Below are 144,179 nucleotides of genomic sequence, written 5' to 3' on the forward strand. Positions count from 1 at the left end.
TCAGTCTTCACCTGTGAGGCACCGGGACACGGTCCGCAGTTGAAGGCACAGAAGACCCGTTTCAGAATTTTGAGTTCTCACCTGGTGAAGTTTACAGTGAACTGGCAAGACTCAAGGTGAATAAAGCCATGGGATCAGACAATTTGCACCCAAGAGTGCTCAGAGAATTGAGCGATGTCCTGGGGAAACCGTTGGCTGAGCTATTCAATCTCTCCCTAAGTAAGGGGAAAGTTCCCCTGGACTGGAAATTAGCTAATGTCGTTCCTCTGCATATAAAGGGTTGCAGGGCAGAGGCTGCGAATTATAGAAGGGTGAGTCTCACATCAATAGTGTGCAAACTCATGGAACCACTAATTAAAAGCAAATTGGACACGATCTTGAATGAAGGGAATCTTCGGGATCCCAGTCAGCATGGATTCACCAAGGGTAGGTCCTGCCAATCCAATATCATCAGCTTCTTTGACTGGGTAACAAGAAAGTTGGACTTGGGAGAGTCTTTGGACGTCGTGTACCTGGACTTCAGTAAAGCTTTTGACAGTGTCCCACACCGCAGGCTGCTAAGCAAGATGGAATCGATGGGGTTAGGAGAGACACTAACTGCATGGGTCAATGATTGGCTGAGTGGCAGACTTCAGAGGGTGGTGGTTAATGGTACCCTCTCTAAAACATCGGAGGTGACCAGTGGAGTGCCGCAGGGCTCGGTCCTGGGTCCACTCCTTTTCAACATATTCATAGGGGATCTGACCCAAGGGCTTCAAGGTAAAATAACACTATTCGCCGATGACGCCAAACTATGTAATATAGTAAGTGAATGCAGTTTACAGAATTATATGGCGCAGGACCTGCTTACATTGGAAAGTTGGTCCTCAACCTGGAAGCTAGGCTTCAATGCTAAGAAATGTAAGGTCATGCACCTCGGAAGCGGAAATCCATGCAGGACGTACTTCTTGAACGGAGAAACTTTAACTAGGACTTCAGCAGAACGAGATTTAGGAGTAATCATCAGTGCAGACATGAAAACTGCCAATCAAGTGGAGAAGGCTTCATTTAAGGCAAGGCAGATATTGGGTTGTATCAATAGAAGTTTCGTCAGCCGAAAGCCTGAAGTCATAATGCCTTTGTACAGGGCCATGGTGAGACCTCATCTGGAGTACTGTGTGCAATTCTGGAGGCCATATTACAGTAAAGATGTGCGCAGAATTGAATCGGTTCAGCGGACGGCCACCAGGATGATCTCGGGGCTCAAGGGTCTCTCGTATGAAGAGAGACTGAACAAATTACAGCTCTACACTCTCGAGGAACGTAGGGAGAGGGGAGACATGATCGAAACATTTAAGTACCTCACAGGACATGTCGAAGTGGAAGATGATATTTTCTTTCTCAAGGGACCCTCGGCCACAAGAGGGCACCCGCTCAAACTAAGGGGCGGAAAATTTCATGGCGACACCAGAAAGTATTTCTTCACAGAGAGAGTGGTTGATCATTGGAACAAGCTTCCAGTGCAGGTGATTGAGGCAGACAGCGTGCCAGACTTTAAGAATAAATGGGATACCCATGTGGGATCCCTACGAGGGTCAAGATAAGAAAATTGGGTCATTAGGGCATAGACAGGGGGTGGGTAAGCAGAGTGGGCAGACTTGATGGGCTGTAGCCCTTTTCTGCCGTCATCTTCTATGTTTCTATGTTTCTATGTAAAACTCCACTCCTGCACCATCCAAACTATGCTCCTGAAAATGTCTACAATACAAACTCCCTAATTGCGTGTTTGCATCGTTGTGTGTTATGGGCTGTTTGTATTGCTGTATGTTAGTGGGGAGTTTGAATCATTGTATGTTATTTCTATCATTGTCTGCTATTGGGAGCCTATATCCTGGCTGCCCTGAGTAGGCCTGGCTAGTACCTGCATGGGAGACCTTCTAGGAATACCAGGTGCTATAGGCTAAGGGGCCCCATGTGAGGCAGTAGTAACACAGTGGAGCCACACAATGCACAATGCACTCCTATGCTTTACCATGAGTCAGTGGCATGATCCAACCATCCCTATCATTGGGAGGTTTGTATTATGTCATTTGTATTCTCCCCCCCAAGAATACCTACACATATATCACAAAAAATGATATTGTGTGCCTATTTTTTTATATCTATCAATTTATAATGTGCAATTATATTAAACTCTCTCTATATATTTTTATTTCTTTTTTCTTGGATCATCAGAGTTTAGCGCAGCTGTTCCTTCACATTTTTGTATAGAAGAACTACTAAATTGTCATCAATCTCTTCTATTTTTATTTTTTACCTTTTATTTTATAGACATATTACATTACATTACATTAGTGACTTTTATTTCGCCATTATCTTGCGGTTCAAGTTTCAAGTTTATTATCACATTTGATTAATCGCTTAATCCGAATTCTAAGCGATGTACAAATTAATAAAAATTACAGAGTAAAGGAAGACAGACTTAAATGACAGGTACCTAAACGATTAAAACATAATATAAAATTAAATTACACATACAAGTAGAAACATAAGGAAACTTGGGATTGAATTACAATTTGATTATAAAGTAGTACAATTAGGGTTAAGAACAATGGGGAAGGGAATAACAAAAGTCAAATTGGTCTAGGTTAAAATCAGAGCCACAAGCAATTCAATTAATCGTTGAATGGGCATCTTTAAAAAGAAGACTTTAATTTGCTCTTAAATTTTTCAAGATTCGTTTCCTCTCTTAAATAAATTGAAAGGGCATTTCCAGAAGAGTTATATAATTGAGAGGGTTACTTTGGGGGATTGAAATGCTTCCTGCGGAGTTAGTTTGTCTTGATGGATTTCTTGAATATCAGGGTTTTTATTTCTTTTCTGAAAATTTTGTAGTCTGGTGTCGTGATCAGTAGATTGGATAGTTGGTGGTTAAGTTTTGCTGCCATTGTACATTTTTTTGTATTTGACGCCTCTGATTGGGGGGGTGCATGAATGGTATCTGGGTTCTCCTGTGCCTGGTTGTGGTAGTTCGGATAAGGCGATTGTTCAGGTAGGCTGAGCTGTCTCCATTCATGGCTTTAAATAATAGACAGTAAAATTTGAATTGTATTCTTGCTTGTATTGGGAGCCAGTGTGAGTCGAGGTATGTGGCGGTGATGTGGTCGTATTTCTTCAGCGAATAGATCAGTCTCAGGGCTGTGTTTTGTTCTGTTTGTAGTTGTTTTATCATGACTGCGGGGCAGAGGAGATAGAGGATGTTGCAGTAGTCTAGAAGTCCTAGGACTAAGGATTGGACCATGAGCTGGAATTGTTTTCTGTCGAAGAATTTTTGGATTTGCCTTAAGTTTCGCATGATCGCGAATGATTTCTGTATTGCTTTGTTGATTTGTGGTTGCATGGTACAGCTTCTGTCTGTCATCACTCCCAGAAGTCTTAGGAGTGGGTTGAAAGGGGTATGTGATAGAGTTTATTAATAGGTTTGTTATGGTTGGGGTTTTAGGTTGTATACTTTCATCCATGTAGCCACTGTTTCTATTGTTCTATGTAGTTTGTCTGTCATGGAGTGTGTTGGGTTGATGAAAAGGAAGGAGGATGATGATGTCATCTGCATAGCTATAAGAAGTTAAGCCTAATTTGTCTAGGCAGGTGCTGAGGATGCAAAAACCTGCATAACTTTCTAAGAGCCACATTCAGTATGTAAAATATGATTTACATGTGGAAAATACTTTATAGAAAATCTCCAATAAAGCAAACAAACGATTTGCAGGTGACACCTTTTTATGGACGCAGTTTATATATTTCTATCTTTATGCTGTGTCAACCTAGTTTAGCAAAGCAATCACACTACTCATTTCTAAGAATTGTTTCTGCAAAATGAAGAACTGATTTTGTGCATGTCCTTTCTTGTAGGAGTATAGATGCCTGTTTTATCTCTTATATTTCACATTTTATTAAACAAAAGGGAATAAAGACATGGTGCTTGTTTTGATTGCAACAGACTCAGGCATATCTAGCTTGTAGGGAAGGGGTAGGAGGTCTTGCATCTAGCTTCTGAAACATTGCTTCCAGAATCAGTTAAGCAATAAACTGTTCTGATACAACAAGTTCAACTGAGCACTGCTGCTGATTTGTAGAGACTGAGGGGCCTTTTTATGCATATTATGAATAGTGCTAGGGCAAAGGCATCATTATAGGGTGGAACAGGGTGTCAAGCAAGCACTATTCTGAAAATTGCCTTGTGACCTCCTTTGCTACCCCAATCTGAATCAGTGCTACTTCCCTAGCAAGTCTGGCATTGCCTTCCTACCTTCCTCCATCCTCTGGGTCCGGTTTCTCTCCCTTAGCAACTTGTAGTTCCTTTCTCTGACCAGCCCTGCAGTCCTTCCTTGGACACAACTTCTCTTTGCAACATGGACAGGGTGCAGTACAGGAAAAACATTGGGGTGGCCAGAGGAAAGCCTGATGTAATTACTGCCGGCAACAGCTTCAAGTTAGTAAACTCACGATTGAGGGGAAAGAAACCAGACCTGAGGAGTGAGGAGTAAGCAGGTAGGGAGATTGGCCCCATGAGGGAAACAGGGGTGGGAACGAGGGGAGACATGCTGCACTGGAAGGTAAAGCGAAAACGCGTTGCGAAGGAAGGGAGAGAGAAGGAGAGACATGAAGGGAAAGAGAGACATACTGCACATGAAGGGAAGGGAAAGGGAGAGACAAGTTGCACATGAGGGGAAGGGGAGACATGCTGCACAGGAAAGGAAGGGAAAGGCAGAGGGGGAGACGTTGCATATGAAGGAAAGGGAGAGGGAGACACATGCACACGAAGGGAAGGGAAAGAGAGATACATGCTGCATACAAATGGAGAGGGGGAGACGTACTGCATATGAAGGGAAAGGAAGAGGCATGGTGCACACGAAGGGAAGAGAAATGTAGAGGAGGAGACATGGTGCACACAAAGGGAATGCTGCAGGACATGCTGCAGACATGCTGCAGGAAGAGAATAGAAGATGGGGGAGATGCTGCACATGAAGGGAAGGGAAGAGAAAAGTGGAAATGTAGTACATGAAAGCAGGGGAAGGGAGATGAAAAACTAAATAGATTTGAAAAGGAGGCAAAACATGAACTTGAAACATTAGTGCAAAACATGAACTTGAAACATCAGTGCCAAACCCAGATATAGAGCAGGAAGTGAAGAAGAAAAGAGGTGAGAAAAAATAACAATAGAGAGAAGACTCTGGAAGCAGAGTTTAGAGCAGGGATCTCAAAGTCCCTCCAGTCAGGTTTTCAGGATTTCCCCAATGAATATGTATTGAAAGCAGTGCATGCACATTCATTGGGGAAATCCTGAAAACCCAAATGGATTGCGGACCTCAAGGAGGGACTTTGAGACCCCTGGTTTAGAGGGAAGTGAAGTCAGAGAGCAAGAGACTGGGATCAAGATAATTAGAATAATAAATTCACCAGACAACAAAGATAAGAAAATTGATTTTATGTTCATTGTAGTAATTGAATTATGTAAGTGTTGAGAATTGTCATCTGTTGGCTTTATTTTGCACTGTGCAGGACATGCATTTCTTTCTGTTTCTGGGGTGCTGTATGACATGACTTGGAAAGTCTGGTATCTCTGGTTTCAGTTTTTATCTTCATTTCAGGATGCGTGTATTTTGTGGTCTCCCATTTTGTAGCAGGTGAGAGTCAGGTCCTGCATCTGCATCTGAGGCAGTGGTGTAGTAAAGGGGGGGGGGGGAGAGAAAGACTGCCCCAGGTGCCGTCTTGATAAGGAAGGGGTAGGAGGCGCTAGCAACTCTCTGCCCCCCGTGCCATGCTCGCCCCTCCCTTTTCCCCCCCTCTCCATACTTCTTTAAATCTTTACCATTGTGAGCAAATTCTCCAGCCTGCTGCTCATGCCGGCCTGATTCCCCTCTGAAATCACTTCCAGGTCATGGGGCCAGAAGGTGGGACATTCACGTGGGATCCCTACGAGGGTCGAGTTAAGGAACTGGGTCATTAGCACTTAGACTTAATGAGGTGGGTCAGTGGAGTGGGCAGACTTGATGGGCTGTAGCCCTTTTCTGCCGTCATCTTTCTATGTTTCTAAGGTGACATCAGAGAGAACGTCAACGCTGATGTGAGCAGCAGGCCAGAGAAGCTGCTCACGCTGGCAGAGATTTGAAGAGGAACGTGGGGAAGGGAGGGTGTGAGTGTAGCATAGGGGGCACGGAAGGAGTGGGGGAGTGGAGAGGAAGGCACGGGGGGGGGGGGGGGGGTTACCACCGTCCTGGGCGCCTCCTACCCTTGCTACACCACTGAACTGAGGTGAAGGATTCTGCTAGCATTGTTAGTGTCTGTAGGACTCTGTAACAGTCCAGCTTGTTCAAGTTTCCAAGTAACAGGTATATTGGTGCTCTAGGACCCCAGTGTAATATTTATAGCATTGTTTTTGGTTGAGTTGAAGAATGGAGAACAAGAAGTGAGCATTTGTCAGAATTGCTGCAGAGTTGCTGAGTGCTCTGTCACCTTTCTATCTGTGACCCAGTCTGAATCTTTGTACCCTCACCTATCCTGCTCTGCCCTTCTGCCTGTCACCTCTCTGACCCCACTCCCACACCTACCAGAACCCCAGCTATCCCCTTTTGTCACCCTTCCTTACCTGCTTGCTGTCTGTTTCCCACTGTTCCACTATTTTTCCACTCCCAGTCAGTCACTGTTCTGTCTGTGTGTGTCTAGGTTGTGTGCTGTGAGTTGGAGAACGAGTGTGACCAGGAAGTGATGTCAGAGGGGAGCAGCGGCAGGCGTGAGCAGCGGATGGAGGATGCTGCTCATGCCGGAGTATAATTCAAAAGGTATGCAGGGGGTCGGAAAGGAAGAGAGGCACCAACGCCCCTGCGAAGATGACGCCTGGGGCAGTCCGCCTTACGTGCCACTACTATAATTGAAATGGATCCATGATTCAGTCGCTATGAAATGAAATAACTGTTTAGATTAAATGTCAAATAAAACTTATTTTCAACCAAACTACTGTAAGTCCTAATATAGAACATCTAAGTTCCTAATAATTCTTATTTGCTATTTTAAATATTTGTAAGTGCAAATTATTCTAGTGTTATTTTGTGTGACACTTTATATTTTCAATAAAGTTTTCTGCATTCATGTAAAAGTGTCTTATTTTATTACATATGTAACATATGTACTAGTATATCATCAATTATCTGTATTTTTTATTATACAGACAATTAATCTGGATAATCGAGTTTCTCATGTACCTTTAAAAAATATGTAATAATGTGTTATTGTCCTCTGCCTGTAAAACATGAGAATACTTTGGATAAGGTAATTGAAGTTGAGTGGTCATCCTCTAATGATTCCTATATAGTACAGACCAATAACAACTCCATAGAAATGCAGAGTAATGCATTTGGGGATTAATAATAGGAAGGAACCGTATATGCTGGGAGGAGAGAAGCTGATATGCACGGATGGGGAGAGGGATCTTAAGGTGATAGTGTCCGAAGATCTAAAGGTGAAAAAACAGTGTGATAAGGCAGTGGCTGCTGCCAGAAGGATGCTGGGCTGTATAAAGACAGGCATAGTCAGTAGAAGGAAGAAAGTGTTGATGCCCCTGTACAGGTCATTGGTAAGGCCCCACTTGGAGTATTGTGTTCAATTTTGGAGACCGTATCATAGAAACATAGAAAGATGACGGCAGAAAAGGGCTATAGCCCATCAAGTCTGCCCACTCCAAGTCTGCCCACTCCACTGTCCCTCCCCATTAAGTCAGAGTGCTGCGAAGGACGTAAGAAGACTTGAGGCGGTCCAGAGGAGGGCGACGAAAATGATAGGAGGCTTGTGCCAGAAGACGTATGAGGAGAGACTGGAAGCCCTGAATATGTATACCCTAGAGGAAAGGAGGGGAGATATGATTCAGATGTTCAAATACTTGAAGGGTATTAACGTAGAACAAAATCTTTTTCAGAGAAAGGAAAATGGTAAAACCAGAGGATATAATTTGAGGTTGAGGGGTGGTAGATTCAAAGGCAATGTTAGGAAATTCTACTTTATGGAGAGGGTGGTGGATGCCTGGAATGCGCTCCCGAGAGAGGTAGTGGAGAGTAAAACTGTGACTGAGTTCAAAGAAGCGTGGGATGAACCCAAAGGATCTAGAATCAGAAAATAAGACTTGCACGGTCTGTGTCTGTATATGGCCGTTTGGTGGAGGATGGGCTGGGGAGGGCTTCAATGGCTGGGAGGGTGTAGATGGGCTAGAGTAAATCTTAACAGAGATTTCGGCAGTTGGAACCCAAGCACAGTACAGGGTAAAGCTTTGGATTCTTGCCCAGAAATAGCTAAGACGAAAAAATTAAAAAATTTAAATTGAATCAGGTTGGGCAGACTGGATGGACCATTCAGGTCTTTATCTGCCGTCATCTACTATGTTACTATGTTACTATACTTTGGGGGGACATGGGCCAAGATGGGAATAACTAGTCTGGAACATCTGATGCATTCGCATAGGCTCATGACCTTTTCAGAATTATGGAATAAGTACTCTTACCTTTTCACAATGTTTTAAATGGATGAAATTAGCTCATTGAATTAGAGCCTCTGTTGCAAAGATGGATACTCTAATGTTGGAGGCAGGCATAAAGATCTGCATGTTGACCTCCAGCATGGGCCACTTGGCTCATATATATAAAGTACTGGTTTCTTCTGCCATTGTGGAAAACTTTGGCCTATGCAAGGTATGGGAGAAAGGGCTAAATCAGACATGTTCTGTGACAGGATGGAAAGTTTTCTAGAATTCTGTACGTAGTTAGATGTTTATTGTCTGTATCCATATTTCAATCAGTTTTTCTTAGCCAGTAGGGCCATAAAGACTCCTTATAGGTTGAACAAAATTAAGACCTTTAGCTCACATTTGTGCTGGTTTGGTCATTCTGAGCTAGGAATGCTGGAACAATATGTCATAGTTCAAATTTTATTTGACATACCATCTATCTGACAGAGGATCTAAGCAGTTTACAATTTATAAATGGGCATGATAACTGTCATTTTGTCTGTGAAACTATTAAGTGAGTTTTAAAGTTTCACATCCCTCTCTCCAATGCCATTGTGATATGGAAGGCCTAGTCTTTGAAAAGGTACAGTCTGAATTGGGAAAAAATATCTTATTAACTGTAGCAATTCAAAATATTCCAACAAAGCCTTTCCCTCTCTTTCATCAATGAGTCCACTTGCATGTAGTAGGGATGTACTTTTGTTTAAAACGGCATAAGAAATTTTTGCAACATTAATAAAATAGCAGAAAGAAATGGAATTGCATTCTTTTTTTGTTTTCTTTTTCCCTGCACAAATCCTGCAAATTTTAATCTCCCCTGGTTTGCCCTCTATACTTCTCACCCCTTGCCTCATTCAGCCCTTTCCCCTTCCATTGCACCTGATCTTCTGGTCCAAATGAGACAGGAAGCAACTTCAGTTGCTGCTGACTTGCAGGTGTCATATTCCAAATTGGCCATTTTACAGTAAGCATCAGTGGGATAAGAATGACTGTGGATCATTCCTGCTGCTCTCTTTGAACCCGTGGGATCAAGTTGGATAAAGGGGAATTGGGAGGTCTAGAGAGCAAGTTTTAGGAGACTTTTGTAGAAGCTGCAGAATGAGTTTAATCAGCAGGGGTAGAACTATCAAATAGCACATTTTAATGTAATCTACTGGAAAACAGTATGCCAAAAGAAAATCTCTCTCTCACACACAGTCTCTCTCTTTAAATTTTATATATTATTTCAACTTTCTGACCTTTTATTTTAATTTCTTTGTTGACCCAATAGATTTGTCTATTTACCACCTTATAAGGGACTAGTCTTTAAGCCCGTTACATTAATGGGTGCTAGAATACTGTTCACCCTCTATGTTGCCCCTTCCATTCACTGCCCTCTCTTCTCTTTCCATCCAGTGTCCGCCCCCTCTCTCTCTGTCCCATATGACCTCTCTCCATCTCCTCCTTCCTTTTGCCTTGGTCTGGCATACCTTCCTCCTTCCCTCCAAGCCATTCTCTCCCCCTCTGCTCCCTTTCCTCATTTAACTACTTCATTGGACAGCAGCAGCATTCACAATTCATTGCTGTTGCTGGCTTCAGGTCTTTCTCTCTGGCCGGTCCTGTCTTCATGAAAACAGGAAGTAGGCAGGACCGGCCAGAGAGGAAGGCCTGAAGCTGGCAACAGCAGCGAATTGCAAACGCTGCTGCTGCCTGAAGCACCCGAGGCAGACGCTTCTCTCCCCTCCCAGCCCAACCCCCGCTGACTCTGCGACCCTCCCAGCAAGATGACTTTAATATCAAACCTCCCTCCAGCGTTGGCATCCGCTGCACGTTAAACAGGCTGCTTCGGCTTTCTTCTGCAGTTGAGTCCCTCTGTTGCGTCATTGATGACGTCATCGGTGACGCGGCAGAGGGACTCAATTGCAGGAGAAAGCCCGAAGCAGCCTGTTTAACGTGCAGCGGCTACCAACGCTGGAGGGATGTTTGTACCGGTGCAGAAGCGAAATGTATCTCCCCCTCCAGTACCTGTGCAGCACTTTGCTGCGGCACATCCTCCCATGGGGGGGGGAGGGGTTTGCACAGTGGGAGCGGGTGAGAGCGCCGATCTCCAGTTGGTTTTTTTTTGTTTGTTTGTTTTAAGTTGAAAGCCGGCGCTGCAGCTCCTCTCTCGATCCTGGTGCAGTTCGAGAGAGGAGCCGGTATCATTCACGGTGAGGAAGGCCGCCGCAGCTGTATAATTTTTTTTTTATTATTTGAAAGTCGCCGCGAGCAAGTGGTGACGTAAAACCCGCGCATGCGCAATCGTGTTTTCGCGACGGATCAGGGAACACGATTTTTTTAGTGTGCATGTGCGGCCTAGCATTTTATTATATTAGATACGTTTGGCTATTAGAATAAACTTTTTTACAATTTTGTTGATACTGGAATATAGCTTCTATAAGTCTTCCAGATCATGCATCAAAACTGGATTGAGATTGTCCAATCAGCACACATTATTTCTGACCAATCAGGAGGCTGCTTTAATCAGCCAGTCGCGGTCCAGATGTCTAGGTAATAGGGCAGCTATAAAAAGTGCAGGCTTTTTGGGTTTCATACACTTTCTGCATCAACCATGAACAAGACTCAGAAACTGATGTTGGAGGAGTGTATTTGTGTGTCACTGATGAGCGTGGAAGGATTTTTGAGCTGCGAGATCACCAGCAAAGTTTGTTGCAATCATAAAAATCCTTCCACGCTCATCAGTGACACACAAACACACTCCTCCAACATCAGATTCTGAGTCTTGTAGTGGTAGTAAAGATTGTACAAAAGAAGAAAGCAACGGGTTAATTGGTAGACAAGCATCAGTCCGGTCATCCACATGCATAAACATCTTGCCAAGACCATGCACTAGACACATTTCACTGACCAATTGCAAGTTACTGCTTGAGAGGTCAGATAAGTGTCATGTCAGTGTCAGCGGTTTGGTCTGCAGGGCTGGAAAGCACACAACAAGCCATTGATGACTGCCGTCCAAATGCACAACTGATTCGAGTGGGCATGGAAGCAAGCTGGACATGTGAAATGTGGGAAAAGGTACTTTTCAGAGATGAAAGCACCTTCTGTCTGTTTGGTAACCAGACCTACACCTACCTGAGGAGGTTTCCTGGAGAGGAGTTCAAACCTGAGTGCCTCAACCTCACTATGAAGCATCCTTTGAAGATCATGGTCTGGGGCTGCATGACTGCAAGTGGAGTCAGATGTTTGCACATTGTCAATGGAATGGTCAGTGGTACCAAGTACATCACTATAATGCAAAAATGCATAGTGCCATCTGCTCAGCAGCTGTTTCCAAGCCAGTTCCTGTTTCACGATGGCAATGCACCTTGCCATCGCTTCAAACAGGTGATCACCTGGAAGTGTCAGAACAACACTGAGTCAATCAACTGTCCTGCCCAATCCCCAGATCTGAATCTGATCAGAAACTTGTGGCACAAGGTAGCCTGAGATATCTAAGAGACATCCAACACCAAAATGTGAATTGCTTGAGTCACTCATTGCAGCCTGGTATCATGTTATCACCTATGATCACCTCATCAAACTGGTTCACTCAATGCCAACACGGTGCAGACAGGTGATCAAGAATAGAGGGTGGCCCACCAAATACTTTCGCTGTTGATTTTGCACTGTGAAGGAGCTGACTCAGCTCACTTAGCTGTTTACACAACCACTATTTCCAGTTGTTATTCATATGGTACCCTAGTATGTGATACTCTTTAGGACCCCTGAGGAAGAAGTGTTTCTTTGAAACATGGACCGTGTCGGGTCCCGGTTCATCAACTCCTTGGACCATATTTGGAAACAATCTGTTTTATGATTATAACTATGTTTGTTGATTAAAGACTTGGCATCGTGTGCACCAATGTTCTTCAACTGCCGGTCTGTGGACCGGTGACGATCCGCAGAAAATTGCTGCCGGTCTGTGCAGGGCCGGCGAGATCGAGTTGGCAGTTAAATTTTCTGCCAACTGCGGTAGTGTTAGAAGGCTGTTGTTTCTCCCAGCCTTGGACGATCAAGACATGCTGCCAACATCGGAGCCTTCCTTCTGTGAGTCTCGCCTGTTCGGAAACAGGAAGCTGAAATAAAATAGGTGGGACTCAGAGAGGGAAGGTCCCGACGTCAGCAGCCTGTCTTGATTGCCGCTCCTGCCGAGTCGCCGAACAGGGCCACGGGGAAGGTGCAGATGGAAGGGAGAGAGCTGCAGGTACAGGTGCAGGTGGAAGGGAGATGGTCAGCGTGCGCGGGAGCAAGATCATGGAGAGCCTTCGACAGTGGCTGTCTCCCCTCCCAGCAGCTTTCGTACTTGCCAGATTCATCGGCAACTTCCTCTTTCCTCAGAGGCGACAACGGACCCAAGGCTGCCTAAGTAAATCGCTGCTGCAGGCAAGTACTGAGAGCTGTTGGAACAGGAGGAAGCCATTGTTGGAGGCTGGGAAGCTGCTGGATAAAGGGAGAGCTGCTACTCGACCTGGAGGGAGGTAGAAGGAGAGATGCTGCTGGGAGGGGATGAGGGAAAGGGATGGGAAGAGAGTTACTGTTGGATAGGGGGAGGAGGGAAGGAAGAAGGAAAAAAGGAAGGAAACAGCTGGCAGGGAAATTACAGGAGGGGAAGGGGGTCAGGGTGGACTGGAGAGATCAGATGAGGGAAAGGGGAGAGAGAGGAATGAGAAAATAGAGAGAGATTAATGCTGGAAAGGGGGTCAGCAGAGAAATGAGAGACGGATAAAGATGCTAGATCTGGTGTAGGAGAGATAAAAATGAAGAAAGCAGTGAAACTGGAATGAATGATGTAAAAAGGAGAGAGGAGGCACAGGCTGGATGGAAAGGGGAGAGGGGCATAGAAAGAAGTCAGATACATATGGAAGGGGGAGAGGGCAGACAGTGGTTGGAATGGGCAGATGCTGAAAGGAAAAGAGTGAAAAGAAGATGAAAGCAGAAACCAGAGATAACAAAAGGTAGAAAAAAATTTTTTATTTCTATTTTGTCATTAGAATACATCAGATTTGAAATATATATCCTGCTAGAGACATAACTGGGGTCTGCAAAGCCCAGGCAGTTATTCTATAGCTTCCAGCTGGCTTAGGGCTCTCTCGGACCAGGGGTCACTCCCCTAACACTATTCCTCTCATGTGTGACTGTGGTATTCTGTTAGCATGATATTTCTGTGTAGCATCTAATATAATAAAGCCCTAAGTGCGCATGCACACTCCCACCTGCATGCTCCCATTTTCCGTGCGCTGTAGGGCACCGCAGGTAGGAGTGCGCATGCGTGAGAATCCCCAAGGTGGATGTCAGCCGCGGTGACTGTCTGCGTCTGCAGGCTGCAGCGGTGGCTGTTGGTGGCTGCAGCCTGCGGTGGCAGATGGCTGAAGCCTGGCTGGAGGACGAGGGGGAGCTGCGAGAGCTCCGCAGAGGCAGGAGGTGAGGAGAGAGAGACAGAGACAGATGGATGAGAAGGACAGAGGGGCTACTAGGAGGACCAGGAGAGATGGTAGGGGATAGGGAGAGATAGACTTCAGGGAGTGTGGAGGGGGCAGGGGAGAGAGATGGTCTTGGGGAAGGACAGAGGGGGGACAGGAAAGGGAAAGATGGCAAAAGAGGTGAAACAGAGTCAGAGAGAGATGGTATTACCTTGCAATGAAGCAGCAACTCAACATTTCATACTTTCATACAGTAGGAAGAAGGAGGTATTGATGTCCTCTATATAAGACTCTGGTGAGACCTCATCTAATATAATAAAGCCCTAAGCACACCATGCGCACTCCCACCTGCGTGTTCCCATTTTCCGTGCGCTGTAGGGCACCGCAGGTAGGAGTGCGCATGCGTGAGAATCCCCTGAGGTAGATGGCCGCCACGGCTGTTGGCGGTGCAGGCCGCAGCGGCGGCTGTCGGCGGCAGAAGGCCACGGTGGCTGCAGGCCGTGGCGGTAGATGGCTGAAGCCTGTCTGGAGGAGGACGAGGAGGAGCTGCAAGAGCTCCGCAGAGGCAGGAGGTGAGGAGAGAGAGACAGAAACCGATGGATGAGAAGGACAGAGGGGCTACTAGGGGGACCAGGAGAGATGGTAGGGGATAGGGAGAGATAGACTTCAGGGAGTGTGGAGGGGGCAGGAGAGAGAGATGGTCTTGGGGAAGGACAGCGGGGACAGGAAAGGAAAAGATGGCAAAAGAGATGAAACAGGGTCAGATAGAGATGGTAGAGGGTATAAAAGGAGGAAAGGGAGAGATGGAAATGGTAGGACCACTGATACTTTGGGGCACTGAGGGAGGAAAGGTTGGTATGTCAGGACTGCTGCTGCCACTCGGGTAAGTAAAGACTCTGTCAGGAGGGCCAAAAGGGTACAAAGGAAATGGTGAAAGGTGAGGTGGTGGGACTGGGATCAGTGGGAGGCAGGGTCTGGGCATGATAGAGGCGGGGCATGGGTGGGGTCAGAGTCAGGGTCAGGGTATAGGTGGGGCTATTCTAGCACCCGTTACTGTAACGAATGTAACGGGCTAAAACACTAGCTTCTATAATAATTTGGCTTATTCAGTTTTCTTGATAGTAGAGGGGATATATGTGAAGGTTAGGGGAGACAGGGGTTTTGTTGATCCTTGCTCAGTATTATTTGTATTTATAAAATGACAATTGTACAGAATATTGTTTCTTTTTATACTTTAATAAAATACATTCAATATAAAATCATAACTACGGCTTGTGCAGATGGGATCAAATGGTTTGCGGGGACCGAGCACGAAGAGACGGGGCGGAAATGTTTTTTTTTTAAATTTCAGTCTTAGTAGTTTGCCAGTCCACAAAATAATTCTTTTAATTCTGATGGTTCATGGGTGTAAAAAGGTTGAAAAACACTGGTGTACACCATTCCTGCAGTTCTTCCTTTTTAAAAAAAAAATAAAATTTTTACATTTATTTATAATTTTTCACAATAATTTCCAAGCATAACACACTTGTACAGAAAGGTAGATTGAGTAAAAATATTCAAATTAATATTTCAAACTAAAAGGAAATTCAAACTATATGCTAAATCTACCTCAAGTCCTCAACTAAAGATCCAAGATTATACATCAGAGTAATTTCAAGGAAAGCAAAAGCTATCAGAAATTAACAATTCTCTAGATTTACAGCTTAATTGTTGAGTGAGGGAAACTTTCCAAATATAATATCAGTCAGTATTAAACTTCTCTCTCGAGGCGTTTAAGGGATATGAAACTTGATAACTGTGAAGGTTCAAGGAAAACATACTTAAAGGACTGATATCTAATCACACACTTGCAGGGAAATCTCAAATAGAAAACACCTCCCAACTCAGTCACTGCTGGTCTTAAAATCAGGAACTGGCGTCTCCTTTTTTGTGTCTCTCTTGAGACATCTGGAAACATCTGGATTTTATATCCCCCAAATTCTTTAGATCTATTTTTGAAGAACATTCTTAAAATCCATTCCTTATCTGGTTGCAAAGCTACCGTGAGCAAAAGTGTTGCTGGAGAAGCCATAGATGCATCAGATGTCTCCAATAAATTAAACACATCTAGTGGGATCTCTCGTAGATTTTCATTCCCGGGTTTTTGCTGTTGATCAAATCTCTGTGGTAAATAGTAAGCTCTTACAAGGGGAGGCATGGATTGTTCTGGTATATCCAAAATTTCTCTAAAGTACCTTTTAATCATCTCTAGTAGAGTGACTACAAGTATCATAGGAAAATTTAAAATACGTAAATTGTTAGCTCTGCCCAAATTTTCCAAAGCTTCCACTTTTTTCCTCAAGAGAGTGTTATCCATTATCAGGGCTACTTGAATTTTTTTCCCCAAAGTCACTTCTGTGGAAAATTTTTGTAAGTCATTTTTAAGTGTCATAGTGTCTTGTTTTAAATTTAAAAGTTCTTTTTCTTGTTCATTTAGTCTCTCTCCTTGTTTGTTAATTTGTGGGGCAATTGAATTCTCAAGTTTTACTACCAGGTCCCATAGTGCATCCAGAGTAACTTCTGGAGGTTTATTAACCATTGGAAAAAGTATAAGTGGTGAAGGGGAATTCTCAGCTCCCAGACATACCTCTTGACTGCCTCGGTTCGCCTCCGCTGGAAGTCCTTCCTCAGGCATTGTCTCCGAAGGAAACACAACCTCTCCAGGAGTGTCCAGAAAGCTCTCAGAAGCTTCCCCTGGCTCAAACACTGCCTCTTCGGACGTGTTAAGCACACACGAAGAGCTCGCTCTCTGAGGCTGTGGAGGCAGGAGTCTGACATCGGGCCTCAAGGTGGTGTTTAGCCCAAGGAGATCCACCGTTGCGTCACTCCTCACTGGCGTCTCCTGCGGGCGAGTTCCCGGCTGTTCCGTTTCCCTCTGCAGTCGCTGTAACAATTCATCAATAGTGCCGATCGAGGGAATAGCAGAGTGTCGGGAGGCATTCCCGGCGCTTCTTCCCCTCCATTTTGGCATGGTTGCAGGAGATATCACAGGTAAAGTTCACAGCATCTGTCTCAGCAGTAAGCTGTGGCGTCCATCTTGGATCTTTCCCCAGCTCTTCCTTTTGTTTGTTGTTCGACATATCACTGCAGTTTTGTTGGATTTTTTTGTTCTTGCCACCAAATACTGAGCCATCACTGACACACATGACTTACATGAATATGAAGGATAGATGATGCTTATACTGTATGTACTTTTTTGGCCAGCAAACTACATTATTTGATTTAAGCTGAAAAACAATTAATATAGCAACTTTAACAAACTCATAAATTTAAGGCCAAGCTAGAATAAAGAGTTAATTCTATTAGCCAATGTGGTACACAGATAAATCTATTAGGTCAACAAAAAAAATTAAAATAAAAGGTCAGAAAGTTGAAAGAATGCAAAATTCACAAGTGGTTCTAGACTTCTGCACATGACTCTCTCTCTATCTATATATCTATCTATCTTGTGTGTGTAATCCCCCCTCCCCCTCTCCAAATACCAAAACAAAATGAGAAATATTTGCTTGCACATCCCCAATGAGCAAATATTAACAGTGGAATATCTCCTTTCCTTACTTAAGAGTTGTTTTCTTTTTAACCAATGGGTGGGGAAGGTTTGTATTTGCATATTTCATTTGAGCATAAGAAGGCGGACAAAACAGTGGCAGATTCTCTCTGCTGTGAGTGGAAATCCCTGTGCCTCGAACTGTAGCTTTGTGGCCTCAGGAAACTTTGACTAAAGCAGCATAAAACCCTCTCTGTCCTTCCATACAGTCAAAGAAATCTGTGTGTATCCGATCGATTAAAAAATAAAGCATCTTGTCAAGACAGAGTAGGAGAGCAATGCTTGCACTGTGCGTGTGGTGGATACACTGTTTAATTGCCTTTAGCCGAGGTCTCGCAACCACTGAACCAACTACTCCAAGTAAGTCGTTATGTTATTTTATAAAGGGTCTGATTTGCTGTGGGAAAAAAGTTTATTGTATTAGGGGTCTGTTTCAGGGGGGGCTTTGAATCTGGCCCTTTAGGGCGCCTTTTACAAAGGCGCGCTAGTGGTTTTAGCACGCGCACCCTAGCCGCTACCGCCTCCTCTTGAGCAGGCGGTAGTTTTTTGGGTAGCGCGTGCTCTAGCGTAAAAGGAGCCCTTAGTATTGATTTTGGAAGAAATAGGATGACAGGAGAATAAGAAAATTGGTACTTTGAAACATTGTCATTTTTCATCCCCTAAAGTTTAATCTAGGAGCAATTCATTTAGATATAAAAACACTAACAAATGTTACTATAAATGCTCTTAGGGAGCAATTGTATTGGTGGGTTTTAAAACTTTTTGTATCGGGTATGTGATTTTTTTGTGAATTGCTTCGTTGTAGGTAGTCTATAAATGTATAAAATAAATAAATAATAAATATGTCAGAGCATGTAGAACTAGTGTCCAGAGAGACTTTATAAGGAGCTTATTCTATGAATGAATTTTATATTGCACACCGCTTAGAAACCTGATTAAGCGGTTTAAAAAATCTTTTAATAAACTTGAAACTTGATGAATGGAGGACTTATGCTCCCAAAGAAACAAAATAGTGATGATGAAAAACCAAAACAAAAAAGGGGGATCGGAGAACCATGTGCTGTAAAAATATATTCATTCCAATGTATTCACTCCCCCACAAGTCAAGTGCCATAAAGGACGGCACTCCTGACAAAAAGTTCTGTCGACAAGCTACACCCTGAGCGTGCTGACTATTGTCATTTTTTTGTGCTTTGGATCACTACAAAAGAGAAGCCCACTGCATTAACTGTGTAACATCAGTAAAGGATTGCGTGACTCCTGCTGAAACGCAGCCGTGTCGAGTCCAATCCTATGTCTAAACTTTTTTGTCGCTATGCTTATAGTTGAGTGAGATCCCTTTTGGAATTAATACATTTTGACAGCTAATATATGGCTCTTGACAGGCCCTCCATCCCACCCCCCCTCCTTTTGGTATTGGCATTTTATCCTCACTACATTATTCTGTTTCTCAGAAAATTCCATTTGGATTCTTTTCTTCTTTTGGCACTTATGTTCTCTACAGAAAACCAATATGACAAAGTTAGACAAGTTCCTGCTGAACCGGAACGTACGCAGGTAGGGCTGGTCTCAATTAGGGCACTGGTCTTTGACCTAGGGGCCGCCACTGGAGCCGACTTCTGGGCACGATGGACCACTGGTCTGACCCAGCAACGGCAATTCTTATGTTCTTATGACTAACATTTAATTGCAATCATTTATGCTAATCACAGAGCTAGTGTATGTGTGAGGTACCTTTGTAACTTACAGCATTCTTTATGTTTTATATGTATAATGTTAACATTGGGCTCCAGAAAATGGAGGACTAATTGAGGCAACCGGATTTTACTTCCATTGAAAGCATTGGAAGTAAGAAGGACAGGTTGAGACATCTGGGTTTTACTTTCATTGCTTTCAATGAAAGTAAAACCCAGATGTCTCAATCTGTCTGCCTTTTTCTGGTAACCCTATACAGTTACTTTATTTGATATACCGTAATTATTGACACAAAAAGTTAAGTCAAAGCAGTTTACAACAATAACCCCCCCATTCCTTTTACAAAACTGTACCATGGTTTATAGCGCCGGCAGTGGCGGTAATAGCTCCAACGCTCATAGAGCATCGGAACTATTACCGCAGTGGCTGGCGCTATAAACTGGACTACGGTTTTGAAAAAAGGGTGGGGGTAAAAGTGAGGGTGACATTTGAAAAATCAATAAACATAAACACAAAAATAGACTAACACAAACTGGAAAAAGGGAAAAGGGAAGATCTCGTAGGTTAAAAAAAGGAAGGAAGACAACAAAAGGTAAGGGGTAAAAGTAAAAACCTTATATTAACCAAAGTAAAGTAAAATTATAAAGGAATTATCTCAAATGTCATTTTAAAGTAATAGGCCTTTAGTTGAGACTTCAAAATTTTATGTGATTTTTTTCAGCCCTTAAGTATAATGGAAGAGAATCCCACAAAGTAGGGGCCATCCCCGAGAAGCTAGAGTCCCTGTTAATGTCCCCAAACATCTGCCCTTCCTATGTCTTGAGTCAACTTTTTTCATTGGCACCCCTCCCCACCTCCGTAATCTGGTATCTCTCTCACCCCCCCACCCCAATATATGATCTTTTATCTCCCCCTCTCTCAAGTCTCCCTGTTCTGCTGGACCAGGTGAGGCACTGGCCCAGAGTCCTTTTGAGAAAGGATACCAAATCCTAGTTTGACATCTATCCCTCTAGAGGTCTCAGATTTTGGTGCCCTTTATCACTGGCACCCTGGGTTAGGGCCTCACCTGATTCATAGGTTGAGCTGGCCCTTCCTGCCTTTGCTCTGCCCCTGCAAATGCTGCCCTTGCAAATAGCCACTATGTCAATTGAGTGGGTATTTGCAGTATAGCCTTTAGGCAGCATATTGGCATTTATATGCCCAAGTATACACATATTTTATGTGTAAATACTACTATCCTACACCTTTACACATGTTATAAAGGTATAAATAATACCTAGGTTCCACAATTGTCCTGTAAGTGTACAAGTAAATATTTTAGAAAAGCCGCTTCTTATATATGTGTATCCACAGTATCCACAGTTGTCATAAGATAATGTTTTGGGGTGTGGTTTAGGCTGATCTCCATCGTACGCATTTATTTATGATTTTGCATACCTTAAAAGTCTAGATGTCACCATTTACACCAACTCTTGGGCATATATCAGCTAGCTGCTGATTTGGACTTGGACTATGAAGGAACGATTGAGTAGGCAATTGAGATTCACTTGCTAGTGTTTAAAAAAAACAAAAAAAATTCCAAAAATTATAGTTTGGCTCGTTATACAAAGTCGTGGTAGTGATACTGCCATGGTAAATGCACATTCAGTTCCTATGGGCTTTGGTGCATTTACCACAACTTTGTAAAAAGGGCCCTAAATAGCTCGCACTGGATGTCTGGTATTGCAAAATCCAATATTTCTTTATTTGTTTGTTTATTAGGATTTATTTATTGCCTTGTGGAAAAAATTCACTCAAGTTGGTATACAGCAAGAATAAACTAGACATAGATAGTAAACAATTACAGCAGAAAAATATTCAAATAGTGCATATTATGGTATAGTATACACAGTAAAATCATAATATGCAGCAAAGGGTGTAAATGTAGATGGAACATGTGGATAGTCATTTTCAATAGTGTGTCCATCTCTGACTTTGTCCTGCAAGACATCCAAAGTCGGGAGTGGAGAAATGACCATTTTCAAAACTGCTGGACATCCAAATATCTTTTTTTGAAAATCATCTTTTTGAAAGTCTTGGCTGTCAGGACATCCAGCCTTGTTCACCACTTTTGACCACAAAAACGTCCAAGTAGAAAACATCCAAATCCAGACCATTTGGACGTGGGAGGGGCTAGCATTGTAATGGACTGGCCACATAGACATGCCATTGCCAATAGAGCAGTGGGGCACCTTAGAGGGCACTGCTGTGAACTTCACATAAAGGGTGCCAGCTGTACATCTCACTATAACTGCCTTCTAATGTATGTTGATCCCTCCAAAATTCCCCCCAAATCTACCATACCCACCTGTCTACCACCCTCATTTTGGAATGCAATGCCATTGAACATTCGCTCTGAAAATTCCCTAAACAAGTTTAAAACACAACTTAAGACATTTCTTTTTAAAGACGCTTATCAAAATTCTAATTGAGCCCCCCCCCAAAAAAAACACAGCAAAATAAAAACGCTTTCAGGAAGCGACACCTCCTTTTTCCTCTTGTTTTATCTTTCCCTTCCTTTTATTTTCATTTATACCATGTAATGAAATATTTTCCCTTCCCCCTTCTTTCTCTTTGTCCCATACCCATTGTCACAAAGTCTTTGTTTTGATTTCAGTCCCCCTACTTTTATTTCATCTTTTTTTTTTCATATATATAATTTTAATATTTTAAATAATCTTTTACTTTTTATTATTGCAAACCGACCAGATACTTGTGACGGTCGGTATATCAAATTATAAATAAACTTGAAACTATTAACTCTTATGGCTGCAGGTGCAAACTCTATGGCAGTATAGTAGGATTGTGCTGGGTTTTGTAGTGGTTAGAGTGGCTTATGGGCCTGGGTCCTTCTATGGCTCACTAGCCAACTCACCAGGCTACTTAAGACACCTGTGTGATGATCTACTAGGATTTCTCATACCTGATGCTGCTATTCTAGAAACAGGTATGCACTGTTTCATTCAGATTTTTTTGGGGGGTGGGAGGGGATTAGTGACCACTGGGGGAGTCTGGGGGGGGGGGTTATTATTTAATCCCTCCAGTGGTAATTTGTTCAGTTTGGGTAACTTTCTGACACTTAGAAACTTCTAAAACAGGTCTAGCTCCAGACGTCCAAGTTCTGTCCTGGATGTCCTAAGAAAGGTTCGATTATCGCTGAAAAATGTCCAAGTCTAAGCCCTCCCAAAGCACACCCGTAGCATGCCTCCAATATGTCCCCATGGAATTTTGGATGCACAGCGACTGGGATGGCTCACAAGACATCCAGCAAGACAGTTTCATAAATCAGCACTTGGACATCCCGGCGATTAGGACGTTCAAGTGCCGGTTTATGCCAGTTTTGGGATGTTTTAATTTTTTCAAAATAAGACCCATTTACAGATAAGATAGAACAATAGGAATTAGATAGAAAATAGGACCACTAGTGGAAGAAAATATTGGAATCAGAAAGACACGTGATTTCATCTAGGTAAAAGTGGATAAATAAGTTCTGCTCCAGCTGATTTATGCATATTGCTGTTTATGACTTTATTACAATTGATTCCAATCATACAATCCTGAAACTTTTTTCTCATATAAACATTTAGTTGAAATCCAAATGTATTCATAAGAATATATATAACGTGACATTGAAGTGATTATGATAGTGCTCACTGCTCAGAAAATGGCTACCTGCTAGTAGAGAATGACATGGGGCCAAATTTTTCCCATCCCGACGAGTTCTTTTCCTGTCCCTGCCCCATTCCTGCAAGCTCTGTCCTCATCTGCACAAGCCTCAAACGCTTTAAAATCATAAGTGTTCGAGGTTTGTGCGGTTAAGGCTGAGCTTGCAGGAATGGGGCAGGGACAGGGACAGTGATACAATTTGTGGGGACGGGGAAAATTTGTCCCCATGTCATTCTCTACTTGGTAGTTCTTGTGCTCAATTTTCAATTTAGTGAAATGGCACCATTTTCAATCATCGCACTTATCCTCACAGTTCTTTCAGTGAGCAAAGCGAAATATATATGTAGATTCTTTGAGTCCCAATAGTTTCAAAATTGTAATCTTTCCCAATTCTCACTTCTGTTCATAAATGCAAAAGATAGGAAAACTTATCTGTGGTAACTCAGAAATGCTGTGCAATGTTTTTCTCTGAAGCTGTCTTCAGTTAAATCTTCTTTTTTTTTTAAACTATTGTACCCAACTAAGATCCTGGTTTCTCCAAATACGGCTTCTTCAGGGGTAAACTGCATTAAATAAGAATCTAAAATCAGAATACTCTTCAGCTATAATAAAAACTAATAACACTTTCAATAATATTATCATAAACGAACAATGTACATTTCATGGTGCACTAGCAGGAATTCCTTCCTCTCCTCGATAACCATCAGAAGACACCGACTTGAAACAACCAACTCTTATTGGTTCTCTCAAACCAATCAACCAACCAATCATTCTATTTCTTTATTGAGTCCTCACGGTATAATCATGTTTCACTGGTATATCAATCTCTGTTCACAACACAACTTAATACTCATGTCACCTCCTCTAGGGCTCTTTAACTGAGTGATCACTACAAATTGAAGATCCTTCAACTGATGTTTTGTAGTAATCCAGTGCTCCACCAATGGTGCTTCACTTTTTTGCAACTGGATAGTACTCAAATGCTCCCCTATCCAAACTCCTTTGTGTGCACTCTATATAATACAAATTACAAGGGCATCTAATACAATACACTACTTGCTTTGAAGTACAGTTAGAATTACATTGTAATAGAAAAATGGAAACATGATGGCAGATAAAGGCCAAATGGCCCATTTAGTCTGCCCATCCGCAGTAACCTTTATCTCTTTCTCTCTCAGAGAGATCACACGTGCCTATCCCAGGCCCTTTTGAATTCAGACACAGTCTCTGTCTCCACCACCTCTTCTGGGAGACTGTTCCATGCATCTACCACCCTTTCTGTAAAAAGTATGTCCTTAGATTACTCCAGTGCTTATCACCTCTTAACTTCAGCCTCTCATTGCAGAGTTTCCTTTCAAATTAAAGAGACTCGACTCATGCGCATATACATTACGTAAGTATTTAAACGTCTCTATCATATCTCCCCTCTCCTGCCTTTCCTTCAAAGTATACAGATTGAGATCTTTAAGTCTGTCCCCATATGCCTTAAGATGAAGGCCACATACCATTTTAGTAGCCTTCCTCTGGACCAACTCCATCTTTTTTATATCTTTTTGAAGGTGCAGCCTCCAGAATTGTACATAATATTCTAAATGAGGTCTCACCAAAGTCTTATACAGGGGCATCAATACCTCCTTTTTCCTACTAGCCATACCTCTCCCTATGCAACCTACATCCTTCTAGCATTTGCTGTCACCTTTTCAACCTGTCTGGCCACCTTAAGATCATCACATACAATCACACCCAAGTCCCGCTTTTCTGTCGTGCACATATGCTCTTCACTCCCTAATCTGTACCGTTCCCTCTGGTTTTTGCAGCCCAAATGCATGACCTTGCATTTCTTAGCATTAAATTTTAGCTGCCAAATTTCAGACCATTCTTCAAGCTTTGCCAGGTCTTTCTTCATGTTATTCACACCATCCGGCATGTCTACTCTATTGCAGATTTTCGTATCATCCGAAAAGAATCAAATCTTACCCAACAACCCTTAAGCAATATCATTTATAAAAATGTTAAAAAGAACAGGCCCAAGAACCTTGAGGCACACAACTGGTAACATACCTTTCCTCAGAGCGATCTCCATTGATCACTACCCTCTGTCGCCTTCCGCTCAACCAGTTTTTGACCCAGCCCATCACTTTGGGACCCATCCCGAGGGCACTCAATTAATTTATTAGACATCTGTGTGGAACGCTGTCAAAGGCTTTGCTAAAATATAAATACACCACATCCTCTATCCAATTCTCTGGTCACATAGTCATTGATCAAATTGATCAGATTTGTCTGACAAGACCTACCTCTAGTGAATCTATGTTGCCTCTGGTCCTGTAATCCACAGGATTCCAGAAACTTGAACATTCTCTGTTTTAAAGGTGTTTCCATTAATTTGCTTACCACAGAAGTCAGACTTACTGGCCTGTAATTCCCTACTTCTTCCTTACTTCTACTTTTGGGGAGAGGGACCACATCCATCCTTTGCCAGTCTTCTGGTACCACTCCTGACTCTAGAGACTTATTGAATAGGTCAGTCAGCGCAGCTATCAGAACTTCCCTAAGTTGTATACCCTAAGATGTACACCATCTGGCCCCATTGCTTTGCCTACCTTTATTTTAGCTAGCTCCTCACGAACACAACCCTCTGAGAATTGATCAGGGTCTATTACTTCTCCATCCCTATTCACATTTGTCTTCTGCGGTCCCACTCCCGGCGCTTCAGCTATGAACACAGAACAGAAATATTTGTTAAGCAATTTGGCCTTTATAAGCTTCTACATATTCCTCCCCTTCACCTATGAGTCTCACAATGCCACTTTTGCACCTCTTTCTATCATTAATACATCTAAAAAATGTCTCCCCATTTTACTGTGTCAGCTATTTTTTCTTCCTTTTGCATCTTTGCTTTCCTGACTACAAGACCAGCCTCTCTTAACTTTTCCTGATATTATTGATTGTCTTCCTCTTTCTGCAATCTTTTGTAGTTTGTGAAAGCTAACCTCTTATTCCTTACCTTCTCAGCTACTACTTTTGAGAACCAAAGTGGCCTTCTCTTCCTCTTTTTTTATTTACTTGCCTCATAAAAAGGTTTGTCGCCCTCACAATTGCTCCTTTCAGTTTTGCCCACCGCATTTCCACTCCTTCCAGACGTTCCCATCCCATCCGAACAAAATTCATTTTTTTAAAGTCTAGAACCTTTGCTTTTGAATGAGCCCTCTCTATACCCATCTTAATATTAAACCGTACCATGCAGTGATCACTGGATGCCAGATAACATCAGAAACACTTTCCCCGTTTGTAAGCACTAAATCCAGTATGATCCCATCCCTTGTGGGTTCCATTATCAACTGCTGGAACAGTTCTTCTTGTAGAGAATCCAGAATCTCCATACTTCTAGAAGACCCTGCAATAGGGATACCCCAATCAACATCCGGCATGTTATAATCACCTATTAGCAAAACTTCTCCTTTTTTAGATATATTCTGAATGTCTACTATTAAATCTCTATCTACTTCTTCCGTCTGTGAAGGAGGCCTGTATATGTATTTATTAAAAAATGTATATACTGCATAAAAACTATTCGGTTTACAAAATTGCATGCATATATATTTTAGAAATGCTAAACATGTTTCAACAAGACAAACACAAAAAGACATTAACCATTCCCTCTTTCCAAATTGATCCACAGTGCCTCTTCCTTGCCCTGCAGATCCTGCAATTGTATGATTAATATGTTCTTTAACATATAACACTACTTCGCCTCCTTTTCTTCCTACCCTGTCTTTCCTGAACAGATTATAGCCTATGTCTCTGTGATCACCACTATATCCATAAGATCTGTATCGGGGATCTGAACTTCCTGTGTCTCCCAACAATATACAGTATACAAAAAGAGCAATTATTATGTTTGGTTTGTCCTACTCTGATCTCTTCCTGAACTGACAATTCTCATAACTGGGAATGTACTAAATATTCTGCCAAATTCCTCTCCCTCTTATATGCAAAATGGGGCTGCTATTAAAAAATTTTATGATATCCTAATATAGGTCAATGTTGCAATTTTGCCCAACATATAAATTTAGTTTTTTGTAAAAAAGGCAACACACACATAAGTTCTTGAAGATCTTGCTTATTCTTTGGACATACTAACCACTCCCTCTGAGCATTATATGCCCGCTTATATGCATTCTGCACTATCTTCTTTGGAAATCCCCTCTCATAAAATCTCTGCCCCATCTGTTGGGTCTAAGTTTTAAACTCATCCCTAGAGGAACATAATCTTCTTATATGTAAGAACTGACCCATAGGAATATTTGCTTTCATGGTGTAAGGATGACAATTCTGGAAACAAAATAATGTATTTCTATCTGGTTTTTATCCCCTTAAAAACGTTGTTCCAAACCCACCTTTCGAATGCATAATCTGTATGTCCAAAAACTCTATATTTTTCTTGGAATTATAGAGTTTGTAGACATACAGATTATGTATTCGAAAAGTGAGTTTGAAATAACGGTTTTCAGAAAAAACAGAGATGTGTTTGGAGAGTGATAGGTTTCAGTCTAGAGTAATTCCTATACGTCTTTTGCCAGATTCCCAGGTTAGGGAAAGGCGGGTGTAGGAGCATTTTTCTTTCCTAATTCATAGTAGTTCAGTCATGGAGGTGTTCAGTTGAAGTTTGTTTGAAGTCATCCAATGTTTAATTTTGGATAAGCAGTTGTGCAGGGTTGTGATCTGAGTATCATGATTTGCTCCTGGTGATAGATATAGTTGAATGCTCTCAGCAAAGGAGTGTATTTTGATTTGGTATTTTTGGCTATGCCAAGTACTGGTTTGATGTAGATATTGAAAACTCCATATTTGATTGTTTTAGTTTGGATAGATTAGTACTGTGAGGACTCAATAAAGAAATAGAATGGGCTAATTTGAAAGGAGAAATTTTGTATGAACGGAAGTGTCAATGCCTAGAGACCTGTTACCATTGCAGTGAATGAAGGAGATTCTGGAAAACTGTCACATGGTTGATTTGAGAGAACCAATAAAAGTTGGTTACAAGTCGGTGTCTTCTGATGGTTATTGAGGAGAGGAAGGAATTCCTGCTAGTGCACCATGAAATTGTTCGTTTATGATAATATTATTGAAAGTGTTATTAGTTTTTATTATAGCTGAAGAGTATTCTGATTTTAGATTCTTATTTATTGCAGTTTATCCCTGAAGAAGCCGTATTTGGCGAAACCAGGATCCCAGTTGGGTACGATAGTTTAAAACATTAAAAAAAAAAGACAGTCAGCATTGGAGAACAAAATCACACAAATTTGTTGAGGCGGAGCAAGAAAAAGGAGTTACAGCATTTCTGAGTCACCACAGATAAGTTTTCCTATCTTTTGCATTTATGAACAGAAGTGAGAATTGGGAAAGATTACAGTTTTGAAAGTATTGTGACTCAAAGAATCTATATATATTTCTCTTTGCTCATTGAAAGAGCTGTGAGGATAAGTGCGATGATTGAAAATGGTGCCATTTCACCAGATTGAAAAATGAACACGAGAGCTACCAGGTAGCCATTTTTGAGCCCCATCATAATCATTTCAATTGTAACGTTATATATATTTTTATGAATATGTTTGGATTTCAATTAAATGTTTGTATGAGAAAAAAATTTCAGGATTGGAGTAGAAAGTAACCTGGAACTACAGTATATGATTAATGTGACTCCCTTATTTTGAATATAAAGTATTTATTACAATTGACATCTGTTGAATTATATTACACTGGAATCCACTGAATATCAATCATAGCTAGCCCCTGAAACATACTTTTGCCGAAATATGGCCCGTTTTGAGTCTTTTAATAAAGATTTTTCTTCATACCCATTTTTGAGGCCTATATGCTTTTAATTTTTTTTATTTTTGCTACATGAAAAGTACAAAAGCACAGATCTATTAATATTTATAAAAGTGCCTCTTTAATGTGTAGAACAGTCCTCATGGAGCAGAGAGGGGTATAAGAGAGACTGGAAGAGAAACAAAGAGTTGGTGCAAATTAAATGCATAGGTTGCAATATCTGCTGCTTACCTTGATTTTACATGTGTAGAACGAAGCAACTTTTTTTTAATGAACTTATTTCTTTAGAAATAGGTGTTCCTGCTCTATATACTGGCTTTTTCACCTGTATTTTCTGTGCACTAATAGTTATATCACAAGAGGCTCAATGTTTCCTCCTGCCCTCTGCCACTCACTTGGAAAAATTATGTGCTCAACTGTTGGTTACACTCTCACATATCCCTGAGGAAAAAAATGAAAGAATACATTTCTATGAGTACGGATCATTATTAGCAGGGATCATGAGAGACTGTGCAAAATTGAGGCTTGTGAACGATGGAGCACCACCTTTCTTTCTCCTCTCCCGAGCTCTCTGCCACACATTACACCCTGTTGAGCAGTTGTGATGCCTTCCCACCTCCCATACTTCCACCAACTCTTTGTTTCTCTTCCAGTCTCTCTTACACCCCTCTCTGCTCCATGAGGACTGTTCTGCACAATAAAGAGGCACTTTTATAAAATGATCATAAACATTTACGTATGTGTTAATACATGTAAATGTTTAGAATACTAGCAGGTGCCTAAACTCTATTCTGTCAATATGCACATACTGTATCTTGCACAGAATATGGTATACACACAGGAGGAGTCTGAACAGAGCATGAGAAAGACTCACATTTATGTGCATTTGTAGAATACTATAAGTTGCATGTGTATCCCCAGCATTCCGGGACAAATATGTACACCTACTTTATGGCTAGTGTAAGAGATTACACTTAATCATACCTGGCTCAATGGTTGCATTGGGGTGCCATTGAAATCTGTGGTCCAGGAGCTCAACAGCTAAGGTCCCTTCTATGTGACATTTCAATATTCTGAAGTAAAGAACCCTGTATGTTTTCTAATATGTTCTAACATGTCCAAAGTTAATAAAAAATGCATAGTAAAGAACGGTAGAACTAGTTATCATTATAAAACTATCTAGGTAATAAAGTCCTGTTTCTCCCTAGATCCATGGTGTATTTAATGAAATCTTAAATGCTCTACTGAAAAAAAAAAAATCCTTTGTAGCATACCACAATACTACCACTAGGGGTCAGACAAAACACATTTTTTTTAAATGTGTGGATTGTTCTATTCTCATCATACCCAGACTCTCCAAGTGAGTCAAGGTTTTGGGTGAGGGCAGGGGGTGGTACCCACCCTTTGATTTTTTATAATTTAAGGAGCAGGGATTCAGCAGAGAGAGGATTTTCTTTAGCTATTTTAGCCCAAGATCTGGACAGTGGCACACTAGACCACTAAGATTTAGAGCCCCTCTCACCCACAGCCAGACCTGGGGGATGCTTTTGTATTAATTTATACCCATAGGTGGGTTAGGATGAAATAGGGGGCTGCTAACCTATCAGGAATTGGAGGCCCTGGGGGAGTTCAGGGGGCTTCTGAAGTGGACCTATAAGGCCCTTTAAATTATGCTGTTCTGTGAAATGCCAGGAATGCATAAAAACAACTTGCAAAATTTAGCTACTATATGCAATATAGACAAATCAGCAGCTGATTTGCATCCAAAGGTAAATTTAGCAAAAATGGGTACCCTAGAAACATTTTTGCTGATTAGTGCTGTCATCATGTGTCCAGGCCAAGCAGTATTACCCATTACATATCCAACCCCCCAGGCACCTTTATTCTTTGTTAAAATAACAACACAATAGGGTTAAATATACAACATTCATTCATTCCCTTAAAATCCATGACCAGGGGCATTCCCAATCCTCTTGGTCATTCCTCAAGTCCTCCCTGGACTCCGTCTCCTCCAGGTCTTCTCAAGTCCATCCTGACGCTCCATTAGCACTCCAAATCTTCGGCAGGGTCCAGTAGCATTTACCGGTTCTTTCACTGGTTGCCACCATCTGAGCCAGGCCCTTCGCCGGTCCGTTCCTCAGTCCTTTGGCCAATGCTTCCAGGGTCCTTGGCCTCTCGCAGCTTCTCTGTCAATCGGTCACCTTCTCCTGCACGCATGCATTGAGGGCTCTCCCAGCTCCTCAGCCATCTTATTGCAGACGCATGCACTGAGATGCTGCTCACTTGCTCAGTCATCTTCTCCTACACACACACTGAGGGCTCTCCTAGCCCCTCAGTCATCTTCTCCACTGGTGTATTGGTCACCACAGACCCTCTCACCACTGGGCTTTCTACTGCTGAACTAGTCTTCCTCTGTCAGGACTGGTCAGCCTGGCCATCCTACTCCACTGCACCAGGCCCCCTGTTAGCACTGGTCAGCAGTGGCTTGCTGGGCTTACCAGGAATTAGACCAGAGCCTACCATTCCTCCTCCCAATAGTTTCCCAGCTTCTTGCCTTCTGATCTCTCTGTGCTGGGAGATGGTCTTTTTAGCACCACAATCCACTCAGGGTGAGTGGACAGCTCCCAGCAGCATTTGCAACTTTATGCAGATTAGCTCTTCTCTCAGGCTCAATGAGCTCCACTGCTCGGGTTCCCTCCACTGGCCAGTGACATGTATTGAGTATATTGTAGTCTGGCAAGATCCTTTGACTGAACAGACTGTTAGAAATTGAGAATTTATAATACATGGAATACATTTGGCCTTAGCTTCCAAATTAATAACCCCTTTTACTAAGCTGTTGTAGAGGTTTCTTCTACAGCTCGGAGTGCTAAATGTTCCGCTCATAGAATTCCTATGAGCGTCAGAACATTTAGCACCCTGGGCCTTAGTGGAAATTAGAGAATGGCAAGGGGAAAAAATTTGACCCCCGTCTCCACCCCATCCCCGCGAGCTCTCCACCCCACCCCCTTGAACTTGGTCCCCACCCTGTCCCCGCAATCCATTTGATCTCATCTGCACAAACCTCAAATAGTTATGATTTTGTACTGAACTTATTTTAATAAAGTATAAAAAGAAACAATATTCTGTACTATTGTCATTTTATAAACACAAATAATACAGAGCAAGGATCAACAAAACCCCTGTCTCCCCTCCCCTTCACAAATATCCCCTCCACTATCGAGAAAACTGAATAAGCCAAATTATTACAGAATGCTACACAGAAAAATCATGCTAAAAGAATACCACAGTCACACATGACAAGAGTATTGTTAGGGATATGCAACTAGGGCAACTGCCCCCTAGTTAGAGATTGCCCTAAGCCAGCTGGAAGCTAAAGAAGCACGGCCTGGGCTTTGCAGTCCCCAGTTATGTCTAATACCAGCTCTAGCAGGATACATATTTCAAAGATGATATAGTCTAATCACAAAATAGAAAATAATTATTTTTTCTACCTTTTGTTGTCTCGTCATTTTATTCTTCAAATCATGTTGGTCTCAGCCACAGCTCTCTGGTTTTTTTTGTCTTCTCTTAACTCACTTGCCAGGGTCTCCTGACCATTTGACATTTTTTCTTTCTTCATGTTCATCATCCATCTTCATTCTCTGTATATGTATTCTTCCCCATGTTCAGCATCTCCCTTCTCTATGTCTCCTATAAGTCCCTTTCTAGTATTTCCCCAGTACACATCTCCTTGCCTTCATCATCTCATCATTCTATGATTCCCTCCCCCTGTGTACAGTATCACTCCTCTATAACTCTATGCCCCCCTGTCCAGCATCTTTCTTCTGCATTCTTATTCTCTTCTATGTCCATATACCAGGGCTGCCCAAGTCCGGTCCTTGAGATCTACTGGCAGGCCAGGTTTTCAGGATATCCACAATGAATATGCATGAGAGAGATTTGCCTGCACGGCATTCTTGGTATGCAAATCTCTTTCATGCATGTTCATTGTGGATATCCTGAAAACTTGGCTTGCCAGTAGATCTCGAGGACCTAACTTGGGCAGCCCTGCCATATACCCTCTCATGTCTATCATCACCCCTCTGTGTCCATATACCACCCCCATACAGCATTCCCCTTTTTGTCCCTGTTCCCATGCTCCCATCCATGCCCACCATCTCTCCTCTTTTTGTATATCTCCCTGTGTCTAGCTTCTTTCTCTCTCTTACTCCCACACACCAATGTGTCTCTCACACTCTCTCTTTCCTCCCTTCCTCCACTATGTTCAATATTGTACTCACTCTTCCTTCATCCCCTTGGTTCAGCTTTTCTCTTTTCCTTTCCTTCTTTCTCTTCCTCCCTATAGGTCTTGCACCTCTCTTCCTTCCTTCTGGCTCCCTTCCCAAAGGTCCAACACCTCTATTCCCTCCCTTCAGTGCACAGGTGTGGGTCTGGCACCTCTCCTTTCCCTCCAGCTCCAGCTACACTCCACCCACCACATGGGCCCAGCACCTGTTTCCCTTCTCCCCCCAATCCCCAGACCAGATCCAACAACTGACTTCCTTCCCTTCAGTTCCAACTGGTTCAACAGCCCAAGCAACCCCCTCCCCCCTTTGCAGGAGCTGCAGCAGGCCCCCTCCCTCCCTCGCTCCCAATTGCACCTACCAGAAACCCCCCCCAAACAAACCTGTGACTCCCCTGGGTTGATCCCTTTGTGCCTCCCGGGGCAGGCCTACCAGCCTCTTTGAAGGTTCCTGGACGAAGAGGCAACATCGTATGCAGAGCTACTTCGGAACCTTCTTCCCGCCGAGTCCCCCCTTCCGATATAACTTCCAGATTCAACATTCAACTCTGATTGTCTGCTTCCGGGTGTTCTACCCAGATATTCAATGTTGGGCCATTTCTGGCGACTGCCATTGAATATCTGGGGTTTTCAACAATGGCTAGCACATGGCTGATTAAGACGACATTCAGACTTAACCAGCCATGGCTTAGCTGGCAAAAAATAGGCCTGTTTTTAATGCAGCCTTATTTGCCTGCTAAGCCTGGCTGCTTAAGTTCTGAATATCAGGGCTTAAGCAGTCATATCCTCAGAATGCCCTCAACATTGCCGACTTTTTATTTTTTTTTTCAGCACTAACTGGGAATTTTCAGCAGCAATAGCTGCCAAGATGCGAGTTAACCAATCAGTGGCTGTTCACAGCCAGTTAACTCATGCTGAATATCGGCTAGACTGGATTTAGAGGTGGTGATATGGAGGGAAGAGAGAATTAGATCCTGATGTGTAACAGAGTTGTTGGGTGACAGAGATTCAGAGGTGGTGAATGGAAGATAATCATAGAGAGAAGGGAAGTGGATGTGTCAGAGTCAGTGGATGTGAGAGGCATAATACATGGGAGCGAACCCCAAAGTACTTGGAGGAAGCAGAGAATATGCAATAGGATAACTAAGGCGTGAGGATAAATCAAAAAGAGAGTTCTAGAAAACCATGAAAAGGTTAATTTGAGAAGCACAGTGTGGATGATTGTGTATAAGCCCGAGAATGGATAACTGAGGGTGAGAGAGTCAGAGCAAGGATGATGAAGTAAAGGAGATAGACTGGAAGAGATGAGAGAAGGTGAGAGCAAGAGGAAATAGTGATAAGAGAACCAGAGATGCATGGGGGGGGGGGGGAGCGGGGAGGAGTCTGGGAGAAGGAGACTGATGTGCGAGGAAGCCAGTGAAGGGGGAATGGAGTGCCATGAAGAGAGAGTTAGGGAGGTAAAGTGTTGGAAGAACTGGAGGCTGAGAGATGATGAATAAAAGAAGAGTGAAGTTGATGGAGGAACAGGTGAGATCCACGTCTGATTGGATACAAAGATCGAAAAAAATGTTGGTGTAAGGGAGAGATTTAGAAGAAAAGAAAAAAATTAATAGAGCTACATGATCATACAATAGGGAAAGATGTCAGAGAGAGAGGAAGAAAAATGATAAAGAAAGGAGAGAGGAAAAAAGTAATATAGATGGATTACCCTGGATAAGGAGATAACAGAAGACAGCAAGCAGGGAAAAAAATAGCCAGAAACTGTGAACCAACACAATTGAAACAAACTTTTTTTAGACATAATTCTATAAATGGATACTATTGGGAGCTTATTCTGTAAAGAAAAGCAAGCACCTACAGCACTTTTATTATAGAATTCTAGCTCAACAGGAAAAGTGTGTGCCTTGATTTTAGATGCAAGCACTTATGCTACTCATAGATCATACCTAAATCACAAATAAAATCCACAGATTCCATTATGTTATAATCTACGCATGTACCTGTGCATTCCACCACATTCTACCCAGAGTCTCATGCACCATCACATTTAGGCTCATGTTATAGAAAGCATAGCTGGAATACTGGTATTTATCGAGACATGTGCATACACACACATACTGGTATATGACAACATTCTGGCAGGTAAAGCTTCATACTTTCTTTATAAAATTACCCCAAATAGGTACAAGGGGGTGATCAAAAGTTCTCGGCCCAACCAAGAAGAGAATGGTGTGGATATGGTTCAAACAATGTCAAAGACCAATAACACTACTATTGTGATGAATATAAGAAGGAATTTCTTTTCAAAATCTTCTTAGTTATAGAAAAATATAATCATATATTTAATGTGTTTAAAGGCTAAAAGACCTCAAGTGTTCACATCCATCTGTCTTTGGAACAAATCCCGTCAGATAGACTCTTTGTATGCCTGGAATAAATTACCCGAGTTTGTCCATCAAGCCCTTTCTTTTGTTTAAAAGCAGACTGAAAACCCACCTTTTTTATATAGCTTTCAATCCTTAACTCTACTCCTCTGCCTTCCATCCCAGCCAGCTGATTAACCGTTCCCCTTAACTGTATCCATGGCATCCTGTTTGTCTGTCTTGCCTGTTTACATTGTAAGTTCTTTTGAGCACGGACTGTCTTCTTTGGGACTCTTTACAGTGCTGCGTGCATCTGGTAGCGCTATAGAAATAATTCATAGTAGTAGTAGTAGTGTGAAGAGTTTCAGTCTTTGGGAAACAGAGCTGAGATTGTGATGTCATAATGCCTTATTCCACCAATAAGAGCCAACTTCATCAGTGATGTCACAATGGCTTGATTGTCCTGTACTTTCCTCTGCCCTCCAACCCAGCCAGCAGAATAACCATTCCCCTTAACTGTATCCATGGCATCCTGTTTGTCTGTCTTGCCTGTTTAGATTGTAAGCTCTTTCGAGCAGGAACTGTTTTCGTACTCTTTGTGACTCTGTACAGTGCCGCGTGCGTCTGGTAGCGCTATAGAAATAATTAATAGCAGCAGTAATAGTATAGGCTCCACTGTAAAATGTAAGTAATATCTACAGTTAAACATCTGAAAATGAGATCTATGCAGTTTCAAACTGATTCAAAAAAAGCTTAAGAATCTGCGTGGAATCGAGTGATCAGAATGTAAGTTACTGTGGCCCCCTTTTATCAAGCTGCAGTAGAGAGTTTTAGCGTGGGCCGGCAAGGTACATGCTCTGACGCTCATGGGAATTAAGTTCTGCTGCAGCTTGATAAAATGGGGCCGGTGTGTTCCATGCATAATTTAGCTTTTGTTCTGTTGTGAGATGCAGAGTGTTAAATTCTTTTGCAGAAGCATGGAGAACTTTACCAAGCGGAGCAGGGGTGATGAGAGCCTACAGACAGCCACCCTGGCAGCACACCACTGATTGTGTAACAGCGAAAGAGTCTGGAGTATCCCCTTTGCTTAATGTGTTTGCCTATGTGGTTGGTGCACATTGTCAGGGTAATCTTATACAGGTTGCCTTCAAGGCCAACTAGGTGCCTTTTGAGGTTATTATTATTATTATTATTTTTTTTTATAAATCTTTATTCATCTTAAAGCTAAAAATAAGTGCAACATATTATACAGACATTTTACACTTTAACAGCACTTAAATTCTATCAACTTATATTTCATGACAAATACATATATCATCTCTCCCCTTTCTACATATCCAACAATTGCACTCAAATTAAAAGTATTTCCCCACCCTGGACGCGTATGTTGAAAGGGCAAAATCAACAATCACTCCTTAAAGAATCTTGTCAATGGCTCCCAAACATCATTAAATTTCCTATAATGTCCCTGCTGGATGACAACCATATGTTCCATTTTGAGGTTATTGTATACATTATTTTCTATTGTATGTCTTATATCCGCCCTTAACTCAAGAATGCAAGGTGGATTACAGAAGAACCTTACAAGTACTATTTATTATTTCTATAGTGTTACCAGATGCATTCAGTGCTGTACATTAAACATGCAAGAGACAGTCCCTGCTCAAAAGAGCTTACATTCTAATTACGAAAGACATACTGGATAAAACTGGTGAATCAATATATACTGCTCATGTAGGGAAATACCAGTACAAAGTGAGAAGAGGTAGAAAGGGTAAAGGGCTACAGAGGGAATGACAAACAAATGAAGGTATTATGCACTTCAAAATCCCCCCCAATAAATAAATAAATAAACCAAACTTAAGTTCACAATAAATTAGCAGTATTGATCCAAAATCAAATAAGTTTTTAGAACTTTCCTAAATTGAATATACAAAGGAATATGACAAATATTAAGAGGAATACTGTTCCAAACTTTTCAGCTTTGAAAAATAACGCCCCTCCCCTTTTTTTAAAAAAAATTCTTTATTGATTTTCCAAACTTCAATAGTGCAATTCACAAATATATCACACAATAAAGGCACATTCAACTCACATATATACATAACCAACCATTTTCTCCCACCCTCCCAATGATTATTCAATAAAACACAGGAACATAGATTTTCCCTCCCCTCCCCTTTTTACAAAGCTGCACAGCAACAGCCCCAAAGCCCTTTAAATCAGTGTTCTTCAACCTTTTGATACCTATGGACCGGTGGAAATAAAATAATTATTTTGTGGACCGGTACTGCTCCGCGGACCGGCAGGTGAAGAACACTGGGCTAAGTCGTGGTCAGGTCAAAAAGGAGGAGGAATAGCCCTATACATAAAGGATAACATACACTCGACCAGAGTGGACACAGCAGCGATGACCAACAAATTGGAATCACTATGGGTTAAAATACCAGGAAGGAAAGGGCCCAAGATAAAGATGGGCCTGTACTATCGTCCACCTGGGCAAACCGAAGCAAACAATGAAGAAATGAAAGCCGAGATGAGGCGAGAATGCAAAAGCGGTAACACGATTGTTATGGGAGACTTCAACTATCCCGGGATAGACTAGAGTCTTGGAAACTCAAAATGTGCTAGGGAGACCGGATTCCTGGAGGTTATACAGAACTGCTTCATGGAGCAGCTTGTCAGAGAACCAACAAGAGGGAATGCCACTCAATGGGCTAAGATGACCTGCAAAGGAAGTGAAAGTAGTAGGGCCATTGGGAAACAGCGATCACAATATGATCAAGTTCAAAGTTGAAGTAGGAATATCGAAGGGGAAAAGAACCACAGCGACAACTTTTAAATTCAAGAAAGGAAACTACGAAGCGATGAGAGTAATGGTAAGAAAGAAATTTAGGAACAGCTCAAAGAAATCGCAGACTGTAGAGCAAGCCTGGTCTTTATTTAAGGGCACGGTGAGCAAAGCGCAAAATCTGTATATCTCCAGATTTAGAAAAGGATGCAAAAAGAACCGAACAAAAGACCTGGCATGGATAACTAAAGAAGTGAAGAAAGCGATAGGAGACAAGAAACATTCATTCCGGAAATGGAAAAAGGACAAAACCGGGGAGAACTGGAAAGAGCACAGGAAGCATCAAAAAGAATGTCACCTCGTGGTTAGAAGAGCAAAAAGAGAATATGAAGAGAAACTAGCCAGGGAAGTATGAAATTTCAAATCGTTCTTCAGATATGTTAAAGGGAAGAAGCCAGCAAGGGAGGAGGTGGGACCGCTGAATGACGGAGATAGGAAAGGAGTGGTGAAGGAGGAAAAAGAAGTGGTGGATAGACTAAACATGTTCTTTTCGTCAGTATTTACAAAAGAGGACACATCCAACATGCTGGAACCTGAAAAAAATCTTCAAAGGAGATCAAGCAAAAAAATTAACATCCATGGAGGTAAGCCTTGAAGACATACACAAGCAGATAGATAGATTAAAAACTGACAAATCTCCGGGCCCGGACGGAATCCACCATAGGGTATTGAAAGAACTAAAGGAGGAAATAGCGGAACTACTACAGCAGGTTTGTAATCTATCCCTGAAAACAGGCGTGATCCCGGAGGACTTGAAGATAGCTAATGTTATGCCCATCTTTATAAAAGGATCGAGAGGTGACCCCGGGAACTACAGACCGGTAAGTTTGACTGCGGTTCCAGGGAAGATGGCGGAAGCATTGATAAAAGACAGCATCGACGAGCATCTAGAAAGGAATAAACTGATGAAAACAAGCCAACATAGCTTCTGCAAGGGCAGATCGTACCTAACAAACTTATTGCACTTCTTCGAATGTATTAACAAACGGATGGACAAAGGGGACCCCATAGACATCATATACTTAGATTTCCAAAAAGCCTTTGACAAGGTACCCCATGAACACCTACTACGGAAACTAAAGAACCATGGGGTGGAAGGAGACGTACATAGATGGATCAAAAATTGGTTGACGGGTAGAAAGCAAAGGGTAGGAGTGAAAAGCCGCTACTCGGACTGGAGGAGGGTCACGAGTGGTGTTCTGCAGGGGTCAGGACTCGGACCGCTGCTGTTCAATGTATTTATAAATGATCTAGAAACAGGGACGAAGTGTGAAGTAATAAAATTCGCAGACGACACCAAACTATTTAGTGGAGTTAAGACTAAAGAGGACTGCGAAGTTTTACATAGGGACCTGAACAAACTAGGAGAGTGGGCGACGAGATGGCAGATGAAGTTTAATGTAGAGAAATGTAAAGTCTTGCATGTAGGAAACAGAAACCCAAAGTACAGCTATACGATGGGAGGGCTGGTAATGCGTGAAAGTACCCTAGAAAAGGACCTGGGGGTAATAGTGAACAACACAATGAAGCCGTCGGCACAGTGCGCATCGGCCTCTAAGAAGGCGAATAGAATGCTGGGTACTATCAAGAAAAGTATTACAACCAGAATGAAAGAAGTTATCCTGCTGTTGTATCGGGCGATGCTGCGCCCGCATCTGGAGTACTGCGTCCAATATTGGTCGCCGTACCTTAAGAAGGATATGGCGATACTCGAGAGGGTTCAGAAAATAGTGACACGATTGATAAAAGGTATGGAAAACCTTTCATATGCTGAAAGATTGGAGAAATTGGGGCTCTTTTCCCTAGAAAAACGGAGACTTAGAGGGGACATTATAGAGACCTACAAGGTCATGAAGGGCACGGAGAATGTGGAGAGGGACAGATTCTTCAAATGTTCGAAAACTACAAGAACGAGAGGGCATTTGGAAAAACTAAGAGGGGACAGATTCAGAACCAATGCTAGGAAGTTCTTCTTCACCCAAAGGGTGGTGGACACCTGGAATGCGCTTCCAGAGGGTGTGATAGGACAGAGTACGGTTTTGGGGTTCAAGAAGGGATTAGATAATTTCCTGAAGGAAAAGGGTACAAAAGATTATAGATAGAGGATTACTATACAGGTCCTGGACCTGATGGGCTGCCGCGTGAGCAGACTGCTGGGCATGATGGACCTCTGGTCTGACCCAGCAGAGGCACTGTTTATGTTCTTATGCTCTTATGTTATCTCTACCCAATCTCCTCCCCCATAATAGTACTAATTGTAACACCATTTTTTCCATTAATTTTTAATATATATACACACAATATAATTGTATTACCAGCACATAATGGTTAAGCACAAAATTAAAATACACAAAGCACACAGTATACTTTTCAACATTCATTCCTACCAGAAAACAGATAACCCCATGCAAATGCATCACCAAAAACTAAAAGTACTAATATTTACAAAGAAACCCTAAGATGCAACCCCAGAGGAAAAGAAACAAATGCATTTCTTCCTGAACAGACAGCAGATGTAAATCAATCACTAAATAAAAAAATAAAAGCATTCCCCCTGCCGTAGTTGTCTCTCTCCCTCCATGCTGTGCCTTACCTTCTGGCCTGCCCCCTGGTGTTATCTTCAGGCTGGTCCACGGTGTGATAAATGTGGTGTCTTCAGGCCGGCTCCCTGAGTGCTGCTTTGCACAAAGCTGTGGGCAGCGGCTCCTCGCACACATCATGCACCTCATTTGGAAGCCTTCCCTCTGACATTGTGATGTCAGAGAGAAGGCTTCTGGTTCAGGCGCAGGACGTGCGTAGGAGCCTTTTCCCACGGCTTTGTGCACTGCAGCACTCAGGGAGCCAGCCCGAAGACACCGCGTTGATCGCACCGTGAACCGGCGGCTGAAGAACACTGCTCAATGGACGTGTCGGCCCTGTGGACTGTCAAAAAATTTCTGCGGACCGGCACTGGTCCACTAACCGGCGGTTGAAGAACACTGCTTTAAATCACTGTGGTCTTCAGTGTGTGCCACACTAAACACCTTCGTAAAAGAGGCCCTAAATGATTTCTCCCAAATTGATTTAAAATGCACATTCTGCATAGCTGGAAAATCAGAATGTAACTGGTGGTGGTCTCGAGAAATGTAATTTGCTGCAGAAAACAAAATAAGTTGTACAACGCATATAGTAGTCTCCTATGTCTGTAAGGGTGGGCACCCAACTTTACACTTAGCATGCAAAGATGTAGGTGCAATTCATATAATAAAGTCAAGTTTCAAGTTTCAAGTTTATTTATTCTTGATGAATCGCCTATTTAAATTACTAGGCGATGTACAACATAGTAAAATATACTAATAAAATATTAGTGTTAACATATAAAATAACTGTTGTTATGGGTTAAAACATTACAATTACAAGTCAATTATGTGCCTAATTTTAATTGTTTTAATTATGTAGATACTAATTGGCTTCAACAACCAATATTGGTGCTAATCCTCTATAATAAAACCCTAAGCGCGGTTTTGTGATCCCTGCCACCATGCTGTCTGCCTCCGTGCCAAATTCTATTTGTGGCACGTGGAGAGATTTGAGTGGCAGTGGCGGTTTGACTCCTGCGCTGCTGGGACGCCTCTTCTCACCCCCAGACCAGCAAACACATCAGCCGGGGGGCATTTGCTAGGCCAGCCCACTTCGATAATGCGAGGTGGGCCGGCCTAGCAAAAGCCCCGAGGCTGCCCGGGCTAGCGGATGCTGGACAGGGGGAGCATGGAAAGGAGAAGGAGTACTACTGGACAGGCGGATCAGGTAAGGGGTGCTGCTGGACGGGGTGGGGGGGAAGGGGAAGGGGGGAGGGGAGGTAAAAGGAAGGGAGAAGACCTACTGCTGGATAGGGGGAGCATGCATGGGGTGGTGGTGGACAGCCGATGAAAGAGAAAGACAGAAAGACAGACAGACAGTGGCCAAGGAGAGAGAGAGAGAGACAGAAAGAAAGAAAGACAGACAGACAGAAAGTGGCCAAGAGAGAGAAAGAAAGACAGACACATACATCTATTCTAGTACCCATTAATGTAATGGGCTTAAAGACTAGTTGCATTATAATTGTCAGGGATAAATGAGCAATGCTGACATTTCATCGTGGCATCCATAATATAAGTGCTGTTTTCTAAAGTATTGGCGCTTTCTTGTTGGCTTTGAATATTTATTGAATTGATAACGTATATAGCACTGAGCACTTAAAAAGATATATAAAACTTTTGGGGTTTTAACCAGTGATTGAGACATGACCTGCTTCAATTATCAAAATCTAAGCAGTATTGTGACTTTTTTAAAGGTCTTTGAGTTTTTTTTTCCTCCTTATGTAGAATATAGGTTTGATTTATACAGGTGGTTTTTGTTTTTTACGTTTTCTAACTAAAATACACAAGACAATATGAGATGTACTACAAAAAAAATTGTCATTTTACTTTTTATCTACAAAGAGCTCCTGTCATTACTGATGAAGAATGGTATTGCTATAGTGCTGGACACTTTATTATTTCTTTGTCAACATTTTTTATATGAAAAATATACTGGGAATAACTTATTAAATTTTGCAAATCCATGGCAATAAAACCTATACAGACAGCTCTGTGCATTCCCCACAGCACTATAGAATATTTAATTGTACATTGGCTTTCGAAACAATCCCATGCTTATTAAGGTTGACCTCTTATCTTCAAGTCACAATGCAACAGTCAGGTCAGCTCTGGATGTTTCACTTATCTTTTAAAGAATTTCCAGAATGCTTTGAAAAGGTTGTTGAAAGCTGAGCCTGGAGATAGCCACACCAGGTCTGATTAAATCCATGCTCCCTCTAAACATGAGTTGAGGAGGGGTAATGTGTACTAGTGGGGGTGAAGTGGCAACTAGTCTTCATAAAATGCTAGCATATCAGTGGCAGAAATTACACCTGCTTGCAGGAGTGAACATTTATTTATTGTGATTTATTAACCACCTTTTCATGAAGAGATTCACCCAAAGTGGTTTACAATACAATATGTTGAATAGTAATCAGGTACTCTTAAATATTTTCCCTATCTGTCTCAGGAAGCTCAAAAACTAACCACAGCACCTGGGGCAATGAAGGGCTGAGGTACTTGCTCAGGGTCACAAGGAATGATGCCGGGATCAAACCCACAATCTCAGGGTGCTGAGGAAGCAGCTCCAACCACTAGGCCATGCCTCTACTCCACTTATTAAATTTATATCTGTCCTAGATCTGGTGTAAATCTCCACGCCTATATGCACATATATTATGAAATACCTTAATTCAGGTGTGTCCTTCAGAATGCCATCCTTGCTCCACCTGAGCTTTGCTCCTACCTGAAAAGTATGTTCCATCATGTCATGCTCTGTACTTTTAGTCTGGTTAGTATTCTATAAGAAGTCATTTTTAAAAATATCTTTATTCATTTTAAAATCAAAAATAAGTGCAACATACCTTTTATATTTAAGAGCACTTAAATTCTATCAAATTTTATTTATGACACATACATATATCATCCCCCCCTTTCTATATATCCAACAAATGTACTCAAATTAAAAGTATCTTCCCACCCACCCTGGACGTGTATTATCAAAGGGCAAAATCACCAATCATTCATTACAGAATTTTGTCAATGGCTCCCCAAACATCCATAAATTTCCTATAATGTCCCTGTTGTATGGCCATCATATGTTCCATTTTAAAAGTATAGTCACAATATATAAGGACTTAAACCTTATATATACGCCTAGTTCAATCAAAGTACATCTTTAACCACACGATCCTCAGCGAGGCCACCTCCCCACTCAATATGTATTCATAGTGGGTGGCTTTACACCTCCACTCTTCATTGGATCCTTTGGTTAATTTCTTATGTTCCCTCTTTTTTTTTTTTTTTTAATTCTTTTGTCTTCTTATATATTTTTGTACTTTTTAATAATTAATGCTTAAATATTTATAAATATTGACTAAAACAAATCATCTTAGCTTTCAATCAGCTCAATTTCTGGTCTCAGTTCTCAGAACGAGGGATAACCGACATGTTTCACCCATGTGTTCTACAGTGGTTTTTTCAAGGCTTTCACTCCCTGCAATCATAAAGCAAAAAGAATCAATCTACATTCTCCCACTATGATCATTAAAGCATTTATGTCCAGTTACCAAAAGCAATAGTATATTTTCTTACCCATAACTCTCACTCCATTCCGAACAGACCAGTTTCCTCTCCAGAAATGGAGGAAGGAGTGTTAACTTCCTGTTTTTAAAGAATCCTCCCACCGCAGACGTCCATAACCACGGACGTCTGGCGTCAGGAGGGTTCCCCCTGCTTCAAAGATAGCTATATTCAAACCTTAAAACTTTATTGACCTAGTCATTTAATTACATGGATGACATAATATCGGACGCGTCCCCGAGACAGCCTACCTATACAAGAGTGGTCCATTCTAATTCATCATTTAGACCAGCAGGAGCCACTGTGTTCAAACGGTAAATCCATCTTTGTTCAGCATAATTTAATCTACTTTCCCAATTCCCTTCACTCTCCATTGGAACTGAGTCAATTATCCTCCATCTCAATTGGTCAACCCTATGATTTTTTTCAATACAGTGGGGCACAATAGGGGTTTGCATGCTCATTGTATTTAATCGAGATTTATGCTCATTGAGCCGCAATTGTATATCCCGTTTTGTCCGACCCACATAAACTAAGTCACATGGGTATACCAATATATATATGACCCCAGAGGATCTACAAGTGGTGTTTGTCCTGGCTTTGATTATATAGCCAGTCTGGGGATCCCTCCATTCAGATGTTTACTATATGATATTGTAAATTTTAAATGTGGATTTTGAACATTTATCCACGTAATGAATTCTAACAATTCATTCTCAGGGCCTTCCCATAGGAAAAAAATGTCATCTAAAAACCTCTTCCATAAAGGGATTTTTCTTTTATATCCAGAGGGATAGATGACCTCTTCCTCAAATATACCCATATAAAGGGTGGCAACATATATTGTGACTACTCTGATCTACTGCCTATTTCTTTAAGATTTGAATAAGTCAGGTGCTTTTTCACCTTAATCCATTTTAAAAGTATGGCATAAGAGAATCCCACCAAAAAGTATAATTTAACCGATCGCAGTTTTTCCAATTCCTCAAAATAAGTTGAATGGCACTCTCCTCTCATCACTTCCGGTTGAACTGCCTTACTTCGAACTCCTGGGGCTTGAGAATGTCCACTGGGTGGTCTTAGAAATTATACTAGCCTGCTCTGAGAAAGCTGGGAGCAGTTGTGCACACAAAGAGCAATGGTGCTCAAAAGCATATAACCATGAAATGGGGGGGAGGGGGGGAAAGACTATAAGAAGTCATTCAATAGGACTAGGGGATATGCGATGAAGCTACTAAGTAGTAGATTTAGAACAAACAAGAAAAAATATTTTTTTCACTCAACATGTCATTAAACTCTGGAATTCATTGCCAGAGAATGAGGTGAAAACAGTTAGCTTAGTAGGGATTTAAAAAGGTTTGGATAACTCCCTGAAAGAAAAGCCCATAAGCCATTCTTAAGATGGAGTGGGATTTGATATATTGTTTTGACAGGTACTCAAACATTTTCCCTCTCAGTCCAAGTGGGCTCACATTCTATCTAATGTATTTGGGGCAGTGGAGGATTAAGTGACTTGCCCAGGTCACAAGGAGCAACACAGGGTTTGAACCCACAACCTCAGATTACTGAGGCTGAAGCTCTTAACTACCATGCCACTGCTTATTCCTAAGATAAGCAGCATAAAATCTGTTTTACTCTTAGGGATCTTGCCAGGTACTTATGCCCTGGGTTGGCCACAGAAACAGGATACTGGGCTTGATGAACCTTTGGTCTGTCCCAGTATGGCAACTCGTATTTTTTTTGTTATTAAGAAATTTTTAAACTGCTTAAGCTTGTTTTCTCCATCTAATACAAATATTGATAACTTTTGGTTTTCAATCTATGTTATAGTGTCACATGTGTGTGTGTGTGTGTATATGGGGGGGTATGGCGCGGGAGTGGGCCTTCAGTGGCAGGAGGGAGTGGACATCTCTCCTACCTTATCACTGCTGTTTAGGGGGGAGTCACATTGACAGGAGGGTTTAGGCATCCCTCCTGCCAATTTTTATTTTGTGCTGGGGGGATTTGGCATGGCAGGAGGAAATGGGCATTCCTCCTGCCGTTTTCATTAGCATGGTGGGGGGAGGGGGGCATCCCCCGTTTTTTGTTAGCGCGGGGATCTTACTGGTGCTGCGTTCATTGGTTTGCCAGGGAGGGCTGTCATCGGCGGGAAAGGGGGGGTGGCGCTTTTTCCTTTTTTTTTGTAGCATCTGTGCCCATCAAAAGAGGGTTTTGACAGGTAAGCAACTGGTCTTGACCAGTCGTTTTTTGGATCGCTAAAAGCGATTACTTTTTGTAGTGCATCAGGAAGTCATGTTAGTGTATCAATCGCTCTACTAGTTTACATGGCATTTTAAAATTAATTAGCTTATTTTCATGGTTGGATTGGGGAATGAGTGATCGTGCAGAAAACCAGTTGGTGAGACGTTTTCTTCATTGGGTTGGCAAATACAATCATCACTAAAGCTGATTTAGTGATGATCACTGGCTTTAATGTATCTGGGCCTCAGAGTGAACAATTGACTGCACAATTAAAGGAGCTTCTAAAACTGCACTGCCTGTAACCAATTTACTACCACTATTACAGAGGAGAAAATAACTCAAGAATAAATGAATAACCCTAGGCTCTGGCAGATTACGAACAGTGACACAGAGGCATCCTCTCTGCCAATCACTGTCCCCATATAATTCTTTTGCTGTATTGCAACATTCTGATGCACAAGAAATGGACTCTGAGGTGAGAATACAAACAAAATATGTTAATCAAAATAAAACATACCCACAAAGACACTAACAAAGCAGCAAAAACGCAAAAATCTCTTGCTATTAGGAAACTCCATTATCAGAGGCATTAATTTAGGGACTCAATCCAGGGATCCAAGCAAAGTTAAATGCGTTCCTGGATCCTCTACCAGCAGAGACACTAACCGCATACTGACTCTAATCAAAGAAAAAAGTAAAGACTCTAAAACAGAGATTGTAATCCACTTGGGGACAAATAATCTGGCCAACAATGGTGTGGTTGTAGCACAGAAAGCTTTCCAGAAGCTAGGGAAAGGTGTGAAGTCCTTAGTACAGACTAGTGCTGCCCGATTTAGGAAATTTTTTTTAATTCTATTAGATTCAGCCTATTGAATCGATTTTTCAATTTGATTCGATTTTCTTGCTCAATTGGGTGTTTTTATAAAACATCCAGTGGGTTTATTTTATAGCCTCTTCACCCCCTTTGCCCTCTACTACCCACACTGACGCTGTGGTGTAAACAAAATAAACAAAGAAAAAAGACTTTTCCTCTCTCTGTTAAATCCTAGCTCAAGTTCGTAGTCTTAACACCAGCCCTGGCAGGATACACATTTCAAATCTGACACATTGTAATCACAAAACAGAAAATAAAATTATTTTTTCTACCTTTTGTTGTCTGGTCAATATTCAAATCTTGTTGGTCCCAGGCTCTAGTTGTCTTCTGATAACTTGCTTGCCAGGGTCTCCTTCTTTCTGCATACTAACCATCCATCTGCCATCTCTGTCCTCCCCTTCCATTTCCCTTCCCTCCCCCGGAGGTCTGGCATCTTTCCTTTTTTTCGTCTCCCTCCACAGATCCACCTTTTCTTAACTACCCTTTCATCCAGCATCTCTCCCTCCTTCCCCACCACCCCAGGGTCCACCATATCTTCCTTTCTTTTCCCAACTACCCTTCTATCCAGTATCTCTATCCCCCCTCCACACCATCTCTTGTGTCCAACTTATCTCCCTTTCTGTTCCTTCCCTCCCTAAATTCCATTGTCCATTATCTCTCTCCCTCTCCTCTATTTTCAGACCCATTATTTCTTCCCTCCGTCACTTTGAACCCCCCTTCCCTCCCTCCCTCCGTGTACTTCTACACCAGGGACCTCCCCGAAGGTCTGTCCCCCCTGAAGGCCTGTGCCATCCCTGAAGGCCTGTTTCCCCCTTGAAGGCTTGTCCTCCCTTAAAAGCCTGTCCCCATTTAAAGGTCTGCATACCACCCCTGAAGGCCTGCTGTCCCCCCTGAAGGCCTGTCCCCCCCTTGAAGCCCTGTCCCACCGCTTGAAAACCTGTCTCCCCCCTTGAAGGCCTGTCTCCCCTGAAGGCCTGCCTGCCTGTCCCCTCTAAAGGCCTGTACCACCTCCCACCCCGAAGGACTGCTCACCCCCCTTCCCCCCGGAAGGCCTGCATGTTCCTCCTGGCTTCCCACTGGTGTCCGGCTTCCCCCCTGGCCTCCCTGCACCATTTACCTTTGAGAAGCAGCCTGCAGATAAGATCGCGATGTTAGCGATCATTGCACTGCTTCTGAGCTGTTTCCTCTGCTGCGGTCCCGCTCCTCCTCTGACGTCAGAGGCAGGATCATGGTGGAGAAAACAGCTCAGAAGCAGTGCAATGATCGCTAGCATCATAATCTTATCTGCAGGCTGATCCTCAATGGTAAACGGTGCAGGGAGGCCAAGGGGGGAAGCAGGAGGCCAGGGGAGGGGAAGCCAAACACCAGGGGGGGGGAAACGGACCCCAGGGAGGGAAGCCAGACAGCAGCACTTCCTGACTAACCCTCCCCTCTAAAGCAGGTGCGGAAGCGGCCAGCCAGCAAGAGCAGCGCTGCCACTCCTGCTTTAGGGGCAAGGAGGGAGGGTCAGCCGAATCGGGAACTGATTTTTTTTTGTTTTGAATTGATTCGAATCGATTCACCCGAAGTGAATCGGTGAACCGATTCGAATCGTGAATCAGGCAGCACTAGTACAGACTGTAGCATTTTCTGACGTACTCCCTACCTGTGGTAAAGTAGAGGAAAGCCTTCATAATATAGAGAAGTTTAATAAGTGGCTCAAAGTCTCGTGTCAACAAGAAAGTTTTAGATACATAGGAGGATGGAACAAGATATGGAAAAACAAAAGGATATATTGTAAGGATGGCCTACATCTCTCTATGGTGGGTAGAAGGTTTCTTGCTGAGAAATTCAAACAGTATGTTAAAAGGTGTAACTAGAGTGTGGGGATGACAAAGGGAACAAGTATAATCAAAAAGTTCCCCCAGAAAATCCAAAAATGCAACATCAGTGGGAAAGCTAATGCTAGCACTATCATCAACATAGGGGATGGGGAGAGTAAGCAAAACACTATACAGGAGATGCTAATAAAACGTTCCTAGTTTAGGTTCAGGATCTGCAAGCCCTGATTTTAGAAGCTGAATTAGTTATTGTTGCTATCACAGAGACATGGTTCAATGATTCCCATGAGTGAGATGTAACCTTACTGGGTTATAACTTTTTTTTAGAACTGATAGAGATGGCATAAAGAGTGGAGGAGTGGCTTTCAGCTGCTTTAATAGTAATGTGAAAATTAATATTAAAGTAGCTGAAATACATGGGTCCTGGGGAACAGAAGAAGCATTATGGATCAGTTTGAAGGGAGAAGATAGAATCTATACTCACAGGAGCCATTTCTAGGCCTCCAACATTAACGGAGAAGCTGGACAAAGAACTGGCTGCAGGTATCCTTAAGTTGAGTCTGAAAGAGGAGCTGTTATTACTAGGAGATTTCAACCTAACTGATGCAGACTGGAACACCCTGACTGCAGAATGGGAAAGACGCAAAGAGATGGTGGATGCCCTTCAAAGCGCTCTGCTCAAGCAAATGGTGATGGAACCAATGAGACACTAGATCTGGTGCTCACAAATAGAGAAAGTGTGTCTAATGTCTGGATGCCCACCTTGGTAGCAGTAATCATCATATGGTGTGGTTTGATTTAAGAGCTAAAGTAGATCATGGTCACACTAAATTCAAAGTCCTGGATTTCAAGTATGCTGATTTCAGTAAAATAAGAGTGTTCCTGAAGAAAGATCTGGTGGGAGGATATAAGGGAAGTGAAAGATTGTGGTCCAAGCTGAAAGGAGCAATAAAAATGGCAAATGAACTCTATATAAAGAAAGTTAATAAAAACAAGAGGAAAAGGAAACTGTTATGGTTCTCTAAATAGGTCACTAAAAAAATAAAGGCAACGTTCAAGAAGAGAAACATAGAAAACAATATCAGATAAATCTCAAAGAAGTGAAGAGAGAAATACAATTCTCAAACGTTCAGGCAGAAGAAAAAAATGGCTAGAGAGGTAAAAAGAGGAGACAAGATTTTTTCAGGCATATTGGGGGAAAGGAGGAAGACTAGAAATGGAATTGTGAGACTAAAAGATGCTGAGATCTATGTGGAAAGTGATGAGGAAAAGCAAATGTGCTAAGCAAAAAGTCTGGAGAAATACCTCGGTTGGCTGACTGAGGTATATATGGGACAAAGCCATGGGACTGACGAGATTCATCCCAGGGTATTGAGGGAACTCAGAGAAGTTCTTGCAGATATGTTTAATAAATCCTTGGAGACAGGAGAAGTTTTGTGAGATTGAAGAAGAGCAAATGTGGTCCCTCTTCACAAAAGTGGGAACAGAGAAGTTGGAAACTACAGGCTGGTAAGCCTCACTTCAGTGGTTGGAAAAGTAATGGAAGCTCTGTTGAAGGAAAGAATAGTGAACTACCGGTACCTGGGTTACAAGATCCAAGACAACATGGTTTTACCAAGGGGAAAAACAACTTCTAGTCCGCTTAAATCCTAAGCGGGTTATAAAATCACACAAAATACAGATAAGAAGCCGTGACCCTAAATGCGCTTTTGTGACCCCATTTGGAGTCCAGTCTCAGGACAGGATGCACAAAGCTCCATTAACCTGGTAAATACCGAGTTGGAAGCGATTTTGATTTTCTGGGGCATGCTCAGTACAAATAGCATGCAAATCATATGTACACTATCTGTGCTGAGGAGCTGTGCCTGGTACCTGTGCTCAACAGCTAAGTGGTAGGCACAGATCTTCTGTGCAGTTTTCGATTGACAGAGCTTGTAGCAATTTCTTTATTTTGTTGTTGTTTTTATTGTGTGTGTGTGTGTGTGTGTGTGTGTGTGTGTGTGTGTTTCACATATGATATGGACACAGCTGTTGTGTGAGTGTGTGTCCCACGCCTAACAGCTGCGTTCTGATCATAAGTGGGGGACATACACTCAAACAACAGAAGCACAACCAGCTAGTGGCAACTCCAGACCTGCCAGATAATTTTGCTCAGTAAGAGTTGGACGTTCCCTTCCGTACATTACAAAAAGTGCTCATTTTAAGGTGTCAGGTCAAAAGCGCGCCGGGACAAAGGCGCGCGCAGACAATTGATCGCAGCGTGGAGGTGCGTGCCACAGAAAATTACAGTTTTTACGGCTCTGACGGGAGGGGCGTGGGGGGGAACCCCCCACTTTACTTAATAGAAATCGCGCCACGTTGTGGGGGCGTTGTGGGGGGTGTGGGGGATTTTAGGGAAAAAGTTAAGTTTACAATAAAATGTGGAGGGTTACAACCCACAAAGCAATTACTAAAGAAGTGTGAAAACCCAAATGGAAATACTGCTTTTCAGATAAGTGCTCTGTTTGAATTTATGCACTATCTTTGATTCATATTTTTCATAGTATTTGGTGGCAAAGATGTTTATACATCTAGTTTAAAAACTTTGACAAAAATAAAAAAAGAAGAAGTATTCAAATTAGAAATTAAGAATTGAAAGGATAAAATACCTCAAATCACCACTTGCCAATGATTGATACCAAGACCAAACTAAGTATTTAGCCAATGTGTGCTTTCATACTTGGTCTCTGAGGCGTGGTATAAAAGTTTATCTTTTACATGTGACACAAGAAGAGGGTTACAACCCCCCAAACCCTCCACAACGCCGGCGCGATCTCTATTAAGTAAACTGGGGGGGCTCCCCAACAAAACCCCCCATCGGAGCCCCTAAAAACTGTAATTTTCTTCGGCGCGCGCCTCCGTCTTGCGCTCAGTTGTCGGCGCGTGCCTTTGTCTTTCGCGGGGTTGTCTATGAACCCATTTTAATACTAATGAACTCCTTGCAATGCATTTGTATAGAGTTCTTGGTGGCTACTACAGCAATTGGTAGAAGCCCTCCCCCACCTCCGAACCCTTGGAGGCTGAGCTGCCTTACAAGACTGGCTACAACCTTACTTCCACAGCAAGTTTTTGAGCATCTTCCCACTCAGTTTGAGAAGCTTCTTTCTAGATTTTTTTTTTTTAAGAACAGATTTTTTAGGTAGCCGCTCCCTAGCCTCTCCGTTTGTACATTTCCACGTGATCCAGTCCTTTGTATCATGCCTATTTGAAAGAACTTTATGTGACCTCTTGCATTTAAGCCACAATAGCCCCTCTTGCGGAGTGGGTAAAGGAGTTGCAGCATTGAAAGAAGAAACTCCCAAAGGCAACAATCCGTTAGCTTGTTGCTGGCGATAACACAACCTCCAGGAAAGTAAAAAGTGCACCAGCAACAACAGCTTTGCAGTACCCCATCGGGGGTGGGGTGGAACAGTGCAACCAATAGGAAAACTGCTGGCACTCACACACCCACCGCGCACCCCTCTCCCACCTTTCCCCACAGCCAACCTCGGTTCAAGGGCATAGATTACACAGAGCCTTACTTTGACAACCTTAAAGAACGGGCTTTTGGCTCAAGCTGAATTCTTTTAGGTTCTTTGTTCTTGTGTTGACACTGTCTCTCCTTCTTCACCAGGAGCACAAGGCTTTCCGTAGTAAATTCTTCCTCTAGCAGCCACAACAAAAGCTGGCACTCATAGAAGGCAGACAAGTGAGAGCATGGTCTGAAAACATAATTATTGGTTCTTACAGAGAAAGTAAAAGAGTGCAGATATTGTTCTTTGGATTTGCATAATAGTGCATTGATGAGAGGAAGTCGAGGTTTATGTTATATTTTCGAAAAGAAAGGTAGGGTTGAATACAAAGGATGCTTTTGTAAACCGAGTAGAACTTTTTGGTAACGCGGTCTATAAGTATAATGTTATGTTTGTAAATAAAAAATTGGTCGTTTTCTTTTGAGATTCCATTTGTTCTGGAAGAGATCGTTCAAACTTGTCATAGCATATCTCCCTCTCCCTTCCATCTGCATGGAGTGAAGTAGTAGCCTAAAGATTAGCTCAGTGGGCTGAGGAAAAGTGTAGTTACTTACCTGTAATGTAGGTTCTTTGTGGACAGCAGGATAGTCAGCCACATATGGTGGTGATGTCCCATCAGCACCCATTTGCGGATAAGCTCTCCAATAGCTCAGAAAGAATTTTTTTTCTCTCTGAGCAAGTGCAGAGCCCAGGGCCCCACCGGGCATGCCTGAGCACTACCCATTTCCTCCTGCTTCCCCCTAATCCCCAGGATGTTCCTAGCTGTGGCTGGGTTGGCCATACAGGGAGGCGGGTGGGTTGTGTGGCTGACTATCCTGCTGTCCATGGAGAACCTACGTTACAGGTAAGTAACTACACGTTCTCCTAGGACAAGCAGGATAAGTCAGCCACATATAGGTGACTCCCTAGCTGAGGGATGTGCTGAATGGACTTGCGCCCTTGTGCCTCGTGCATCCCTCGCCTGGCTGTGGAGGCCAAGCTGGGCAGGATAATAAGGCAAAGCAGGTTAGATTGTGCAAATAGGGATTGTTTTTTGTTGTTTTGTTTTTTTTGCAAAGTGCTGTGTTTGGGCACTGTAAAAAGCAATAACTGGTCAACAACAATCAAGGAACAGTGAAAAACCAACTGGTCAACGGTGACAATATGTAATTGCATATTCAACTTTTAGTCTAGACCAGTGTTTTTCAACCTTTTTACACCTATGGACCGGCAGAAATAAAAGAATTATTCTGTGGACTGGCATCGGTCTGTGGACCGGCGGTTGAAGAACACTGAGCTAAGTCGTGGGCCAGACCCCGCCCATCTCCACCCGATCTCCATCCCAGACCCCACCCCCATAATAGTACTAATTGTAACACTATTTTTTCCATTAATTTTTCACAGATACACAATATAATCTTATTAACAACACATAATGGTTAACCACGAAATTAAACTACACAAAGCACAGTGACAGCAGATGTAAATTCTCAAAATTGACATAATTCAATCACTAAATTCAAAAATAAAATCATTCTCCCTTACTTTCTGGCCTGACTTACCTTCTCCCGCCTAGCCATTTTATGCCGCCCCAGTATTATCTTCAGGCCGGCTCCCTCTTCCTCACTGATGCAGTGCACAAAGCTGCTGGCAGCGGCTCCTTGCACATCCTGTGCCTCATCTGGAAGCCTTCCCTCTGACGTTGCAACATCAGAGAGAAGGCTTCTGGTTCAGGCGCAGGACGCACTTAGGAGCCACTGCCCATGGCTTTGTGCACTGAATCAGTGAGGAAGAGGGAGCTGGCTCGAAGATAACGCCGCATCGTTCGCACCATGGACCGTCAGTTGAAGAAAACTGTTTTGGGCCTGATGCATGTGCTGGTCCTGTGGACCGACAGGAAATTTCTGTGGACCAGCACCGGTCCACGGACCGGTGGATGAAGAACACTGGTCTAGACAAACCGTACTGGGAGAAGGCTGTAGGCACAGTTGCCAGCTGCTTGTCAAGGCTTTGAGGGGGAGGAGGAGGCTCACACGGCCTGTGGCTACTGACCCTTCCAAGAGGTAAGGCCTCTTGCAAGACTGTTCGGCTGAATGCATTTGGGCCTGGAACACTCTGTCGAGGCCGTAGTGCTTGGCAAAGGTATACATGGAGGACCATGTGGCTGCGTTACAGATGTCCTCTATTAGTATGTGGTGTAGGTGAGCCAAGGTGGTGGCTACGGCTCTGAGCTGGTGGGCGTAGGCTCCCACCAGCGGTTCAGGCTGTGCTCTTTTATAGGTGAAGGAAATACGCTGGGATATCCAGCGCGAGAGCGTACATTTGGTGAACGGCAGGTCTGGTCTGTTGTGGTTGTAGGAGATGAACAGTTTTGAGGCTTGTCTGGTCCTTTGTGCCCTGTTGATATAGGTAGCCAGGGCCCTTACACAGACCAGGAGGTGTCGCTGGGCTGAGGCTCTGAGACTCCCTGGACTGGTTGATGTGGAATGATGAAGCCACCTTTGGCAGAAATCGGGGGTGGGTTCTGAAGCCTAACCAGTCGTCATGCAGGAGTGTGCCGTGTGGGTGGTGGACCACGGCCTGGATCTCACTGATGCATCTTGCCGATGGTTTGAAAGGGTTGAGGATGAGTTGATGCAGCATCAGGTTGAGGTCCCATCAAGGCGGCCATGGTCTGATCGGTGGGTGCAAGTTGGATAATCCATTCATGAATTTTGCGATTACTGGGTGTCCCGACACCGGTGCATCGTCTATGCCAGTGTGCACTTAGGTGGACCTTAATGGAGGTAGGTTTCAGACCTCTCTGGGATAAGCCGAGTAGGTACTGCAGGATGTCTGGGACAGGGCAGTTGTAGGGGTCTCGCTGCATGTTTGTGCACCAGTAGCAGAACCGTCTCCATTTCAGCCTATAGTATTTTCTGGTTGAAGGTCTTCTGGCTGCCTTGAGGATCTGCTTGATGTCATGTGGTAGGTTCAACCTCTGAACCTCCATGCGGTCAGGGCTAAAGACCGCAGGTTGTGGTGGGGAGGGAAGCTCCCATGCTGTGTGATAAGATCTGCGTTGATCGGGAGGGGGAGTGGCGGGTGAACCGATAGCTGTTGCAGGAACGGGAACCATGGTTGCTGGGGCCAAAATGGGGCAATCATAGTCACTGTTGCTCTGTCCTGGAGATTCTTCTGCAGGACTTTAGGTATGAGAGGCATTGGTGGGTAGGCATCGATGAGTCCGTGGTTCCAACTCAGAGACAGGCCGTCGGGGCTCAGGTGGTGATGGGCCGGTCTCTTGGAGCATAAGGCTGTGCATTTGGAGTTCTGTTCCATGGCGAACAGGTTGATACTTGGTGTGCTCCAGGTATTGAAGATCTCCTTCGTAAACGCGGGGTTGAGGGACCACTCGTACAGATCTAGCTGGCGACTCAGGCTGTCAGCTAAGTTGTTCTGCTCCCCCAGGAGGTAAGTGGCTTGGATGGGGCAATGTATGGAGTTTACGAATTCCCATATGCAGCAAGCTTCCTTGCAGAACGATGCTGCCCCGTCCCTCTCTGCTTGTTGATATAGTACATCTGTTTGTCCATTTGATGTAGTACACCTGGTTGTCCGTTTGAATGAGTACTGTTCTGCCTGCCACTCATTGTATGAAGGTCTTGAGGGCCTTCCCTATGGCCCTGAGCTCCAGTAGGTTGATATGGAATATAGAAACTTGGGTGAAGGTGGAGAAAATGTGCCCCCATCCATGTTTGGAGGCATCTGTGGTAACCCCCCATCTGGTGAGGAGGTGGTCTGAATGGCTTCCCCTTCGCTAGATTGTCTCAGGACATCCACAAGTTGAGAGACTTGTGCATGGGTCGGTGGATGGGTATCTGAAGTGCCAGTGGTTGGGCATGCTGGTTCCAGTGGCGTATGAGGTGCCCTTGCAGGGATCTCATGTGCAGACTGGTGTGCTGGACGACCAAGACTACAGCCGCCATATGGCCCAGGAAGTGCTGCGCAAGAGATGTTATGGCATTGATCCGGCAGTCCAGTAGAAAAGCCTTGGTTTTTGTGGTGTCATTGTCTGCTCCGATAAATGTAATCCTCTGGGGGTGAGGGGGGGGTATCAAGTGAGACTTTATGTAGTTGATGAGGAACCCCCAGATCTTGGAGAAGGATTATGGTGGTCGTTAGGGCCGCCTGCGCCTCCCTTGGAGAGGGGGCCACTATCAGATAAGGGAGGATGCACACCCCCTGAAGGAGAAGATGTGCTGCTGCCACAGCCATGCACTTTGTGAACACTCTTGGAGCTGTTGAGAATCCAAAGGATAGGATCTTGTACTGAAAGTGTCTGTCTTGGATTTTGAAGCGAAGATACTTCCTATGGGCTGGGTGCAGGGGCACGTGGGTGTATGCATCCTGTAAATCCAGGGAGACTAGCCAGTTGTTGGGCTGTAACAGGGGCAAGACTGTACCCAGAGAGTGCATCCGGAATCGTTCCTTGTGTATGCACCTGTTGAGCTTGCAGAGATGCAGGATCGAGCGTTTGCCCTTGTTGGTCTCCTCTGACTGGCACCGCCTCTATTGCTTCTGCCTGAAGCAGGACCTCTCTTTGCTGCAGGAGAACTGGATCATCAGATGAAGGGTGTCCCACCCACTCAGGGGGCAGGAGTGGAGACGAATTCGGTATTCCTACTTGATGATGCTGAGGACCCACTGGTCGGTGGTGATCCTGGGCCAAGCATTCGCAGACAATCTGATCCTGCCTCCCCCTGGCCCCTGCTGGGCTGGAGGGTGGTCAAAGGTTCTGCTTTTGTTTTGGGGGGAGGGCTGCCCTTGGTTGCCCCTGTCCCTCGGGCGGCGTTTGTTTGCGTATTTTACTGTTGCGAGCACTGGGGCCCAGACTGCTGCCAGCGTGGTATTGTGGGGTATCACTTTGGGGGTGGTGAAAGGCATGCGAGGTTGGTTCCTCTGGTGTCTTCATGGGTGTGCCCAGCGTTCTAAGCCGTTGAAGGCGAGGGTTTGGAGGGTGGTGCAGTCGTCTTTGATGCCATCAACTGTCTCCTTAACCTTGTCCCTGAACAGGTTATCCCCTGTGGAGTGGCGTACCTAGCATATGTGACACCCAGGGCCCATCATTTTTTGACACCTCCCATCTGTATGAAAAACATGATTTTTAGTAACAATCCACACGTCACACAAGAGTGTACCTAGGAAAAGGCAGCATCTTACATACTGCAGTGAGCAGTACATCAATACACCCATTGAAAAACTAAACAAACCAGACTAGTACAGATCAATCCTACACAGTCAATCCTAACAGAAAACCATGTCTTTTCGAACACACAGAACACAGAAAACACCTTCGCCTAGTATGTAATCACAAACTAACCCTCCCCCTTTTACAAAACTGTTTTGTGGTTTTTAGCCATGGTGGTAACAGCTCAGATGCCAACGGTAAAAAAATGCTCTACAGTTTTGTAAATGGGGAGATAAAATAAAAATACGTAGACAAAAGTTAAACTGAAGCACTAAGAAGCTGGACTCTGCATACAATGCAACACCACAGAAATAGTGATGCATCCCCTAAAGCAAAAAAAAAAAAAAATAATAATTTCTTTTCTACCTTGTCTTCTCTGGTTTCTGCTTTCCTCATCCTCTTGTCACTCTCTTCCTTTCATCCACTGTCTACCCTCTCTCTGCCCTCCTATATGGCATCTTCTCTCCTTCTATTCCCCTTCCAGAAACTTTATGCCTCCCCCTTCCATCTCTCCCTTCACCCCCCATTGGTCTGGCATTCATCTTCTTCCCTTTCCTCCGCCAATGGTCTGGCATCTCTCTCCTCTCCTATCCTTCCCTCTCCCACACCCCCATGATCTGGCATTTCACTCTCTTATCTCCCTTCCCCCCCCTTCCATTAGCATCTGCCCCCTTTCTTTCCCTCCAACCCAATTCCATGCAATATCCTTCCCCTTTATGTCTCTTTCCCCTTTCCCTGCACACCAATTCCATCAGCATCTGTCCCCTTTATCTCCCTCCACCATGCTTCCATACCACTCTGACCCGATTTCTCTCCCTTCACCACCCTTCCATACCACTCTGACCCCCTTTTTCTCCTTCCACCACCCTGCTATGCTCCTTTCTCTCTACATCCAAATCAGCAAGGTCCCGCAATGATTACTTCTGCTGCCTCTGCTCCGGAAGAGGTAAGTGACGTCCGAGGGGGGTGGGCCGGCAGACGCAAGGAGTTGCGGCAAGGTCCCGCGATGACTGTGGCTGCCGGTCTACCCCCTCTGACGTCACTTACTTCTTATGGATCAGAGGCGGTAGACACAGTCATCGCAGGATCTTCCTGCACTTCATTGCGGTTGCCATACTTATTCCAGTGCAGCGTCGGCAGCCACGCTGAGGTGCCGTTTAGAGCAGCGCAGGAGGTTTCAGACCTGGCCGAGTGTGCACCCGGGGCGGACCGTCCCCCCTGCCCCTCCTTGGTACACCACTGCCCCTGTGCATGGTGCATTTGCTAGAGACTCGTGGAGGTCAATATGGAGCACTGGGGTATGAAGCTAGGCTAAGCGCTGGGCAAGGTTGGCTGCCCCCCCAGTGTAGATGGATATTTCAAAGATGTCAAAGGCTGCCTTGAAGAGGTGCTTGCTGCATTTCTTTAAATCATGGAGGAGGGGTGAAAGAGACTCCTGGACCGGCTTGATGGCAAGCTGGAGTCCCTGATTTATTTATTTATTTATTTTCTCTCTCTATGGCCTCCTGATAAAGCAGCATCTGGAACTGGAGCACAGTGATTCATGTGCTGAGCATTGCGCCCTTGAAGGTCTTTTTCCCCGTGGAATCCAGGGTTTTTCAGGTCCTTCCCTGGCGGGGTGTTGGAGGGAGGTCGTACCATCTTGTTTCTCTTGAGCACCGAGGCTACCACAATGGACTTGTGTGGCAGCCACAGTTTGTCGAATCCCGGGGCCGGAAGGATCTGGTACTTCAGTTACAGTCTCTTAGATGTTGATCGCCCGGAGGAGGGGGTCCGCCAAATCTTGTCTCTGCAGTCCAGGAGGTTCTTGTGGACTGGAATCGCCACCGCCTGCTTGGAGTTGTCCAGGCATTGTAGGAGTCTTGTCTTGGGTTCTGGTGGTCCACCCAAATTGATCTTGAGAAGGGCTGTGAGTTTCTGGAGGAACTTGGGGTAAGTCCTTGGGGTTTATTTTTTGTGTGTGGGTGGTGACTCAGGCTGGTTTGCTGCTCCACTGATTGGCTGTTCCTCCATTGCTTGGGTGCATGGCATGCCGCTGGAACGCGCCATGCTGTTGTATGTGGCTTTCTCTAAAGGGGGACATTGGGGGAGTGTTGCCCGCTGAGACAGGAGCAGGGTCAGCAGAAGGATAACTGCTGCTGCTGGTCCATCCCTAGTGGTTCGCAGGTTTATGCGCTGCTCCGCTTGACTGGTTGGGTGGCTCCATGTACCCCGCTGACATTTTCTGGGGTCCTGCAGGATGCACCCCTGTGTCTGTGCTGGTGCCCCTAGCTGTGTTTCCCGCTGTGCCTGGAGGCAGAGGAAGAGGAGTGGTGATGGTGCCTCCTGTGTGGGCTTCTCCTGCTATGACTGTAAACTCTTCTGAGCAGGAATTGTCTATTGTATGTTAAAATGTACCTTTAGTAGTAGTGTTACCTTGGTGAGTGTCCCTCCTGTTGGCTGTAAGCTGTGGAAAGCACTTTCTGCCCAGGTTCCTGAAGTGCAGTGAACAGCTCCTGAGGCTGAGGAATTCCCCCCCCCCCACCTGTGGGGAGGCGTGATCTGACATGCCACATTACTAATGATGTCAGCGCCCATACTTTGTGAAGAGCTCCACAGGACTGCCCCTGTTGCCAGGGAAGAAGGGGAAGGTCTGCGCTGCAATTGGTTGCCAGCTGTCTCCATCATGGCCGGTTGTTGAGGCAGGGGGAGGGACACTCCTGGGATTGGTAGTCCCACTGCCCTGCACATGGCAGAACTCTGGTGCTTAATGGAGTTCTCAGAGAGGGGAGAATTAGTGAGAGGCAGACCCCAGGTGCTGCAAAGGGTTTTCCTGACATGAGGGTCATTCCGGGGGGGGGGGGGGGTGTTTCAGGGAGGTGGGAGGGGTCTGCCGATCCCCGGAAAGAAGCATTGGGGTTTGTTTTGGGGTTTTTTCAGATTGGGAAGTGGGAGGGGCAGAGCCCTGGTAGCTGCAGGAGTTCTCAGAAGTTTCCCAGAACAGGCAGATAGGGGCTCGGGAGGGAGGGGGAACCCCTACCAGCTGCATGCAGGGTGCAGATGGGGTGTGTGTGTGTGGGGGGGGGGGGGGGAGAGTTGCTGGGTCAGGGCATCCTGGAGGCTCCTTATTTCTGCTGATTTTACATCCCCCGTTGCTGCCTTCCGATCAGGCTGGCTTGTACAGGCTGATTCTCAGGCTTTATTCCTTTTCATGAAGTCTCTTAGTGCCTTCTTCCTCAGCTTGCGTGTGCACGAAAACATGTGGGCACAATGCAAGCAGGGCTGGTTCAGCTTGTAGGCGTGTGGGGACATGCAGACACAATGCAAAAAGGACCGGTCCTCGTGCGCCGGACCCAACCAGCGGACGCACAATTCATGAGGATCCAGTGCATTCATCCTTCTCCTGCATCCCAGGCATTTCTTTGATGATTTAGGCATCTTCAAGTGATGAGTAGAAAAGTTGTAATGGAGAGCTGTAGAAAATTCGACCGATGGGAACGGGCGGAGACTAAAGACTGGGGATTAGGGGGAAGCAGGAGGAAATGGGTAGTGCTCGGGCATACCCGGTGGGGCCCTGGGCACTGCATTTGCTCAGAGAGAGAGAGAGAGAGAGAGAGAGAGAAAATCTCTTTGAGATATTGGAGAGCTTATCCGCAAATGGGAGCTGACTCATCCTGCTTGTCCTAGGAGAATAGGAAATCCTATTTTAGCCAGGTAGCCTGCGTCCTCTCAGGTCATTCCCTAAAGTTTGGCACATGTTATCTGAGGCAGGGCTCATGAGAGTACAGTGGGTCCTCTGGCAAATAACATGCGCTAATCTTTAGTAAAAGTCCCCAATAAGGTTGTAAACTCTCCGAAGACTGAAAAACCACCACTGTACCTGAAGGCAAACTCCCCCTGAACTCTAACTGAAAAGGGAGTAACCTAAATCTAAAAATCCCTTCCCCCTAATTGTTAGAAATATGCTTTAGGACCCACCCCCTTTCCTTACTAAAGTATGATTTTTATGGTCAATAGGTGGGCAGGCAGGCTGGCTTCGGATTTGCATATTTCACTCGGAACATAAGGAGACGGCAGCCGGGACAGTGGCAGATCCAGCTTTCTCCTGTGGGAGGAAGAGTTTCTGCACTTTAACTTTTCAGCACTTTAATTTCAGAGAACTGCATAAAGTCATCTGCCTGCTACAGTGCAGTAGAAAACAACCTGTGTGTTTGTGTGTGTGTGTGTTTTTAATCGACCTGGAGCATTCTTGGAAAGGATTAGGGGAGCAATGCTTGCACTGTGTGTGTGGTGGATACACTGTTTCATTGCCTTTAACCAAGCTCTGGCAACCACTGACCCAACTACTACAAGTAAGTCCGAATGTTTGTGTACGAGCTGAGGAACAAATATGTGTTGTCATTATGTTTATTTTTGAAGGACTAGTATGACAGGAAAAGATAAGTGCACAAAATGAGCCTAGTTTATAACTGATAGGTATAACTTTTTTTTTCCACTGATTTACAGATTACATTTCTATATGGGGTTTTTTTTTAAGCTCCATTTGTTTCCTTTTTGAATTGAACTAGGCTTTGAAATGAGCTGCTACACTGTTAGTCTTCGACAGGTTTTCATGTTCTTTCTGCTTGAGTGCTTGTTAGTTTGTAAATCCTTTCTGCTGCTTCTCCCGGGAAACGCTGCGGTGTTTGGGAGGAGATGACCGAGAGTAACCTCAGAGCGGGAGATCACATGAGCGTAAGAATGAATGGAACGTGAGCCAAGGTCACTCTGTTTTCTTTCCCGCCCGCAGCCGCCCCCCCTCCTCTCATTGGCTAACGGTTTATTGTGTGATCGCCTCATTGGCTGCGCTGTGCACTCCCAGCTCCCGCCCATCCTCCTCCCTGGGAAAGTTAAAGCTTGTGTCGCCGTTTGCTGTTTGAGTTTGTGATGTGATGGTTATAGAGAATGTGTGGTGTAGGAAACCCGTGGCTTTTTCCTCCACACACCCACTTTGTCCCGTCCCCCCCCCCCTTCTTGCCTTGATCAGGCGGGCCTGTAAATTGAATGTCTGGAAATATAGGTGGTAACATTTCAAAATGATTGGGGAGCGGGTGCTAATCACAATACAAATTATTCCTTGATATGAACAGTGAAGTTTTCTTAATATTGAGGGTGCTTAGGTCCCATTGGCATCTAGAAAGAAGCAAAAGGTGGAAAGCAGCTAATTCCCCACATACTCTTTGCTTTTGAAAATCTTTTAATCACATTGCAGAATGTTTCTGCATCTGGCCAGGTCCCCTTTTTTTCTCGGCCCCCTAGAAAGTAGGAGGGAAACAACTGAGAGTAAGTTTGAAAGCTCTAGTGACTGTAAAAGGATGTGAAGGGTACATTCTGCTGTCTGGTTGACATGCATTGGCCTACAGATGACTTTTATTGAGGGATTGAGCTTGAAAATGTGATCTGTTTTTTCTTTTTTTAAGAGAAGATGAGATTCTCCAGAAAGGATGGCTTTTGAATTCAATTAATGTTGTCAGTAGTTAATTTTATTCTAGTGTTATCTATACCACTCTTTTTTTTTTTTTTAATCAAACCTGAATTGTATTCAGGTACATTAGGTATTTCCAGGGCTGGTCCAATGGTATTGGATAACCTAGACTCAAGGCCGTACAACCCTGCCCCCTGAATTCAGCACCTTTCCTTTTCCTCCCTAAGCTATCCCTATCCAGGTTACCAACATTTCCCCTTTCCATCTATATCCTTCCCAGTTGGCCAGCATCTCCTCCTCCTCCACTTCCTATCCCCATGTTGCATCTAGCATCTCCTAAATTTTCCCTCCCTGCTTCTGAACTGTTAATGCCCCCTTACCTCCTCCCCACCTGTCCTGAACTTAAAGTAGACTGATGACTGTATTAGTCCTCTAGCTACAGATTCACACTGACAGGAAGTCTGCCTTGAAGGGGGACAGGACAGGGCAGTGTTTGAGTGTGGGTCTGTGCTTATAGGGCCCACACAGCACTCTCTCTTCTTTAAGCTAAGGGCTGGCATGAGAGGAGGTGGGGGTGGCAGCAGCAGGTACAGAAGGGGAAAGGTCCTGGACATGTGATAGCCACACTGCTGTTCCCCAAATTCCTTTGCTTTAGGTGGATACCTAGTCTACTAGAGGCAGGGCTGGCTCCGAATATTTCATGTGCCTGGAGGTCTCACAAGCTAAGTTTGTGCCTTAGGAAGTAGAAAGTGACTTGCCTAAGGGAATCCATCCTGACCTAGGAATGAAAAATAGGTAACAGCTCTGTAGCTCGAGAGGGTCATTTACTGTTTTTTTGTTAGTTTGATACATGTGGTCAGTAATTATTATCCATTTGTCAAATATGTGTTGAATTTTCAATGTCTTACCTTTGTAATGTGGCCAGATAGCTTTCTTTTATTCTGTGACATCTATGAATTGACAGCTCTGCTGTTTAACAGATGGACTGGGACTACTGTAATCTGCTTCTAACAGGTCTCCTGCTGAACCACCTCCCCCCCCCTGCAATCTGTACAAAACTCTGCTGCACAACTTATCTTCTGCCAACCTCGCTACACTCACCTCACCCCTCTCCTCAAATCACTTCACTGGCTCCCTATCTGCCTTCACATACAGTTCAAACTCCTATTCCTAACCTCAGTATCTCTCCTGTCTTGCCTCTCTTTATACACCTCCCAGAGAACTCCATTCCTCAGCCAAATTGCTTTCATCTGTACCCTTCTCTTCCACTTCCTTTCAGCTCGCTGCCCTATTTGCCTAGAAGCGGAATAGAAATCTGTAATGTAATGTAATAAACTACCTGAGTCCGTCCACCACGCCCCTTCCCTTGTTCAAAAGTAGACTGAAAACCCACCTTTTTGAGACAGCTTTCAACTTGTAACCCTACTCCCCTCAGCTCACCACCCTAGCTAGTAAGTTAACCATTCCCTCTAATTGTAACCCCTACCCTGGCATCCTGTTTGTCTGTCTTGATTGTTTAGAAAGTCTCTGCTTGAATAAGCTACAGTCTCCTTTGTGACTCTGTACAACACTGCGTAAGCCTTGTAGCGCTCTAGAAATAATTAATAGTAGTTGTAGTAGTATAAAAGCTGAATGGATCATTTAGCCTGACTGCCATAATGTGGAGCCATCTGGTCACATTATTCTGAGGTACCTTAAATGTATATAATACAGAGAATATTGTTCATGAGTTAAACTGATATATGTTAAGACATAATTACAGGCAACAAACAGTGGTAATTTTCTAAAACAAAAACATTTCTAAAAATCCCCCCCCCCCTTTTCTCTGAAGCTGCAATGGGGGAAAGGGAGCAAGTTTCAAAACCATTTCAGTTTAGTGGTATGAGCTAACCTGGCAGAAATTCACCACTGAGCACAAGTGATGAAAGAATAAACTTACTTCGTTGTAACCAAGAGGTGCAATCCCAGAAATGTGTTAGCTGTGGAAAAGAATACACTTTTTCCCTTAGAAACCTGTGTCTTCTCTGCAAAATAGCAGTTCAAGCAATATTTTGGCTCACTGAGAAGAGCGTATGCCCTTGTATCGCTCTATAGTACGGCTGCACCTCGAATCCTGTGTGCAGTTCTGGTCGCCATATCTCAAAAAAGATATAGCAAAATTAGAAAGGGTACAGAGGAGGGCAACAAAAATGATAAAAGGGATAGGACAACTTTCCTGTGAGGAAAGGCTAAAGCGGCTAGGGCTCTTCAGCTTGAAGAAGAAACAGCTGAGGGGTGATATGATAGAGGTCTATAAAATAATGAGTGGAGTGGAAAGGGTAGATGTGAATCACTTGTTCACTCTTTTCAAAAATACTAGGGAACATGTGATGAAGCTACTAGGTAGTAGATTTAAAACAAACCAGAGAAAATATTTCTTCACACAATGTGTAATTAAACTCTGGAATTTGTTGCTAGAGAATGTGGTGAAATCAGTTAGCTTAGCAGGGTTTAAAAAAAGGTTTGGCTAATTTCCTAAAAGAGACGTCCATAGGCCATTATTGAGATGACTTGGGGAAAACCATTGCTTATTCCTAGGATAAGAACAAAAGAATAGCCTTACTGGGTTAGACCAATGGTCCATCAAGCCCAGTAGCCCATTCTCATGGTGGCCAATCCAGGTCACTAGTACCTGGCTAAAACCGAAGAGTAGCAATATTGCATGCTACCAATTCATAGAATCAGTTTTGCTACTTGGGATCTGGGTTGGCCACTGTTGGAAACAGGATACTGGACTTGATGGACCTTCAGTCTGTCCCAGTATGGCAGTTCTTATGTTCTTAGTTATTACGGCAGCTGCCTCTGCATATTTCACTTCTAACTTTATCTGGGGGAGAGATCAGTTAGGTCTGACTGTTCAGAAGTAAAAAGAGTAGCGATATGTTCTCAGGATTCTGTGAAGAATAAAACACAAAAATCGTAGGTTTCTTTCTTTTTTTAGTACATGTTTATGTAAATTTTCTTCTGTAGTATAAATGTGTTGTAAGTAGATCTTGAAAGTGTGCGTTTTCCTCTGTACCATAAGTGAGACTTCCGCTGGCTGTGCCCAAAAAATGCCTGGGTTTACAGGAGCCACTATCAGACATGAGAACTTTGTTGGGGTTTGTTTGCATGGAGTGGGGGGGAGGAAGGGGCAGTCAAGGGGCCTAAAGAGGAAGAATGAATCAAACGCTGCACTGTTAAACTTAGAATTCTGGTAACATTGGGGAGAGTCTGAGAAACTTGCCTTAGGAATAAAAGCTAAAGGACTGGTAATATCCATGCAAAAAGTGCAGCCGCAGCTTAAGTACTTGATTACAATGCTTATCTCATAGTTTGTCCCATATTTCTAACAGACATTTTGTATGGAGGAGACGTATTGGTTTTAGCCCAGCAGTCTTTACAGCCTGCTTTCACTACCAGCTCCTTTGCCTACTGTTCCGCATGTTATGGTGTGTTTTGGAATGATCTTCTCACAGCCATCTGCCTGCCTCTTATTTTGAGAGTAAGTGTGTGTGGTAGGGGAACAGGAAAGACTTGGCTTTGTGTGATAGTCATTTATTGTGCGTGTGTGGGAAAGAACCTGGGCGGGGCTTTGATTGTGACGTCCCGCTTCCACCTGAAACTAAACACGTGCAAGACTTGAGCTGTCCCTCTTTCCTCCTAAATCCTCCGCTCCTTTCCCCGTCTTTGTAAATAATGCTGTTATCATTCCTGTCTCCTCTGCTCGCAACCTTGGAGCCATCTTTGACCCGCACCGCTCATTTTCCAAGCACAACCAATCCACTACTAAAGCCTTGTCCCGCGCTGCTTCCGTTCTCGCGGGAAGCGGTGCGGGACCAGGCAGGCAGCCTTGTGCACCGCTCTGCCGCTAGAGAGGCAGCCGCATCTTTACAGGAGCAGCAGCTTCCCCGCAAGTCATGCGCGAGCAGCAGCCATAGGAACCGGAAGCTGCTGAGAGTCCCAGCATGGTGGTGCGGCCCTGACAAGAGCTAGCGGCTATGGCAGCACCGGCGGTGGGTTCTGGCCTCCTGCTCTCCTCCCTCCCTCCCTGCTAGAGAGGCAGCCGCATCCAGCAGGGAAGGCACCAGAATTAAAATAAGGTAACTGGGGGGGGGGAGGGGGGTATTCGCTCCATAAGACGCACCCTTATTTCCACCAATTTTTGTGGGGCAAAAACGTGCGTCTTATGGAGCGAAAAATACAGTACCTGAGTCTGTGCGTTGTGCCCTTCCCTTCCCTTGTTCTAAAGTAGGCTGAAAACCCATCTTTTGAGAGAGGCTTGCTCACAACTCTAGCCATCAGATTAACCAACCCCGTTAACTGTAACCCCTACCCTTGCAATGCAATCTTGATTTTTTACATTGTAAGTTCATTCGAGCAGGGTCTGTCGCCTTTGCGCCTCTCTATAGCGCTGTGTACATATGGTAGTGCTCTAGAAATAATTAGGGGAGTGTGTGGCGTAGTGGTTAAAGCTACAGCCCCAGCACCCTGAGGTTGTAGGTTCAAACCCACGCTGTTCCTTGTGACCCTGGGCAAGTCACTTAATCCTTGTGACCCTGGGCAAGTCACTTAATCCCCCATTGCCCCAGGTACATTAGATAGATTGTGAGCCCACCAGGATAGACAGGGAAAAATGCCTGAGTACCTGAATAAATTAATGTAAACCGTTCTGGGCTTCCTTGGGAGACCGGTATAGAAAAATAAATAATTAGTAGTATGAGGGGCTGCAGAAAAGTTCTCAGCCCAGCCAAGAAGAGAATGATGTGGAGCCATGAAACTTACAAGTTATTCCACACTATTTTTTTTGACACTTTTTTTGTTTCAATGATATTCCGCGCTTTTCGTTTCATTTTATAACTTGTAAGTTTCACAGCTTCACATCATTCTCTTCTTGGCTGGGCTGAGAACTTTTCTACGGCCCCTCCTAGTAGTAGTGAGTGACTTGAGTGAGTGAGGGGAAACGAGCTAGTTAGGCTATTCTTGCTTTCATTGCAGTATTTAAGCTCCCGGCGGCTGAAAACATCGGTACTGCAGGGTGCTGGCGCTATTAACATTTTCATTGCTGCAAAAACCTGGAAAGTAATTGCTGCATGGGAATTTTATGTCTGTTAAGGTGGCAGTGCCATGTGAGCTTTTTTTTTCTTTTCTTTTGAAAGAAATTAATGAATATGTATAAGGCTGCGTTGTTGAAAAGATCACGGTTCCATAGCACTGACTTTGATGGGCAGAATCAGGGACTGTAAATCCCATACTGCTTTGGGATGTAATGTCAAAATCAGGACTGGTCAAAAGGTCTCCCTCCCTCCTGGAACTGAATAACTTGTTGGCCTTGGTCAACAGACAAGCAAACTGGTGCATCCTACTGGAGTTGTCATGTGTTATCTATTGCAGGGCGTATTTCATGCAATGGGCCCTGTAGTGGTACTACTACTAATCATCTCTATAGTGTTACTAGACATACACAGCACTAGGTAACATGTTAGTCGTACTGTTGAAAATGCAATGCACTAGTATGTTTGCTATTTTTATTCCCTAATCTAAACTCATCCTGCTTTTAACTATATTGAGGGAAGACCGTATATTTTATCCAAGTTAAATCAATGTTGACCATATAAATAGATTTGAAATTGTCCTCCCCAGTGCAAACCTACTTAAGGCCTAAAAAGTCTGGTTCTACACTATGAAATGACAACTAGTAGAACTGCATAGGCACTTCCCCAGTTTTAGAGTTAAATACAAGGCCATGACCAGGACATGAGAATAATATACAAAGTTCTTTTATTTGATGGATTATTATTTTTTTTAATCTATCAATCACAAAATTAAATGTATTTACTGTTGTGAAGGTGAGGGCAGTCTTGATTTTACTTATTGGCCTCTGTTATTCCTTATCAGATAGGGTTGAGCTGTTGTGTCTTTGACACTGCTTCCGTTTGAAACTGCAGCTAAGCAGAAGAAGCTGATCATTGCTTGCTGCAGTAAGCAGGCACGATACCACCTAGCTGGAATGCTAAAGCCCTGGCATTCCCATTTAGGTATTATAATAATTCACAAATATCTGACCTCCACTTCAGAATTGCTTCGCTTATGAAGATCAACTCATCTAATGAACATTAGGAAAAAATACTCTGAGGAAGAAAATTTAGTTCAAGGCTTACAGGTTGACTGCCACAGTGTCTATACACTAGTGCTGCCTGATTCAGGAAAAAAATTTCGTTCAATTCTGCCTATTGAATCGATTTTTCGATTTGATTTTCCTGCCCTTCTGTTTCCCTTTCCTCCCCTGAAGGTCTGGCATCTTTCCTTTTGTTCATCTCCATCTCCTCGCAGCTGCAGCGATGGACCTCACCATCCACAGATCCACCATCTCTCCTTTTCTCAACTACCCTTTCATCCAGCATCTCTCTTCTGTGTCCCTGTCCTTATTCTCCTATCCAGTACTGTCCCCCTTGTGTCCCTGTTCCTATGCTCCCTCCATGCCCAGCATCTTATCTCTCTCCATATCCAGCTTCTTCTTTCTCTCTTCCTTACCTCCTGTATCCCCTTCCCCAGGTACAGGCTTTCTCCTACTATCTCTCCTGCCATCCTACACCCTGCCTACCTACTTTGGAGCAGTATCTGTCCCTCTTGTACCCTTCCCCTTGTGGTCTTGCATTTCTCTCTCCCTCTCTCCATTAGTCCAGCACCTCTCCTCTGCTTTCCTCCCCTCTTTTTTGTTTGGTCTCTCTCTTCACTTCATCCCAGGTCTGACATCTCCCCTTCCCTCTCTTACTCCTTCCTCCTCCTCCCTCTGCACAGGCCTGCCTCCATGCCGCAAAGGCACTCTTCCTTCTCCTCCTCCCCGCTACGAAGGCCTGCTTCCCCCGCAAGCCTGCATGTTCCCCCAGCTTCCCCGCTCTTACTTTAAGCAGCTAATACAGCAGCCTGCAGATCGCTGGAGCTATAGCGATCTCTGCAGCTGCCTGTCATCCTCAGCGGCACGTTCTCTCTGCCGCGATCCTGCCCCTGATGTCAAACCAATTAACACATCAAGTAATCTAGGAATATTTTAAACATTTAAAACATTAATGATTTGCCAACAGTCTATAATCAGTGATCTGAATATTGATATCTTCTATGTGACTCTGGGGTTTATTTTGGGTTGTTTTTTTTTTTACCATTAGTCCTATGTAAACCCAGCTTTGTAAACCTCACCAGTGGCTTTCTTTGTTGCAGGCAGCCCAGCAGAAAAAGTCAATGACTACAGTAAAATTGAGAGCAAGTTTGCTTTGAGGACACCCGAGGTACCAGATGATGACACTTGCTACCTTGTCCCTGGACAAGCAGAAACAATCTCACATTGCAACTTCAACCACACAAGCAAAACATTTGTGGTGATCCATGGATGGACGGTAAGAGCAGCATTGCTAAAAGACTCAAGACATCTTCCCAGATATCAAGAAATATTTGACACACCTAGGAAACTCATATTAATTAGCAGTTAGAAGGTTCATGGTTTATTTTGTTTTCAATTTTGTTTCCTAGAAACTTTGTGAACAAACCTGCAGCAGAAAAAGGCTGTAGAATTTGGCTATAACCCAGCAAATTGTTGGAAATGTGGACTATCATAAGTGATCTGCAACACCCCTTTAGGGGCATTTTCAAAACACAAAGAAATCCACAAAATGGCATAAATTGGCACTTGGACATCCTAATTACTAGGATGTCCCAAATGCCAATTTTTGAAATCTTCTGGTCGTCTTGTGAGGCGTTCCAGCCGCTGTGTGTTCAAGAGAAAAGGAGGTTGTGTTGGAGGGATGTTCTGGGTGAGCTTTGGGCGGACTTTGGATATGCTTGAATTGGACATCTACAGTCATATGAAAAAATTAGGACACCCCATGAAATATTCAGTTTCTTTTTTAAGAAATGTTCACATATCGATGTCAAATCCTTTTTTTTATTTATCTCTGGAAAAGAAAGTGATGTAATTGCAGGTAAACAACAACAGTTTTCCTTGATTTACTCAAGAAACAAAAGACATCCTCAAAAATGTGTATTCTAACTGAGGAATAAATTAGGACACCATTCGCCCTAAAAGCTAGTGTTACCCCCTATGACTTAAATAACTGCAGTGAGATGCTTCATGTAGCCATCTACCAGTCTCTGACATCAGTCTGAGGAAAGTTTGGCCCACTTCTCAAGGCAGAATTCTTTCAGCTGTGAGATTTTTGAGGGGTTTCTTGGATTTACAGCCCATTTCAATTCCCCCCACAGCATCTCAATGGGATTAAGATCAGGGCTTTGACTTGGCCACTCCAGGACTCTCCAATTCTTAGTTTTCAGCCTGTCCTTGCTGGATTTACTGGTATGTTTTGGGTCATTGTCGTGTTGCAAGGTCCAGTTCCGCTTCAGCTTTAATTTTCTTACAGATGGTCTCGCAAATTCCTCAAGCACCCTCTGATATATGGTAGAATTCATGGTGGATTCTATGATGTTGAGCTGACCAGGTGCTGCAGCCCCAAACCATGACATTTCCACCTTCATGCTTCACAGTTGGTATGAGGTTCTTTTCCTGGAATGCTGTATTTGATGTACGCCAAACATGTCCTCTTTTCTGGTGTCAAAATAATTCAATTTTAGACTCGTTTGTCCATAGAACACTATTCTAGAAGTCTTGGTGTTTGTGTCTACGTTCTCTCTGGCAAACTTCAGTTTGGCCTTCAAGTTAAATTTGTGCAGTCTCTTTCTGACTGTAGAGGCTTGCACTTTCACATCAACAGTGTCAAGAGCCTTCTGTAGGTTCTTGGGATGACATTTTAGGGTTTTTGGAGATTTCTTTTAGCATCTTGCGGTCTGCTCGGGGGGGGGGGGGGGGGTCAACTTGCTTGGATGACCAGACTTGGGGATGTTGGAAGTTGTTTGTAAAATCCTCCACTTGTACACTATTTTCCGGACCGTGGAATGGCTAATGTCAAATTTTTTTTTTTTAAGATCTTTTTAATCAGGCCTATAAGCCACTCTTACCACTACATTTATGGTAGAAAGTGTGAGGCCACCAAAACCCTACCATATAAGTGCCGCCTGCAGCCATAAGGGCTATTGGGGTGGTAGACATGTGGGTATAGTAATGTGAGATGTATACCTAGCACCCTTTATGTGAAGTTCATAGCAGTGCCCTCTAAGGTACCTCGCTGCTCTTTGGCATGTTTATATGGCTAGTCCATTTCCATGCTGGCCTCTGGATTGGGATGTTTTGCATTCGAATGTTTCTGTGGTCGAAAATGGCAAATAAAGTTGGACGTCCAGAGGTTGGATGTCCTGTCTGTCAAAGTGTCTAAACAGACAATTTTATTTTATTTTTTAAATTTTGGACGTCTGGCGGTTTCACCGGTTTTGAAAAATGGGCATTCATGTGTTCTCAACTTTAGACATCTTGCGAGTAACGTCCAATATAGGACTTAGACAGCCTATCGAAAATGTCCCTCCTTGCCAAACATCTTAATGTCTTTCTAATTTTGGGCTGACATTTTTAATTCATTTTTGTGGTGCTCTGCTAGATATTCTAAATTGTAACAGTTCCAGAAAGCTGTGCCCATTTTGTTCTCACTAGTAAAAATGATTGCTGGTCGCACTTATATAACCTTGGGGCTCCTTATACTAAGGTACACTAGTGTTTTTAGCCCACGCACGAAATTACCGCGCACTAAACCGCACGGTACGCTTCTAGAATAACACCAGCTCAACGCTGGCGTTAAAGTCTAGCGCGCACCTCAATTTAGCATGCACTATTCCGTGCGTTAAGGCCCTAACGCACCTTAGTAAAAGGAGCCCTTAGTCTCAGCGTGCTGTGTGTATACTCTCTAATATTGCTCAGATTTGTTTTACTTTTCAAGTATTTGACGTCTTCAGTATGAGAAAAGTCTATTGCAATGCGGTGGCAACTGAAGGCTAGGAACACCTTTTTTTTTGTCATAAGGTTAAGTTGATGATGGTGAAGCAGTCAAGAAAAGAAGACACTCTTATCTTCCCATCAGTGGCGTAGCGAGGGAGAGAAGTGCCTGGGGCGGTGGTGCCCCTTCCCCGTCCTCTTCGCGCCCCCCTCACCTCTACATGCTCCTTTCCCACCCTGTGCACGCCGCTTCCCTTCCCCCATAACTCAGTAACTTTTCTGGCACGAGCAGCAGCCCCCAAGCTGCTGTCGCACCAGCGTCTGCTCTTCTTCTGTTACTTCAGCGCTGGTCCAGGAAGTGACATCAGAGGAAGAGCTGGCGTGACAGTGGGTTGGGGGTTGCTGCTCGAGCCGGGAAGGTTACAGAGGTATGGGGGAAGGGAAATGGTGCAGTGGGGAGGCGGAGAGGAGAGCAGGTGCCTGCGCTCTTATCAAGACAGCGCCCAAGGTGGATCGCCACCCCCTTTACTACGCCAATGCTTCCCATTCATCTTACATTTAAGTTTAGTCTTTTAGACCTTGCTTAAGACATATTTTTAAAAGGAGTTTGAACATAATTTAAAGAACTCTGGGGTCCATTACATGATTTTGTAACACACGTTCAAGATAACTGAAGTTGCCATAAATTAATCTATTTTAGCAGATCTGTTATTACAAGTTATACTTCCAGTAAAGGGAGGGAGGGTGGACGGGAGGGATTATAACATAGAAGGTTTATTCTAATCAATATTTGTTATATATAAGTGCTTCTATGAGATTAATTTATTATATTTGATTGCACTTTCTGTATGTATTTTTTCAAAATCAATAAATAGAATTTTTTTTTTTTTTTAAAGAGTTTGACTTGAAAAATGATAGCAGATTTAAATGGAGTTCATAGCTTGGCAGGGTCAAACAGATAACTAAGGCTCCTGGATTTATTTCATAGTTATTTCATAGCTGCTGAATTATGCTTTCTTTTTAAAAAAAGCTAGTTGTAATTAAGCATAAAAATAACAAAACATGGAAACAAACTAGGTTACCAAAGAGTGAGGCCTAGGCCAAATGTCCCTCATTGCAAGGTTCACCAGGAATCAAACCTGGTGCCTTGCAGCCGAGCCACAGAGGCTGTTTAGCTATAGCCTGAGTTTCAGGGAACCTGACTACAAGTGAAAGAAGCCTGCTTACCACCCTCCCTCCTCCCAGAGGTATCCAGTGGACAAGGAAGAGGTGTCTCTTACCAATGGTAGTATATAAGCCAGACACCCTCTTGTTTGTTCAACAGGTTCCTTAGGGCTTGGCCTGCATTCACTGCTATCACAGCCCCTTGCACTGCTTAAGTACACTAATTTGATTACTGCCCCACAGCTGGTTCTAGTTCTACTTGCCTTGATTCTGCCTTTAAGAAAGGTTTGGACAATTTCCTGGAGGACAAGTTCCTGGAGGAAAAGTCCATAGTCTGTTTTTGAGAAAGACATGGGGGAAGCCACTGCTTGCCCTATTTTGGTAGCATGGAATATTGCTACACCTTGGGTTTTGGCCAGATACTAGTGACCTGGATTGGCCACTTTGAGAATGGGCTACTGGGCTTAATGGACTATCGATCTGACCCAGTAAGGCTATTCTTATGCTCTTGCTTAATCCTGCACTGGGACTAGCCTCTCCATGCGTGCTCTTGCCCAGGGTAGGCCCATACATTCTGGTAGGCTTTGAGAGAGCATTTCTTATACCCCTTAAGGCAGTGGCTCTCAACTCAATCCTGGGACCTAACCACCCAGTCAAACTTTTAGGATACCCAAGAAGAATATCCATGAGATAAATATGCATGAATTACTCCTTTGTATGCAAATCGATATTATGCATAATTGTGGATATCTCGAAAACCTGACTGTCTGGTTGTATCCTGAGGGCTTGGGTAGAGAACCCCTGCCCTAGGGGGAGTTTTACTCACCAGGGGGGGTCTTAAGAAAGAGGAGGAATGCTCAGGAGTAAATCAGTCCAGGTATCTGCAGCTGGGAGTTTCTGTCGGCAGGATTTTCTCCATTGGTTTGTTAACTGGAAAAAGGAGAGCTTAGACTAGAAACTGGAGGATCAATCTTCTGGATCGGAGCTTTCAACTCTGTATTAAAGAGAAGGCCTAAGGAGATATCGCAGGAGTGAACAACCACAGTCCTTGAGGGCCAGAGCCCAGTTGGGTTTTCAAGAATTCCATAATGAATATGCATGACATTGATTTGCACATGTTGCTTCCATTGCATGCAAATAGATATCGTGCCTATACGTTGTGGAAATCTTGATAATTTGACTGGGTTGTGGCCCTTGAGAACTGTGTTTACCCACCTTCGAGATCAAACACACAAGAGTAACCTGGAATAGATATTGTAGAGTATAGGGAGACCCTTCTGTGTTTAAGAATCACTTCTGGCAAGATTTAAGTTAGGCATATCATCAGGAGGAAATCTGTTTTGTCAAATTATTGCCATTCAGCATGTTTACCAGCAAACCCTTGTATTTGTGAAACAACATATCAGGGTAGATGTGATTGCTTTTGAAACTCAGGAGACTGTTGCATGTTGCGTCTTGAAGCTGGAGAGTCCCACGAGTTGCATGACAGCGCAGCACCTTCCACATGTGCCCTATTTTCTATTCACGGTGTTGAATAGGGGCTAGAGAACTATCACAGTCTACCTAGTATAGAACAATGAGATTTATTGAAATAAAACTCTTCTTGCCATAGGGAATTCTCATCTTACATGAGTAACCTCGCTAGTCGGTTATCTAAATGGGCAGATGTTTCTGTTTCTTCCTCCTGGTTTTTAAAATAGGATCACAATAGTGTTCTTTCCAAAGCTGTAGTAAACAGTGTAGCAATGCAGAGTCTACTGATCTGATGCATTTGGAATCTTAAATTGTGCATGTCCTTAATTATATGGCTTAGGATATTTGCTGTGGCTTCAGATGGTAAGCTTGAAAATCTCACAACCACAAGGAATTCATTTCTCAGTGGAAAGACCAGCCTTTCTGGAACAGAGAAGGAAAAAACCATATTATTAGGAGCACTGGAGCACTGTCATATTCTTGACTGGACTAGCAGCTGGAACACACTGTGAAATCAAATTGACAAAGTCTCCCTGTGTATTAAGGAATGTTTGGGCCAGCTGTCCTCCCTTCACATACATGAAAGACAGCAGGGGGTACTGCAATTGGGGGTTCACACTGAATAAGAAACTCTTTCCCTCGGGCCCTCAGTCTTCTTTTTGGTCATCATTATTGAAATGTTACTCAAAGCAACTTGTATTCCAAACAAGGCTATAGTCCTAAATTATCTTGAGGGTATATCTAGACTTTCATCTGCTTTCAACACTGTTGATAACAAAACATAGTGCTTATTGACTGCGTAACCAGAAGTTCAACGCGGTTTACAAAAAGTTATAAAAGTAAACATGTTACATGAAATAAGATGATTCGTTAAACAGTCAAATATTTAGAAAAAAAGATAGGTCTTCAGTTGTTTTCTAAAATGGCCATAGGAATGGGTAGTAAGCAACAATGTTCGGAATTCGTTGTCATGAAGAGCTGCCTGAGATGCCAAAGTGTGATTCAGAAATTTCTTATTCCTGCAACCCTGGACAGATGGAAAATTAAACAAAGGATGAGTTCTACTATGTCTGTATGATGCTAAAGAAAATCTATTGACTAAGTAAGAAGATGCTGTACCATAAACAGCCTTGTAACAGAAACAGCCTAGTTTAAACATTACCCGGGCCTCCATTGGCAGCCAATGCAATTCGCGATAAAAAGGTGTAACATGGTCAAATTTCTTCAGGCCGTAAATCATTCTGACCGCTGTATTCTGTATTATTGCAAGTCTTGATAATTCTTTCTTGGTGACTGTCAGATAGATAATATTACAATAATCGAGAAGACTCAGTAGTAATGATTGAACCAGTAATCTAAAAGCAGTAAATTCAAAATAAGATCTAATTGTTTGATCATACCATATTGCTGTATGCATGGCATGACATTGAGCTAGGTCAACCAATCCTTACTTGGATTTAGTCCTTCTTACAATAATTGATTCTAGCAAATCAGGGCTGGTGAAAAGATTTCAGATTGGAAACGCCTGAATACAGGTGTGCCTTAGGGTTCTGCCCCATCTGCCATCTATATACTTCCCTTGTATACAATATTGAGGAGCCTTGGGTAGGCCTACTCTTGCTATCGGAAGCTAAGCAAGGTCTGGCTAGTACTTGGATTGGGGGCCCTATGCTGGGCAGCAGCGACACAGTGGAGCCATACGCTGTGCAGGAGAAGGCAATGGCAAACCGCTCCTGTACTCTGTTGTGAAACATCACAGGATGGATTCCTCTGTGTGTTGCCAAGGGTTGGTAGCCGACTCAGTCCATCCATACAATACTGAAGCATCATGACATTTCTTTTAGAATATATACAAATTGTATGGTGATCTCTTCTACTGCATGTATCAGTTTAGTTGAAAACTTATTGTTGACTGCATTGCAGATATTTATAAATGGTTATGTGCAAACTGACTCATTAAAATTTACCTAAAAGCAATTGTCTAGTTGTTAGGGTAAAAGGTCATGGATTAGATAAACCACCTTTTCTGTTGTACATCCAAAGCGATTTTATATTTATTTATTATAAGCAGGTACATAAGAGCGACATCTTTGTTGCTGCTTTGGTTCCTGTGCCATATCAATTTGCAGTGAAGTTAGATATTGGGGAATTATTATTGATTCTAAATTGACAATGAAGTCTCCAATCGGAAAAATGTTATAGGGAACATGCTTTAAAAAATTCTGAAGGTTATACAAGCTAAAATCAAATTGTAGTTCTTCTGATTTTTAAAATAGTGGTGCAGGTAATATCAAGGTTCAAGTTTATTAAAATTTTGATTAATCGCCTATCATAATTTCTAGGCGATGTACAGTAAAAACGGGGAGTACATGTAATCTATTAAGGACAAACGTAGCAACGACTGATAAGAACAATAAAACAGACATATGATAAACAAGAGGGGAGAAGGATGAATTACAATAAGTTAAGAAAAGTATACGTAAAAAGGGTAAAAAAAAAGGAGGGGGGAAGAAATTTTAGAATTCGACAGTTGACTTCTACGGTGCTCTTTACAATAGGTTTATCTCCTGCAGTGTCTAGAGCAGTGTTGTTCAACCGCCGGTCCGCAGAAATTTCCTGCCGGTCCTCAGGGCTCAGTCCAAAATTCAAAAAAGGAGGCTACAAACTCAACCAAAGTGCTGTTGAGTGACTCAAAGTGGATATGACAAAAAAGTATAAAGAAGTCACTCTAGTCTGTATTCCTTTAACAGTGACCTAGAGGCAAATGTCCATCAACTGCTGTTGAAACTAATGCTCAGAGACATGAAGGCAGATGTAACCGCCTCACCACCCAATCATCGCATTGTTCAATACAGTGTCAGAACTATAACAGTGGTGAATGTTAGACTTGCAATTGCCTAATTGGCTATAAGCTCTATATCTTAAATAGATTACTTAAGATGGTGAAACTTAACTTCAGGTTAACTTCATGTCTCTGAGTATTAGTTTCAACAGCAGTTGATGGACATTTGTCTCTAGTTCACCGTTAAAGGAATACAGAGTGACTTCTTTATATTTTTTGTCAGGTCCTCAGGGCTGGCACATGCATCGGGCCCGAGACAGTGTTCATCAGCCACCGGTCGCGGTGCGATCAATGCAGCATTATCTTCGGGACGGCTCCCTCTTCCTCAGTGCTGCAGTGGACAAAGACGCAGGAAGGCTTCTGAATGAGGTGCGGGATGCGTGAGGAGCTTCTGCCTGCGTCTTTGTGCACTGCATCAGTGAGGAAGAGGGAGCCGGCCCGAAGATAACGCCGGCGGCGGCATAAAATGGTCAGGTGGGAGCAGGCCAGAAGGTAAGGCACAGCATGGAGGGAGGGAGGGAGACAACAAAGGTAGGGGGACTGATTATAGTTTTAAATTTAGTGATTGAATTGTGTCAATTTTGAGAATTTACATCTGCTGTCTATATTTTGCACTGTTCAGGAAGAAGTGCATTTGTTTCTTTTTCTCTGGGGTTGAACTGCGTGCAGTCTTGAATCTTAGGGTTTGGTTTCATATATATTAGTTTTTGGTCCTGTATTTGCATGTTTTCTGGTAGGAATGAATGTTGAGAAGCATACAGTATATATCTTTATTAATTTTTCAGTCTAAAAACAGTGCATAAAGGAATACATATAAGTAATTTGAAAAACAGCACTTACATCCATCAATAAATATATGAGAAACCATTTTCATCCCCCTCCCACCCACCCTAATTTCAATAAAACCATACAACAGTACATATATGTAATTAATAAACAAATCCTAATATAATATCCCTCTCCCACCCACGCACCCCCCTTCCCTGGATGTGCAAATCAAACCGGAAATAAGGGAATAAACCATTTAATTAAAATTGATAAAATTGGTCAATGGACCCCCACATCAGTTTAAACAACTTCTTATTACCTATTTGTTCAGAATTCATTTTCTCGTATTTATAACACAAGCATAATGAATTCCACCAAAAAGTGAAATTTAATCTGTCAAAATTCTTCCACTTTTTAGTGATCTTTTGCATGGCTACCCCAGTCATTTTACCGAGTAATCTGCTTTTATGTCTATCTATTGGAGGTGTAGGAGATAACAATATCCCACAGATTACCGCTTCATATGACAGCGGACCCACGGTCTCCAAAATCAAATTAATATGTCCTCATATAGATTTCCAAAAGTTGAGTATCAAAGGACAATAGAACAACAAATGATCCAGTGTCCCTATTTCAAGATGATAGTGCCAGCATCTATTAGATTTAGATCTAACTTCTGCAAACGAACTGGGGTCCAAAAAATTCTATATAACAGAAAAAAACAAGTTTGTCTCATAGATGCTGACGCTGTACATCTCATCCTCCAGTATGCTTTGTGTAGTTTAATTATGTGGTTAACCGTTATGTGTTGTTAATAAGATTATATTGTGTGTGTATATATGAAAAATGAAAGGAAAAAATGATGTTACAATTAGTACTGTTATGGGGCGGAGATGGGCGAGGTTTGTCCCATGACTTAGCCCAGTGTTCTTCAACCCCTGGTCCGCGGACCAGTGCCGGTCCACAAAATAATTCTTTTATTTCCACTGGGCCTTAGGTGTCAGAAAGTTGAAGAACACTGGTCTAGAGCACTATAGTCTATTCAGAATGCTGCAGCACACATGCTGACTGGAATGGCCTAGTGGTTTAGAGCTGCTCCTTCAGCACCCTGAGGTTATGGGTTTGATCCCAACACTGCTCGTTGTGACCCTGTGCAAGTCACTCAACCCTCCATTATCATGCCAACGGATGGTGTATCAATTAAGAAATAAACACGTGCATGGTTGGACCATTAAACAAAATCCAGGAGCAATAATAAAGACTTGTGTTCGAAATCTATGTGAAAACTCCACAAGTTATTTTCTTCTATAATATCACATCATAATATCTTAGCATTAGTATGTGCCAAGAATGTATACCAATGTGTAATAATAAATAGTGCTCAGTCACCAACCAAAAGTGTCATAAAAATGCCAGCATTGGTTGCAAGAAAGGAACCCATCATAGCATTAAGAAGTCCCTTTTTCCGTCCTCCAAATAAATCAAATGTTCATACTTGTGAAAAAGTATATCAAATAAGTAAACAATATTTATCTGAAAGCAGTGTGAACTGGCTGTTAGCAGTGTAAACTTGCTGGAGGCAGGACACTGACAGTCATGCTGGACATGAAAAACTTATCTAAACCGAGTGCTGTGTTTTGTGTAACCCTACATTCTTAAATCAACTGTCCTCCCTTCGACTCGAGTTTCGCTCAAGGCGTCATCAGGAAGGGGGCAATATTTACGGCCAGCAGATTAGCTGTAGTGCACAGAGAGAACCATATCAACTGTAGCCTCTTGGCATTGCATTGGTTGCCAGTAATTACTTGTAATCAAATTAAGATCCTGCTCTTTCTTGTCAAGGCTCAATTGCACCTTTATGTTCATGTCCTGTATTAATTCATATTTGCCTATCCATACCATGCAAGCCCCCTTGCATTTGCATGCTACACAAGGCACAGAATACTGCATAGCGCTTGCGCTTACAACTGTAACTGTAGTTCTCAAATGGCATGGAGTGTGGGTTTAATTTTCAAATGACAGGCGCTAAACATATGTCTGCTATCTGTGGATTATAAATCATATATAGATAGGGGCCGTTTCTATGAACGGCGTTGAAATCAGTCGGTGCAAAAAAAAAATGGCACCGGCTGCATGTCAATCACACTTAGGCGTTGTGGTGCTGTTTACCGAATTGCGGCTAGTGGCGCTTATGTAAGAGGCACCTGACATGTAGGCGAGGGTTTTAAAAGCCTACATTTCAAGCGCCTATGTGTTTGGAGAATCGCACTTTAGTGGCACCTAAGTCATGCTCCACCTGTAGAAATGCCCACCCTAGATGTTCCGCTGCTGAGCACCGTGCAATAGGCACCTACCTTTTATAGAATCGGATAGGCACTTATTGCCCAATTTTATATATATATTTTTAGCAATTATTGAGCCTATTAAGGCTATTTTGCCCAAAAGTTAGGCACCCTTTATAGAATTAACCCCGTAGTGCTGACTGGGGTAAAAATTCATCAAACTATATAGTGAAGGCAGTGGCCTAGTATGGCTGAGCAGCGCCTAGGGCACTGGTGCATGCCCCTTCCCCCATACCTTTTTAACTTCTCCAGCATGAGCAGCATGCCCACATCGGTATCGGCTCGCCCTATGATGTCGTTTCCTAGGCGCGAGTACTGGAAGTAACATCAGAGAGAGCACCAATGCCGACGTGGGCAGCAACCTTTTGCCAGGGAAGTGGGAAAGGCAAGGGGCATGTGGCAAGGAGAGGAGCAGAGGGTGGAGGTGGAGAGGAGGAGGGGTGCCGTGCCTAGGGCAGACTGCCCCCACGCCCTATGCCACTGAGTGACAGGGCAGAGAGAGGACAGAGTAAAGGTGAGAATTATCTTTATAGAATTACCGTATTCTCTCTAATAGCCCACCTCTAATAATGGCCCATCCCTCTGTTTCAGCATCAAATTTAAAAGCCAAATTTAGATTCCTTTAATAATAGCCCACCCCCTAAATTCACAGTAACAGGCATTGCTCTCCTCCACTTTCTACCCACTCTCACTCCCTTCCCCCTCATGATGACCAAATCCCTCTTCTTACCTTTACTCATGGTTCTTGCATGAGTCAGTGTGGGTGCCTTGAGCATGCACTGACACTCAAGGCTTTGAGCATGTGCAAATGCTCAAGGCTTTGCACCAGCCAAGTACCATAATCATGAAGAGAGGTAAGAAGAGAGATCCAATGATCTCGGGGGGAGGGATGGAGGAGAGCATTGCTGGTCACTGTGGGGGAACAGGGTGGAGGAGAGAAATTTTACCTCTGTTAATAGCTCACCCTAGACTTCAGAAAACCCATTGTTTCTAATAACGGACCAAGGGATTATTAGAGAGAATACAGTATCTATTTATGGATAGTTTAAATCAGGGGCTTCGAACCTCGGCCCTTGCCAGGTTGGGTTTTCAGAATTTCTCAAATGAATATGCATGAGACCTATTTGTATACAATGGAAGCAGTACATGCAAATAGATCACATGCAAATTCATTGGGGAAATCTTGAAAATATGACTAGATTGCGGCCTTCAAGGACCAACGTTGGCCAACCCTGGTTTAAATGTTTAGTTTAGGTCTGCTGAAAAGCCAGCATATGAAATACTTGGCTGATTTTACTTTGGGTTCAAGACACTCAGCTAATTTGCTGAAAGGGCAGTGGATTGTGGAACGTCCTCCTGGTGGAGGTGGTGGAAACAGACTGTATCTGAATTTAAGAAACCTTGGTACAAGCATATTGGAACTCTGAGAGAGAGGAAGGAATAGTAAATGGTATAGATGAGTAGACTGGATAGGCCATACCCGGGCAAGTCTCTTAATCCCCCCTTTGACCCAGGTACATTAGATAGATTGTGAGCCCATCAGGACAGACAGGGAAAAATGCTTGAGTACCTGAATAAATTCATGTAAACTGTTCTGAGCTCCCTTGGGAGAACGGTCTAGAAAATTCTTAATTTTCTTTTTTTTTGAAAAAAATTTCTTTATTGATTTTCCAAACGTCAATAGTGCAAGACACAAAATATAAAACATATGTTAAGTTAACAAAAGCACATTCAACTTACAAATGTACATAAGCAATCGCTTCCCCCCCACACATCCAATGCTTAATCAGTAAAACACAGAAACATAGATTTTCCCAATAACCTTATCCTATTTAGATTAATACTATCCTCCCACCCATCCAAATACTTAAATGTCAAAATGGGGACAGAAATAGCCCCCCCTACCCTTCCCTGGATGTGTATGAAAATAAATGAAAATTGACTCATAATCAAAGACTTACTATATTGAAGCAATATAAGATGTTAACGGCCCCCAAACCAATTTAAATAAGTTACTGTGCCTCAAACTATCAGCATTCATTTTTTTCCTACCTATAGCTGGAGCACAGATTTGCCCACCAAAAAGGAAAATTTAGGCGGTCATAATCTGTTTCAAGTTTTATTTATATTTGATTAATCGCTTAATTAAATTATTTCTAAGCGAGTTACAGTTTGTAAATAAACATGATATTAAAACAGTAAATAACATAAAATATTAAAAATTTAACAATTTAAACATTAAGTTTAAAAAAAAAAAAAGAGGATAAAACATGTTAGTAAAATATAAAATTACGAATTATATATTATGAGGTACAAAGATCATAAAATTACAAAAATTTTAACTTAACAATTATATACTAAAATAATAATTCAATAATATAATGGATCTTGACATTTAAAAAGAGCACATGTCTTAATTTTCTATGTTTTCTGTTCTGTGTGTGATGAAGGTGGCCCTGAGCATCATGATTTACTTTTGCTCTTGTAACTTTTAGGTGACTGGCATGTATGAAAGCTGGGTCCCCAAACTTGTGGATGCCCTATATAAGAGAGAGCCGGACTCTAATGTTGTTGTAGTCGATTGGTTATCACGAGCACACCAGCACTATCTAGTTTCTGCAGAATACACCCAGCTGGTAGGAAAGGATGTTGCCACTTTTATTGATTGGCTGGAGGTAAGCAGTCACTTGAAAGCTGTCTTTTGACATTCGTAGTCATACTTTAGACTTGTTTTACTTTCAGTTTATTATCAAACTTGAACGAGATAAATTTTAACCTAGTTCAAGTTTGATGGAAAATGTGCCTTTTCTGAGATCCACTGGGCAAATCTGGGGAACATTTAAAATGAACCTGAATCTGGGGAGTGGGGGGAGGAGATAGGCATTTATTATATCATTTGATTGTACTGAGTGCTGTTTATTGTACTAGTTGATTGATTATCTGTTGGACTTTATCTTGGCTTTTAAAATGAATAAAGATTAAAAAAAAATAAATAAATAAAAATCTGAAAACTATAAAAATAGATCCACAAAAAGCTAGGAATTTCTTTTGAGTTTCTAAGAAGCCAATGCAGTTTGTGCTAAAAATTCGATTTATCCTTTAAAAGGGCTTTGTTGAATTAACATGAGAATTTATTCATTTTTCATGGGTTCAATGAATTAGGTGGCACATCTCATTTAAAGAGATGCACACATTTCTATCCCTTACTAAACTTATCTGGGTACTTACCCCAGTAGGAGTCTGAATATCACTATCCAGATAAGTGGCAGCACTCACATTATACCCAGATATTCAGCATTGGCATATGGGTATGATCCAGTGATGGGTATCAGGGTATAAAAAGCCCATGGCAATTGGTATTTAAAAAAATGCTGACCAACTTGGACTGAATATTGTCCTGTTAGAATTTATAGTTTAGTGTTATGAAATGAACAAAACATGGTATAAATTATTTTCTGTGATTATTTTTAAAATCTCATCTCCCAGGAATCTAATTAGAGTTTAGGACAGTCTTATTGCTGTCACTTTTTCTGGCTCTCTGCCTTGGTTCTCTCCTAGCTGGTCTAATCATTAGGCTTTACTTTTTCTGGATAGTTACCCAATTAGTGGACTGAATGTCACTGCTAACAGAATTTCTCCCCGCTCCATCCAGACTCTGCCTTGTGCCGAACTGGTCTGAGGGTAGTCTGCCCAGATTTTCTAAAGCACTGAATAGGTGCAACTGAATATCTGGGAATGACCTGGTCAGCAGGACTTATCTAGATAGTAGCTGATCTTACCTAGATAATCCCACTGAATATCGACACCTGAGAGTGTGGGGTTGATATTCAGACCACAGTAGTTAGCCGGGCTCACTCCATGGTTGGTGCTAAGTCTGGATATTCAATGCTGAGCCTTATTTGATGACTGTCATTGAATATCCAGTTTATATTTGGTCGCTATAACTTAGCCAGTTTCGATCAGCTTTGACTGGTTAAGTTTATAGAGGCCAAAGATAGACCAGCTATTTATGTGGCCTGATTTGGCTGCTAAAATGTAGCTGGCTACCACTTTAAATTTCGCAGATAGCCAGCTATCCATTAAGACCTGGACATGGGCAATTCCGGTCCTCGAGGGCTAGAATCCAATCGGGTTTTCAGGATTTTCCCCAATGAATATGCATTGAAAGCAGTGCATGCAAATAGATCTCATGTTTATTCATTGGGGGAAATCCTGAAAACCCTCAAGGACTGGAGTTGCCCATGTCTGCTCTAAACGGTGCCATTATCAGCGGCCGTCTTTAAAAGCAACCGCTTATCGCGTCTCATTCACATGATGACACCATTTAAAGAATTGTACCTCTGGCCAAGGTAGTCACCAGAAATGTTGGCCAGTATTTTCAAGGCCTACATTTCCAGTGCCTACCTTTGATGTGAATTGTGCCTCCCGGTGCCATTTTTTTTAGCTGCAGGTAGGCATCTTGAAATTTATTTTAAGTACCATTTTAAATGGCATTTTGGACTTAACCTAGGCGCCTAAGTTAAGGTGTCGTATAGAGAATATGGGCCTAAGCGCTAATATTCAGTGGCTGTCTTTAACTGAATATAGCACTTAACTGGTTAAACAGGAGCTGTTTCTGGCCAGTTAAATAGCACCGAAAATCGACTGGTATGTTTATAAAGGCATTTTCATGCATATATGACAGTAAATGAATGTATAATGCCACCTATCTCGTTCACAAGAGTATGCATGATAATACATTTGCACATAGTTTGTGAATGAAATGCTCCTGAGCAGCTGTAAAGGTCTGCAGCTTCATTTAAGTCAGACTACTGCAGCTTTTGTGGTGCAATTTTATAAGCTGCTTATGTGCTGTATAAAATCAGTTACACATAGATGTGTTTTACCCTCTCAATCTAGGTCAGGAGTAGGCAATTCCGGTCCTCGAGAGCCGGAGCCAGGTCAGGTTTTCAGGATCTCCACAATGAATATGTACGAGATGGATTTTCATGCACTGCCTCCTTGAGATGCAAATCTATCTCATGCATATTTATTGTGGATATCCTGAAAACCTGACCTGGCTCCGGCTCTCGAGGACCAGAATTGCCTACCCCTGATCTAGGTGGACATGTTATAAAATTTCTCTCTTTTACATTGCAGCTATCCTGTTGTGCTCTAATAGAACATAAAATGATAGCAAGTCTACTTAACACATTTGACTTATATCAACCTTGCATCAAGATGAATAGGGTCTGACAAATGACCTTCCAAAAACCCCTCAGAGGTGAATCAAAGTTGAGAACATAAGAATTGCTGCTGCTGGGTGAGACCAGTGGTCCATCGTGTCCAGCAGTCCGCTCAAGCGGCGGCCCTCTGGTCAAAGACCAGCGCCCTAACTGAGACTAGCCCTACCAGCGCACGTTGTGGTTCAGCAGGAACTTGTCTAACTTTCTCTTGAATCCCTGGAGGGTGTTATCCCCTATGACAGACTCCGGAAGAGCGTTCCAGTTTTCTACCACTCTCTGGGTGACGAAGAACTTCCTTACGTTTGTACGGAATCTATCCCCTTTTAACTTTAGAGAGTGTCCTCTCGTTCTCCCTACCTTGGAGAGGGTGAACAACCTGTTCTTATCTACTAAGTCCATTCCCTTCAGTACCTTCGATCATGTCCCCTCTCAATCTCCTCTGTTTGAGGGAGAAGAGGCCCAGTTTCTTTAATCTTTCGCTGTACGGCAACTCCTCCAGCCCCTTAACTATCTTAGTCGCTCTTCTCTGCACCCTTTTGAGTAGTACCGTGTCCTTCTTCATGTACGGCGACCTGTCCTCCTTCATGTATTCATTTGAAAACTATTGTAAATTAAAGCCTCAACACAGGATCATGTTTTGTAGTTAATCGCCTGCCTCACAAGTCATAATATCTTTTAGGTCCAATCCTACTCCTCTTGATGGTTGGTTTGACGTAGAGTTGATCTTCCTTTTTTCTGGTTGACTTATATCAATCTTAGCCATGTATGTGCTCTAGAATGTAGTTTACTAAAATTTAGAAGGTTTAAAAGAATCCAATGATTATAATAAGGATACTTTTCAGCTAACATATTGTAATTGGTAAGGTGGTGTTGGTGTAAAGAGAGATGACAAAAAGTATTATCTTTTCACAGGAAGAATTGAACTATCCTGTTGACAAAATGCATCTGTTGGGATACAGTCTTGGCGCTCATGCTGCTGGCATTGCTGGAAGTCTGACAAAGAAAAAGATTAACAGAATTACTGGTAGAAAAATTGTCATATATTTATTTTTCATTCTTTCTATACCTTCTTCTTGGCAAAAGCTATTCAAAATGGTTTACAAAATCACAAAAAATAACTTACAATACATTAAAATAAACAGAAAACTTTAACTTTCAAATCGCCTCTTAAATAAGACTTCAAGGCCTTTCTAAAACCAAAAATGGACATTATAGCGCTCATTTTTGAAGCAGATAGATGTTTCAAAATGGGCAAAAAAATGTCCATCTGCTGAAAATGTCCCAATTGCAATTTTAAAAAGATAGAATTTAGATGTTTTTAACTTCAATTCATCCAAATAGCAAAAGGACTTGTTTGGAGGTGTGTTTGGGGTGGGACTAAGAGGAACCCCAAATTAGGACCTTTTTCAGCAATAATGAAATGGGAAGAAACATCCAAGGTAAAAAACATTTTTATCTAGACCTGTTTCAGTCACATCCAGGGTATAAAAAGGTGTTCTAATTGAACAGTTGACCACTGGAGGGCTGAAGGCATGACCTCTTCTTAATCGTCCAGTGGTTAGAGACCCCCTCTCACTCCTCTAAGAAGTGAAAGGGACATAGGATTTTTTTGGACCCCAGTTCATTTACAAAAGATAGACAGTCCTAAGTCTAATAAATGCTGGCATTTGTCATGTTATATCTAGTTACACAACTGACCTGAAAAGTTCACAAAACCTATGGAGAGTGATCAAACTAAGATATATAAAACTACTCAGAGATGTTGAAACTATATAAGGAAGGCTGAAAAACCTCCCTTGGGTGAAGAGTTCACCTTCCAGTCATTGTTATTTTATACAAAAACTTTGATCACTAATTCCAAATGGTAGTGTTTAGCATGATTGAAAGGTTTAAAATGGTTTCTTCTTTTGCTGTTATAATTAAAAGTCACTGCATATTATATAGAATGCACATAGGCCACAAGGGGAGGACACATAGCTAAGATCCTATGGAAGAAAGAACAGAAATGGATCTACACCTTGAATACCTTACATCCACATGGCCTTAATAATGAAATTGAATGGCTAGCGTTTCTTTAGTTGATGCCACATGAGTAAGAGCTTCAACATCATTCTCATCTCAGTGTTTTGCCATTCTATTTTGTATAATTTTTTCTATCTTCGGCTTTAAAGTTATGACATCATCATGTTTTTGACGTCATGACGTTTTTGACGTTTTTGACGCTTTTCCCGATAAAACAACACTAGCAGCCAGCTTCCTGTCTGGCGGTTTTGAATTTTCAGCATTTGACCCACCGACTTTCCAGCAGCGGTATGTAAGCTCCGTGGAGCTGTTTAAAGTATCATGACTTGTTTTGCCTCTTTATCTCCAAGGCTGTCAGTAAGAGTATGTACATTTGCATGTTTTCGTGTGGGTATTACACGTTGCTTTGCCCACACTTGACATGATGTTTTTCATTTGTTTTTACTAGAACTACTTAACTATTAGTCACGAGTCTACAATTATCAGCCTTACTAATCCAGGAGCCTGTTTTGAATACTACCACTCGGGTCCCCTGAGGCAGGGAACGAAACGGGGCCGCGTTGGGACCCCTTAACCCAGCTGAAGTTAATTGCTCATTGCATTCTATATAATATGCAGTGACTTTTAATTATAACAGCAAAAGAAGAAACCATTTTAAACCTTTCAATCATGCTAAACACTACCATTTGGAGTTAGTGATCAAAGTTTTTGTATAAAATAACAATGACTGGAAGGTGAACTCTTCACCCAAGGGAGGTTTTTCAGCCTTCCTTATAGAGTTTCAACATCTCTGAGTAGTTTTATATATCTTAGTTTGATCACTCTCCACAGGTTTTGTGAACTTTTCAGGTCAGTTGTGTAACTAGTAACATAGTAGATGACGGCAGATAAAGACCCGAATGGACCATCCAGTCTGCCCAACCTGATTCAATTTAAAAAATTTTTTTTTTTTTTTTTCTTCTTAGCTATTTATGGGCAAGAATCCAAAGCTTTACCCGGTACTGTGCTTGGGTTCCACCTGCCGAAATCTCTGTTAAGACTTACTCCAGCCCATCTACACCCTCCCAGCCATTGAAGCCCTCCCCTGCCCATCCTCTACCAAACGGCCATACACAGACACAGACCGTGCAAGTCTGCCCAGTAACTGGCCTTAGTTCAATATTTAATATTATTTATTAAAGATTATTTATTAAAGATTATTTATTAAGATTTATCTAAATCTTCTGTGTTCATCCCACGCTTTTTTGAACTCAGTCACAGTTTTACTCTCCACCACCTCTCTCGGGAGCGCATTCCAGGCATCCACTACCCTCTCCGTAAAGTAGACTTTCCTAACATTGCCCCTGAATCTACCACCCCTCAACCTCAAATTATGTCCTCTGGTTTTACCATTTTCCTTTCTCTGGAAAAGATTTTGTTCTACGTTAATACCCTTTAAGTATTTGAACGTCTGAATCATATCTCCCCTGTCTCTCCTTTCCTCTAGGGTATACATATTTAGGGCTTCCAGTCTCTCCTCATACGTCTTCTGGCGCAAGCCTCCTATCATTTTCGTCGCCCTCCTCTGGACCGCCTCAAGTCTTCTTACGTCTTTCGCCAGATACGGTCTCCAAAACTGAACACAATACTCCAAGTGGGGCCTCACCAATGACCTGTGCAGGGGCATCAACACCTTCTTCCTTCTACTGACTACGCCTCTCTTTATACAGCCCAGAATCCTTCTGGCAGCAGCCACTGCCTTGTCACACTGTTTTTTTGCCTTTAGATCTTCGGACACTATCACCCCAAGGTCCCTCTCCCCGTCCGTGCATATCAGCTTCTCTCCTCCCAGCATATACGGTTCCTTCCTATTATTAATCCCCAAATGCATTACTCTGCATTTCTTTGCATTGAATTTTAGTTGCCAGGCATTAGACCATTCCTCTAACTTTTGCAGATCCTTTTTCATATTCTCCACTCCCTCTTCGGTGTCTACTCTGTTACAAATCTTGGTATCATCTGCAAAAAGGCACACTTTTCCTTCTAACCCTTCAGCAATGTCACTTACATACATATTGAACAGGATTGGCCCCAGCACCGAACCCTGAGGGACTCCACTAGTCACCTTTCCTTCCTTCGAGCGACTTCCATTAACCACCACCCTCTGGCGTCTGTCCGACAGCCAGTTTCTGACCCAGTTCACCACTTTGGGTCCTAACTTCAGCCCTTCAAGTTTGTTCAACAGCCTCCTATGAGGAACTGTATCAAAGGCTTTGCTGAAATCCAAGTAAATTACATCTTGCATATGTCCTCTATCCAGCTCTCTGGTTACCCAATCAAAAAATTCAATCAGGTTCGTTTGGCACGATTTACCTTTTGTAAAGCCATGTTGCCTCGGATCCTGTAACCCATTAGATTCAAGGAAATACACTATCCTTTCTTTCAGCAACACTCCATTATTTTTCCAACAACTGAAGTGAGGCTCATCGGGCTGTAGTTTCCTGTGAACAAGGCTGCCCTGTAAACATCTAAAAGCTAAGTTACTCAGCATTTCATATTCTGCTCTTTTGACTGGTTTTCAGCATTATATCTGCTTAATTTCTCTTCTCCTCCCTGTTTCTTACTAAAAAAAAATATAAAAAAGCACAAAAAAATCCTTCTCTTTCCTCTGTTAAATCTTATTTCCTCTTCCTGCATTTTTGTTTAAAATACTGTGTTTTAGGTGGTATAGAGCCTATATTTCTGGTGCCTGTGGCTCAGGGTGACTAAAGTAGGGAAAATCCTGTTATAAATCCTGTGTTTTAGGGTAGCACTGATAGAACCTGCAGTTTTGTTTAAAATACTGTGTTTTAGGTGGTATAGAGCCTATATTTCTGGTGCCTGTGGCTCAGGGTGACTAAAGTAGGGAAAATCCTGTTATAAATCCTGTGTTTTAGGGTAGCACTGATAGAACCTGCAGTTTTGTTTAAAATACTGTGTTTTAGGTGGTATAAAGCCTATATTTCTGGTGCCTGTGGCTCAGGGTGACTAAAGTAGGGAAAATCCTGTTATAACTAGATATTTTCAGCTTTTTCTGACCTTGAGTTTATACTCAATATCCCTGAATACACCATGGCATTGTCATGTTAGCATAGGGACCTTGGATCATCTGTTGTTCTATTGTCCATTGATACTTAATTTTTGGAAGTCAATTTGGGGACAAATTAATCTTGTACTTGAGGCATCAATTCCGTTAACTTAAGAAGCCATAATGTACTATATTACATCTTAAACTGTCTTTGGATCGGTATAAAAAAGCTGGCTTTTCTTAATAATGACAGGAATAACTATTCAGATGGTTACACGTAACTGGATGAATTGCGATAGACTTAATTACACATTTTGGTGAGCAAACATATGCTCAACTTATAGGTATGAGAGAATGAACGCTGAATGTTTAGGACATAATAATGTATTCAATAAGGTGTGGAGTCCATTGACTACATATATAGGGTCACATTAGCTGACATGTACTTTTTCATATTAGATTACTTCCTTGCACATCCAGAGTGGGAGGGAGGGAGGATAGAAATATTATGTATGGTATATAGTTTATGGAAACTATAGTTATAAGTATATATTTCTAATTATTGCTAGTTAATGGAAGGGAGGAGAAAATGATTTGTTTTAAAATGTTTTTATGTGTAAAGTGCTTTTTCTGATTTGCTCTTGATAATTCATTGTAGTGCATTGTTATTATTTAAAAATTAATAAAGAATTAAAAAAAAAAAAAAGAAGTGAAAGGGACAATGGATATCAGAATCTCTGTCAGCTTCAGGTATTATGGTCATTTCTAATAGAGCAGCAAGCAAGTGTAAGGCGTAGCCTAGTGGTCAGTGTAGTGGACTTTGAACAACAAGACCCTGGTGTTACTCCTATTTTAACTCCTTTTATTTCTGTACAAATATGTGAGCCCTCCTGGAACATAGAAATACCTACTGCATCATAATCTATAAGAACCCTGGAAGTGCGATGTCTATTGTAGTGGTTTACCTTTAAGTACAGTAGAATTTTATTTGTTCCTGGAGGACTCATAACAACATAGAATGGAATTAAGGTGGGATTTGTACCTGGGTACCATTGTTTAAAGTGCATTGCACTGACCACCAGGCTGCTCCTCTGCTCTGCGTGGATGTCTGGGAGGCCATTTTTTGTACAATTGATGCCAGCCAGATGTTAGACAGACTGGATGGACTATGCAGGTCTTTATCTGTTGTCATTTACTATGTTACTATGTTTATGTGCCTGCTTTTTTGGCGTTCATATTTTGGATGTTTCATGTTAGAAAATAGCTCTTCATTTTGGACCTTTTCAGTATAAGAATGTCCTTTAAATATATATTTTGAACAGGAAATCCCAATGTTTTTCCTGCTTGAAAATGGCTATGAGATTGAGCTTTTTTTTGGGGGGGAGGGAGATCACGACCCAACTGTGATTTGGATATTCTTTCAATAATGCCCCTCCACATACTTCATATCATCTGACAATTTATTCCGTTCCCCTACTGCCAGCTGTCTAGAAGCCCACTTAAGCTACTTTTTAAGGGGGAAAAATGGGGTATCTGGCACTTGCAATAAGCATTTTTAGGCAGACTATAACACCCATCTTGGAACATATTGTTGAATAGAAGACTAGAGTAATGGAGGCACCTGAAAAGGTAATATTCTAAAAGTTAATAAAATCTTAAACATGTTACATTTGTGTGTTGGTAACCAATGTAAATGGCACAGCAATAGGGAGATACTGATTCTCTTTTTACTTCTCATCAATCTTTCCTCATCTGAATCTAGATATTCAGTGTCACCTGAAGCTTCCTTAACTACTTATTAGGTAAACCTTCATATAGGGCATGGAATAATCAAAAGAAGAAACAATAACTGCTTGTACTACAGTCCCAAACAGATCATCATTTCAAATTGGCCTCAACCTCCTGATAAGTTGCATCTTGCAATACACTAGTGACACCTGATGCGGAACAATTCACTCCTTTTTTTTTCTCTCCTGTTAACAATTTAGGGGTTAGTTTTTCAGTGGGAGTTGGTTGACCAGGGGCAGCTCTTACCTGCTTTAATTCCTGCTGTCTGGGCCCCTACATGAAATTATGTGCAGGGCAGACTAGTGCTGCTGATTTCAAGTCTGACCACTATAGTACTGGGCACTTCATACAGGGGCATTCCTGGGACAGAGTATAGGTGAAACTGGATGTTTTCCAGGCATCACAGATGTTCAACCCCAGTGTCCAAATAACTATTCATGTATGTAGGACCTGCAAATATGCACTCCTAACCTGTGTGGAGAGTTATCCGGGTACCAGCTCTGAATAGGCTAGCCAAGACCTGAATAGTTACTGCCGGTGGCCTGATATGGTTCAGCATGGTGCTACTCAGATAACTCCAGTTGAAAATCAATCCCGATATTCCTAACTCTGGAGAAAAGAGGGAAGATGGCTGCCATTTCCCTACTAGTAATAAAATAGCAATGATTTCACCTCAATAGAGATTTCCCTCTAACCTTCCTAGCTGAGTTGCCCAGCAATGCCATTTGAAGGGTGAGGGATATATGTGTGTATGTATATATATAAAGGGGAAAAGCTATATTTAAAATAGAGAAACATTTCAAAATGGAGTTCGAATAGCATAGAACCAAATAGTGGAATTCACTGGCTTTGGAAATTAAATGTCAAGAAAATTATCTCATACTATACTGAAAACGTTCCTGTTTAAGAACTTTCTGCTTAATGAGCGTTAAATTCATTGATTTGGTGTGATGTAGTTTTATGTGATTGTAAGCCCTATTGAACTTTGATTGGAAATTGTGCAATACAAGTGCCAATCAATGACAAATTTGTTTTCTATTAAGGGCTGGATCCAGCTGGACCAACTTTTGAATATGCAGATGCTACCACTCGCCTTTCCCCTGATGATGCAAATTTTGTTGATGTGCTACACACATACACCAGGGGCTCCCCAGACCGCAGTATTGGAATACAGCAGCCTGTGGGACATGTTGATATATATCCCAATGGAGGGAACTTCCAGCCTGGCTGCAATCTGGGGGATGCTCTCCTCCTGATAGCCGAGAGGGGCCTGGGAGGTAAGGACTACTTAAGTACTTGATGAGAAAAACACATGTGGTATTTGAAAATGTAATATTAAAAGTTACCAGGCAGTGCTTTATGCATAGAAATGGTGTTTCACACAATTGCCCTCCCATCTGTGGATAAACTTACATGTGTAGGGGGCAATTCTATAATTGACACCCGGGGGAGCGGGGTGATGGATTTCATATACCACCTTTCTGTGGTAAAACTAATATGGTTTACATATTATATGCAGGTACTTTCTCATGCTGAAAAATCTGGCAAAAGACCTGCATAGTGAATAATACATACAGCCAAGTTCTAGAGTCATTTTTGTTGGCAAAATAAGCAACCTACATTTTTACCACATTCAGGGTGCAGTTCCTTATTTTCAAAACTACATGTGTTATTAGCAACGGCAGATTTTCCAATAGTTAGAGGAAGACTGTGTGTTACTTGTACCAGCATACTGTTACTTGCTTTCTGAACTGTAAAGTCCCTATTAAACCTTTGCTCCAATTGTATTTGTTGTCAGGGCTGCCCCCAGGGCCACATTAAATGGCATGTTGAGGGAAGGGGAAGCAAGCTATCTGCATGACTAAGGGTTGCAAGAGATATACTTCTTGTTGAGAAGGGAGTCAGCATCCAGAGAAACAGGTGCAGATCCCAGACAATTTTCAAAGGGAAAATGTACATGCATATTACCCTTTTAAAAGCTGGTAAAGTGCTCACAAACTTTAAGGCCCTGTGTTGTCCTGAAAATAACATACACATTTTCTTCTACCTTATTTTTATAGGGAGTCATTTTACTATGCTGTGTTGTGTGCTAGTGTAAATGACGATATTCTATCAAGTTATTGTAGTCCTTTTCCTAAAATGTACATTTTAGATTGTATTCTACCTTGCTTGGTTTTACGCAGTTAAAGGTAGCATAGCAAGTTTGAAATAAATAACACACAGCACAGCAAAAATAGTCGACGCCAAAGCATTGTGTGTTAGGTTTGGGATGTTCATGTGCTTGGTAATTCTTTTGTAGTAATTTTTTGAGGGGGTGGGCCAGGGGTGGAGAATGGATATTTCTGCTCTAACCAGTTAGCACAACCACTACGAAGTAACCTCAGAAAATACTTTTTCACAGAAAGGGTGGCTAAGGCGTAGAATGGCCTCCAGGTGAAGGTGTTGGAGATGAAAAATTGATCTGAATTCAAGAAAGCTCAGGATAGGCATATTGGATCTCAAGAGAGAGGAGGGGATAGTGGATGGCATGGATAAGCAAAATGGATAGGCCATATGGTCTTTATCTGCCTTCATTTTTCTCTGTTTCTATCAATCACTAACTGATTAATGCACAGTTAATGCAGGAGCCTGTACTACCTCTCAGATAGGTGCAGTAAGTGTTCCAGTGGTAATTTACTACAATGGTTGCATCCTAATGGAAAAAAAAAACAACAACAACTTTTGTTATGGTCATGATAAAAGTGACCTAGGTGCTCAGGAAAGACCCTCGTAAAAATGTGCTGAGACCAATTCTTATTTCAGGTTGGAAAAAGGACCCCCATAGTGATTTGGGTGGGGAACCACTGTGGAGATCTGCATATAATAGAGGTGACAGGCATGCAAATCTGCCTCATGCATATTCATTACAATCAATACTGCTAACGGACGTATTCAAATACAAATCTTCCCCTATTTTTTGTTTAACCACATAACATACATTTAGAAGAAGAGAAAAACTAATATATATATGCACACAACATTAATAATTTATTAATCAACCTTCCAGAGGGGAGATGTAGTTTTTGAGCCTAAGCTGCAGTTGCTGTATGATTGACAAATGTGATTATAGAGAGAAAAATACAGTGAAAACCTGAAGTGGCTTCAGCTCCCGAGGACGCCTGTGTGGCGAAACGCAAGATTGTGTCGGACAGTGTGGAACTGATTATCCAGGTTTTCGGGGCAACAAGAGCATTTGCCTGGGTTGTCTGTTGAAATAGGTGTTTGTTATAAGTCAGAGGGTGGTGAATTCAATATATTTATAATATTTATGAAAAAAGTAAGGTTGATTAATAAATTATTAATGTTGTGTGCATACATGCATATTCATTAGGGATATCTTGAAAACCCAGCTGGTCCCCCCCCCCCCCGGACAGGTTTAAGAACCACTGGTCTAGTTAAAAATTGAGTCAAGCACTGCTATTTCAGCTGTGTGTCATGACTGACCAGATGGAAGAATGGATAGAGTAAACTAGCATGGTCACTATGATGGATGATCTCTGTATGGTAGGATATGGTAGGAAAAACTGTAAGGAAATGTAACATCTAGGTAACACCTGAACATCAAACCTTTACAGTGGGTTAATTTCTCATATTTTTGGATCCGGATCGAGAACAAATGCTAGATGTAATTTACTTAGATTTCAGCAAACGGTTCCTCATAGGAGGCTCTTGAACAAACTTTAAGGGCTGAAGTTAGGAACCAAAGTGGAGAACTGGATTAGAAACTGGTTGACGGACAGACACCAGAGGGAGTGGTTAATGGAAGTTGCTCGGAGGAAGGAAAGGTGAGTAGTGGAGTCCCTCAGGGTTCGGTGCTAGGGCCAATCCTGTTCAATATGTTTGTGAGTGACATTGCTGAATGGTTAGAAGGAAAGGTTTGCCTTTTTGCTGATGATACCAAGATTTGTAACAGAGTAGACACCGAGGAGGGAGTGGAAAACATGAAAAAGGATCTACAAAAGTTAGAGGAATGGTCTAATATCTGGCAACTAAAATTCAATGTAAAGAAATGCAGAGTAATGCATTTAGGGATTAACAATCAGAAGGGGAGAGGCTGATATGCACAGAGGGGGAAAGGGACCTCGGGGTGATAGTGTCCAAAGATCTAAAGGCGAAAAACAGTGCAACAAGGCAGTGGCTGCTGCCAGAAGGATGCTGGGCTGTATAAAGAGAGATGTAACCAGTAGAAGAACGAAGGTGTTGATGCCCCTGTACAGGTCGTTGGTGAGGCCCCACTAGGAGTATTGTGTTCAGTTTTAGAGACCGTATCTGGCGAAGGACACAAAAAGGTTTGAAATGGTTCAGAGGAAGGTGACGAAAATGATAGGAGGTTTGCGACAAAAGACGTACAAGGAGAGACTTGAAGCCCTGAATATGTATACCTTAGAGGAAAGGAGGGACAGGTGAGATATGATTCTGACATTCAAATACTTGAAAGGTATTAATGTAGAACATAATCTTTTCCAGAGAAAGGAAAATGGTAAAACCAGAGGACATAATTTGAGGTTGAGGGGTGGTAGACTCAAGAGCAATGTAAAGAAATTCTTCTTTATGGAGAGGGTGGTGGATGCCTGTAATGCACTCCCGAGAGAGGTGGTGGAGATGAAAACGGTGACGGGATTTCAAAAAAGCATGGGATGAACACAGAGAATCTAGAAACAGAAAATAACAGTAAATATTGAAGAACTAAGGCCAGCACTGGGCAGACGTGCACGTTCTGTGTCTGTATTTGGCCGTTTGGGGGAGGATGGGCTGGGGAGGGCTTTAATGGCTGGGAGGGTGTAGATGGACTGGAGTGAGCTTTGACGGAGACTTCAGTATTTGGAACCTAAGAACAGTACTGGGCAGAGCTTTGGATTCTTGCCTAGAAATAGCTAAGAAGAAGAACCCTCCCACACACAAACTTTTAGAATGAATCAGGTTTGGCAGACTAGATGGACCACAAGGTTCTATATCTGCCGTCATCTACTATGTTACTAGGTTTTATTTAGTAAGAACATAAGATTTGTCACTGCTAGATCAAAGACCAGTGCCATATTTGAGTCTAGCCTTACCTGCGTATGTTCTGTTCCAGTAGGAACTTATCCAACCTTTTCTTGAATCCCTGTAGGGTGCTTTCCCCTATAACAGCCTCTGGAAGAGCATTCTAGATTTCTACCACTCTCTGGGTGAAGAAGAACTTCCTTATGTTTGTACGGAATCTTTTCCCTTCTAACTTTAGTGAATAGCAGAAGAGCCTATGACCTAAACCTTTGGCTAAGAAATCTTCATAAAAGACACTGTTCACAAAGGATTTTTGCAGGGGTGGAGAAGCACAGCGGAATCACTATGAAGAAACAGTTGGATACATTCTACTATTTTCTCTTTTTAAGGGTCATATTTTTCTGAAATATTATGTTTTTCTTTTGAAGATGTGGACCAGCTAGTAAAGTGCTCTCATGAACGTTCCATTCTTCTCTTCATCGACTCCCTGCTCTATGACGAGAAGCAGAGCATGACTTACCGCTGCAGCTCCAAGGAAGCTTTTGAGAAGGGGCTATGTCTGAGTTGCAGGAAGAACCGCTGCAATACCTTGGGCTATAAGGTCAACAAAGTGAGAAGCAAGAGGAGCACCAAAATGTATTTGAAGACACGAGCCCAAATGCCTTACAAAGGTAAGTGGTCAGCTTCGTAAAAAATTTTTTAAAATTTCATAGCCCAAGTCTCAACAGTGTTGCTTTGGGCATGTGTACTGTGTGTGCATTTGTTTGTGGCCTACAGTTATTGATAACAGAAGGGAAGTAAAAATTATTGATATTCATGTACTTGTTTAAAATGCTTACCAGCATTTCACATTAAAGTTGCATAGCAGCCGGTGCGAGCTATAGTTTAGGTAGAGCATGTAACCCTGGTAGGTGGGTTTTGCTTTCAGAATACAGTAAAACCTTGGATTGCAAGTGTTCTGCAAGACAAGCAAAACATTTGCTCAAATTTTAACTTGATATACAAGCAATGCCTTGCAATACAAGTACATACAGTATACACACATCACAACTAAGCCGATGGCTCTTCTCTCTCTGACGCTGTGGGAGTGTAGTGACTGTTCTAAATGAGCAAGGACTTGTAATACAAGTACGTATAGTATTTTGTATTAAAGTTTTGGGGTTGTGGAACGAATCATCTGAGTTTCCATTATTTCCTATGGGGAAATTCGCTTTGATATACGAGTGCTTTGGATTACAAGCATGCTTCTGGAACGAATTATGCTCGCAAACCAAGGTTTGACTGTATAGAGAAAATACATTTACACCTCTGGGTTGTTGATATATTTTTTTAAATATCTTCATGTTCTGTCATAATATAAGTGTGCCTAATAGTACAATGGCACTTGATGAAATCTGAGACTGACTGGTTCTTTCTAGTGATATATGTGGATGAGTATTCCAATCCAAGTTTTTATTCTGTTCTATTGTTTGGATGGTGATACAATTAATGATAAATGTGTGTTTTCAGTTCTGTTCAAGTTGGTTGGCTAGAATTATTAATAAAGCATTCCTACTTGTCACACAATGACTGCACCATTAAGAAGCAAGTTTGTTTTGACACGGGGACAAATTTTTTCCCCGCCCTCCGCGGGAACTCATTGTACCGTCCCTGCGTTTTCTTTTTTTTTGTCCCTGCCCCATTCCGGCAAGCTCCGTCCTCATCTGCACAAGCCTCAAACACTTTAAAATCATAAGCGTTCGAGGCTTGTGCAGTTAAGGCAGAGCGTACAAGAATGGGGTAGGGATGGGGACAGCGACAAAACCTACTGGGATGGGGGAAATTGAGTTCCTGGGGGGATGGGGGAAAATTTGTCTTCGTGTCATTCTGTAGTCAGGATGGACAGTCCCAAGGAGTCTCATAAGAACATAAGAAGTGCCATCTCCGGAACAAGTTTCAAGTTTTATTTATATTTGATTAATCACTTAATTAAATTATTTCTAAGCGAGTTACAGTTTGTAAATAAACATGAAATTAAAACAGTAAATAACATAAAATATTAAAAATTTAACAATTTATACATTAAGTTTTAACAATTTATCCATTAAGTTTATAAAAAATACAAAAAAAAATAAAAAAAGGGATAAAACATGTTAGTAAAATTTAAAATTACGAATTATATAGTATGAGGTACAAAGATCATAAAATTACAGAAGTTTTAACTTAACAATTATATGTTAAAATAATAATACAATAATATAACGGATCTTGAGATTTAAAAAGAGCACATAATTGATTTTAAATGTTAAAAGCGTCTTTAAATAAAAAGCATTTTAAATTCTTTTTGAAATCGTTTAAGTTATTTATTTCTCTTAAGTGTAAAGGTAAAGAGTTCCAGAGTTGAGGTGCTACTACAGAAAACATATCCTGACGACGGGTTCCAATGATTTTTAAAAGAAGGAATAGTTAGAAGCTTGTGGCTTAGGTCCTTAGGTCCATCAAGTCCGGCGATCCGCACACGCGGAGGCCCCGCCAGGTGTACCCTGGCATAGTTTTAGTCCCCATATCGCTCTAAGCTCAAAAGCATTTCATTGAGTAACTATAGTAGTTTAAGCCTATGCGAGGGACCAGTTTCCCAGATTCAATAATTTACAAAGAAAGCTTTGGTCTGTTCTTTTTTTTTCTTTTTCAGTTAAATAAATCATACTCTTCTTCATTTCAGTCTTCCATTACCAGGTCAAAGTACATTTGTTTGATCGTCAGAAATGGACAATGAAAAATCAGCCCTTCCTAGTGTCTCTCTATGGTACGAAAGATGAAAGTGAAAACATTGCGATTACCTTGTAAGTATTATCAGATACTGGCTCATCTGATAAAGAGCTGTGTATTTCCCTTATTAAAGAATGAATGAAGGCTACATCAAAAGGCTGTTTTGTCTTGCCTTCTCCTGGTCATATGCTTACATTGGAGGGGGGTGGGGGTCTTTGCAACACTACTGAATTATAATAATAATAATAATATAATAATAATAACTTTATTTTTCTATACCGCCATAGTCAGGCGACTTCTAGGCGGTTTACATTATAAGAAGGCTGGACATTCAGCGAATAGCAAAAATCTTAATACAATACGATATCATAGATCCACTTACAATACAATACAGTGAGTCTAAATACAATAACATATAATACAGTCTAAATACAATAGTATATAATACAGTGAGTCTAAATACAGTAACATATAATAAGTCTAAATATAATACCGTACAAGGAGTCTTAATGCAGTACGATAGTCTAAATGGGAAACTTACGTGTTAAATTGGAGATCTATGGGCAAAGAGTATCTGAGAGAATTATTGATGTTGGCACTTTAAATGAGATAAATATTCTGCTGAGTCTAAACATTGATGTGCTATTATTTTTGCAAGGGAAGGGTAGTATCTATACCATTCTGTACCAAAAGGAAATAAAACTAAAAACTTCCCCAGCCTGCTCTGCTGTGTGCATCAGTATTGCTGAGACACAAAGAGACAGACAGACATGAGGTGATGGGAAGATAGAGAGATTAATGCCCCATTTACTTTAGTGGAAATCTGATTCTACCATCTGCCATCTCGTAAATAAAATTATCCACAGATAAAGAGAACATATTAAATAGATTGTTTTTTTTGTCTTGCATAGGCCTGAAGTTTCTACAAACATGACATATTCATTCCTCATATGCACTGAGGTAGATGTTGGAGAGCTACTTATGTTGAAAGTAAGCTGGGAGAAAGATTCGTACTTCAGTTGGTCAGACTGGTGGACCACCTATGCTTTTGAAATCCGGAAGATCAGAGTGAAATCGGGAGAAAGACAGAAAAAGTAATGTTTTTCACCTTGATTTTCCTGGCGCTTGTCCTTTTTACCATGGTTTTGGCAGTATTTGTCTTAAGATGGTTTGCAAATTGGCAGCATCTGTAAACAATGCATGCTCACTCTATTGAATTAATGCCACAAAACAGTGGTGTGGCGTACCTAGGGTATGTGACACCCAGGGCCAATCATTTAACACCCCCCCATATAAAAAGGGATTGGAGGAGCACCTGTGGCAGACTGCCCCCCCGTCACACCTCCTTGGTACGCCACTTCCTGAGGAAGGGGATTTTGGTATTACAATTTGTCCAATAAAAAGATTGCCTTATTTCCATTTTCTGTTTATAAATTTATCAATACCACTACAATACTACCTTATTCTAAAGCAACAAACAAAAATATATTTTTTCCTACCTTTTGCCATCTCTGGTTTCTGCTTTCCTCTTTTGAGATGATCATCTTCCTCTGTGTGCCTTCTTCTACTAGATCTCTAATCTCCAGTTTCAGTTTATCCACCGGATCCACATCCAACCTCATATACGCTTTCTTATCTGATAGCTGACATTGTGCTTCTCTATTATACAAACTTCTATCTTGTATAGTGATAGCACCTCCTTTGTCTGCCCTTAAAATCATAATCTCTGGATTCTCTTGAAGCTCTTTTAACGCCAAAGCTTGGTCTTTCGTGAGATTATATTTCTTATCACATCTATAGTATTCCTTTTCTAAATTCTTTAAATCATTCAATACCAGGTCTTTGAATGTTATAAGAAAAGGTTTGGGGGCTCCCGGAGGACACCATCGAGAGTTAGATTTCATTATAGAGGCATCCACAGTAGCTGGATTTTCTGTGAAAAAAACTTTCAGTTGTAATTTTCTAAAAAAAAGATAAAAGGCAATTCTCATTCTAAATGGATCATATCTATTAGTTGGAATGAAACCCAATCCGAACTGTAATAATTGGGTCTGAGTGTCTGAAAGAGACATGGAGGACAGATTTATTATCAGTGTTTCAATCCTGCTCTGGTGCGTACATTCATGCCCTGTTGCTCTCGATGTTTTTGTAACGGTTTCCCTTCGAGGCATCGAACTTTTTTAGAGACGAAGTTGTACTATCCCCATTGGTGGATTGTACAGTAGATCCATCCTTTCCTTCTTCGCTACTTCCCTCGGTTGTTCCCAATGATCCATCAAATGCTACCTTCTTACTGGGAAAAGTACTAGATGTTCCTTTAGCCTTCATCGCTATAGGTTTTTTCATCCAGGTGTAGATTCGATCATACTGGTTATCCCGTTCGTCCTTTTTAAACTTTTTAATTTTATTCAGCCGCAGGGATTCTTTAAACTTAGATATCGTATCATCTAGAGATTTATGTTTCTGAAGAAAATCTTCAGCATCTTGTTGTTCCTGCTGGATAATACTCTCAATATCTTTTATTTGTTCCCTTAGGTCATTTTCTATATTTGATGTAGTTTCAACCAGTAGAATCATAAGATCACAGCTACATCTATTTAGGATTCCCATCCATTTATCCATAAATTCTATGCTTATACACAGATCATTATATTTCTTACCAAGCTTTCATTCACTTACATCCATTTAACTTTATTCAATATGGACATGGCATCTTCGTGGCTCTTTAAAGCGATCAGCTGATTATTCTCTATTCGTAAAATTTTGTCAACCAATAGACAGTTAGCATCAGTGACCTCAATTAGAAATCATTATCACCCTCAAAAAAATCCCAAAATTATTATTAAACAACTAATAATCTGACTATAATTTTCTCAATCACTGTTACCACAATGTCTCCAGTCGCTGTTATTACAGCTCATATTCCGTTGTAATTCAGCAGCATTCCAATGTTCACACCAGTGACATCCAGTCCAAGTCTTCATTCAAACCAGCTGGGGCTGCTGCATGATTAACACATGATCGGTGGCTGTTTCTTAGGCAGCTGCTGCCACTGTCACTGTGTATAGAATCCAGGCCAAAGAGTCTAAAGATATGAAAGTCAAAGAATTTTTAAAAAAAAAATAACTCAGTTTCTTCAATTTTCTTCACTACTTTTATTAATTTTGGTATCCAACTCTAAATAACAATCTACTTCTATCCCTAAAATATGAGAGGACATATCCAACTTATAAACTGAATCAAATTCTAATAAAGGAATGTCAGAAAAATGAATATGAGGAGGGCTAATCTGAAGAAATTTTGTCTTGCTTTTATTTAGACATAGCTGACGACTATTCACCCAGGCTTAGTCTACTTGCAAACATTGTCGTATATTATTTATGGATAGCTTCTATACTGCTGCTAATGACTGGGGGGAGTCAATTCAAAGTGGTATATGTGCATTCATATCAGAATTGGGGGGAGGGAAAATTTGATTATTAAAGAAATAGATCATTATATATATATATATATATATATATATATATATATATATATGTATATATATATATATATAAAATGAGGGGGGTTTACAATATTTTAGGATGATATGATCAAATGTAAGAATTCAAGTGTTTTTAAATGTTCAATTGTTAAACATCATTTACTGTACTTGATTTTAAGATATGAAATGAATAAATATTAAAAAAAAAAAAAAAAATTACCATTTACTGGAAAGAATACTGTAATTATCATCTGCATAAATAAAGATACACCAATAGCTTCCAAAGCATGGCCTAGTGATCACATTAAAACATTAAAAAGCAATCAGGACTCTTTAATAATGGCATAACATAATCAAACTTTTTTTTGTCAGTTACCAAGTGAGCCGTGTTTTGAATCGGCTGAAGCCTTTTCAGACTGGTTTTGTAAGACCTGCATTTAAAGAATTGCAATAGGCTAATCTACTGGTGACCAATGCATGTATCAATTTAACCATGTTACTCATAGTCAGAAAAGGCATCAGCTGCTTTATCAATCACAACTGAAAGTATCAGCTTTTGCTACTGAATTGATCTGCTTGTCAAATTTCAACAGGGATTCATAATGAAACCCTAGGGTAACAATGTCATCTTTGACAAGTGGATGGTCTAGAGCAGGGGTGTCAAAGTCCCTCCTCGAGGGCCGCAATCCAGTTGAGTTTTCAGGATTTCCCCAATGAATATGCATGAGATCTATTAGCATACAATGAAAGCAGTGCATGCAAATAGATCTCATGCATATTCATTGGGGGAAATCCTGAAAACCCGACTGGTTTGCAGAGCCCTCGAGGAGGGACTTTGACACCCCTGGTCTAGAGGCAGAGTCAGCACTTTCCCGCCTAAATTAACTGGACTGCATAAAACACAATTCTTTCTTTTAGCAGTTCACTTTAACCAGTTAAGTGCTGAATATCGGCTTTTGCTCACACCTTTCTCAGTAGTATCTCAAGGTGAGTTACATTCAAGCACAGTACGTATTTCCCTGTCTCTGGAGGGCTCACAATTTAATTTTTGCATCTGAGGCAATGGAGGATTACTTGACTTGCTCAAAATCGCAGGGTGAAGCAGTGGGATTTGACCTGGGCACCCCTGGGGGGTAAGTCCAGTGCTGTAACCATTAGGCTACTCTTCCATATTGTTTACCCAGATAAGAGGTAGCTGGCCACATAAATCCAGATATTCAGTGCCGATACACGGACATGTCAGGGTTGTTATAATTCATTGGCATCATGTCTGGACGACATTGTGCCTTTGAAGGAAAAAGTGCCTTGTAGTAACTTTGCATGTAGTAACTTTGGTTCTCTAAAGAATTGAAACAAGAGTTACGTAAAAAAGAACGCACATGGCATAAGAATCCTAATCATGCCTTCTTGCTGGCTTATAAGAATCTGCTCGACATATATAAGGGTTCTACGTTGGCAGCTAAGGAGTTCTTGGAGCATAAAATTGGGACTAACACTTCTTTGTCAGGGAAATTGTTTCAAATGGTGAAGAAATTTTACCTCTGCTCTGTTGCGGCATGCGGAATGTTCTTTTGCTAGCCGAGATTTTTACTGTTCTTTAATTCAGAGGTTCAGAAGATTACATTGGATTTCTTTGAAAATCAGTTACCATCTGTGTAACCTGCTCACAATGTGTTGTGGTCTGATTTTGAGGTTGTAACAGAATCTAATATAAAAAAAACATTATTCAGCGACTGAATAAAGGGCTAGATTCACTAACCCCCAATTCCGTGTCCGATCCATTCCCGATTGCATGCAGGCCGATGAATTCACAAAAGGCCTGCATGCAAATGAGGATGATCGTTGACACACCCCTCACCCACTGCACGGATCACTAGAGAGCGATCCTTGAGCATGTGCAGCCCCTGACAGTAGTGACAGGAGAAGCAGCCTCCTGTCACTGCTGTCAGGACTTCTGCCGGCTTTTTTTTTTTTTTTTTCATTTTTTTAATGGGCCGCAAAACATCAGGCCTATATAAAAAAATGAAAAAAAAAAGCTTCCTCTACAAAGCACCCCCGACACCCCAGCCGTTCCACTCAATGCTGCTCACGCAAATATGACAGGAGGGATGGCAACTCTCTCCTGCCACCAAATGAATGCAACCGGCCCGGCGCACCCCTGGTCAGGCCTGGCCTGACCCAGCCCGACCCAACACCTCCCCATACCTAAAAGTTGGGAGCAGGAAGGATTCTCAGTCCCTCCTGCTCCTTAGGCCTCCAACGCTGTTTTTGGGAACAAGAGGAACCGCAAAGTCCTCCTGCTCCTTCTCTTCCTCCATGATTCACCACTAATGTGGGCCTTAGGTCCCGCCCGTTGCATCATGTAATACATGGGGAGGAGTCTAAGGCCCTGATTTGCTCAGGCACCTTAGGCTCCTCCCTTGGGAAGGGCCTGGGGTACCTGAGCCAATCAGGGACTTGCTTACGGCTGAGCCTAAGGAAGCCCCTGATTGATCAAAGCAATAGCCAATCAGGGACTTTCTTAGGCTCAGCCCTGAGGACGTCCCTGATTGGCTCATATGCCCCAGGCAACGGGCCCACATTAGTGGTGCATCATGGAGGAGGGGCAGGAGCAGGAGGACTTTGCGGTTTTCCCTGCTCCTGAAGACAGCGCTGGAGGCCTAAGGAGCAGGAGGGACTGAGCACCCCTCCTGCTCCCAACTTTTAGGTACAGGGGAGGTGTCGGGTTGGGTCGGCCAGTCCGGTCTGGGGGTGCGGTGGGCTGATCGGGGGTGGGTGGGCCGGGCCAGTTGCATTCGTTTGGTAGCAGGAGGGAGTTGGCATCCCTCCTGTCATATTCGTGCGAGCAGCGTCGGGTGGAGCGGCTGGGTTGGTGGGCAGGCTTTTTTTTTTTCATTTTGGCCATTTTTTGACAGGTCTGCTTGTCTTTTCATTTTTTTTTTTATGGGGCAGATATTTTGCATGTGTAACACACGCAAAATATCTGTGCCAAGGAAAAAAAAAGAATAAAAAAACAGGCAGCCTGTCAAAAAACCTGCTGACCTGTTGGTAACAGTCAGGTTTGACAATAGTGAAACCCGATTTAAAATAGCCAAGCAATTGTTAGTGAATCAATCACTTGGCTATTTTGCATGGTGTTTTACTAATTTGCATGGGAGGATCGGGTTTGGAATCGGGATCTGGGTTAGTGAATCGGGTTGGAGGGAAATCGGGTCGCAAAGGGCTCGCAAACTGATTGGTACATGATTAGTTTGCTTAGTGAATCTAGCCCATTGTGACTTGTTCTCTTGACCCTTGCCCGATTGGTGTGCTTGCTTCAATGATGGATATATTAACACTCTCAGTGTTATGGATAGTTATGAAGTCTTTGAAATCTGGTTGTGTTTCTTCTCAGCTTAAGAAAGCTATTGTGTGACCTTTATTAAAAAATCTTATGAATGAGTCAATGGTAGACCACTTTTTTTGTCATATCTCGTTAAAATTTTTGACTAAGGTGTTGGAAAAGTAGTATTGGAGCAGTTGTACGACTTTTTGGAAGCATTTAACGTCTTGGATGATTAACAGTTTGGTTTCAGACCTCAGTATTCTGTGGAATTGCTATTGCTTTCAGTGCTGGATGATATACGGAGGGGTTTAGATTGTGGTTAGTGTTTCTTCATGATTCTGATGGACATCTCATATGTTTGATACTGCCAACCTTCAAATCTTTTTGACGAGGTTGTGTTCTTTAAGTATTGGAGGAAAAGTTTTGGATTGGCTCCAGTCATTTTTGGAAAATAGGATGTTTTGTGTGGAGGTAGCTCAGGAGAAGTCTGGCTGGTCTACAGTTACCTGTTGTATTCCCCAAGGCTCGGCATTGTCTGATGTACTATTTAACATCTATTTGATACCTCTTTTTAAGGAGTTACGTAAACTTGAGGTCAATTTTCATCTATATGCTGATTCCAGTTTCTGATTCCAGTTAACAACTCATTTGATGATGCTTTGAAGGATCTTAATAATTGTTTTCAGTTCATTAAGGGTTGGTTGCACCTGAATCAGATAAAACTGAATGTGGTGAGGACTGAGACGTTTTATGTGTGGGTTATGGTAGGCAGGTGCCGTTGTTTCTCACAGAGATAGTGCTAGATGGTGATGGTGTTCCTGTTTCGCATCAGTGTAAATATTTAGGGATGATTCTGGATTCAGTGTTAAGTCAGTGGTATCGCAGGCATTCTTTAAATTCCATCTACTATATAGACTAAGAGATTTATTTATCTGTTGATAACTTTAAGATCACTTTAAGATCATTTTAGTGTTCTGTTGACCCCTGTATTTGATTATTGTAATGCTTTGTATCTTGGTTTACATAGTAATATAGTAGATGGCGGCAGATAAAGACCCGAATGGTCCATCCAGTCTGCCCAACCTGATTCAATTTAAATTTTTTAATTTTTTTCTTCTTAGCTATTTCTGGACAAGAATCCAAAGCTTTACCCTGTACTGTGCTTGGGTTCCAACTGCCGAAATCTCTGTTAAGACTTACTCTAGCCCATCTACACCCTCCCAGCCATTGAAGCCCACCCCAGCCCATCCTCCACCAAACGGCCATATACAGACACAGACTGTGCAAGTCTACCCAGTACTGGCCTTATTCAATATTTAATATTATTTTCTGATTCTAGATCCTATGTGTTCATCCCACGCTTCTTTGAACTTCGTCACCAGTTTCCTCTCCACCACCTCTCTCGGGAACGTATTCCAGGCATCCACCACCCTCTCCGTAAAGTAGAATTTCCTAACATTGCCCCTGAATCTACCACACCTCAACCTCAAATTATGTCCTCTGGTTTTACCATTTTCCTTTCTCTGAAAAAGATTTTGTTCTACGTTAATACCCTTCAAGTATTTGAACGTCTGAATCATATCTCCCCTGTCTCTCCTTTCCTCTAGGGTATACATATTCAGGGCTTCCAGTCTCTCCTCATACGTCTTCTGGCGCAAGCCTCCTATCATTTTCGTCGCTCTCCTCTGGACCACTTCAAGTCTTCTTACATCCTTTGCCAGATACGGTCTCCAAAACTGAACACAATACTCCAAGTGGGGCCTTACCAATGACCTGTACAGGAGCATCAACACCTTCTTCCTTCTACTGACTAAGCCTCTCTTTATACAGCCCAACATCCTTCTGGCAGCAGCCACTGCCTTGTCACACTGTTTTTTCGCCTTTAGATCTTCGGACACTATCACCCCAAGGTCCCTCTCCCCGTCCGTGCATATCAGCTTCTCTCCTCCCAGCATATACGGTTCCTTCCTATTATTAATCCCCAAATGCATTACTCTGCATTTCTTTGCATTGAATTTTAGTTGCCAGGCATTAGACCATTCCTCTAACTTTTGCAGATCCTTTTTCATATTTTCCACTCCCTCTTCGGTGTCTACTCTGTTCCAAATCTTGGTATCATCTGCAAAAAGGCACACTTTTCCTTCTAACCCTTCAGCAATGTCACTCACAAACATATTGAATAGGATTGGCCCCAGCACCGAACCCTGAGGGACTCCACTACTCACCTTTCCTTCCTTCGAGCGACTTCCATTAACCACCACCAAATGTGTGGTCCAGGTTTTACAGGTTGCCCAGAATGCTGCCACACGTATAATCATGCGAGCATCGAAATTTGATTGTCACCCCAATTTTACAGGATTTGTACTGGTTGCCAATTAGTGCGTGTGTTGAATTTAAGGTTTTGCATGTTCATTTTTATTGTATCTCGCTTAGTAAATTTGATTAAGCAATTTACCAAATCAAAATAAAACTTGAAACTTTGTGCTTAATTTTTAAGCTTGTGAATGATGTTGGTTGTACAGTCTTTGCACTTTTATCGTCCTATATGAGTGCTAAGTTCTATGGATAGGATGTGTTTGGATGTACCATCTTTGAGTGTGGTGAAACTTTCTGGCCACGTGGTGGAATGCGTTGCCCCTTGAGATAAGGCAGGCGTCGGGTATTTTGTAGTTTAGGAAAAAGGTTAAAACTAGGTTATTTGAGCAAGTGTTTTCTTCATAATTTATTTTTTTTTTGTTTCTGCTTTTGTAATTTTATTGTGAGTTTGGCAGATTTAGGTTTTTAAGTAAATAACTATTACTGTTTTGATGCTTATGATGGTATCATTCTTTATTTTAAACTTCACATTGTTAATGATTTTATGTTATATGTTTTTGTAAGTTATTTTATTATGTATGTTGTGCTGTTAATGTGGGTTATAAATTTTTTAATAAATACATTTCTTTCCTGTGCTTACACCCTTTCTTTTAAGGGTGCAGTGCTAGAAGTGCTTTTTGTTTCTGTTGATATTTCAATTAAAATTTTGTTTGTTATAGTAGTTGCTGCTGTGATTGACTTGTCAAGTGTATGTGTGTGTTCTTGGCATAAATTGATGAAATTTAAAAGAGATCTAAGAGCTAAAGCCAAGTAGCATGTTAATAGTAACGGAAATCTGCTGTGAAATACTAACACATATTTTGTTTTTTAAAATCTCTTTTAGGATAGTGCTCTGTCCTAAAGATGGTACCCATTCACATCTAAAACGAGGAAAGGGACCAGTGCTGTTTGTGAAATGCTTTGATCATACTCAAAGCAAGAGCCATGATGGGTAAGAACATTACAGCAGTACAGAAATGTGACCTGACTAGAGAACAAAACACAAGTGTTTGTGTGTGTCAGGATAGGGAAGTAAAACTTAACTTACGCCTAGGAGATAATTCTTTAAAAGTCACCCAAAGTTAGAAGCTAGGATGCTGGGTGGTAAGCACAACTTATAGCTACCCTCATAATTAGCGTTATAGAATGCTAGTCAGCATTTCTGCATGCAAATTTAGGAGCCATTGAAGCTATGTCAATGGCTGGCAGTTATGAATGTTACAAAGAGTATTTTGTGAGGTTAGCACATAATTGCTTGGCATGCTCCTGGAGTAACGCCAGGAAATCCTTTTTAAACCAAGAGGACGGTGGATGCCTGGAATGCTTTTCCGAGGGAGGTGGTGGTGACGAAATTCAAAAAGTCGCGGGATGAATACAGAGGATCTCTAATTAGAAAATGAATGGTATAAAAACCAAACCTTAAATGGTTGCTGTGTGTTTGATATGTCGAGTGGTGCTTAGCAATTCTGGCTGTGAAGAACTAAGGTCAGCACTAGACAGACTTGTATGGTCTGTGTCCCATATACGGCAATTCAGTTTACAATGGGCTGGGGAGTACAGGAGCCCACTTTTCAAAATGATTGGGGGTACCTTTGTTGTCTGGTGATTTTTTTTCTCTTTTTCTAATTATCTTTTCCCAGTCTCTGGTTGAATTTCCTTCTGTCTGTGCTCTTAACTGTGTATCCAGGGCCATCTTATCCATTTGCTGTTTTTCTTTCCTTTTTCACTTTCTGTCCTACATCGATCTTTGGCATTAACTTTTAATATTCAACTTTCTTCCACTTTTTTGCTTTCTTCTCAAATCAATCTACTGTTCCATGTCTTCCCTTTCCATCTATCCATGTGTACCATCTCCTCCCTCTCTCTCCCCCTCTGGTGGTCTGACATCTTTCTCCTCTTCTTCCCACAGTCTGGCATTTCTCTCCCCTCATTCCCTTCCCTCATCCCACTTTGTGGTCTCGCATCTCCCTGTCCTTCCCTTTCCCCTCTCACCTACCTGGTCTGACATCTCTTTCTCCTTACCTCTCCCTCCAGTAGTCTGACATTTCTCTCCTTCCCTTTCTCCCTTCTTGTGATCTGGTATCTCCTCTTCTCTCTTCCTCCCCTTCTGCTCCTCCCTACCATGGTCTGGCATCTCTGTCCTCCCCTTTCCCTTTCCTCACCCTGGAGGTCTGACATGTTTTTTTTTGTTTTTTTTTTCCTTTCCATCTCCGCAGTACAGCATCTCTATAATGACATTCCACCCCCCCCCCCACACACACACATTCCTCTCCTATATGGGATCCGATAAGGCAGCTGCTGTTGTACTTTGTGAGATGCCAGCAGAGTTAATGAAGTAAGCATGTTGCCTTTGGTGGCCCGGAAGCTTTCCCTCTGTTACTGCTTCGTGCCTAAGCGGGGACAGGAAGCAGTAGCAGAAGGAAAATTTCCAGGCTGCAGAAGGTAGCGTATTTACTTCACTCACATTGCTGGTGGCACGAAGAGTAAAAGAGTAGCTGCAGTGATGGATTCTACCATCTCTCCTTTTCTTTAATCCAGCATCGCTCTCTCCCTCCTTCCCCACCACCCCATCTTACCCTTTCTTTTCCCAATTACCCTCTTATCTCTATACCCCCTCCCTAACACCACCCCTTGGGCCCAACTTCTCTGCCATCTGATGAGGCCAGGGCACCTCAGCCAATCAGGGATTTCCATAGGGAGGAGTCTAGGAAAGTCCCTGATTGGCCAAAACAATGGCCAATCAGGGACTTTCTTAGACTCCTCCCTATGGAAATCCCTGATTGGCTGAAGTGCCCCGGTCCTTCCAAAGGGAGGAGCCTAAGGCGCCTCAGCCAATAAGTGCCTTAGGCCTCTCCCCGTGCATCAGATGATGCACTGGGGCAGGGCCTAAGGCCGCTATTGGGGCGGAGGCTGGCTGGAGAGCTGGAGCAGGAGGACTTTCCTCCTGCTCCTGAAGATTTTGAGCAGCATAGGAGCAGGAGGAGGGTCCAGGCACCCCTCCTGCTCCCGAAGATGAGCCTCCAAGGAGCAGGAGGGACCGGGTACCCCTCCTGCTCCCGAAACCGTGGGTGAAACGTTTGAGAGCAGCACACTGAGAAGTCTCCCGGTTTTCATGGTGGTCTGCAGTGGTTCTGGGCTCGTAGCATCGTGGAGGGAAGGCAGTGTTTAAACCGCCGCTGGCTCCTAATGATGGGGAAACCGCCAAACGCTCATTCTCGAGATGAGGAAACTACCGCACACTCTACTGCGCAGGCGGAAACCGCTGAACGAAACAGTCATACTCTCCTCCTTCTTCTGCCTCCTGCGCATGCAGCAGCACAGTAGCAGAAAACACGGACACACAGTTTTAAGTGCGCATGCGCGCTAAGGATTTCATTATATCGGATTCATTTTTTTTTTCTTTCTTTTACTACAGGTTGCAGAACAATCAAATGGTTGAAACAAAACTGGAGAACTGAAGACATTTTCTAGGAGGAAGAAAACAACATTTTGCCCAAGAACTGAATCTATATATATAAAAAAAAGATATTAAACTTTTCCATACTATAATAGATAACCATTTTCCGTTAGTCATTCTAGGAGAAATTTTGCTGTACAGTTTCAGAACCTGGGACATTTTTTTTTACACATTTAACAGTGTTAGCATTGCCAGAAAAGACAGTGTTTAACAACACGGCATAACATCTGGCCAGCTGTAGTAAAATGTAAAACATCAAAAGAAAACTGCTTGGGATTATGTACTGTATAGTATATTCCTAGTGTATTTTTAAAGACATTATTTGAATCTCTGTTTTCACTCGGGAAAAACTGGAAGACTTTAAGAGTCTGGACAGCAGGAATTCAGCTAATGGAAGCACAATTAATCTCTGGTTACGGACCACAATCAGGTTCATTCTTCTCACCACAAAAAACAGAAGGGTAAAAGTATGAAACGTGCATAACCCTTCATGTTGTTCTTTGTGGATTTTCAACCAAGACCAGGAGAACGTGAAATGGAGAAGGGAGTATTTTGCCCTCTACGTGACAGTAGATGAGAACACTCCAGTGACTCATTATTCATCTTCACTTAATGTTAGATGGTGGAAAAAGGGGTAAGCCTGTGTTCTTTTAAATTAGCAGCTGTGATCACTTACAGTACCCCATTTTATTTTAGCAAAATGGGATTATAAATAAGGTGCTAACATTTAAAAGGTGAAAAAGTGTGTAAATAGCTACAGTGCTGGTGTATATATGCATAGGTGTGTGCATATATGCGTAAATGCCGAAAACCTGCTTATGCTCTGTTCAATTACATAGTGTGTATTTGATACGTGAGCGGAGTTTGGCTGGTGTGTGGGCGGGACTCACACTTATACATTAAACTTATAGAATACTATAAGTTAGCAGGTTTTCCCGGCATCTAGGCATGAGCATTTATACCAGCTCTGCACTTAGGGCTCCTTTTACTAAGATGCGTTAGTGGTTTTGGCGAGCGCGACAATACCGCACGCGCTAAACACTAACGCCTCCATAGAGCTTACGTTAGTATTTTTCGGTTAGCGTGCACTAAAAATGCTAGCGCACCTTAGTAAAAGGAGCCCTTAGTGTAAATGCTCCCACATATATACCCAGTTACACTAGAATTTTATAAATGAAAGTAGGCATCTACACTCCTTTATGGCATAGGCTCCTGATAGATGCCCTCTAAACACCTAAATTTAGGTGCTTTATTATAGAAGTGTCCTGTGTATGCCTTTGTCTTTTAGAATAAATCCACAGGTGGAACACATTACGCTGAAAGAAAGTTGTACAAGAAGCATGAAACAGACAAGCTGAATGACAAAGCTTTTGCCCCTTGTTGTGAATAAAAGGTCTTTGTTCTTCCGTGTGACATTCTAGGATAAGTCATGTCTGCCCTAGCTTCTGTCTACTGCTTTCCAGACTCTGAGGCTGGCTCACCTTACGTTTCATCTGATCTCCAAAGACCACCTGAAGAGGAGAGTGTGGTAATTGGTCTGACTGATACAAGCTAAGTTTCATCAAAGCTCAGTATTTATTGATAAGGGAGTATGACTATGTTACAGACAAATGTAAATCGCCAAAAGATAAAAATAAAGCAAATTCTTGCTAAGCACTTGAATAAGCTGGAAACTGTGTGAGACACATTGTAAACCATCTTTTTGTGGATTGAAAAATAGTGTTTGTCTTTTTTGAAGCAACGGCTTAGAGGAAGCAAATAAATGTGTCATTTTTTTTTTAAAAATGAGCATGGGATTTTTGTTTTCATAACCATTGTGGGTACATGAGGTGAGCATCTGATCTATGAAAAATGAATGAATGAATGAATAAATATATGATATGAAAATTTTATGTTGAAGGTGCCTGAAATTTGAATATTGGTTTATGAAACTAGAGCATAAAGGGGTAAAGGGTCATGAATTTGATATACCACCCTTCTGTGGGTACAATAAAATTGGTTTACATATATTATATGCAGGAGTTCTGTGCCAATGTTCTCGCATTCATACCCCAGTAATGTGTTGAAGGGTAGGTTTCTGGATCACTATTTGACATGATGCATGTGGGAGCACAGTTAGAGAGCTCATACATGTAATAGCTTCTCTGCCACTACTTGCTTATATAGCGCTGGAAGGCGTACACAGCGCTGTACATTTTGACATTTATAAACGGTCCCTGCTCGGAAGAGCTTACCATCTAACTTGGACAGACAGATGTGACACAGAAGGTTGGGGATGCAGAACCCAAGGTGAGAGGTTTTATTGGTCATTCCTACTCTTAAAATCATAAATACTCGAAGACAATACATTTTTACTGTTACGGCACAACAGACATGGAATTCACTCCCACTATATTTAAGAGAGGAGAAGAATCTGGATAAATTCAAGAGCCAACTTAAGAGCTTTCTTTTTAAAGATGCTTTCAATATCTAATTGAAACGTTAATTGCTCTTTCTATCTGCTTTCTATTTTATTCTTTTGTGCATTTTTATTTCCAATAATTTATTTGTTATTCCCATTCCTTTTGTATTTTTACCTTTAATCGTTTTCTCTTTCCTATCATAAATTGTATTTCTTCCCCTTCTACCCCATTGTTTCCCTGTTATAGTTTTAATTACCTTGTTTTAATTTGTCTGTTTTTAATGATTTTTATATTGTTGTTAATGTTTACCTCTTACTTTTTGTACATTTTAGAAATTTATGTTATTTTTTGTACATCGCTTAGTAATTGTGATAGGCGATTAATCAAATAACTAATAAACTTGAAACTTGGAGTTAGGAATCGAAAGCACTCTTGAAGAGGGGGGCTTTTAACTGGGCGTTAAACACTGCCAGAGACTGAGCCCGCCATAAGGATTCAGGCAGCATACGGCATAGGAAGGTAGAAGGGATGGAGTCTGGAGTTGGCAGTTGAAGAGAAGAGCACAGATAGGAGGGACTTACCAGCTGAGCGGATATCAGGGGGGATCATAGGGGGAGATAAGTGAAGAGAGATAACGAGGGGCAGCTGAGTGAGTGCATTTGTAGGTCAGTAAGTGGAGTTTGGCTTCCCATCCGTTTCCGAATACAATTCAATGAAGTGACTTTAGGAGAGGAGTGACGTGAGTAAAGCGGCTCTCCCGGAACATGATGACTGTACACTAGGGAGTCCCAAACTTGTGCTGGGGAGCCATGGTCAGTCAGGGTTTGAGTCGCTGTTCCCTCTAAGTTGAGCGGATATCCTCCAACTGCATTGCTGCCAGCAGGGGCAGGGGGGGGGGGGGGCGATGCTTCAGTATTGTGTTTTCAATTATCTCTTCTTGACTAATGAAAATGTGATAGTGAACTAGCACCCCCTCCCCCCCACACACACTGGCATGACTATAGGTGAAGAACTCCTGCTCACCTCAAAGGACCACATCCACTGAATAAAGATTTGTGCCATTCATACTCGTGGATATCCTGAACACCTGACTAGCTGTGGGGTGCTCAGGACAATTACACACTCACCTCAGGACCAGGGTCTGTAAATTATTTTTAGTACTCTAATCCAGTGTTTTTTTTTAAACCTTTTTACACCTATGGACCGGCAGAAATAAAATAATTATTCTGTGGACCGGCATCGGTCCGTGGACCAGCGGTTGAAGAACACGGGGCTAAGTCGTGGGCCAGACCCCGCCCATCTCTACCCAATCTCCACCCCAGATCCCGCCCCCATAATAGTACTCATCTGGAAGCTTTCCTCATCTGGAAGCTTTCCCTCTGACGTTGCAACTTCAAAGAGAAGGCTTCCGGTTCAGGTGCAGGATGCCCGTAGGAGCCACTGCCTGTGGCTTTGTGCACTGAATCAGTTAGGAAGAGGGAGCTGGCTCTAAGATAACGCCGCATCAAGACATGATTGAGACATTTAAGTACATCACGGGACGGGTCGAGGTGGAAGATGATATCTTTCTTCTCAGGGGACCCTCGACCAGAAGAGGACATCCGCTCAAACTCAGGAGAGGGAAGTTTCGGGGAGATGCAAGGAAGTACTTCTTCACAGAGAGAGTGATTGAGCATTGGAACAAACTTCCAGTGCAGGTGATCGAGGCACGCAGCATCCCAGACTTCAAGAACAAATGGGATACCTATGTGGGATCCCTACGAGGGTCATGCCAAGGGATAGGGTCACTAGGGTATAGACTTGAAAGAGCGGGTCAGTAGAGTGGCAGTATAATTACAATTATACTTAAGGGGGTCAGTAGACTTAAAAGGGTGGGTCAATAGTGTGGGCAGACTTGATGGGCTGTAGCCCTTATCTGCCGTCATCTTTCTATGTTTCTATGACCGGCGGTTGAAGAACACTGTTTTGGGCCTGATGCACATGCTGGCCCTGTGGACCGGCACTGGTCCATGGACCGGTGGTTGAAGAACACTGCTCTAATCAATACCCTATACGGAACTAATAGGGGACTCTACACCACTGAAAGGCTTCACCCAACCACACATTGCAGTCACTCAAACACAAGGGGACAAAACACACAAACACACAGAAGAAAGAAAAAGAAGTGGAGAAAAAGCCTCAGTTCTGCTTCATCTGGCAAAAAAAAAAACCCTCCACTTCATTAAGATAAACACTTGCACATGTGACTTCACACAAAAAGGTGAACAGCTATAACAGCCTGTAGAGTGCCACCATGTCATTCAGCACGCCAGGAAAAAAAACTCCAAACAGTGATACTGTGGACGAATAAGCACTTCAGCACTACAGTCACAAATATTGCAGAATGAGCAGAGCAAAACAACAACACTTAGCTGCCAATAATGTCCAGGTTCTCTCCAAATGTCCACACTCTCTGTGCTTACACCCGGACGCTGCAACTAGTTGACCCTGCTCAGGACAATTCCCAACTGTGCATCAAAGGGGAAGTTATCAATGTGAGATACTGTTAAGATGAACCCGTTTACCATAAGTTGTGCTGAGGGGTTGGTCTACTGGCAGAGCTGCTGCCTCAGCACCCTGAGCTTGGAGGATCGAATCCCAGTCCTTGTGACCCTGGGCAAGTCACTTAATCCTCTGTTGCCCCAATTTGAATGTGTAGCCACAAAAATGTGGCATTCAAGTCCCTTTCCGTATTTTAGCATAGAGTCTCATTTAATGAATGAAGACCCTGTGCTAAAATAACCAATCTTAATGGTAGCCTGTGTTCATAACTGCCCCCTAAATAAAGTTGGCAGTATAGTGATAGAGATCACAATGCAGATACTCAGTTTAATTATGCATTGTTTATTCTGCATGTGTTGGTGTAAAAAGTAACGAGAATATATAGCAGAAAGTAACCTCCTGTTCTCATTGACACCACTCCATTTGCAGCTCACAATAATACATACATAATAAAACAAACGGACAAAATCCTCTTGTCCAGATCCAACTCTCATAAGTGAACTAGAGGTACTTTTGGTAAGCACCCCTCATATATATAAGCAGCTGCCATTCTTTCGGAAAGAATGAAATTATTTATAGAACCCCCTGCCCACTCTGTCATTTGTAAGGTTTTTTATAGAGTATAAGATTTTATTGTCTCTTATTACTGTACCTCGCTTATAAGGTAAGATAAGCGAATAGTTTGCATTGTTATATTGGGTTTTGTAATGAGTCATAAAGGCACTTACTCCTAGACAAATGAGACTTGTACGGTTGTGTGTGTGTATGACATTTTTTCCTTTTGCTCCCATCTTTCTGTGTCACCAATGTTTAATACTGAGGTAGGACGTGCTGTTATGTGGAATGAATTGAAAGCGCTGTTTGAATCAGTCTAAGATCTTTCCCTTGTAGTTTGTACAATTTTGTGCGTTTCTTCTACCGGCTGCTTTCTTTGTGTTCTGTGCTGGATCATAAAAAAAAAAAGAAACAAGAAAAAGAAAAAATTCCGTTTTAAAGGTTTTCTTTCTTGTGCAGAGCAAAGCTAATCTGTTCTTTGCTTTCATTATCAGGGTCTGTGCATGAATGTTTTTGTCCCTTCCCCCAGACTTCTCTGTTTGGGCTTCCACTGACCCCCTATAGTGCTTCTTTGAAGTTACTCATTCTTGGTTTATAAAGCAGTAAGGTGAGATTCCACTGCTCGTCTCTTGACTTTTCTCCGGCATTATCAAAACCACCATCTCTTCTTATAATACGCCCATCGCTCTTGTTGTCAAAGCTCATGGCATTCCTCGTTTCGTCCTAGATTTTCGGGCTGTTAGAGTTTTGGTAATTCTCATTGCACTTATGTTTCTTCCACCATTCCACCGGCAGCCAATGATTTTTTTCTGTCATTTTCCTAATGAATGTTTTATTTTTAGTCCCTGTTGGTGAAGCTTTTCAGCCCTTTTTTTGCCTTCACCTTTAAACAACAGTATACCCAGTGTGGAATGTCCTTCGGGCTATTCTACAAAGTCATGCACTGCCCCTCATGGTCCTATTCTTATTTTGTACAACTTTTTGTGTTCCATAATTCAGGAGACCTGTCAGGCTGATAGTTTGTATCTTTTATAATGGTTGTCTGTGTGTGGTCACAAGGTGTCATGAAATAAACTGCACTGGTGTACATCTGAAGTGAAATACCTGGGTTTTGTCCTGTCTCATGGTCAGAGGAAAATCTGCACTTTCTGCACTGCTGCTATTCTGTGTCTGCCCCGCCCAGCTACCAAGAAAGACATGCTTACTTTTCTTGCTATGATTGGTCACTGCCGCCAATGGATCTCTGCTTGTTCCTTCTATGACCAGATTTTGAGACAGACCCTGGTTTCTGAAATGACTGCTCTTATCAGATGGACTTATGAAATGTTGGACATTTAAGATGTGCTTTGGTTTCTAGCTCAAGTTTGGGTTTCCCTGCTTATGCCCACATGTTTTATCTCTTTGTTTGGGACTATTGTAACACCATGAAGGGAGAACATGGCGGTAAATTACGCTCTGTTGCCTTTTTTTATAGTCACTCCTGTTCAAGAAAGCCCTGGCTGCTTGTGCTATGGTGGTAGAGATGGTTACTTCTTTGATCCTAGGTCACCCCATTACCCTTCATACTTTTCACGATGTCCAAGCCCTTCTTTTAAATAGGCTTCTGGGTCTCAAGGGTGAACAGGATTCTCTTCCTCTCTTTTTTCACAGCTTCAGTCCTTTGTTACCACCCCCTCCTCTGAATTTGATGCCTGGTATTTGGCAGGTGCCCAAAGCCGCCCTTCTGGACGGACTTTGGTGCAAAGAGGGGAAACCCTGGATACCAGCTGCTAGCTCTCCCTTATTCATTGCTCAATATCATGGTATTGGTTATCGTAGTGCTCGCTCGACATTTTAACTTCTTGCTAGTGATATTTTCATTCTTGACCTTTTGCTCCTTGATACAGAGATATATAGCTCAATAATTACAGCTGGCATGGTTGTGAATTGAAAATAAATTGGAAAATACAATTCCTTTCTATTGTTTTAGCTGAAATTAGGATGTTGCTAATTTAAAATGGTTTTTTCCGGATTTATACATAGCCATCCCAGATCCATTTTGGCACAGATATTTCTAGTGTTTTCCATGGGTCCTCTTTATCACTGCAGAGATAGAGACGCTCCAAAGAGACATTAGCTTTATGCCTTTTTTCAAATATGAGATGGTTATGATATACATTATTTGTTGTTTTGGTTTTTTTTTATATCAATGTGTTTATTTGCAGAATTAAATTCAGCCCTGCACACTTGACAGATGGAGTAATAGCTCCACGCTTAAAAAACTTTATGTTTTGTCTGTGTCATGTCTACTTGTCTTAGTTTAGTGGGTACCCTAGGATACATAATATTGGCCATTTTTAGAGCTCTTTTTCCACTTCTTACTAGCCTAACTGCGCAATGTTCTTTTACTTTTAGCTTTTATATTCTGAATATAGTTTAGTTAGGGGTTATAAGAAAAAGTTTTACTTTATACAGCATTTATTTCGTGGTGTTCCCTACATATGATCCATTCAATATACATTTCTGAATACATTCAGTACATCAGTATGGTTTCTCTGAGGTGCATAATAGTTATATGCAGCACGATAAAAACATATCCTTTTGGATTGTTCAATTAAGAACCTTAAGTAACTGAGTATTGTCTCTCTTTTGCCATAGCTATGTCAAGTACATGAATTGGTATTGTTACATGTTGCCACATTCAGTACAGGTAACATGGTTTCTCTTGTTTTCTATCTCTTATTTGGATCACATTGGAGTACAGCTGCTGAATGATATTTGGAATGCTTTCCAAGCATTTCTTTTCAAGTATCTCTTTCTGTATGCACAGACATCTGGCTGCTCTCCCTTTGAGGTTCTCACGGATGACCTTTCCCCGCCCCATGGGTAGATTTTCCCTTGATACAGGAGGAATACGTCCAAAAGCTAATTGAAATATTAGGGCTTGTTCAAAGAAACGTGTCTTGCACTTCTCCTTTCTCTCCACAGATTCCTACCCATTTTTTCCAGCCTGGTGATTATCCAGCAGCTTTCCAAGGATCGGAAGCAGACAGATTTCCCCTTTGGCCTTCCCACTACTGTGATCGCTGTGACCAGGCCCGCTGCACTCACTGAGGAGTTTCCTGTTTGGATCCACGCAAGTCGCTTGAAGAGGGTTAACCTAAAACCCCAGAAGCAAGTCTTCCCTGCGCAGATTTCACCTCCTCCAGTGGAACAACATGATGATCTCATTGCAGCATTCTACCAACTTTATCATTCTCATACTGGCACCGCTGCTGCTAGTTTTTCTCCCTGTATGGATCATTTCTAACTGGGTCTACAGGGATGATGTGTTCTGGGTTCATGACACTTTCTGCCCATACCCATCTGTAAATGACACTCCTGCTGTAAACAGCACCCCCGACACCTCTTTGCGAACACGATGTCAAGTTGGACTACTCCCTCGCAAAGGCTGTCCTTTAATTGGAATCCAGAAAAGACCGATAGTATGCTACCCTTTGGTATAATTCCAGCAGTGTACAAGTTGCCACCTTCTCCTTTGAGTATTGTGACATTGTGGACTGTTCATCAATTGATATCCCAAGGCTGTGCCATTGGTCCTCAGAGATTCCTAAAACTAAGGACATATATGTATATGTTACTGACTTACGTTGGGGGGATAAGTGTGCATTCTGGGGAGTGGTAGGGTGGAATATTAATACTGACTGGGTTTATAAACTAGAAAATACTCTGAAAAACAGTGGACCAAAATGGTAAATCACTGCTTACTTGTATGACCCTTCATAAGGTTGGACACTGTTATAGGAAAAGTGTTCCTGCACAAATTATTAAGCTTTCTCTTACTATTGACAACCCTAGACCTACTGATGAAGGTATGTACATTATGGACATGAGGTTTAAGGGTGGGTCTAGCTATCATCAGTTTTCTTATGGGATCTATCTACCTCCACTCATCTTCTCCCCCATTTTGTGGGGGCCCCAAAAAATGCTAACCCACTGGCCCCTACATTCAATAAACTTACTGACATGATGGCTATTGCCAATCCCACTTTTGAAGATATTGTGGCTGTTGAGGTAGGGTTTTCAGAACGTAACCTTTGGTTAGAATGGATGAAATTCACTGCTGATCAACATAATAAGAGTAATTGTTACATATGTGCTCAAGCTAGACCCCATCTAGGAACCGTATCTCTGGACCTCCCTCCTGGTATCCAACCATGCTTTTTTGGGTTATTTACCTATCCCCTTTGTGCACTGTAGTGTTCTAAATACCCTTTGTTGCCAGGACAGCAAAAGCTTGATATTGCCGTTATCATCTATAAGGGCAATTACACATGTCATGTTTCTAATCTGACACAGAGTAGTTTTGTAGGTAATTTACCCCCAGGTTATTGTTCTGTCTTGGCTCATAGGTATGCCCTATTGTTGCTGCATCAGATTTGATATTTACTGGCTTTATGGAGACTTTTGGCTCCCTGTTAAGCTACCCAGCCAGTGGATAGGCCAGTGCACTTTAGTTAAGGTTACCATGCTCCTGCATATTTTTCTGAAAGGCATCCTTCCTATTCACATGGTTTTTCCTTTTATTTGTCTTGATATAAATCTGATCACATGTATACATAGATGCTATAGGGGTCCCAAGAGGGGTCCCAGATGAATTTAAGGCCCGAGCTCAGGTTAAGGCTGGGTTTGAGTTCCTTATTCCCTTATTACTATTAATAAGAATGTTGATCGGATTAGTTAAAATTATTATAATCAGCAACGCTTTGTGAACTATTCTAGGGACGCCTTGCAAAGTATTACTGATCAATTAGGCTCCACTTCTCAGATGGTTCTCAAAATCGTATGGCCCTAGCTAGGATTCTAGCTGAAAAATTTTCCTCAGTACTTTATGCTGTTGTACTTTTCTTTCTGACAATATAGGTCCTCCTATGGACATTCAGAAATTAGCAGACCTCTTTGCTGAGTTCAAAAGCGAGCACTATCAGCACAAAAAGACATTTAAAACCAAATAATGTTTTCGAAACTGTGGTAAAGAGGTGTCAATGTGTATATGCCCCAGCAAGCAGTTCCAAAGCCATGGCCCGGCAAAAGAAAAGGCACAAAATATGGTATCAGCATAATGCTCTTTACATATGTCTGAAAAGCAATGGCTTAATTCAATCACTCAGTCTTATAATAATGGTACACAATCAAGACATCTCCAAATAGAAACAGCCACTATTAAGAGTAATATTTAGAATTTTTTTAGACCTCAGCGGTGTAGCCTTGGAATGAAATTTTCAAAAGTTCACCGGATCTTTGACTTTAAGAAGTTATGCGGTCAAATTGATGGTGAAAGGGTACATTTACTTGAAACAGCCTGCTGGCGAAATATGTCGGAAGAAGTCCCCCACCGACATTCAAGTTAAGTAAATATTAATATTCATGAGAGAGTGATATATAAGTGAAAATTTGCAGGTTGAAACTAAATGAAAGTTGATGAATTAAGGGCTCCTTTTATCAAGCCGCGCTAGCAGGGTTAACGCGCATGACATTTTATCACGCGCTAAGCCCCCGCGCTGGCCTAAAACTACTGCCTGCTCAAGAAGAGGCAGTAGCAGATAGCGTGGCCGGTGGTTTAACGTGCGCTATTATGCGCGTTAAACCACCAGTGCGGCTTGATAAAAGGAGCCCTAAGAGTTTGAAGACTGATAAAGATGGTAGTAGTGTAATGCTACCCGGTGAACTTCTGAAAAACTTAATTCCCGGGCTACACTGCTGCGGTCTAAAAAAATTATAAACATTACTCTTAGGGCTCCTTTTATCAAGCCGCGCTAGCGGGGTTAACACACGTGATGTTTCCTCACGCGCTAACCCCCGCGCTGGCCAAAAACTACAGCCTGCTCAAGAGGAGGCGGTAGCGGCTAGTGCGGCCGGCGGTTTAACGCACGCTATAATCGGCTTGATAAAAGGAGCCCTTAATAGTGGAGATGTCTGGTCAATCCAGATCACAAACTTCGGACTGGTTCATGAGGCTGAATCAATGTCTGTAAACAAGCTGCAGCTGACAGAAAAAAACCATTGAAACAATCTGTATAAGAACTTTAAAATGTATGTGAAAGGCCACTGGCACAGTTTTGGTGAAATGCAATCCTCCCCAATCACTCTGGCTGCCAAATTTTGAACAAGCTGGAGCGCTTTCAATTTCATATTTCTGTAACCCCCTCCTTCTCAGACTGAGGTAAAAGGTATCCCCTCTTTAAACAAGATTTATTTTGTAGTCGTGAACACCGAGGGTTAAATTGATACCTTTCCCCAGGAGAAGGAGTGAATTGCATAAAAACATAATAATGAATGTAATAATAAAATGTAATGTAACCTGGAAATTAAAAAATGTTAATGAAACCATAAACAAAATAGATATAAAGAAGCACTAAGGATTCAAAATTTGAAATAGAAATAAAATTTAATAAACAAATGCTGTATATCAAATCTAGACAATGAAATTCTACTTCCCCTTCTTCTTTTTCCCCAGATTTGAGTATTTGAGGCTTTCTGTCCTTTCTGTGTAGGGGTACCACGTTGGTGCGCTATTGCTAGCAGACTCTCTCTTCCTGGAACCAACCTACTACTCTAACTAAAACCAAATCAATAAGAAAAAACCCTATCCTAAATCTAATAACCTTACAGTTGCCTAAAATACTTCCTAAGCTAGGGAAAAAAACAGATAATTGATGTTCCCTATATTATTTCCCTCCCCCAAATTTCCTATATATAATCACAAAACTCATCCTTCTGCTAAACATTTCATGCATATAAATCTTTTCCCAAAATCCCAAAAATCTTTACAGAAATTATTCCCAGAAAAAGTTTTCCAAGGCAGTTTCACAACTTTGCTTCACTAACAGTCTCTCACAATATTCCACAGAAATCTGTCACAGGACATCTCATTAACATCTCCAGAAATCAGCACCACAGACTTATTACACAGAGACTAAAAATTTCTCCAGAAATTAGGTTTCAAAAGCAGTTTCACAACTTTGCTTCACCAATATTTCTCTCACAACATTACACAGGAATCTCACACAGGACCTCTCATAAAATTTTCTCCAAAAATTAGCACCATAGATTGGTCACTCAGAGAATCTCTCAAAACACTTCCCAGAAGATTCTCAGACTATTTCTAGCCTCAAATAGTTTCACAAGTAAAACAACTCTTCACATCAGCCAGAAAGAAATGTTTTCAATTTTGGATAAATGCCAGAATCTATAAATCCAACCTCAACTTCAACCAAAACCTCCAATTCCTATTCAATAAAATCAGTTATAATTACCTTCTCACAAGGCACAGAAACCAAACTACCTGCACACAGATCCAAGTCACCCTCCCAGCTGTCAAATCTGACAGTTAGAATGTTCAAGCAGCTGATGCTGATCTCTGCACGAGGACAGCAAACCTGTGCAGATCAGCAACAGAATACCAAAATTGCACCAATACAAAAAAAAAAATAATAATACACAAACCAAACTTCTCAAAATAGGAAAAAAACCAAAGTTCTTACATTCCAGATCCTCTCTGCTTCAAAAACCCTTCAAAATCTTCTTTAAACCCTGTTTTTCACACTCAAGTAACTTTTAAACTTTTAACCCTGGTTACATTTCCCATCCCTAAATATAGCATATTATAAAAAAATCTAACCTACTAAGTATCAATGCCTGAACCACCAACCTGTGAAACCTGATCCTTTAAGGACAAGCCAGAATCTAACAAAATACCCAAATTCTTGACAACCTATTTCACCCTAAGCATCTCTCCAACAAATTAATACAGAAGATCTCATGGAGAAGTATTTCTACTACCAACCAAACATTTCCATCTTCTTAATATTCAAGTTCATTTTATTTTTTTCTCATCCAGCCATCAACCAAACTCTCACTGCGGCGACAACCCTTTCAGCAACTGGAAAATGCAATTAAATATTATCAGCATACATTCTGTACCCCCGTCCTAATTCTACAAGTAAATCACCCAAAGGTTCCATATTCAAATTAAAGAGCAACACTGAGAGTGCAGATCTCTGAGGTACACCTCGCAAGATGGAATATACAGCCAAGGCCTCGTTCTCCACCTTGACCTGCAATATTCGTCCAGTTGAATATGATGTAAACCAAGATAAGACCATATCAACTATTCTCAGCTGTTTCAACCTTGTAATCAATATGTCCAAGTTCACACTATCAATGAAAATGACACGTCAAGCAAAACAAGGCAATATGATTAGTTACTGTCCAATCCACATCAAAATTCATCCATCATTGAGACTAACAAGATCTGCACTTTATGCCCTTTCCTGAAACCAAATTTAGATTGTGTCAAACCATGCACCCGAGCTACATGCTGTTACAATTGCACTAATTCAATATTTTCAATAATCTTCCCTAACCAGTGCAAAATATAGACAGAGTGATAGCTTGTTAATTGAGAAACATCTTACTTTAGATTTTTCAACCCTGGTCTTACAGTTTCTTGCTTCAGCAAAGTAGGCATTTCTAGCCAAAACAATTTTTTTTTTTTTTTTCCAATTCTTTATTCATTTTCATATCTCATAACAAGTATACAATAATCATTCAATATTCATACAATTCACTTGTTTACTTCATATAATATTAAATCTTATATTATCCCCCCTCCCCCCTTCCCTTCCACACATATCAACATTTTATTTGAATCTCACACATTATACCCTCCCAATCCCATATCATATTATTCTTCTATATAAAAAAAAAAGTGTCTAATCATTCGAATATTCAATCAATGGTCCCCAAATTTTTTTAAATTTGTTATAATTTCCTTTTTGCATAGCAAGAATTCGTTCCATTTTATAAATATAACATATAGAATTCTACCAAAAAGTATAGTTAAGTCTTGTATAATCTTTCCAATTTCTAGTTATATTTTGAATGGCAACCCCTGCCAACAAAGAGGGTGGTAGAAAACTGGAACGCTCTTCCGGAGTCTGTCATAGAGGAAAACACCCTCCAGGGATTCATGACTAAGTTAGACAAGTTCCTACTGAACAAGGACATACGCTGGTAGGGCTAGTGTCAGTTAGGGCGCTGGTCTTTGACCAGAGGGCCACCGTGTGAGCGGACTGCTGGGCATGAGCCAGCAACAGCAATTCTTATGTTATGTTATTATGCTACAAAAGCATCCAAATCTCAAATTATCAGTGACGAGCAGGGATCCAAGAGGGACTTCATGGGCTTAAGCTGCCTGACCACTAACCTTATCCAATCTACATCACCCACTGAAAATAGACTCCACATTACAGGAGATCAACTATTAACCCTCACAATATTATCCATTTCTAGTGAATCATTCACTTTTCCTATTCTTTTCATCTGATATTGGGCAAAATCCTCCATCCCAATTACAATCAAATTGTCTCCTATCCTAGGTCAAATATTTTCAGAATATTCATACTGAATGCACATGAAGTAAGTTTGCATGCGCACTGCCTCATATGAATGGACCTCTATGTCATGCCTGAAAATCGAAGCAGATTGGTGATAATGAGGACTGGAACTTGCCTACCCTTATAAGCTATAGAAGTAAATTTGGGCCTTCTGCATTTTAAAATTGTGAGCTTCCTGCTGTAACTATGATATCATAAAGGTGAAAACTTTTCATACCTCAGTAAATATGAGCAGAAAAAGGCCCTCATGGTCCATCCAGTCTGTCCAACAAGGTGTCCAGAACCATACCTGTCACTCTGTGCAGGCCCCAGTGAGCCATATACAAGTATCAGGTTCATTCAGGTGATTTTCTTTTATAACTCAATATAATGAGCTATTTTTTTGTAGGAATTCTAATAAAATTTAAATTAATATGATTGCAAAGTTGATAATATCTATCCCTTATAGCAAACTAGTCTTTATATTAGTATATGCTTTTCTAGTTTGATTTCCTTTTCTGATTATGATCCCCCAAGAGACTGGTGAACAGCAAAGTAATCTGTAAAAAAGAGAAATTTGATCTAACAAGGTGAAAGGTTTTGTTTGAATTTCAAAGCAAAAAAGCTTCTTTTAGGGGACAAACCTCAACAGTGAATCTTTGGAGATGTATCATGTCATATTTCTACATCTTTGAATTGTCAAACCCAAATGCTTTGGATTCTTTTTCTACTGAGCTGTCTCAAGCCTTCTTTCCTGGCTGCACTTCACTTGCAGTGAACGTGCCCAAAAAAGCCCCCCCCAACACCTATAAAACTAAGTGGTTGCTTCACCCCTAGCATTTTGAGCTTCTGGTTGTAGAATAGGAACTGTTAGATATTACCAAATAGGAAATTCTACAACAGACTTTTGGGGGCCTAGTTAGGCCTGTTCAAGGTAAGCAAATACCATATCTAATATAATAAAACGCTAGGCCGCGCATGCGTAGTTCCATCGCGTGGGTCCGTTTTCCGTGAGATGTACAGCATCTCAGACCGAAACACTCTCTCTCCTCCCCCGAGACGGATGTCGGACACGGCGGCTGTCGGCCCGTGCTGTTTTTTGATCTGCCCTGCTCCTTGCCTGAAGTCCTCTCTCCTCCCCCGAGGCTGATGTCGTACGCAGCGGCTGTCTCCCCCGAGGCGGATGATCTTATGGGAATCAATGTTCTTCGCTCTGCCCTGCTCCTTGCCTTAGTATATTTTTAAGTTGAAAGACCAGGCAGCGGCTCCTCTCAGGATCCCCACCTGCGTCGGAAGTCCAATGCAGTCGGGGATCTTGCGAGGAGCCGCCGCCGTGTCTTTCAACTTAAAAATATACTAAGGCAAGGAGCAGGGCAGAACGATCTTCAAAATGGCGGCAAATCGATCTCCGTTCCTCCGGGGGGGGGGGGGGATCTGGGAGGAGAGGGATCGCAGCCACTCAGCGCCCCCACCGAGGAGCCCAGCAACTTTCCGCTGTCCGGGACCCGACTCATTTGCCGCCCGCCCCTCTTCCCTTACCGCGGGCCCGACTGGCGATTTAAGCAGCGTGTCAGCACTCTTCACACGCTGCTTTGGGACCTTCTACTGCCCTGATTTACTCTGGCACGTCCGGAGCAAATCAGGGCAGTAGAAGGGCCCAAAGCAGCGTGTGAAGACTGCTGACACGCTGCTTAAATCGCCAGTCGGGCCCGCGGTAAGGGAAGGGGGGGGGCCGCCAAATGACTCGGGCCCGCGACTGTTTGTAGTCGCGACTGTGGGAAGGGAAAGAGGGTATAGGGGGAGGGAATGCAGCTTTGCACAGACAGACAGAGGGAGGAAGGAAGACAGAAAGACAAGAAGAAAGACACAGGGGCAGGTGCACAGGGAACTGGTGTGGGGGGAGGGAATGCTGCTTTGAACAGACATTCAGAGGGAGGAAGGGACACAGAAAGACAAGAAGAAAGACACAGGGGCAGGTGCACAGGGAAATGGTGTGGGGGGAGGAAATGCTGCTTTGGACAGACAGACGGAGGAAGGGACACAGAAAGACACAGGGGCAGGTGTGGGACAGTGGGAGTTGCGTCAGGAGGGGTGCGGGATGCCGCAGAGGGAACTTTTCCAATGGGTGCAACTGGGTGGCTATTGGGAGCCTCTGATCAGGGGCAGAGCAAGGTAACTGTATCATAGGGATAAGAAGGAGGAGGGGGGAGAAAAAGGAAGGGACGCCTACTGCTGGACAGGGGGAGAAGGAAAGAGGTGCTGATGGATGGGGGGGGGTGAAGAAAAAGGAACGGAGACCTAATGTTGGACAGGGGGAGAAGGAAGGTGCTGCTGGACAGGGGGGAGGTAAAACAAAGGGAGAAGGGCTGCTGCTGCATAAGGAGACCTGTGAAGGGGTGGTGGTGGACACAGGGGAGGTAAAAGGAAGGGAGAATGGACAGGGGGAGCAGGCAAGGGTGGTGATGGACAGCCAAGGAAAAAGAAAGACAGAAAGAAAGAAAGCGGCTAAGGAGAGAGAAAGAGAGAGAAAGAAATAAAGAGAGACACACACACATATATTCTAGCACCCGTTAATGTAACGGGCTATAAGACTAGTAAACTCAAATATAAACTGAGATCTTTTGGCTAAACCCCATCAAGCATCAAAAATTGCATCTTGGTATATATTTGAGCCTTCCCTCCAACCCCCACCCCCATCTTCCGGCAAACCTTCCCTGTGGTGTTTAGCTTTCTTCTTTTTATCTCCCTTTTCTGGGCAGGAGGGAGTGGGAGTCATCAGGCCTTGTGCATGCACAGATGCTCAAGGCTCTGCTCTGCATGACCATGATACTTTTTGTGTCAGTGTTGGCTGACCTGGGAAAGTAAAGTAAAAAGAGAAGACAGCTGGAAAAATGGAAGCTTTGTTGTACTTAACTCTCATGAAAGTAATTGGAGATGTGCTGTACCACCTTGTGTTCTTTGACTCTTCTATAATCCATTGGAATGTGAACAAAGTGGCAGGGCTGAGATTGCCTGGTCCCCCTTTTGAGAACCCTTTCTTACCATTTTTAAAGAGACAATACTGTTATCTGTGCTGAAGATCAAGACATAAGAATAGCCTTTACTGGGTCAGACCAATGGTCCATCTAGCCTAGTATCCTATCTTCATGGAGGCCAACCCAAGTCACAAATACCTGGCTAAAACCCAAATATAGCAGCATTCCATGTTACCGATCCAGGGCAAGTAGTGGCTTCCCCCATGTCTTTCTCAACAGCAGACTATGGATTTTTTTCTCCAGGAAATTGTCCAAACCTTTTTTAAAACCAGCTACATTTTATGATGCTCTAATTATGAAAAGTTATAAAAACAATACAAAAAAGAAGTTTAGTTTGTGCCATAAGTATGAGGAGAAACTTGATGACCTGTACACCTTGGAGGAAGGAGAGACAGGCGATATGATACAGACATTCTAATATTTGAAAAGTATTAATATACAAACAAACCTTATCCAGAGGAGGGAAGGTAGTAGAACTAGAGGTAGGGTTACCATATGGCTCCAGAAAAAGGAGGAGTGATTGAAACATCTGAATTTTACTTCCATTAGTTTCAATAGAAGTAAAACCCGGATGCCTCAATCTGTTCTTTTTCTGGAGACATTTGATGCTTCTTTTTGGAAGGAGAGACGCCGACACGTTCATAATTGTCCCCTGAAGAAAGCGACGGAGTCGCCGAAACTTGGATCCTAGTTGGGACTTTGCTATTTGGAAATTCACTTGTTTTAGCAATTTTTAAAGACTCATTATAACACTTTGGTACAAACTGTAACTAAAGGTTGGATTTGACATCTCCAGTGCCTCTTTTTGTTTGCTCTGCTTAGCCCCGAGGCTTGGTACCTTCTTTCCCTTTTCCTAAACCTAACTAGAGGGCTGAATCAGGAGTAACATCAGGAAGTAGTCCCTCAGTCCGCGGCTGTGTGTATAAGAGATTTTTACAAAGACAATTGTCCCATCAATCTGCAAGCTAGGTCGCTGACCTTGTCCTATATGCATTTTAGAAAATTGTTGAAATCAATGCTGGGTACCAAATTTTTGGGAAACTAACTCACTCTATCATCTGGGTTTTTTTAAAATTTCTTTTAATTTACTCAGACTAATGTTACCAGTAATTTTGAATTTTCTGAGAATTTTGTACATCACTGATATTGTTCAGTCTCTTAGGGCTCCTTTTACAAAGGTGTGCTAGCGGTTTTAGCGTTCGCTTAGCACGTGCTACAATGCCATGCGTGCTAAACGCTAACGCCTCTATAGAGCTGGCGTTAGTATTTTCCATGTAGCGCAGGGTTAGCGCACGTGGCATTGTAGTGCACACTAAAAACGCTAGCGCACCTTCGTAAAAGGAGCCCTTAGTCTGTAAACCGCTTGGAACTGTAAGGTTTTGCGGCATAGAAATGTGATGTTATGTTGTATGAAAAAATATATATTTTTGTTACTAATCCACAAGTCACACCACAAGGGTGTAACTAGGAAAAGGTAGCATCTTAAAGCTGCAGTGAGCTATAGAACAGTGTTTCTCAACTCGGTCCTGGAGTTCCCCCTTGCCAGTCAGGTTTTCAAGATAGCCACAATGAATATGCATAATATCCATTATATGCAAATTTTTCATGCACATTCATTGTGAATATCCTGAAAACCTGACTGGCAAGGGGGAACTCCAGGACCGAGTTGAGAAACACTGCTCTAGAACATCAATACACCCATTGTAAAACTAAACAAGCCAGATTAGTACAGATCGATCCTGCACCATCAGTGCTAACAGAAGACTACCGTATGTCTTTTGCATATGCATAGAACACAGATACACCCTCACCCAGATGGAATAAGTAACCACAAACAAAAATTAGAACTATGTAGACAAAAGTTAAACTCAGTAGCGTAGACAGGAAGATTGGTGCCTGGCATCGCCACGCTGTGTACTCCTTGCTCTTCCCTACCATGTAGTGCGCTCCCCAACCCTCGCTGCTTGAGTGTCTCCTTCGTGCCTCTTGAAATGATCACTGGCGTGAGCAGCACCTTCCACCTGCTGCTCGTACTGACCTCGGCTCCCTTCTGTCATCACATCCTGGTCCTGCAACCAGGAAGTGACATCAGAAGGGAGCCGAAGTCGGTGTGAGGAGCAGGTGGAAGCTTCTGCTCATGCTAATGAACATTTCAAGAGCTATGTAGGAGGGGGCAGAGAGGTACCTGTGCCCTTATGAAGACAAAGCCCGGGAGCGGTTCACCTTCTTGCTCTCCCCCTCTTACTACACCACTGCATATCCCCTAATACTGTGCAAAATAGAGAGATAACAGATGTAAATTTGAAAAAAAAAATACAAATAACAATCACCACTTTACAATAGAAATAAAACAAATGATGGAAAATAAGATAATACCATTTCATGGGCTAATATATTTTTCAATTATATTTCAGAGGCCAAAACCACCTTCCCCAGGTCAATGCAGTATACTTAAGTTATGGTATCCTGTCCTGACCTGAGGACGTAGGTTTTGGTCTCTGAAAGTTAGTCAAAAATATGTTAAAATTAGTTTAATAGAACGATCGTCTTATTTCCATTTTCAATTTATAAATGTTTATCAACACAGCTACAATACTACTTTATCCTAATTAAAAAAAAGAAAAATAGAAAAGGAAAAATTTATTTTTTCTACTTTTCTTGTCTTTGGTTTTTGCTTTCCTCATTTTCTCTTCACTTTCTTCCTTCCATCCAGCATCTGCCCTCTTTCTCTGCCCCTTCCCTCTTTCTTTGTCCCTATCATAAACTGTCTACCCTCTCCCCCTTCCATCCATCCTGTGCCTCCTCTCTCCTTTTTATATGATTCATTCCAGCTTCATTCCTCTCTCCATTTATATATCTCCTTTGTCTGTCTCTCCCTCCTCCCATGTACTGGCATGTCTCTCCTCTTCTTTCCTTCCTTCCTTCCTCATGCCACCCAACCCATGATTTGGCATCTCTGTCTCCTTCCCATCCATCTCTCCCTCTCTTCTTCTTTCCCTCCCAATGGTTTGGCATCTTTTTCATCTCCTTTTCTTCCCCCAGGTGTGGTACGTCCGTCTCCTTACCTTCTCTCCGTCTCTCTCCCACCCCACATCTTGCATCTTTCTTTCCCTCCCATTCTCTCCCCTGGTTGCATTTGTCTTCTTCCCTTCCATACTCTGGCATCTCTCTCCTATCCTCTTCATCTCTTCCCCTCCCTCCTCCCTCATGGTCTAGCACAGTTTATTTTCAATCTTTTTGTACCTATGGACCGGCAGAAATGGAGGAATTGTTTTGCGGACCGGCGGTTGAAGAGTGCTGGTATGGACTCAGGTGCTGCTACTGGACTGCCAATGGAGATGGGGGGGAGTGACTTTTCCTATTAGGAGGCTTCTCCTCAGCCTACCTGGGATTTCGGGATGTCACGTATCACGCTCTGTCTTGCTGCTCTGGTTCTGTGCCACGTGTTGCAGTAGCGGGATCTTCATTCCTTTTGGCCTGGTCTGGGAGTGGGGGGACCTTCTGCTCCTTCCGGGGAGGACCGAGAGGAGATCGCAGGTTGGGGAGGTGGTGGTTTTCTGTGCATGCACAGCGGATGCCTTCGGGCAGCACGATCAGCAGAGTCGCCGTGTGGTGCCCACATCCAGTGGCCTTTGACCCAGAGTTGCCTATTGGCCACTACACCAGGTTTGTATGAGCTCCCCGTTGATGGCCCTGGCACTGCCTGGAGGTGTTGGAAGATGGCTGCACTGGTGTTTTTGCCTGGGTGGTTCACAAGGCATTTGCAGTGAGCCACTTTTTTAACTCTGTTCTTGCGGGGGACGCTGGTCCTTTGCGGACCAACGGGAGATTTTTGCGGACTGGCACTGGTCCACGGACCAGCGGTTGAAGAACACTGGTCTAGCATATCTCTTTCCTCACCCTTCTCTTTTCTTTTCTGCCCCCACCCCTTGTCTGGCATCTCTGTCTCCTTCCTTTCCATCTCTACATCCCCTTTCCTTGCTCTGGCATCTTTTTCCTCTCATCTGCTTCCCTTCCCTCCCTCCCCCATGGTCTGGCATCTCTTTTTCTTTATCCTTTCCTTTTCTTTTCTTCCCAGTCCCTACCACATGGGCTAGCATCTCTGTCTTTCTCCCTTCCATTTCTCTCTCCCCTCCCTCTCCTCTGCTTCCCTTCCTTCCCCTGTGGTCTGGCATCTCTCTCCCCTTTCTTCCCTTGTGTTCTTTCTTTCTTTCTTCCTCTCTCCCAATTTGTGACTTTGTCCTTTACCTCTCACTCCAACTGGGTATAGCATTTTTTGTACCTCACTCTTTGCCTGTAATCTTTGAACCACGGTCAGCGTTAGTGAGCTGAACCTGCTGCCTCTGGTGGCCCTGGAAGCTTTCCCTCTGCTTTAGCTTCCTGTCCCTGCAGAGGCAGGATGTTGCAGCAGAGGGAAAGCTACCGGACTGATGAAAGCTGTGTGTTCAGCTCACTAACACTTCTGATGGCCTGAAGCTAGCAGGCTGCAGCATGGAGTGACCAAACTCTGGAGCATTCCCTGATGAACTATATCTGGGACAGACTAAACTCCCCGCCCCCACCCCCTTGGTATGCCACTACCACAGAAGTAGAGAATGGGGGAAGAGGAGAGGTGGGTTTAGAGGAAAAAATACGTTTAGTCTTGGCCATGTTCAGTTTCAGATGGTGGTGAGACATCCAGGCGGCATTGTCAGATAAGCAGGTTGAGACTTGTTTCCCGGTGAAAATTCTGTCGTGGAGAGTTAGATCTGGGAGTCATCAGCATAAAGATGATACTGAAAACCAAGAGAAGAAAGCAGAGCGCCAAGGGAATATGTACAGGAGTAAAGAAAAGGTTCCAAGACAGAGCCCTAAAGTACACAACAGACAGCAGGATTGCAGTGGAGCAGGATCTGTGCTAATGTCTACTGCTCAGTAAAACCTGTGCTAGATGCTTAATGCATCTCAGTAAAAGAGCCCCTTAATTCTCAAGTCAGTACTTTATTTTAGCCCCGATTTTACTAAGTCACGGTAGAGGCTTCTACCATAGCCCAGAGCGCTAAATGCTCCAATGCTGCTTGGACACTCATAGAATTTCTATGACCATCGGAGCATTTAGCGTTCTGGGCCAAAGTAGAAATCTCTACCGTGGCTTAGTAAAAGAGGACCTTAATTAGTTACTTTAATTTTCCTTTGCTGCAGTTTCCTGTTCCCATCTAGCCCTGAAAGACTGGATCTTTGTTTTTTCCCCAATAGTTCTCTTATTAACTACTTTTATCTCAGTCCTCTGCAGATAGCTTCCAGAACAATCCAATAAATAATAAAATGGCCGATCAATAAATTCATGTTAAACTAAACCTCTGTTTCAAGTAAGAAAGGTTACTACTAGATAAATTCCTTTCCTGGCCGCATGACCGTGTGTTTCATGTGATTATAGTTGGCACAGCAACAAAGTTCGGTCAAATAACTCTGTCAGCATGGCATTGAATGACATCCAATATAAACATGTGTAGCTACTTCCACTCATTTTGTTTATAAATTAATATATGTGTGTAGAACATTATGCAAGAGTTCATCAAAAAATTTCTACACTTTCAAATTCTCGTGTTCAACCACAAACATTCTTTTCTGATGGCATTAAGAAGTTAGTAATAATAATAATAATAATAACTTTATTCTTCTATACCGCCATAGGATGCTGGAAAAAATATATCGCAAAACGGGGTCATTATGTGGAAAAGTAATTTGCTTTTGAGATACAAGTGATGTTCAATAATTTATCTGAGTAAGAAAGAAAGTAGAAAGTATAGTAGATAATGGCAGATAAAGACCCGAATGGTCCATCCAGTCTGCCCAACCTGATTCAATTTAAATTTTTTTTAAATTTTTTCTTCTTAGCTATTTCTGGGCAAGAATCCAAAGCTTTACCCTGTACTGTGCTTGGGTTCCACCTGCCGAAATCTCTGTTAAGACTTACTCCAGCCCATCTACACCCTCCAAGCCATTGAAGCCCTCCCCTGCCCATCCTCTACCAAACGGCCATACACAGACACAGACCGTGCAAGTCTGCCCAGTACTGGCCTTAGTTCAATTTTTAATATTATTTTCCGATTCTAGATCCTCTGTGTTCATCCCAAGCTTCTTTGAACTCAGTCACAATTTTACTCTCCACCACCTCTCTCAGGAGCGCATTCCAGGCATCCACCACCCTCTCCGTAAAGTAGAATTTCCTAACATTGCCTTTAAATCTACCACCCCTCAACCTCAAATTATGTCCTCTGGTTTTACCATTTTCCTTTCTCTGGAAAAGATTTTGTTCTACGTTAATACCCTTCAAGTATTTGAACGTCTGAATCATATCTCCCCTGTCTCTCCTTTTCTCTAGGGTATACATAATCAGGGCTTCCAGTCTCTCCTCATATGTCTTCTGGTGCAAGCCTCCTATAATTTTCGTCGCCCTCCTTTGGACCGCTTCATGTCTTCTTATGTCCTTCGCCAGATACGGTCTCTAAAACTGAACACAATACTCCAAGTGGGGCCTTACCAATGACCTGTACCGGGACATCAACACCTTCTTTCTTCTACTGGCTACGCCTCTCTTTATACAGCCCAGCATCCTTCTGGCAGCAGCCATTGCCTTGTCACACTGTTTTTTCGCCTTTAGATCTTCGGACACTATCACCACAAGGTCCTTCTCCCCGTCCGTGCATATCAGCTTCTCACCTCCCAGCATATACGGTTCCTTCTGATTATTAATCCCCAAATGCATTATTCTGCATTTCTTTGCATTGAATTTTAGTTGCCAGGCATTAGACCATTCCTCTAACTTTTGCAGATCCTTTTTCATATTTTCCACTCCCTCTTCGGTGTCTACTCTGTTACAAATCTTGGTATCATCTGCAAAAAGGCACACTTTTCCTTCTAACCCTTCAGCAATGTCACTCACAAACATATTGAACAGGATTGGCCCCAGCACCGAACCCTGAGGGACTCCATTACTCACCTTTCCTTCCTCCGAGCGACTTCCATTAACCACCACCCTCTGACATCTGTCCGACAGCCAGTTTCTAATCCAGTTCACCACTTTGGGTCCTAACTTCAGCCCTTCAAGTTTGTTCAACATCCTCCTATGCGGAACTGTATCAAAGGCTTTGCTGAAATCTAAGTAAATTACATCTAGCATATGTCCTCGATCCAGCTCTCTGGTCACCCAATCAAAAAATTCAATCAGGTTTGTTTGGCATGATTTACCTTTTGTAAAGCCATGTTGCCTCGGATCCTGTAACCCATTAGATTCAAGGAAGTACACTATCCTTTCTTTCAGCAGCACTTCCATTATTTTTCCAACAACTGAAGTGAGGCTCACCAGTCTGTAGTTTCCTGCTTCATCCCTGTGATCACTTTTATGAATAGGGGACCACATCCGCTCTCCTCTAATCCCCAGGAATCACTCCTGTCTCCAGAGATTTGTTGAACAAGTCTTTAATAGGACTTGCCAGAACCTCTCTGAGCTCCCTTAGTATCCTGGGATGGATCCCGTCTGGTCCCATTGCTTTGTCCATTTTCAGTTTTTTAAGTTGCTCATAAACACTCTCCTCCGTGAACGGCTCAGAATCTACTCCATTATCTCATGTAACTGCCAGACAATCTCAGTCCTTCTCCAGGATTTTCTTCTGTGAACACAGAACAGAAGTATTTGTTTAGCACATTTGTTTTTTCCTCATCACTCTCCACATATCGGTTCCCAGCATCTTTTAGTTTAGCAATTCCATTTTTCATCTTCCTCCTTTCACTAATATATCTGAAAAAAATTTTGTCTCCCTTTTTTACATTTTTAACCATTTGTTCTTCCGCCTGTGCTTTTGCCAGATGTATCTCTCTCTTGGCTTTTTTCAGTTTCACCCTGTAGTCCTTTCTGCACTCCTCTTCTTGGGGGTTTTTATATTTCATGAATGCCAACTCTCTCGCCTTTATTTTCTCTGTCACTAGTTTGGAGAGCCATATCGGCTTCCTTTTTCTCTTGTTTTTATTGATTTTCTTCACATAAAGGTCCGTAGCCATTTTTATTGCTCCTTTCAGCTTAGACCACTGTCTTTCCACTTCTCTTATGTCCTCCCATCCTAACAGCTCTTTCTTCAGGTACTCTCCCATTGCATTAAAGTCCATGCATTTGAAATCTAGTACTTTAAGTATCGTGCGGCCGCTCTCCACTTTAGCCATTATATCAAACCAAACCGTTTGATGATCGCTACTTCCCAGGTGAGCACCCACTTGAACATTAGAGATACTCTCTCCATTTGTGAGGACCAGATCTAATATTGCTTTTTCCCTTGTGGGTTCCGTCACCATTTGTCTGAGCAGAGCCTCTTGAAAGGCATCTACAATCTCCCTACTTCTTTCCAATTCCACAGACGGAACATTTCAGTCTGCATCCGGCAGGTTGAAATCTCCCAACAGCAGAACCTCCTCTTTCCTTCCAAACTTTTGGATATCCACAATCAGATCCTTATCAATTTGCTGCGATTGAGTCGGAGGTCTGTAGACTACACCCACGTAGATAGAAGTTCCATCTTCTCTTTTCAGAGCAATCCATATCGCTTCTTCCTCTCCCTTGCATTTCGGTCGCTTGGATATTGATCTTTACATAGAGAGCTACTCCTCCACCTTTTTGACCATCTCTGTTCTTCCTAAAAAGATTATATCCCGGTATGTTTGCATCCCATCCATATGATTCACTGAACCATGTATCTGTGATAGCGACAATATCTAGATCTGCCTCTAACATCAGGGCTTGCAGATCATGAACTTTGTTGCTTAGACTGCGAGCATTTTTGGTCATCGCTTTCCAGCGGTAATCTCCTTTTTCATATGGATTTTTGTTTCGTTTCACTTTCCGTTGCAATACTAAGAAATGAGTTGCTAATATTGTTTATTTTGTAATCTTTACTACTATCACATCTTTTCTTTTACCGGGGGTGGTCTCTATAATTGTCCTTCATACATACACCACCCCCACCTTCTAGTTTAAATGCCTAGAAACATATTGTCTAAATTTCTCTGCAAGGTTTCTTTTTCCTGCTGTAGTAATATGTAGCCCATCAGTGCAATATAGCTTCTTGTCCTTCCATGTATTTCCCCATCCTCCTATGTACCTGAAGCCTTCTTGATGACACCAGGCTTTGAGCCATCTATTAAAGTCTTCTGTGTTTTTCACTCTTTGCTCTCCCTTTCCATATGCAGGCTGTATTTCAGAAAAATCTAAAGTCTTTACAAAAGGTTTCAAGCCCTCACCAAGCTCTCGAAAAGCTTTCTGTGCTGCAAGTGTGGAGTTGTTGGCCAGGTCATTTGTTCCCAGATGGATAACAACATCAGTGTTAAAATCCTTAGTTTCTTCCTTAATTATAGTCTGTATTTGCCTGGAACTCCTGGTAGTTGAGGTTCCTGGAAGACATTTCACTATTTTGGTCTCCTCGCCTTGTGTTCCAAGGTTAATGCCTCTGATGATGGAATCCCCCCAACAGTAATAGTTTTCTGTTTTTGGCTTTTTTATTTGTGCTTAGGGTGCGCTTGTTCTCTTGAGTTACCTTCTTTGGTTCCAGTCCCACCTCCCTTCTATTTTCTTGAATATCGCAGTGCACTAGTGGAGCGAAGGAATTTTGTAGAGGTAATATTAGTGAAGGTGGATGTTTCTGTGTTACATGTTGCAGTCTTCCTGAGCCTACTGTGACCCATTTATTCCTAGGCTGTTTTATTCTTTGAAGTAGAGGTGGTAAGTTGGTATGATTTTGTGGAGTGATGGAAGTTGCTTTAATTGTATTCAATTCTTGTTTAAGTTTGCAGAGCTCCTCCTTAATACTAGCAAGTTGAAGACAGATGGGGCAAGCCTTAAGCCTCCAAATAGTGTGTCTTGGAATTAAAGCACCACAGTGATTGCATAGAATAAAGGTCATCTTGATTGGTTGTGAAGTGACTTGATTTGAGTAGACCTGATTATTTGGGTCTCTATATATGAAAAGTGGTCCCTGGGGTTGGTGGGACTATAAGTCTTACCCTTATTCCTATGAAGGGAAAGAGGAAATAAGATTTAACAAAGGAAAGAGAAAGGTTTATTTTTTGTGTTTTTTTGTTTTTTTAAGTAAGAAACAGGGAGGAGGAGAAGAGAAATTAAGCTGATATAATGCAGAAAGATAGTGAAATGAACAGAATATGAAAAGCGTGTTGAAACTAGACTGTGCATGTTGTGAGATGTCTTAAGGTTATTTTTGCACAGTTGTGATCCAGTGTGAGTCTAACATTCCAAGAGACAGGATGTCAGGAGAGTCTTCATGTGAATCAAATAAGAAACTGCTAGATTTGGAGCACCGTTCAATGATAAAATTTCTCACAAAAGAAGGGAAAAAGCCAAAGGAGATCCATGAATGCATGACTGCAGTTTATGACTCATCATCCTACAAAGTAAAAATTTGGAGCAAGCAGTTTAAGTGGGTTAGAAAGTCCATTGAAGATGACCCTCACACTGGACAACCTGTGGAAGCAACTTCCACAGAAATATGCAAGAAAGTCGAGGATTTAATTTTGTAGGTTTCCCGAATAGCTGAAGAAATTACATTACATTACATTACATTACATTACATTACGGATTTCTATTCCACCTATACCTTGCAGTTCAAGGCGGATTACAAAAGATTTGACTGGACATTTCCAGTGATGAACACATTATAAAAGATTTGACTAGACATTTCCAGTGATGAACACATTACAGAAGGTTTGACTGGACATTTTCCAGTGAAGATACAATTTTTTTTTATTTTTAAGGGGGGGGTAGCTGGATAGAAATCTAGCGGATCTTACGGGTTGGATAGTAAACTGACAGTGCCGAACTGTGTGATATTAGCAAATGGAATACAGTTAGAGTAGGCAAGATTACAATCTATTTTAGGGGTCTGTTTACTTGAAAGGTGTTTAGGTGGGATATTTGGAGGGGGGGAATTATCTGGCGGTAGGTGAATTCTGTGGAGGTAGGTGAATTATCTGGAGGTAGGTGAATTAGCTGGAGGTAGGTGAAGAGGGTTTAAGATATTTGGATGAATTTTTTGAAAAGCAGGGTTTTGATATCTTTACGGAATGTTTTGAAGTTGTCCGATGTTGTAAGCAGGTTGGAGATGGAATGGTTGAGTTTTGCTGCTTGTGTTGCCAGAAGGTTGTCAAACATTTTCTTGCGTTGTGTGCCTTTGAGTGGGGGGAAGGCAAAAGGGTTCCAAGAAATGGGCTTCTCAGCAGGTACATTTTGGAAAATAATTCATGAAAAGTTAAGCATGTTCAAGGTTAGTGCAAGATGGGTTCCAAGAGTGCTGATGCCATGTCAGAAGGCTCCAGTGCTGTCAGGAGAACTTGGAGATGTTCCGTGAAGACCAAGTGTAATTTTTTCATCATTTGGTGATTGGAGATGAGACTTGGTTATGTCACAAAGATCATGAGTCTAAAATGGAGTCAATGCAGTGGAAGCATAAGTCATCCTCCACCGCAAAAAAGTTCAAGACAGAAAAATCTGCAAGCAAAGTCATGGCAACTGTCTTCTAGGATGATGAAGGACTTTTGCTTCTGAAGTTCATGCCACACAATACAATCATAACCTGGGAGAGTTACACCAACACAATGATCACTTTGCGGGTGTCAATCAAAGGGAAAAGATG

The 144,179-nt window shown here is 42.3% G+C and overlaps 1 protein-coding gene across 2 annotated transcripts; it reads left to right on the top strand.

Moving 5' to 3' along the window:
• The first annotated feature begins 17,682 nt into the window (after positions 1–17,682).
• LPL (lipoprotein lipase) lies at positions 17,683–116,346 on the top strand. 2 transcript variants are annotated; one of them, XM_033915733.1, is made up of 10 exons: positions 17,683–17,917; positions 70,845–71,020; positions 84,582–84,761; positions 88,224–88,335; positions 95,211–95,444; positions 99,618–99,860; positions 101,891–102,011; positions 102,849–103,031; positions 111,946–112,053; positions 114,517–116,346. In XM_033915733.1, exons 1-10 carry the CDS (start codon positions 17,836–17,838, stop codon positions 114,557–114,559), a joined length of 1,482 nt encoding a protein of 493 aa, XP_033771624.1. In that variant the 5' UTR covers positions 17,683–17,835; the 3' UTR covers positions 114,560–116,346. The 2 variants fall into 2 exon arrangements, with proteins under 2 accessions (XP_033771624.1, XP_033771618.1); XM_033915727.1 differs by lacking the exon at positions 17,683–17,917 and adding an exon at positions 62,174–62,496.
• The last annotated feature ends 27,833 nt before the right edge of the window (positions 116,347–144,179 follow it).

This window comes from Geotrypetes seraphini, chromosome 1 (genome assembly GCF_902459505.1).
Source record: "Geotrypetes seraphini chromosome 1, aGeoSer1.1, whole genome shotgun sequence".
Taxonomy (NCBI): Eukaryota; Metazoa; Chordata; class Amphibia; order Gymnophiona; family Dermophiidae; genus Geotrypetes; species Geotrypetes seraphini.

What these genes read in the sequence shown, in the direction of transcription:
- LPL (XM_033915733.1), top strand. Translation starts at nt 17,836, where the DNA reads ATGCTTGCACTGTGCGTGTGGTGGATACACTGTTTAATTGCCTTTAGC. An exon ending in AAAGATTAACAGAATTACTG is followed by an intron (nt 88,336 to 95,210) that starts GTAGAAAAATTG and finishes TTTTCTATTAAG; the next exon opens with GGCTGGATCCAGCTGGACCA. An exon ending in TCGGGAGAAAGACAGAAAAA is followed by an intron (nt 103,032 to 111,945) that starts GTAATGTTTTTC and finishes AATCTCTTTTAG; the next exon opens with GATAGTGCTCTGTCCTAAAG.